This window comes from Phyllostomus hastatus, unplaced genomic scaffold (assembly GCF_019186645.2).
Source record: "Phyllostomus hastatus isolate PE091 unplaced genomic scaffold, TTU_PhHast_1.1 phas_contig_133, whole genome shotgun sequence".
Lineage (NCBI taxonomy): Eukaryota > Metazoa > Chordata > Mammalia > Chiroptera > Phyllostomidae > Phyllostomus > Phyllostomus hastatus.
Genome location: NW_025333577.1, coordinates 2997777 through 3136003, shown reverse-complemented (window position 1 = coordinate 3136003; position 138227 = coordinate 2997777). Strand labels below are relative to the sequence as shown.

At 50.2% G+C, this 138227-nt stretch overlaps 9 protein-coding genes and 2 pseudogenes across 25 annotated transcripts; 7 read left to right on the top strand and 4 right to left on the bottom strand.

Annotated features, from left to right (window-relative positions):
* The first annotated feature begins 17088 nt into the window (after positions 1–17088).
* On the top strand, positions 17089–30881 carry LOC123825430 (annotated as a pseudogene).
* A 5480-nt stretch (positions 30882–36361) lies between these two features.
* Positions 36362–47046, top strand: LOC123826053 (annotated as a pseudogene).
* A 14023-nt stretch (positions 47047–61069) lies between these two features.
* On the bottom strand, positions 61070–79487 carry LOC123825527 (tigger transposable element-derived protein 1-like). Of its 3 annotated transcripts, XM_045849001.1 has the most exons (3): positions 78679–79487; positions 65003–65181; positions 61070–63203 (listed from the first exon to the last, which is right to left on the bottom strand). In XM_045849001.1, the coding sequence occupies exons 2-3, from the start codon at positions 65063–65065 to the stop codon at positions 61671–61673; spliced, it is 1596 nt and encodes a 531-aa protein (XP_045704957.1). In that variant the 5' UTR covers positions 65066–65181; positions 78679–79487; the 3' UTR covers positions 61070–61670. The 3 variants fall into 3 exon arrangements, with proteins under 3 accessions (XP_045704957.1, XP_045704976.1, XP_045704966.1); XM_045849020.1 differs by lacking the exons at positions 65003–65181; positions 78679–79487 and adding an exon at positions 67082–67126; XM_045849010.1 differs by lacking the exons at positions 65003–65181; positions 78679–79487 and adding an exon at positions 64769–64816.
* On the top strand, positions 67327–77018 carry MZF1 (myeloid zinc finger 1). 3 transcript variants are annotated; one of them, XM_045848852.1, is made up of 7 exons: positions 67327–67649; positions 68259–68424; positions 68851–69285; positions 69590–69770; positions 70458–70528; positions 70628–70748; positions 74718–77018. In XM_045848852.1, exons 3-7 carry the CDS (start codon positions 68887–68889, stop codon positions 76142–76144), a joined length of 2199 nt encoding a protein of 732 aa, XP_045704808.1. In that variant the 5' UTR covers positions 67327–67649; positions 68259–68424; positions 68851–68886; the 3' UTR covers positions 76145–77018. The 3 variants fall into 3 exon arrangements, with proteins under 3 accessions (XP_045704808.1, XP_045704800.1, XP_045704819.1); XM_045848844.1 differs by lacking the exon at positions 68259–68424; XM_045848863.1 differs by lacking the exon at positions 68259–68424 and having other exon boundaries at positions 68826–69285.
* Positions 79488–80033: 546 nt separating the features above from the next.
* Positions 80034–82823, top strand: UBE2M (ubiquitin conjugating enzyme E2 M). Its single transcript, XM_045849221.1, has 6 exons — positions 80034–80294; positions 81363–81457; positions 81589–81627; positions 81738–81841; positions 82147–82210; positions 82296–82823. The coding sequence occupies exons 1-6, from the start codon at positions 80186–80188 to the stop codon at positions 82434–82436; spliced, it is 552 nt and encodes a 183-aa protein (XP_045705177.1). The 5' UTR covers positions 80034–80185; the 3' UTR covers positions 82437–82823.
* A 457-nt stretch (positions 82824–83280) lies between these two features.
* CHMP2A (charged multivesicular body protein 2A) lies at positions 83281–85881 on the top strand. Of its 3 annotated transcripts, none has more exons than XM_045849184.1 (6): positions 83281–83437; positions 84164–84361; positions 85060–85239; positions 85313–85443; positions 85524–85585; positions 85677–85881. In XM_045849184.1, exons 2-6 carry the CDS (start codon positions 84194–84196, stop codon positions 85802–85804), a joined length of 669 nt encoding a protein of 222 aa, XP_045705140.1. In that variant the 5' UTR covers positions 83281–83437; positions 84164–84193; the 3' UTR covers positions 85805–85881. The 3 variants fall into 3 exon arrangements, with proteins under 3 accessions (XP_045705140.1, XP_045705133.1, XP_045705151.1); XM_045849177.1 differs by having other exon boundaries at positions 83282–83437; positions 84152–84361; XM_045849195.1 differs by having other exon boundaries at positions 83315–83437; positions 84148–84361.
* A 595-nt stretch (positions 85882–86476) lies between these two features.
* Positions 86477–92657, bottom strand: TRIM28 (tripartite motif containing 28). 2 transcript variants are annotated; one of them, XM_045848817.1, is made up of 17 exons: positions 91990–92657; positions 91536–91648; positions 91208–91340; positions 89585–89720; positions 89392–89508; positions 89195–89309; positions 88928–89074; positions 88711–88825; positions 88528–88634; positions 88402–88438; positions 88264–88312; positions 87944–88193; positions 87535–87854; positions 87335–87458; positions 87159–87245; positions 86940–87077; positions 86477–86812 (listed from the first exon to the last, which is right to left on the bottom strand). In XM_045848817.1, the coding sequence occupies exons 1-17, from the start codon at positions 92348–92350 to the stop codon at positions 86636–86638; spliced, it is 2526 nt and encodes an 841-aa protein (XP_045704773.1). In that variant the 5' UTR covers positions 92351–92657; the 3' UTR covers positions 86477–86635. The 2 variants fall into 2 exon arrangements, with proteins under 2 accessions (XP_045704773.1, XP_045704779.1); XM_045848823.1 differs by having other exon boundaries at positions 88264–88309.
* Positions 92658–104038: 11381 nt separating this feature from the next.
* On the top strand, positions 104039–112093 carry ZBTB45 (zinc finger and BTB domain containing 45). Of its 6 annotated transcripts, none has more exons than XM_045849059.1 (3): positions 104039–104611; positions 106700–107990; positions 109582–112093. In XM_045849059.1, exons 2-3 carry the CDS (start codon positions 106700–106702, stop codon positions 109836–109838), a joined length of 1548 nt encoding a protein of 515 aa, XP_045705015.1. In that variant the 5' UTR covers positions 104039–104611; the 3' UTR covers positions 109839–112093. The 6 variants fall into 6 exon arrangements, with proteins under 6 accessions (XP_045705015.1, XP_045704998.1, XP_045705025.1 ...); XM_045849042.1 differs by having other exon boundaries at positions 104608–104662; XM_045849069.1 differs by lacking the exon at positions 104039–104611 and adding an exon at positions 104618–104741.
* A 373-nt stretch (positions 112094–112466) lies between these two features.
* Positions 112467–120128, top strand: SLC27A5 (solute carrier family 27 member 5). Its single transcript, XM_045848901.1, has 10 exons — positions 112467–113211; positions 113894–114103; positions 114455–114613; positions 116725–116849; positions 117713–117907; positions 117991–118081; positions 118689–118887; positions 119071–119168; positions 119461–119591; positions 119681–120128. The coding sequence occupies exons 1-10, from the start codon at positions 112533–112535 to the stop codon at positions 119855–119857; spliced, it is 2064 nt and encodes a 687-aa protein (XP_045704857.1). The 5' UTR covers positions 112467–112532; the 3' UTR covers positions 119858–120128.
* A 2384-nt stretch (positions 120129–122512) lies between these two features.
* On the bottom strand, positions 122513–127884 carry ZNF446 (zinc finger protein 446). 5 transcript variants are annotated; one of them, XM_045849123.1, is made up of 7 exons: positions 127566–127884; positions 126432–126812; positions 126155–126356; positions 125784–125878; positions 124387–124471; positions 124123–124215; positions 122513–123968 (listed from the first exon to the last, which is right to left on the bottom strand). In XM_045849123.1, the coding sequence occupies exons 2-7, from the start codon at positions 126771–126773 to the stop codon at positions 123496–123498; spliced, it is 1290 nt and encodes a 429-aa protein (XP_045705079.1). In that variant the 5' UTR covers positions 126774–126812; positions 127566–127884; the 3' UTR covers positions 122513–123495. The 5 variants fall into 5 exon arrangements, with proteins under 5 accessions (XP_045705079.1, XP_045705085.1, XP_045705092.1 ...); XM_045849129.1 differs by having other exon boundaries at positions 124123–124212; XM_045849136.1 differs by having other exon boundaries at positions 124123–124196; positions 124410–124471.
* Positions 127885–131052: 3168 nt separating this feature from the next.
* Positions 131053–135824, bottom strand: LOC123825500 (zinc finger protein 324A-like). Its single transcript, XM_045848938.1, has 4 exons — positions 135446–135824; positions 133944–134070; positions 133459–133575; positions 131053–132855 (listed from the first exon to the last, which is right to left on the bottom strand). The coding sequence occupies exons 1-4, from the start codon at positions 135461–135463 to the stop codon at positions 131432–131434; spliced, it is 1686 nt and encodes a 561-aa protein (XP_045704894.1). The 5' UTR covers positions 135464–135824; the 3' UTR covers positions 131053–131431.
* Positions 135825–138227: the final 2403 nt, after the last annotated feature.

Below are 138227 nucleotides of genomic sequence, written 5' to 3'. Positions count from 1 at the left end.
AACTTAACATGAGCAGCAAAATTGGATTCAACCTTTAGGGATGATCCACAATACCCAACGTTTCCTTCTGATCTGCACCAAGGTGTGTTCCCGAAGTGAATACCAGATGGCAGAAGAGAGGCACACTGGGAACATTTTTATAGTGATCATATTGTACTATATTCAACAAAATTCAAAAAAGTCAAATTACATAAAGCATATAGTTGGCAATAACTGCAGTCAATATAGAAATCAGTAACAAAAGGTTTCTAAAAAGTCCTTAGTTTTAAAAGTGATGAAATGCACATTTAAATAACATCAGATTCCACATTCCTAAATGATCCACTATGCCCGCTTTTCCTGCGGACCTGCACTGCATTATTCCCAAATTGAACACCAGATGCCAGCAGAGAAGCACCCTGGTACTAGGAAGCAAGTTTCAACAAACTTCAAAGGATTGGAATTATACAAAGTAACGTTTCTTACTCTTATTGCAGTTCATCTAGAATTCAGTAACAAAAGGTAACTGGAAAGTCCTTATATTTGCAAGTTATGAAACGCACTTCTAATTAACCCCCAAATAAGTCACTATTGCAGTCAGAAAATAATTTGAACTGAAAGGCACTACGTGCCACAAACTACAGGGAAACGTGCCGTCTTCAGTGCTCACAGCAGGAAAGGACAGAAGCTGGCGTTCCCACGGCTCTGAACCCACACAAAGACCCCTGCGTAGTGAGTCAAATCCAGAGAAAGTAGCAGAAAGGAAACATGTACGTACAGGAGTCTGGGAGGGGATACACTTAAAGTGGTAGCAGTTAATGTTCCTTGGGGTAGGATTTTCAATTAACTTCATTTTTTTGTATAGTTTCAGTAAGCTGCGACAAACAAAACCATTTTCATTTTAGGAAAAAGTACCAGAGAAAAACATGGAATACTTTTGTAGAATTGTAAATAATTCTATATAGAATATTTATAATAATAGAATTAGAATAATCTAGATTGTTGTGGGGATACCAGAAGCCTTTTCTTTACTCATCCAGCCAGGTGTCTTGACAGTCAGCAGGGAAAAAAATTCTGTTTAGCCCAAAATGGCTCTTTTTCCTATTTGCACTTCATGTACATTGCAGCAGTTCTGATAGAGGAAACTCCTAACCTTTTCATCTCTAAAAGTGATGTGAGTCTGGGTCTGCCATTTACAAGCTACATTCTTTTGGACATGGAAGAAGGCTCCCAGGGTCTTTGCTTTGTCATGTGTAACATTTCTTGTTTTTATAGCTTACAACACTTACCCCTGAAGTGCCTAGACTTCAGTCTCGGCTTTGCCTCGGCTTTGCAAGGCTGCACCTAGTAATGCTCAGCAAACTGGGACCAGAAGTCATGCACTCCCAAAGCCGGTACATGGTCTACGCAATGTGCTCATGAGAAGTGGTCCCACAGGAATGGCTCACTTACATAGAGACCTCACACTCCTACCACAAAGAGTCCAGGAACCCTTTTCAGCTCCTCACAGACTGGCTGCAGCTGCTCCCTGTCCCCACTCACTTCAAACACCGCCTCCCACAACCCCACATCCACCCACCACACACCTAATTTTCCATGGGCTGGCCTTTCCCTGGACATTTCATTTCAACCTGACAGTTGGTTTGACACTAAGGGTAGGGTGAGTGTGGGCCTACAGACAGGATCCCTAACCCTAACGCTAACCAACCATTTACATAACACTTTCTTTGGGTGAAGCCCACCCTTTGAAGTGGCAGATGATGGTTCCATTCTTTTGCCCCACAATCTCCCCAGTTTCACACTATTGTAAAGTGTCAACTGTTCATCCACCCTCACAATTTGTCTTTGAAACAGAAACAGAATTTCCTTATGTTTCCGAAGAAAATTCCACATGGAAATGCTGTCAAGAATGGTGGTTGTTTTTTTCCCCTGCTTCCCTAGTGTGGAACCCAAACACCACAACAATTACCATAACCATCTTGGCGCAAATGATTTTCCACAATTGAGTACTTTGGCTATGTGGCCTGTCTCCCGCGTGGCCTCATGTGGCCTGTCCTCAGTGAACATCTGGACTTGATGGCTCTGCACTGCAGCTGGTCTGTTCGCCCCTGGGGGTGAAACCTCTGCGTGAGAAACCTCCCGCACAAAACACTGCAAACCACTCCCAACATGTTCGATCTGTCACAACACCTTCTCGTACATGCCAAAAATCTTTTCTTCTGTTTACTGACATTTTCACCCTTCTTGAAATACCAAAGCCTAATGTACCGAAAATATTACTATGTTCATCCACCTTAAATATGAAAATGGCCACACAGACACTCAACAATTTTCCTGAGTTTTTCTTAACTCACGCTGATACGACATTTGTCATGGTACAGTATAACAAAATGGTTTCGAAAAAAGTTAAAGACAAGTATGTAAACCAGAGCCAAATGACGGGACTGGGAAGATGGGGAACGAAGGCAGGGGTGGTGGGGGCCAAGCTAACTTTTTGGCCAAGTGGGTATACAGCAGGCTTCACCCAGCATCGCAACACTGAGATCATGTACAGTGTGTGTTTTGCTCTCATAGCACTGAAGCTGGAATTCACTGCAAGTGGGGGACTGGAAAGTTCTCCTTTTGGTACTTATGAAATAGCCTCATAAATAACCTCCAAAGTGCTTCATTTTGGAGGTTATAATTCAAATGCAACTATCTGAGTTACAAAATAATTTGAGTTACAAAATAATATGACTCTAAAAACACTACATACCAAAACTTCAGAAAGAAATCTTCACCCTTAAATGCACATGTTAGAAACAGAAGTGGAAATGCACAAGTTTTTGTACCAGCACAAGGAACCTGAAATGGTAAGCAAAGTCCAGGCACAGTGGAGGAAACACTCCCGCAGACATGTCCGGAGAGGCACGTACATGAAATGATAGTGCTTTTATGTTTTTTTACCTCTGGGTAGAAAATTTTGAATAAATTTTACTCTTCTCATTGTTTAAGGAAGCTGCAACAGACAAAGGCAATTACAAACAATTTTCAAACACACTTGGAACTTTTAAAAACAAAAACATAACTTCATTATGCTACAAAGCCAGTTCCAAAAAATTTCACATTAGACACGCTTATTCCCCCCTTTGCCTTTAATCTGGAAATCAGTCACAAGGTACCAGGACAGTCCTCACATTCAGACATTTTCAAATGCACTTGGAAATACCACTGCCATCAAAACTCACTGATATTTCACTGGTATCAGCCACTTTTCTTGATCTGCACTAAGGTGTCATTCCCCAAAATGACCACAAGATGGCAGAAAAGATGCACACTCAGAACACATAACATACCATGGGCCTGGCCACCAGGTTCCTTCGGTTTTTACTGTGAGATGCAATGGCAGGCACATTTTCCATTTTCTCCAACAACGTCACTAGACAGCATATTCACCACTTTGTTCCGCTGTCCTCTGCCATCTTTCAGGCTACTTCACCATTCCATCTTCGCACATTTTACATTTTGGAGCAGAGAAATCTCCCACCTGCCATTCCACAAGATGGAAATTTTCCTCCATTAGGAGAACTTTGGAAAGGCTGAAATAAATGGCAATCCAAAGGGGCAGGGTGGGTGAGCTCTGTGGATGAATTGGAGCAGCCAGGCTGTAACCGTTTTTCCTGGTCACCACAGAGAAACGTGTGCTCTTGCCTTATCCTGTCTGAAGATCACGTGTCTTCTGCTGACAAATTCAGGACTCCTTCCCTCAGGTGGTGCTTTCCATTGGTCTGATGCAGAGCAGTACTTGTTGGAAGTAACCACCTGGTTTCTGGTGAGGAGCTCCTACTACAGGACCCCCTAGTGACCCCACCATATACACAGCATGGCTTCCTTTGGGTGCAGACCGCCCTTTGGAGTGGATGGTGGTGGTTCCCTCCATGTGCCCACAGTCTCTCCTGTTCCACATTAGTGTCAAATATCAACGGTTCATCCCCCCCCTCCACAATTTGTCTTGGAATTGGAAGGTTTTCCTTACTTTTCAGTAGAGAATTCATTTGGAAATGTGGTTAAGAAGGGTTCCCCCCTCCTCCCTGCTTAACTTCCGTGGAACCCAAACATCAAAGCAATTAACGTAACCATGCTGGTGCAGATGATTTTCGACACTACTGATTAGGATACTTGGAGTATGTCACCTGCTCCCGCATGCCATAAAGTGGTCTGTCCTCAGTTAACATCTGGACTGGATGGCTCTGCACTGCAACTGGTCTATATGACCCAGGGGGCAAGTGCATATGAGAAGTCTGCAGCATGAAATTTCGAAAACCACTGCTGACACGTTTGGTCAGTCACAGCACTTTCCCCATACACATAACAATCCTTTTTTTGCATTTCAGTTGTATTTTCACCTTTCTTGAAATGACAAAGCCTAATGTGCCAATAATGTTGTTATGTTCATCCATCTTCAATACAAAAATGGCCAGACAAACATTCATGAGTTCTGGTCAGATTTTTTAATGCTTGCTGAGATGACAGCTGTCACAATAAAGTCCAAAAAAAAAGGTTTCAAATGAAGTTAAAGACAAGTCATGGCATCAACCGCTCTGTCCTCCTATTTAAACTTGTAAACCCTTGAGACATAAACATCTAATGTCTAAAAATATAAAGCAGGTCTTTAAAAAAAAACTTACATTAAATCAAGCAAATTAAATGATGCAGTGATGACGTACATTGGACATGAGATGCACACGGTTGCTGTTGCCATATCACGGCATACTCTTCCGAAGCAAAATCAATTAAAATACAATAGTACATGTGGTGTCCTCCCAATTAAAAAATTCTGGCTAGCAGGAGAAGCTATTTGCAGAGTAAGAAGACCATACACAGAATTGGGAAAAAAAGGTTGCACAGTATACTTTTTTAAAAGATTTTATTTATTTATTTTTAGAAAGGGAAGGGAGGGAGAAAGAGAAACATCAATGTGTGGTTGCTGGGGGTCATGGCCTGCAACCCAGGCATGTACCCTGACTGGGAATCGAACCTGCAACACTTTGGTTCGCAGCCCGTGCTCAATCCACTGAGCTATGCCAGCCAGAGCCACAGAGTATACTTTTGATAAGACTCTTGTTACCACAGCAAAGAACTTTATAACCCATCAATGGAGAAATACCTATATTTTTCAAGAACTTGAATAGTCCCTTGTAGAGAGAAAACATAGGTATGAGTGGTAAAAAAAAAAAAAATCAGAGAGGACGTTCCATGCCTACATCACTGCCCAGTAGCCTTCCCAGTCACTACAAAGGCTATAATTGAGAAAGCAAAACTGAGAAATGTTTATAATCACAAACAAAAATTAAAACGATTGACCATTTCTTTTCTAAATGTAAAATAAATAAAATAGTTTGGCATTTCCTCCAAAAATTACCCTACTGTGTTCAATAACTCTACTTCAAAACACATACCTGAGAAATTGAAGACAGATGTCATTACAAATGTATATATGATTATTCATAACAGCACTGTTAACAACAACCAAAAGGTAGAAAGCATTCTAATGTCCACCCACAGGTAAATTGATGTGGACACCGGCCCACAGTGTCCACAGTGTTATGGATGAGACATGAGATAAATCCACAGGGACTACCGAGTCCTGTGGAGGAAAAGGGATGGCACGGCTACTCTCTGAAGAGGAGAGTGCCCTGACCCCTGCCTGGACAGGCTTTTATTGGGTTCAATTTGCATAGGAAAACAGGTAAAATTCATTAATCATTATCAGGCAGTAAGCATCAAACAATAGATATCATACAAAGAATTACGAGGGCCTATTCTGAGTCAGGGTCTGTGAGCTAAAGGGCTATAAAACTTTGGGAAACAAAGTCATTTCCTGCTTGGACCATTATCATTTAAGTTGAGGGTATTAGCAAAGCAGGTTTCATAGGATTTTATGCTTTCTTTCTTAGGCCTGATTGCCCCTTTCCAGCACAGGGCAGCACCACCCTCTGTCATTGTTCCAGGCTTAAGTCAGGCAGGGGAAGTAAGGCAGCCAAGAGATTAGGAGACTTCTTGCAGACAGAATAAGGGCTCAAGCTATGTCAAAGCTGAGGGGCAAGGTCCATCACCCCCTTTTGCTGTAGCCCCCCAAGTCCTTCCCTGGGGCCTTCCCATGATCATGCCTGTCTTACGTCATTCCCCTCTTGGGGAATCTTACCTATCATTGACTAACCGATCAAGCATTGGAGGCCAGCTATGGATGAAGTAAAAGGAGCAGAAGTGGTGCTCCTGCCAGGGAGATAAGCTTTGTTTCCTTAGTGGCTTATGGTCCAAAGGTCACTCACTCAGCCTTAGCCATGGCGGGGGGGGGCAGGGGGGGCATTACAGCTCCTGAAACCAGGTAGGGTGGTTCCCAACAGTAAATGATACACAAAATTTGGTTATTCTGTCACTGAAGAGGTACCAGACCCAAGGCAGGTTGCTCTGGCAAGGACTCATGTGTGTAGATTCTTGACTTCCAGCAGTAAAAATTTCACAACACAAAGCTAGGGCATTTTGCAAGTTTGTTTATTACATTTAAGGACAATAAAACAAAGAAAGGGCTTCAGAGAGAAGAGGCACAATCACAGCAACAAGAGTGAGCATAGGTGGAGCTGCTTCTTGGGAAACAGAAAAGTTAGACACAAAGAAGGTCCTTAGAGACAGGATCAGGGGGTTAGCCTGGAGCGAGCTGCCGCTGTCCACTGCTCCCCTGGCTGCAAGTCTCCTGGGGACCTTTGGAGCTAAAGAGAAACAAAGCAAAGATACACAGCAAACAAGAGAAGAGAAGGTACACCTGTGCTCAAAGAACAGTGCACACTAGGTGCATTGTCCTTAGGGTTTTACCTGTTTTCTAATGTTGAGGATTTTAGAGGACGTCTTAGAAGAGTCATCTCCACAGAATACTCAGCTTCTCAGGGGTGTCCTTTGATGTGCTGATGCAAGAAAGTGAGCACACAGAGTGATCAGGGTCCTTCTCTGGTGAATTTCTCCTTCAGAAAAGTCACCAGGGAAGGGCTGGGACTGAGGTGGGTCTTCCCCTGCATGGGCTGGAATGTCTGAACCACTTCCTCTCATATGCCCTTGCTTAGGGAAGGTAAGATCCTCAGATGTATTAGCCGGCTATAAATTAGTAGGCCTTATTTGGCTACCAAGTTCAGTTTCCCCATTCCACTTCCAAGGACTTTTCCTACATTTTTTTATTAACCTGACTCGACTCCATACACTGGGGGACTCATATTGGCATTGAATTTAACACAATGACCACTTGTTGACAGACATCAGACACCAGAACCAAACTCAGGATCTGGGACACAGACTTTGGACTCCGAAACCTGGACCCTGGAGCGGACCCAAACCAAAACCAGGACTCCAGGCCCAAAGCCCCAAACACAAAGCCGTGTGCCCACACCCAACCCAGACCATGCAGTCTGAAGGCCAAACACCAGATGCCAGGGACTGACACCAGACCCTTAATACCAGATTCCATACACCAGAACCAAAAGCTTCATCTGCACATGGACCTCACATGTGAACCCAGGACATAATGCCACATCCTAAGAGGTGCAAGACTCTAGACACACAACCGAATACATTTTGACTCTCAAGCACAGGCCCTGGACACAGGATGCAGATCTGTAACTAGGATGCCATGGCCAGAATTTGGAGTTGGGGCCAGATACCCGCCCCCATTGCCAGAGGCCTGAGGCAGGAACTGAACTGGATCCTCCCATTGTAAACAACCCTGCAATTCAATAAGATAAAACTCATGTCTCTCCAAATACAGACTTCAATTTTACCAAACCCAGCAACAATGGGCCAAACACAGAGTGAACAAAAAAGGATGCTGACCTTGGAGGGCAGATGTCCGTGATCTCTCAGCTGCAACAGTTTCAGGAGTTAGCACTGTCTCACCGTTCATTCCACACTGCCAGCTTTTCAAAACTGTGGGGGATTAAAAAGGGATTATTTTCCACAAACCTTTTCGGCTCTAACACCTGTGGGATAATAATCAAAGTAACATAATCAGATCAATACAAGATATTCAACATTTAATGTGTACACAAGTACAAATGAATACCAGACAATGAGGTGATATCAGATATATAGCGCATCTGGGAGTATGGGGAAACAGGATCTTGTAGAGGTAAGATGGGTGATAGAGAGGCAATTTATGAAAAGTGCAGCATTCATGGAATGTTACTTTTTGTTAGGCAACCCCACAAACTATAGGACGAAAGCTAAATTAATAAACTCTCCCAAATTTCATCAACATAATCATTCAGTTGAAAATAGGTTGCTTTGCTTAAATTGTTAAATGTTGTGGCAACAGCAGCAGACATAGCCTGAGGGAGCAACCAGCTACCAGGAGGGCCTTGCATTGCCCACAGAGGGTCAAAGGACTAAGCATCCCCATCCAGTTCAGTGCAGACTATCCATTTCAGCCTGCAGCTGGTGGAGAGCAGCGGGGCCTGTGAGCCCAAGGCAGGTGACCATGAAGCCACAACCAGGAGGTGAGCCATGGCCACACAAGTGGGACAATAATGCAATCAGAACCTTAATGACACCTCCAGGACATCAGGCAGCCAGAATATGGGAGCTTTTAAAACATCAATGCAGTTGGGACATCAATGAGCCAAGACATTGATGCAAGAGGACAAAGGCACAGCCAGGGCACTGACACAGATAGGACATCAACATGACCAAGACATCTATACAGAAAGGACAGTGGTGCAGCTCACGTAGGAACTCAGTTGAGACATCGATACAGGCAGTACAGAAGTGCAGCTGGAACACCGAGGGAACTGGGACGTCGACAAAGGTAGGAAAGTGACACAGCCAAGAAATCTATGCAGGTGGGACAGCGGCACAGCAGAGACATCAAGGTAGATGGGATATTGAAATGCAGGCAACACAGCAGCATGACCTCTACATCAACACAGACAGGACAACAGCATGGCCAGGACATCAAGGCAGAGGGGACCTAGACACAATCATGATTTTGCCGAGGCTAGGATTTTAGCATGGCGAGGACATGGACATGGGAGAGACATCAATGCTGACAGGATGTCAACACACACGGGACACTGGACCACAAAGACATGGACACAGCTGAAACATGAACACAGGTCTGGCCCACAAGAGGCACCTAGTTACCTGACGTAAAGACTCCGCTGTTGTACGTGGGGGAGAGAAGGAAAACTGAACTGCAAAGTCCATTTATATGAAAGTAATAACATCCATGATGAAGTGCCATTCCATTCAACATTCGTAGATCATTTACGACAGCTGACAGCCTTTCCTGCTGGTCTGCACTAAGGTGTTCTTCCCAAGATGCATTTGAGACAAGAAGAGAGCCACACTTAGGACATTTCGCTAAGTGACCATAATGAGCCATGAAGCAAGATTAAACAAATTACAAAGAACAAAAATTATATAGAGTATAATTCTTGCTCTCATTGCTGTTAATGTAGAAATGGGGAACAAATGGTAATTAATAGGTCCTTACACTTAAAAGTGATGAAATATACTTCTAAACAACATTGTAATCAACAGTGGTTGATATTCCACTGAAATAAACATCTTTTCCTGCAGACCTGCACTGAAGTGTCATTCCCAGGAGCAACATGCACACTTAGAACACTTTGGAAATGACCAAATTGTACCGTCCATCAGTTTTCAAAAAACTTCAAAAGACTGAAATTATAAAAAATACACATTTCGTCCTCATGGCTGCTAACATAAAAATCAGAAACAGAAGGTAACTGGAAAGTCCTTTAATTTAAACATAATGAAAAACACTTCTCAAATAACGTTCCATGAGCCCTTGGGAGATAATTCACTATCGCCAGTGACTTTTCCTGCTGGCCTGCACAAGGCTGTTATTCCCGAGTGACACATGACATAGCAGCAGAGAGCCACACATGGGACATTTCTCAAAGGGACCATCCTGTGCTAAGGCTAAGTTTTAAGAAATTCCAAAGGACGGAAATTATATACAGTATGTTTCTTTCTCTCATTTCTGTTAATATAGAAATTGGGAACAAAAGGTGACTACTAAGTCCTGATACTTAAAACTTACTAATAAATAACATTTCAATCAACATTCATTGATATTCTCCTACAGTCGACCAGTTTTCCTGCTGACCAGCTACTAATGTTATTCCCAAAACTCCCACGAGATGGCAGCAGAGATGCACACTTGAAACTGTTCTATTTGCTTGGCCAAAAAGTTCATTCAGTTTGTAGGTAAAGACACAATGAAAGAGAAGTTTCCCTTTTCATCAATAACTTCATTGAACAATGTATTAACCATCTTCTCCCACTATTCTGCAATCTTTCAGGCATCTTCATTATTCCATCTTCCCAAAAGTTTTTATCTTTTAGCCAAGCCAATATAAAGCCAGTTTCAACAAGCATTGCAGCATTGAAATTACATACAATATGTTTCTGAAGTGCTCCTATTGCACTTCAGCAGGAATTCACTACAAGTGGGTGACTGGGAAGGCCTTATATTTGGTAGTTATGTAATACACTTCTAAATAACCTCAAAATAAAACAAGTTGAATTACAAAATAAACTGAATGGGGATAAAGATACTACTTAACAAAACTTATGAAAACCCTCTTCACCCTTCAAAGAAACATTATCAAAAATAAAAGCTGAAAATATACAAGTTTTGTGCCCATGCTTATAACCTAAAATAGTAAATGAAATCCAGAGAAAGCAGACAGAAACGTGCACATCAGCATATCTGCAAGTGTATATACATGACATGATAGCAGTTTTTTTAACTTTCAGAATAGAATTTTTAATAAATGTTTTCTCATTGTTTAAGTAAGCAGTAACAAAGTAAATTAAAAATGCTTTTCTAGCACACTTGAAACTTTTTTTAAAAATGACTACATTTAGCTATAAGTCAAGTTTCAACAAAATGTCTCACAAACTATGTTTATTGCTCTCTTTGCCATTAATTTGGAAACCAGTCATAAGGTAACTAGAAAGTCCCTATACTTAGATGTTTTAACATACACTTCTAAATAGCTTCCCAAAATAAACCACAGTCAGAGTGGAAAATAATTTACATAGCAAAATAATAGCAACATTGCATACCAGACCAAGAATTTTCTGGCTTCAAAAATGATAAAAGCTTCAAACTGTTTCTCAACCAAAGGTGATTTTTGCCCATAAGAGGACTTTAGGCAATGTACTGAGCCATTTTAGATTATCCTGAGGGGGACAGAAGTGAGGGTGCTGGCAGTGAATAGAGGTATTGGATGCTAATGAGCACGTACAATGCAGAGGACAATCCCCCAGAAGAATGAATTCTTTGGCCCAAAAGGTCCATAGTGCTGAGAATGAGAAACCCTACTCTGTATCATGAAGACTCCATTAGAATACAAACAGCATGTCCCTTTGCATCCTAGATCTGAAATGCTGCCTTTCTTGGAACAGGAAGCCTGAAGCTGAAACTTAAAGAGCAAAAAATGCCAGCCATCTGCAAATATTGGGGAGAAGTGTCCTAGGCTATAGTTCAGGAGGCAAAGGAAAATCTGTCCACTTAGGAGACCAGATCACACTGTCACTAAACAGAGTAGTCATCTGAGGATCCCTACTTCTTTCCATTGCTCACACATCACTTTAATAACTGATTCACAATGTCACTTAGAACAAATACTCTTACCCTGTTAGATTCCAGATTCTACCATCTCAAGTTTTTTTCTTTGAAAATGTGGACCTTTGCTACATTCTGTATTCCTCAGATTACCTACCTGGGGGCACATTTCCTATAACAACATACTTGTGATTTCTAGAACACCATGCTTCCAGGCCCTAAGCTCATTTAAAATGCTAAGAAGGATGTTACTCTTTTCTTTAGTCATTAATATATTCATGGCTAACAAAGATAATTTTTCTAGCTCCTCACATTACCTCACTTCTTGTTTTCTTTCAAGCTTTAACTATTTCTAGGTCATCTACAGCTAAACCATGTACTGATCATTATTACATGAGAGCAAGTTTATGTTAGTAACTCATGCAAATAAACAGAAAAGTATCACAAACAGAATTTAGTACAATGATGGGGAAATAACATGCAGAAATAAATATGTAAAGATACTAAGTTAAAGATATAATTTTTGTATTTATTCATTTATTTTTAGAGAGGGAAGGGAGGGAGATAGAGAGAGAGAGAGAAACATCAATGTGCGGTTGCTGGCGGTTATGGCCTGCAACCCAGGCATATACCCTGGCTGGGAATCAAACCTGCGACACTTTGGTTCGCAGCCCACGCTCTACCCACTGAGCTACGCCAGCCAGGGCTTAAAGTTATAATTTTTAACAAGACTTGCTAGCAACAAAGCAGGTTTTAAAAAAAAAAAACCTGGAAATAACAATATATAGGATCTGTGTGAAGAAAATTGGAAATTGCTACCCAATAACAGAAACTTTAACGAATGAAAAGTATCATCATATTCTTGAAACACAAGACTTCAGAAAAAACACACAATGGTACCCATTTACCAAACTTGTATACAAATGTAATATAATGTAGATGAATATAGAAAAATGGTCCCACAAGAAGTGGTCTGTTAAATTGGGACCTAAGATGTGTACTGCAGTCTGGACCCCTTTCCTGCTCCCCACAGGGTGGCTGTATCTGCCCACCACCCCCCTCACCTCATAGCCCCCACGCAGCTCACTTCCTGTCCCTGGACCGCGTTGATTGCGTCATGTTAGGCTGTGAGCATCACCTCGTGACCATGAAGACTGGCGGCCGGCAGCGCCTAAACTCCAGTCCGTGTAATTGTCCGTCTCTCCACCAGAACTGCCCTCCCCTCACGCCCGCCAGCCTAAATAAGCCTCCCACCCAGCCCAACCCACATCTGGGGCCCCCTCTCACCTCCAGCCCAGTCCGACTCTGACCTTAGACAGACCTCATCTGTATGTTTGAGTTTTAGTGGTCCATTTAAACAAAAGTAGCCAGGAATCAAGTATACTAGTGGACATGCAGTTTAATACATACATTAAATACATCAATGTAATGAATACATTAATATATATATACTTCATGTACATAATACATTATGTGCATTATGTATTAATGTACTTAATACAGTAATGTAGCAAATAAATTAATAACATACTTCATAAAATTAAAGACAACTCTGAAAAAGAACTTGTTCAGACAATACATATAAAATACACAAACAGAGAAAATATGAATTACCTAAAACATTGGGGTGACAGAAGACCGAAAGAGAAAGAATAGGAAAAGATACATAGGATGGTGCAAAAGTAGCTTTAATCAGAAAAGTAAATCACATAAAAATTACATAATAATATGCAGTAGACTTCGAGGTAGAAAGCATGACTAGAGATGATGAGTGCTTCAAAAAGCTTAATTTACCCAGAGGATCCAAATTCATGATGTACTTAATATCATAAGCTTATATAGAACAGAGACACAAACAAAAATTTATAATCATAAAATATTTGACAAACCTAACTCATCCAAGATAGAGCCTACCTCTTTCAGAAACAAAAGACCACCTCACAAAATTCAGTAGGGGTATAAGAAACACCATGAGCAGCAAATTGGATTCAATATTCACAAAGAACCAACCAACTAGACACAACTTTCCCTGCTGCCCAGCACTTAGGTGTTATTCTGAAAATGAACACAGGATAGCAGCAGACAACCACTGTAAAAGCTTTTTTTCCATGGACCCTATTGTACTAAGGATCAAGTTTCAAAAAAAGTATATCAAAGGTAGATTGAAATTATATAAAGTATGTTTCTTGCTCTCATTGCACCTAAACTAGTAATCAGTGATAAAAAATAACTAGAAAGTCCTCATATTTAAAAATTATAAAATACACTTTTAAATAACCCGCAAATTTAATTACAATTGCAGTTAAAAAATAATTCGAAGTGAATGATAATAAAAATAGCACATAAAAAACACTCTGGGAAAAATGCATTGATAAATCCACACATTAGAGAGAAAGCCCAAAAATTCACAAACTTTGAATCATATTACAAACCCAGAACAATAAATTAAATCCAGAGAAAGTGGAAGAATGGAAATGTACAAGTAGTGATGTCTGGAAAGATATCACTATTTTTTCATTAAATTATTTTTTATTGTTATTCTATTACAGTTTCCCAATTTTTCCCCTTCCCCCTCCTCCGTCCATCCCACCTCACACACCCCACCTTGTTTACAAGCATATATACTTAATATAATAGCAGTTATTACCTGTTTGGGTAGGATTTTCAATTATTTTTATTTTTTATATAATTTAAATAATCAACAACAGCAACAAAAAAAAAGGCTGTCTCAGTTTAAGCTTAAAAAGTACTACGGGAAAACACAGCAAAATTTACAAATAATAATAATCTAGTCTGTTGTGGTGACAACACCAGAGGCCTTGTCTTTGCTCATCCAGCCTGATCTTGTCATTCAGAGGGGCTCCTTTTCCAATTTTCACTTCTTCATGTGTAAATGCAGAGGAAATGAAGAGAAGTCATGTACATGAGTGGAGAAGCCCTAAACAGCACAGCAGGAGAGGGAGTTGCCCCAGGGCTGCCTCACTTCAGGGCCTCCTCACAGCCCTGAGGCCAAGTAACTAAGAAGCCACACTACTGACCTGATACACAGTGTGGTGCTTCATAATTCATCTGTAACAATACTGAGCTTCTTAACAACCCTTCTGTACTCAAGCCATTCTGTATTAAAATTGAGGTATTTGCCCTAAAGTTTCCTTCTTTACCACACCCCAACCTCAGGACTTCTCTTGGCATTGACTTGGAGCTAATGACTATAAATTTATAGGCAGGCACATGGACCCCACACACAAACCCAGAGACCTTAAAGCCATACCCAAAGAGACCCCAGATCTGAGACCCATAGCCAAATAGAGTCAAACCCAGGCCACAGACCTCAGAGAAAGGACCCAGATCTGTAACCAAGACCCCACAGCCAGACTCCAGAGTTGGAGCTGGACAATGAACCCTAGTTGCCAGATGCCAGACACAGAAGCTGAAGCACACTACTCAGGGCTTATAGTATTCTTAAGAGCATTTCTATAAGTGACCTTGGATCCAATACTTAAATATAAAATTCATTGTTTTTATAATAAATGGTTTTCATCTCACAAATAGTAAGTGTGTGACATGGTATATTTTGCACTATGGAAATGTTCCTGCTGGAATCTAGTTTTGGATGCAAATTGGACACTTTGGGTGGTCAAGGTGCTACTGGGATAAGGAAGGCAGCATGTGCCACTGAATTTAATGAGGGTGTGCAGAAATTTTGTTGAGTCATTTTTAAATGCATACATATATAACCAACTACTTCTAATCCATTCTTTTATCTACAAAAATATGTATAGATAAGTTTATTTTAAGTAAAGGAGAAAAACAAATGACACAACATTCCAAATGATATGAAGGAAAAGCAAGTTTTCCCCTCCACACTGCCCAGGCCTTGATTCCAGTGACTAGTCCCTGTGTCTCCTCTCAGCATGTGCTCTGCCTGGGTTTGTTTTTTTTTTTTAACACAATTTGTTTTGCAGGATACTTTTCTCACATAAGAACATTATTTAGAAGTCATTCTCTACTAAAATCCATCAGAACCACCTAACTAGGTTTTATTTTTTTAATGAAATACCATATATTCTCACCTATTTTTAATGTTCTATAATATTTCACAGTGTGAGCAAACCATAATTTAACAAATTCTCTTCTACTAAAAACTTTAAAATTATATCTGTTATTATGTGTTGGATAAAATATATTAAGCATACTTCATTTCATACACAGGGAAGCATAACTAGGGGGAAATTTTTAATGCTTTTCTTATCATTTCATTTATTAATTTGAAAGACAGAGAGAGTTAGTTGTTCCTCTTATGTATTCATTCATTGGTTGCTTCTTGTATTTGCCCTTACTGCAGAACGAACTGACTACCTTGGCATATAGGCAGAACACTCTAACCAACTGAACTACCAGGCCAGGGCTACTAGGAGAAAATTTTGAAAGGTGGAATTTCTGGGTCAGAGGGTAGGAGGATGTTAGTTCTGGATGGCCATTCTCAAAATGATCACTGGGAAGTCTGCACTAAAGGACCCTTCCCAGAGTCTTTCAGAGCAAGGACACTGTACCTGCTTGCTCATCAGCCTCAGACATGTCAGGAGTCCTCTGGATCCCCATACAGGCCACCACATTATGTTGACCTTAAAAATATAGCAGTCAGTTATTTTACCAGCAGATAAGGGGTTTACTTGGGAGCAGTAAGGAATTGCAATTCAGGACAAGCAAGCTGTAGCACAAATCGTAAGCAAGCTCCACAAGTAAATGAGAGGAACGTTGTTACAGGGAAAAAAGAGGAAGTTGGGAGGGGTCATTTCAAACAACAATGCTGTGCAGAAAATCCTCAGTTCAGGGTGACGATGGTTTCTCTCTGGCTGAGTTGCTGGGGAGTCGGTTTCTCCTGGGAGCACACGGTACATCTTCATGTTGGGGCCTGTAACAGATCATTTTTCTTGTAGATGTCCCTGGGTGGTGCTATGTGACAGCATCCCCACTGACCCCCAACTAAATTGTGTGGTCAGAATTTACTGACAAGAGTTTCCCGGAATGCAGTGCAGTCTTAACCACATTATCACTGGTTACGCAGCTCTTGTTTTGACAAGGGAGGGCACTGACGGGCCTAGACGAAAGTTGGGGATCCCGACCACAGTCTGGTGGAACAAAGACACTTTGTCAGGCGGCAGGAGGGTCACGTCCACCCTAAAGACCGGCCGGGACTCAGAGCTCCCAGTTCCTGCGGGTCCGGTCCCTCACCAGCCGCTGCAAAACTAGCCACGGAAACCGCCAAGCCGCGGCCCTCGCTGCAGGTTGCCGGCACGGGCTTGTAGACCCAGAGCAGCCAATCCCCGCGGGGCGGGGCGGGGCGGGTCTTCGGCCGGTCAGCCCGAACCGAGGGGGCTCCGCCCCCCTGTCCCGCCCTTTCAACTTCTTCTGACCGCCCATTGGTGGGCAGGGCCCTAGGATCGCAGCAGTGATTGGAGGATTGCTCCCACTCCACTATCCTGGCAGGAACCTCACTCTGTACGCCTTCACTCCTCCCGAGGGCGGGAAGCGCAGGAATCGGGAGAGGACGCTGCACTGAGGCGGGCAGCGCGGCAGGGGCCCCGGGAGACTGACCGGTAAGCGGGGAGCCCTGCCATGTGGAACCCTTAGCCCCAGACCTTCCAAGTCCAGCCAGAGAGACCCCAGATGCCCTCATCCTGAGGGGCCACAAATCCCTTCAGCATCGAGGGGCCCGTGTCCGCTGAACCGGAGGACCCCACGTCTCCTAACCCCCAACGCTTGGACCCTCAAATAGTCTGAAAACCCCAGTTCCTCTCAGCTCCGGGCACCCTTCCTGCAGCTCGCCCGGAAAGACCAAGTCTCCCCAAACTCAGAGACCCCAAATGCCATCGGCCTGGAAACTAACTCAGTGGAGGGGACCCTGAACCCCTCGATGAGACGCCCCAAATCTCCTCAGCCGCGGAGGTCTGACCTTCTCCCCCAGGGACTCTGAGTGTCCTCCCCTCGGAAGACGCAGATCGAGTCCCGAGGGACTAGAAGGCTCTCAGTCTGAGAGACGGCAGTCAGCTGGAGACTGCGCCTGCGTCTCGTGCAGGCTTCTCCAGACCCCCGGGGGCGCCTCCGAGCCCTTCCCCGGGAAAAGCACGTTTCCTGCGTAGCCTGCCCCAAGGCTGCACGGTGGGAAGGGCTGGGAACAGGGGTGCCCCCCCCACCCCTGCGGGTGGGTCTGCGGGCGGCCCCACCCACCCAGCCCCTCCTCCCGCAGGGCCCGCGTCCCCCTCGCTCGGGTGCCCTGCCAACCGGGAGAAGGGCGTTCGGTCCTCTCAGGGCCTTCTGTTTCCACAGGCGCTTCCGACTCGGGGCTGGGACACCATGAACCCCAACAGGGATCCGCAGGAGCGCCCTGAGGGACAAGCGGGGCGAGCGGGGCAGATACCCCTGGTGAGCTGAGGGGTTGGCGGGAAGCGTGGGGACAGGGCTGGGGACAGAGCTCCTCAGACGCCGGGCCCTCGGGGTGACCCTCGCTGTGTGAATGCAGAGCGCTGGTGGGAGAGACGGGACTCCGTGTTGCAGGGCCGGTCACGGAAGTGGAAGAAGGCCCAGGGTGCGAGCAGGTCCCCGGGACACACCCCAGAGGAGCAGCCTCTCCGGACCCGGACCTGGACCCGGATCTCGACTGAGACACGGGCTCAGTGTCTGCAGCACAAAGACCACCAAGGCCCCTGCCAGCTCCCTGCACCCAGAGACAGGGAAGACCCACAGTGTGTTCTCACTCCCATCACTGATTTACTGGTGTTTCCATTCTCCTCTCCAGGCCGAAGAAGCTTTGAAAGATGTTTCCCTCTACTTCTCCAGGGAGGAGTGGGCAGAGATGGGAGACTGGGAGAAAGGCCAGTACGGGAACGTGAAGAGGAACTTCGATGCACTCACCAGCCCAGGTAGCACACAGGCGCTAGACGTGCTCCGACTCAGACAACCCCATCCACCTGCAGCTCCCTCCCGCTTGGACACTGATGGGGGAACTTGCTTCTTCATGTCAGAGCAGGGCTGGCGCTGATGGTGCAGCACTCATAGCAACTTGCTGTAGACTCTCCCATCCCATCCGAGCCAGTCCCATGGGCTTCCTGGGGCTTGTTCCTCCTCCTAGCTCTCTGCTTTCAGGACAAAGGTTTCGCTTCTTTCCAGGTCTCAGGGCCCCTCGACCAGCTTTCCTGTGTCACCACCGCAGGCAGGCCACCCAGCTCCAGGAGGAGGACCCTGAGGACTCCTATGAAGAGCGAGCTCCAAGGCAGCAAGGTGAGCAGCAGCAGGAGCCAGAGCTGCCCTCCTGACACAGTCCTGGTTTGGGTCAGGCTGTATCTCAGGAGTTAACCAGGGAACAGGTTTGCTTGTCGAGTAAACAAGCAAGATGCACAACAGTGTATAGTACAGTGAGGGGCATTTCTGTAAACTTTCGAGTGTACAACATAAGCATATATATTTATAGGTACATTAATAAGCAGTAAATGTGTAAGAACATACAAGTGAATAAGAAACAATTAATTTGAAAGAGTTGTCATTGCAAGAGAGGGAGGCAGGTCTGGCTGGAGATGACTGTCCCCATACCTGGCTGCTCGATGGCCTGCATGGAGACAGATGGGGAACAGTATTAACTGTGGTGATTTCGGGAGCTGGAGGAAGGCCAGGGATGGGAGGGGTTGATAACTGTATCATTTTCTGATGTCGGCAGTGGTGCCGTTCTGTCCAGTATGGTGAGTGTTCGGTGGGTGGGGTCTGTCCACTTTCACGGGCCTGGGGTTGAAACACAGCTAAAGTCAAGATGTGATCTTTAACGTCAGTGGGATTCTGTTTCTGGGGTCAGCAGACTGTTATGGCAACCAGAGTCTAATGATTAGGGAAGGGCGTGGATGGCCAGTATGTACACAGGGGAAAGGATACCAGAGAAAGGAGGCCAGGGGGTCCTGGTGCCCTTAGCCTGGAGAAAGCCAGTTTGAATGAAGAAAACAGGATGGAGGAAGGGTTATGTTGAAGACATGGGGTTTCTGTGCAGTTACTTTTATTACATTTTTGTCAGGAGAGGCCAATTTATTTTTTAATAAATGTAATAGATGGTTTATGAACATAGGAGGAAGCGTGGGTGACACTTTCTCTATTTTTTTATCATTCTAATGAAATTGGTGGATGGCCCAAATAGAAGCCTAGGCTTTAATGAAACCTCAGAAAACCTTTTCCAGTCATCCTGGGATTGTTCTTGGACTACTCTCCTTCGAAATTCTGTGTCCCTAATAAGAATCTCCAGCTTTTGGAAATATTGACCCACCAAAACACTGGTTTCTCATCATCTTTCAGTGAAACCTTGGGTGGCCTTCAGAAGGGAACAGAGTAAACACCAGATGGTAAGTATTTCCCAAATTCTGTTGACAACAAAATTTTCCTCATGGATAGAAATACAGGTAAGAGTAGGAAAATGTAGAAAGTATCCTAGGAACTGCTACCTTCCTCTCCTGGTCTCTTCAACACACTGTCGGACATTATCATCCTTTTCTTAAGATTTTATTTATCAATTTTTAGAGAGGGGGATGGAGGGAGAAAGTGAGGGAGAGAAATATGTGCGAAGCACACATATATAGGTTGCCTCTTACATGCCCCCAAGTGGGGAACCTGTTCCACAACCGAGGCCTGTGCCCTGACTGGGAATGGAACTGGTGACCTTTCAGTCTGTAGGCCACTGCTCAGTCCACTGAGCCACACCAGCCAGAGCTCATGATCATCTTAATAGTTAACAACTACAGCAATAATAGTAACTACGATTTGTTTCACATTCTCACAATGTTTCAGACTTTAAGAATTCTATGTGAGCCCTGGCTGGCGTAGCTCAGTGGATTGAGCACAGGCTGCGAACCAAAGTGTCGCAGGTTTGATGCCCAGTCAGGGTACATGCCTGGGTTGCAAGCCATGCCCTCAGCACCCGCACATTGATGTTTCTCTCTCTCTTTCTCCCTCCCATCCCTCTCTAAAAATAATAAATAAAATCTTAAAAAAAAAAAAGAATTCTATGTGAATAAACTCAAACATTACAACAAACTGATGAGGTATGTACTATAATTGTCACCATTTATGATGAGGGAAGTGGGCTTTCAGAGATATAGAAATGTTTGACTATGTGTCTAAGATCACAATATCAGTGGTAGTGCAATCCAACCCATACTTGCTTCTCTAAACCACTTACAAACTCATTAAAACTTTCATAGTTTTTACCCTGGCCACCATGACTCAGTTGGGTGTCATCCTGCAAAGGGAAAGATTGCCAGTTTGATTCCTGATCAGGGCACATACCTGGGTTGTGGGCCAGGTTCCTGGTTGGGGCATTTGCAAGAGGCAAGTGACCAACGTTTCTCTCTCACATCAATGTTTCCCTCCCTCTCTTCCTCCCTGCCTCTCTCTCAAAAAAAAAATAAAATCTTTTACAAAAATTAGAAAAATAAACTTCCATAGTTTATAAAGTTTACATTGTCTTATCCATATGTCATTACATCATTCACCTGCCTGATGATTTCAACTGAAGTTCTTTTCTGCTATGCTGAAGTGAGAGATACACTAAAACCCTCTAAGGAAAGCATACAATGTGCAGGCAGTTTGTACAGTGAATGGTCCCAGATGAAAAAGAAAGTAAAATGTCCAGGATCACAGCCTCCCACTCTAATCAAAGAGCATCTCCCACCCCTGAGGAGCTTCAGGTTTCATGATTGAGGAACAACAAATAATAAAATGACTTAAGGACTTCATATAGGTTACACATTCTTCAACAGAAACTCACCTGTCTGGAACTGATTTCAAATGCCCTTTCTTATAGGGTGAAGTAACAGCTTCTTTCTTTCAGTTCCCATGAGGCCACTCTCATCCTGTTTAGAATTATTTGTTCAGCCTGCCTACCTCTGCCTTGTGAGCTCTTTGAGAGGCTAAAGTCACAGGCCCAGATCAGGGCTCCTGAGAGGGCCCCCAAATGTTTGCTGAATGAATGATTTCACAATTACAAATTAAACTAAAAGATGATCAATGAATGGTAAAGGTAATTTCTATGAGATTGAAATATGGAGACAGCTGAGGAGTAAATTGATATTAGGACTGTAATCTCACATTCATACTGTATTACACAATTCACAGAACACTTTGATGAGCATTATTTAATTGCACATTTCACTGTAACATTGAAAATTAGCATGTTATAGATCATGAAACTGAAGACAACTAGATACTGTATCAAACAGCCTTATTCAAACAGAATTGGTGGGAACTGGCTAATTGAAGTACAAATAGTCTTTCTAATAAATATTGCAGATTTTATCACATTTTATTTATTGTCTAGATATGTTTCTGCCAACTATTTCTTTATTCTCTTCCCAATATCCCTCACACTCAATATTATAGAGACATTTGAAAGAAAAAAGCCATTAGGCCTGAGTTCTAATCTTGGATTCATTACCCACATTGGCCCTATCCCCTCTGATATCCATACTCCCTAGGTATTTCCAAGATTGCAGTTTTAAAGACATGCATGTAAAATGTATTATAAGCCTTAAAAAATTAAGTGTTATCTTTTAATATGTGCCTCTTACATTGAAGGCAACATCCAGGGTGCCATTAAGCAATGAATATAGTTTGAAGGAATTGTCAGGAACAGCAAATTTGATGACTGCAAGTGATTCAGAGAATGCCCAGAAACCAGCGTCACCTCCCGGAGAAGCTTGTGCTTTTGAAAAGCACACTAGACAAATATCGGGTAAGAGAAAGTAATTTGGAAACTTTATTTCCTCTAAGTCCTATAGAAGGGCTGATAAGTATGACCTAGGTATGCTGGGCGGACTTTGGATGGGCCTGGACTTAAGGTGGGCTAAGCTGAGACTGAAGTTAGCACTGGAGCTTTGAGCAAATCCTATCAGTTCTCTGAGCTCCTGAATGCTAATGTGTAAAGAGAAGATAGGGAAACATCGCTCATATATTGTTTGAAAACATTAAATTAAATTTAAAACAATTGACACCTGCAACTTGTGCAATAAATCCATCTGTGATAATAGCAACCACACTATTGGTGTTGTGTGCCCAGGCCTTTCCTCAATGCCTAACATATAAAGTGCACTCAATAAATCTGTTATGAATGACTAAAGGTTGGCAAGTAAACCTGGTAATAGGAAGATCTAGAAACTAAAATTCAATCAGTCATCTGTAGTTAGTGTGGAGTCTTACTCTTCTGAACCAATAGTTATTGGAGTAAAATACCAGAGTATGCAAAAGATGGGTAATAATTTGATGGGAGGAGATTGTGTGTTATCTGACAAAATGGGAACTAACACTCCACACCCCACCAACCTTGCTCCCCTGTCCTTCACCAACTTAGAACTCCGGAGAAAGGAGATGGACGTGAAGATGAACAGCCTACTAGAAGGAAAGGACTGTGTGTACCAAGAGGTCACCGAGCCCCAGGATGATGACTACCTTTGTAAGTGACCCTCACTAAAAAGCATGTTATGATACAAAAATTACATCTAGTCCTTTGGTCCCCAAATCATTCCCTTCCTCTAGTGACCTGGAGTACAGGGTTAAGTCTCAATGATGTCAGTGCCGGACTCCCTCTGAAGCTCTTTGTGTCCAGGAACATGCATTATACCTTCCCTAACCCCTGTTGCTCTCGCCTCCAGATTGTGAGAAGTGTCAGAACTTCTTCATTGACAACTGTGCTGTGCATGGGCCTCCTACATTTGTAAAGGACAGTGCAGTGGACAAGGGGCATCCCCAGCGCTCAGCCCTCACCCTGCCCCCTGGGTTGAGAATCAGACCATCAGGCATCCCTGAGGCTGGGCTTGGAGTGTGGAATGAGGCAGCAGACTTGCCAGTGGGTCTGCACTTTGGCCCTTATGAAGGACACATCACAGAAGATGAAGAGGCAGCCAAGAGCAGATACTCCTGGCTGGTGAGAACTATTTACCTCTCTACTGCCCTCTGGCTTCTTACATTCCTTCTGAGACTTGGAAGGACGTCACCCCCTACATGCTAGACATGGAGGGGACAATATGGTGAGCTCTGTGTACTGACTGGACTTTACATGAACACAGAGCTCCTGTGTAAGGATCAGAAGGTAAGCGGGAGCAAAGTGGTGCAGACACAAAGGAGTGGCTCTTCCCTTGTGGGGCTCCTGCTCTGATTGGACAGGTAGACTCAGATGTGTAGATGATGAGTAAGAAAATTATCATGTGGTCACTACTGGCGGCTGAATCCCCATGCAGGCTGAAAGAGCTTTGATGACAGGAGAGTAAAATAATTTTTCTGACTATTACCTCCCCACACAAAAAATAAAAGGTCTTTAACTTCTTTTCTGAAACACAGATCGCCAAAGGGAGAAACTGCTATGAGTATGTGGATGGAAAGGACAGATCCTGGGCCAACTGGATGAGGTGAGGTCAACAGGTCTCTGGGTGCCAGAGGGGACACTCATCCCTCACAAGCCCATATATCTTTCCCTCCCATGCCTTCTTCAGTGGTCTCTCTTAATCCTCTTTACTTCTTCTTCTCCATACAGTGTTCTTTCATATCAAGGGACATTTAAGAAAAAAATATGACATATGTCCTCAAAATATAAAGCTCTCTGCTAGACACAATATGGGCACTGGAAAGGACTTGAAGAGCCTAGATTCACACAGGGACACTGGATTACACTTTAATTTATCAAATGAACATTAATTAAACACTTATTATATTCCAGTTATTATATATTGATGAAAGAATATATTACTTAAACAGATCACACAACCCATGTCCTTATGGAGGACTTCTTGCAAACAGACATAAAACAATTGCTTTTTAGAAGCACTTAACTGTCATTTCCAAGAAGAGCACAGTGTCAAGATAGCACAAACCAAGGGTGGCCTGAACCTGTGAGGGCAGCAAACCATCCTAGCCTCAATTCTAACTAGAGCTGGGCTTTGAGGCCTGCAGGTGAAAGGTCATGGGCCCCTTTCCTGAAAGGGGCTCTCTTTTATCAGGGATAACAGAATGTGAATCAACTACTATTGTTCTGTTTTATTTTAACTAGGACAAAAAGACCTCCAATTTTCTGTGGTAACCTTGGGCAGGCAAGTGAATGGTACCCTAAATAAAGTGTGTGGAGGGTTGGAGAAAGACCTGTCAAGAAAAAATAGATGTGGGCTGAGTACTGAATAATTAGTGAACTAACATAAAAGCAGAACCCTAAATCAAGCACTAGGTTCTGTGGTATGAAACAAGTTGATTTAGAGTTTGTGGAAGCCAGAGACCACTGGATATTATGGCCAATCAGGGTAGAGGTTAAATCTAGAACTAGGTTTTAGAAAATGGTATTAAGCAGGATTAACACTGCAAACAGGACTTGGAGATAGGAGTTCACATGACATGCTGACAGATGCTCACACACTGAACAGAAGGTTCCACAAGAGCATTAGGCAGTGGGCAATACCACAGCCTGAGGGCCTTAAGAATAGGGGAGGAGCTGAACATGAATGTTACAGGTATTGGGAACTCATCACTGTGGTTTTCTTTTCCTTCATCTGCCTCAAATCCCAGGTATGTGAACTGTGCCCGGGATGATGAAGAGCAGAACCTGGTGGCCTTTCAATACCACAGGCAGATTTTCTACCGAACCTGCCGGGTCATCAGGCCGGGCAGTGAGCTGCTGGTCTGGTTCGGGAATGAGTATGGCCAGGAGCTGGGCAGCAAGTGGGGCAGCAAGTGGAAGAGACAGCTCACGTCCAGGAGAGGTGGGTACCACTGTTCTTCAAAACAGAAAGAAAAGAGAATTCTCCATAGAAATGTTCATGATTCAACTCTTCAGTAGAGTAAAATCCACTCTAAAGTCAGTCAAGTTTCAACTCAGATGCTTCAGAAATTCACAATTCATGTATTGGCCTTTGGCTCTTAGGCAAAATTTTTATATTTTTTATTTTAAAAATATTTCATATACAAAATATACAATCACATATAGTGTTGAAAGGCTAAGAGGCAAAAAAGTTTTCAAGCACTAACCAGCTCTGTCACCAAGGCAGTTTTTCTGACATTTTTATAGCTGCTGCTTCTTAATTTTCCTCCATACTTTTAAACAAAACATTTTTGTTTATAGGCATTCATTATTTTTTAAAGATTTTTTCCTGGCTGGTGTGGCTCAGTGGATTGAGTGCCAGCCTGTGAACCAAAGGGTCACCAGTTTGACTCCCAGTTGTGGCACATGCCTGGGTTTCAGATCAGGTTCCCCAGTAGGGGGCAGGTAACAGGCAACCACACATTGATGTTTCTCTCCCTCACCCTCCCTCCCTTCCCCCTTTTCTGAAAATAAATCAAATCTTAAATGAATCTTTAAAAATAAATCAAATCTTTTAAATGAATCTTTTTAAAAAAGATTTGATTTATTTTTGCAGAGTAGAAAGGAGGGAGAAAAAAGATCAATGTACAAGGGAAACATTAATCATTTGTCTCTGGCACACCCCCAACTGGCCCACAACCCTGGCATGTGTCCTGACTGGGAATTGAACTTATAACCTTTCAGTTTGGGGACAACATCCAACCTACTGAGCCGCAACATTCAGGCAGGGCACATTCATTCATCACTTCAGTGAATTATCCTGTGAGGTTCTTCTCTGTGGCACAGGGTCCTCGGAATTGGAAATACAGGTTAACATGAGGATCAGAATCATGGCTCTTTAGGAGCTAACCAGTGAAGGAGGAAAACCCAGGCCCAGGACAAGTACCTAGGGATCAGTGTGAGGGGAGGTGCAGCTCCTCAGGACATAACATTTACAAAAATACCTTCAGGCAGAGGATCCCAGGCAGAGGGAGCAAGTAGTGCAGGGAAGAAAAGAGGTGGGGCGTTGAAGTGGCTAAGGGTCACTCAGGTCTTGTCTCAGCATAGAGGGTAAGAATGGAGATCAGATAGATGCTTAGCAGCCTGGAAATGCAGTGCCAATGACCCGAGTTAAGACACTAGGGACTTTCATGAGTGAAAGTGTGTTCTCTGTTCTGACTGTGCTTTGTTAATTTTTAGAAAATAAACACCGGTGGGGAATCCCCTCACAAATTACTTCAACTGAGAGAGCACAGTGGACTGGCCAGAGAGGAGCAGGAGTCAGATGTATAAGAAGTGTGGTTGGAGAAATATTTTGAAACAGGATTTCTCATTGTATTTGAAATGGGCTAACACTGAATGAAATGAAGCATAAACATTTGGTATTAGGCTTGAGGAAGGACTTTTTTTAAAGATTTTATATATTTTTAGAGGGGGAGAGGGAAACATCCATGTGTGGTTGCCTCTCACATGCCCCTTACTGGGGACCTGGCCCACACCCAGGCTTGTGCCCTGACTGAGAATTGAACCTGTGACTCTTGTTTATCAGGCTGGCACTCAATCCACTGAACCACACAAGCAAGAGCAGGAAGGACATTTTATTTTACTGCTTTTGGAAAACAGAAACAGTTCCCAGTTGGGGCCTGTGGTTTTCCTCTTTAACATGACTTAGAAAATACCTATGAAAGGGAAAGGTCAATGCAGTTCCATCCACACAGGGAGTAAAATGGCCTCTGATGCTTCTTGAAAATCCCTAGTATGGGCAATATTAGAAAAGACCCTTGATGTGGGCTTTTCGGATTTCTGAAGAAGATGCACTGCATAAAAATACAAAGGAAAATAGACTATGAGTGGACACTTTGTGGGAGACAGAGCTTGCATTGTCACCACAGTAAGAATGAATCATGGGGCAGGTCTTACCAGGAGACTAATCATAGGGCCCAGGTATTCTCATCAACATCTGCCCTGACCAAAACTTTCTCTTTCAGCAAAACCAAAGCCAGAGATCCACCCATGTCCCTCCTGCTCTCTGGCCTTCTCCAGTCAGAAATTCCTCAGCCAACACATGAAACTCAGTCATCCCTCTCAGATTCTCCCAGGAACATCTGCAAGAAAACACCTCCAAGCAGAGGAACCCTGTCCAGAGGATCAGAATCAGCAGCAACAACATACTAATACACACAGCTGGAATGATAAAGCTGAAGGTCAAGAGGTCAAACAAAGGTCCAAATCCTTGCTTAAAAGGTTCAGTCAGAAGAGAATCTCAAGATCCTTTTTCCCAATTTCCGAAGAACAAATGAGGAGCTCTAATGAGCATGAGAGAATGATGGAGGAAGAGCCTCACAGAGGCCAGAAACAGAGTCCAGAGGGTGCAGGCAAGTTACTTCTGAAAGGAATGTCAAGAATTCTAATGATCAAGTATGGAGGGTTTCAGCAAGGCTTTAGTGATGGGTCACATCTCATCACACACCAGGAGACACACTCTGGGGAGAAGCCCTATGTTTGCAGGGAATGCGGGCGAGGCTTTACCTGGAAGTCAGCCCTCGTCAGACACCAGAGGGCACACTCATGGGAGAAGCCCTACGTTTGCCAGGAGTGCGAGAGAGGCTTTACCTCCAAGTCAGATCTCATCAGACACCAGAGGACACACTCAGGAGAGAAGCCCTATGCTTGCAGGGAATGCGGGCGAGGCTTTTCACGGAAGTCACATCTCATTGCACACCAGAGGACACACTCAGGGGAGAAGCCCTATGTTTGTGGGGAGTGCGGGCGAGGCTTTATAAGGAAGTCAGCTCTCATCAAACACCAGAGGACACACTCATGGGAGAGGCCCTATGTTTGCCAGGAGTGCGAGAGAGGCTTTACCTCCAAGTCAGATCTCATCAGACATCAGAGGACACACTCAGGAGAGAAACCGTATGTTTGCAGGGAATGTGGGCGAGGCTTCACCTGGAAGTCAGTTCTCATCACACACCAGAGGACACACTCAGGGGAGAAGCCCTATGTTTGCAGGGAGTGTGGGCGAGGCTTTATATGGAAGTCAGTTCTCATCACACACCAGAGGACACACTCTGGGGAGAAGCCCTATGTTTGCAGGGAGTGTGGGAGAGGCTTTACATGGAAGTCAGTTCTCATCACACACCAGAGGACACACTCTGGGGAGAAGCCCTATGTTTGCAGGGAGTGCGGGCGAGACTTTACCTGGAGGTCAGGTCTCATCACACATCAGAGGACACACTCTGGGGAGAAGCCCTATGTTTGCAGGGAATGCGGGCGAGGCTTTACACACAAATCAGGTCTCATCAGACACCAGAGGACACATTCTGGGGAGAAGCCCTATGTTTGCAGGGAATGTGGGCAAGGCTTTACATGCAAGTCACATCTCATCCGACACCAAACAATACACTCTGGAAAGAAGCCTTTTGTTTGCAGGGAGTGTGGGCGAGGCTTTACACGCAAGTCACATCTCATCACACACCAGAGGACACACTCGGGAGAAGCCCTATGTTTGCAGGTAGAGTGAGTAAGTCATTAGCATTAAGTTGCCTATCAATAGCCATAGGAAGTCTACAGCCGTTTACAATCCCCAAGATTATAATTAGTACAGAAATAACTGGTTAAACTAAACAAACCTTCCACTTTCATGACAAGAGATGAGATGGACAAAGTGATTTTGGGAATGTTAGCACCAATCCGATTCATGGATTTTTGAGTTCCTACTCTAAAACGTTTTATTTCCATACACATATGAAGCCCAATATCTCATTCTCCCCATCACTAAAAGCAGAGGTTTCCTGAAGAGCCACAAAAACACTCAGCCACAGAAATTCAACCCTACAAATGGGTAAGTCTGGAGTCAGTCTACTATGGTTACTGCCCAGAGAGATTTGAGACAGACTCACCAGAGAAGGGAATTCCCTGGACTCCTGAAAGTGGGGCCTTTTCTCTTAATAGGCTCCCTACTCTCCTCCCTTGGCTTTTCTTGGCTCTTTTCCTAGTTTCCTACAACCTCCAGAGCTTCAGAGGTGAATGGCAGGGAGGGATGTATGCTTGTGTATGGATGTGAGCCTGGCTCAGTATGGGTGCCTGGTCTTCCTCACTCTCCTTGCTGCCCCTTCAGGGTCAGCATTTCCTGTTGCACAGCATACAGATTCCACAACAGTCCATAGTGGGTTTGAGTCTCGGCTCTGTCTTCTCTGGCTGTGCGACCTAAGGCAAGATTCTCAACTTCTCTCTGCCTACTTCCTAGTCTGTACAATTGAAATGAGAACTCCAGCCTTTGGATTTGACATTCAAAGTTGAGTCAGCACAGACAGAATCTGGTAAGAGGATCACTTAGATCGCAAGTCCTGCTGAACAGTCCTCAGTGCCCATGTCTTCCAGGTCTTTAGTGGTGGACAAAGGAAGATAAGGACAGGGTAGGAGTCTGCAGCCAAATTCAGAATTTGAGAAGACCCCACTGCTTTCCCCACATAGACTCAGCTGCCCTGAGAGGGAGGCCTGGGGTGGGGGATGCGCTTCCCTCCAGGTTACCACCCTCCCACTGAGCCGGCGCACTCTCAGCCTCCTCAACACTGGCAGGTTCTACTGAGAATAACCTTTGAAACAAGACCCTCCCCCGCCCCTTGCTGAAAACTGACTGGGAACAGCACCTGCCTGCACTGGGGTGTTAGGTAGGCTCGATGGCAAGCCAAGGCAGGGAGGACAAGGAAAATCTGTGTCATTAACTCAGCAGTCCTGAGCCTGGTCCAATTCTATTGCCAGATGTTCCAGCATCACAAGAAACACCATGCTAATGCATTGAAATTCTAGGTATCATTTCCACTATCTGGCAAAGAAAGGCTTCCAAATTGTATTCATCCCAAGGCCTAGAAGATGGGAGGGGGTCCACAGCACTCAAGGAAAAGACCCATAAAACCAATTTGGCTAATTGCTTGGCTGTGGCCACTGTTTTATGAGAGGGTCCCTAGTGCTTACAGAAAGACATCATTGGTAACTTTGGGTAACTGCCTCAACTTTAACTGTCTTCTGTCACAGATCTATTTCACGAGACGATCAATGGGGTCTGAAGCGAGATAAGAATTCGGGCTAACAACTTCCACACAGATACGTTTGGGTAGTCACATTCCCTGTGGAAGCTGACACCACTTTTAACCCCCAATCAATATGTAACTTCTCCCCCATCCCAGCAACTACCAGTATATAAGTCCTTAGAGCAAAGGAGTTGGTGCTCTTGCCTGTCAGTCCCATCTCATCAAGATCGGTCCTCTTCCATGAGAACTTATCACTAATAAACCCTGCTTGCACACTAATACACTTGCTTATCTGTAATCCTTTACTGCATTGGCAAGAAGAACTAAGTTTCTGTAGTAACAGGTGCACCCAATCTGCATATGGCATTCATGAAGCCTGCAACACAGAGGCTTCTATAATGCACTTTCCTTGTACCTGGGACCCACAGGGCTTCATACATCAATGACACCATCTCAAAAGTAGTACTTACTGTATCTTTAAACTTTTGTTTGTGAAGCAAAGCCTGATGGCATGATGGACATGCATGATGTTGGTCATTCCTTAGCACCCATTCTCAGATAATGTCCACAATGGCCCAGGAGCACAAAATTCCCGTGGGTCCAGTGGGTGGGAGTCCAGTGAGACCCAGGTGAGAACAGATTAAACATCTGCATAAGCATGAGGAAGGTTGCTAACAGCTCGCACTTTTCTTAGAACCAGAGCTGAGTTCAATACACAGAGATGGCAATTAGTGAGGACCGCATCATACCCTCTCCTGCATAAGAGAGAGCTAAGCATGACCCACCCTGCACAATGCACAATGTTGTTCATTCCTGGCCACCCATTCCCAGATAATCTCCACAATGGCCCAGAAGGACAAAATTCCGGTGGGCCCAATGGTGGAAGTCCAGCGAGACTCAACATGAGAATAAACAACTAGTTTGGGCTTAAAAAGTACTATGGGAAAACACAGCATAATTTACAAATAATAATAATCTAGTCAGTTGTGGTGACAACACCAGAGGCCTTGTCTTTGCTCATCCAGCCTGATCTTGTCATTCAGAGGGGCTCCTTTTCCAATTTTCACTTCATGTGCAAATGCAGAGGAAATGAAGAGAAGTCATGTACATGAGTGGAGAAGCCCTAAACAGCACAGCAGGAGAGGGAGTTGCCCCAGGGCTGCCTCACTTCAGGGTCTCCTCACAGCCCTGAGGCCAAGTAACTAAGAAGCCACACTACTGACCTGATACACAGTGTGGTGCTTCATAATTCATCTGTAACAATACTGAGCTTCTTAACAACCCGTCGTCTATACTCACAGCCATTCTGTATAAAATTGAGGTGTTTGCCCTAAAGTTTCCTTCTTTACCACACCCCAACCTTGGGACCCCTCTTGGCATTGACTTGGAGCTAATGACTATAAATTTATAGGCAGGCACATGGACCCCACACACAAACCCAGAGACCCTAAAGCCACACCCAAAGAGAGCCCAGATCTGAGACCCATAGCCAAATAGAGTCAAACCCAGGCCACAGACCTCAGAGAAAGGACCCAGATCTGTAACCAAGACCCCACAGCCAGACTCCAGAGTTGGAGCTGGACAATGAACCCTAGTTGCCAGATGCCAGACACAGAAGCTGAAGCACACTACTCAGGGCTTATAATATTCTTAAGAGCATTTCTATAAGTGACCTTGGATCCAATACTTAAATATAAAATTCATTGTTTTTATAATAAATGGTTTTCATCTCACAAACAGTAAGTGTGTGACACGGTATATTTTGCACTATGGAAATGTTCCTGCTGGAATCCAGTTTTGGATGCAAATTGGACACTTTGGGTGACCAAGGTGCTACTGGGATAAGGAAGGCAGCATGTGCCACTGGATTTAATGAGGGTGTGCAGAAATTTTGTTGAGTCATTTTTAAATGCATACATATATAACCAACTACTTCTAATCCATTCTTTTATCTACAAAAATATTTATAGTAAGTTTATTTTAAGTAAAGGAGAAAACAAATGACACAACATTCCAAATGACATGAAGGAAAAGCAAGTTTTCCCCTCCACACTGCCCAGGCCCTGATTCCAGTGACTAGTCCCTGTGTCTCCTCTCAGCATGTGCTCTGCCTGGGTTTTTTTTTTTTTTAACACAATTTGTTTTGCAGGATACTTTTCTCACATAACAACATTATTTAGAAGTCATTCTCTGTTAAAATCCATCAGAACCACCTTACTAGGTTTTATTTTTTTAATGAAATACCATATATTCTCACCTATTTTTAATGTTCTATAATATTTCACAGTGTGAGCAAACCATAATTTAAGAAATTCTCTTCTAGTGAAAACTTTAAAATTATATGTTATTATGTATTGGATAAAATATATTAAACATACTTCACTTCACACACAGGGAAGCATAACGGGGGGAAATTTTAATGCTTTTCTTATAATTTCATTTATTAATTTGGAAGAGAGAGAGTTAGTTGTTCCTCTTATGTATTCAGTCAGTGGTTGCTTCTTGTTTGTGCCCTGATTGGAGAATGAACTGACTCTTGGGACCCACCCTGCCAGTATCAGAAGCTGTAACTCCCAACAAGGATAAGGCTAAGGGAATGACCTTGGACCATAAGCCAGCCAGAAGACAAAAGTTTATCTCCCTAGCAGGAGCTCTACTTCTGCTCTATTACTTCACCCTGCCTGGCCCCCAATGCTTTGTTGGTTAGCCAATGATGGGTAAGATCCCCAAGGTGGGAACGGTCTAAGACAGGCACGATCACATGGAAGGCCCACAAGGAAGGACTTTGAGAAGTACGGCAAAAGGGGGTGATGAACCCTCGCTTTGAGATAGCCTGAGTCCTCATTCTCTGTGAGAGAATTTCCTAATCTCTTGGCTGCCTTACTTCCCTTGCCCCACCTAAACCTGAAACAATGACAGGGTGGTGCCACCCTGTGCTGGAAAGGGTGGGTTCCCTGGGTGATCAGGCCTAAGAAAGAATATGTAAAATCCTGTGAAACCTGCTTTGTTTAGAATGCTCTCAATTGAATGATAAGGGTCCAAAGAAGAAGTAAGTTTGTTCCTTAAAGTTTTTTACAGCTCTTTGACCCTGACTCAAAATAGGTCCTCAGAGCTCCTTGTTATCTATTGTTTGATCCTTACTTCCAGGCAATGAGTAATGAGCTTTACCTGAATTCTTATGCAAACAAACCCAATAAAAAGCCTGCTTGGGCAGGAGAACAGGGCGCTCTCCCTTAGGGGCACTCTCCCCTAAGGAGGGTGGCCATGGTGCTCCCCACTAGAGAGAGTGGACATTCCATTCCTACTTCCCCACAGGATCTGGTTGTCTCTGTGTATGTTTTTCTCGTGTGTCGACGAGCCATCCACAGCGTTCTGCAGTCACTGCCAGTCGGTGATCGCATCAACTGACCACCTTGGCATATAGGCAGAACACTCTAACCAACTGAACTACCAGCCCAGGGCTACTAGGGGAAAATTTTGAAAAGTGGAATTTCTGGGTCACAGGGTATGAGGTTGATATTTCTGGATGGCTATTTTCAAAATGAAAACGGGGGAGTCTGCACCAAAGGACCCTTTTCCTAGTCTTTCAGAGCAAGGACACTGCACCTGCTTGCTCATCAGCCTCAGACATGTCAGGAGTCCTCTGGATCCCCATACAGGCCACCATATTATGTTTACCTTAAAAATATAGCATTCAGTTACTTTACCAGCAGATAAGGGGCTTATTCGGAAACAGTGCAAAATTGCAATTTAGGACAAGCAAGCTGTAGCACAAATCATAAGCAAGCTCCACAAGAGAGGAACATTATGTTACCGGGAAAAAAGAGGAAGCTGGGAGGAATCATTTCAAACAACAGTGCAGTGCAGAAAATCCTCATTTCAGGGTGATGATGGTTTCACTCTGGCTGAGTTGCTGGGGAGTCGGTTTCTCCTGGGAGCATGTGGTACATCTTCATGTTGGGGCCTGACAGGTAATTTTTGTTGTAATTGACCCCGGGTGGTGCTATGTGACAGCATCCCCACTGACCCCCAACCCCACTTTAGTGTGGTTTCCCTTTATGCAGTTTCACAGTAATAATTAGTTAGTTGGCTCATTTGCAATCCATGGAAATCAAGTTATATGTACGTGCTGAAAACGAGGTAAGGACCAGAGGCACTCAGTGCACTTAATAAACCTAGTAGCAGCTACACTGACCCTGCTCTGTGGACCCCTGTTCTCAAACTCGGTATCTTATTTTTATGCAAAATACTTGTAGGTTTCCTCAGCATTTTAAAAACTTATTTAGTTTTATTTGGTTTTATCTTGTCTTATTTCTGAAATCTTTTTAAACCTGACTTACTTAAACATACTTATTATTCATAACACCACTTCTTTGAGATGTGAAATTCTCCCAGTGTGTTTTCCAGTATACTTATTATTTTATTTGTTGTGTTTAAATGTTTGAGCCCTCTGGGACTTCTTTTGCGTCTGCGAATTGTGTGGTCAGAATTTACTGACAAGAGTTTCCCGGAATGCAATGCAGTCTTGAACCCGCCCTCACCGCTTGTGCAGCCATTGATGAAAGTGGGTTTGATACGGGAGGGCACTGACGGGCCTAGACGAAAGTTGGGGATCCTGACCACAGACTGGTGGAACAAAAGACACTTTGTCAGGTGGCAGGAGGGCCATGTCCACCCTACAGACTGACCCGTACTCGGAGCTCCCAGCTCCTGCCGGTAGGGTCCCTCACCAGCCTTTGGAAAACTAGCCAGGGAAACCTCCAAGCTGTGGTTCTTGCTGTAGGCTGCTGACATGGGCTCGTAGACCCAGAGCAGCCAATCCTCGCGGGATGGGGTAAGTCTTCTGCTGGCCAGCCCCCAACTGAGGGAGCTCCGCCCCCCGTCCCGCCCTTTCAACTTCTTCTGACCGCCCATTGGTGGGCAGGGCGCTGGGATTGCAGCAGTGACTGGCGAATTGCTCCCACTGGCTATCCAGGCAGGAACCTCGAACCAAACGCCCTCCCTCCACCCGAGGGCGGGAAGCCCAGGGGGTTGGTGAGGACACTCTGCCGAGGTGTGCTGCGTGGCAGAGGCCCCAGGAGACTGGCCGGTAAGCAGAGAGCCTTAGCACGTGGAACCCTTAGCCAGACACCTTCAAAGTCCAGCCTAAGAGACCATATATTCCCTCATCCTGAGAGGCCCCAAACCCCTTCAGCATCGAGGGACCCGTGTCCACTAACCCAGAGGACCCCATGTCTCCTAACCCACAACGCTTAGACCCCCAAACAGTCCGAAAACTCTTGTCCCCCTCAGCTCAGGGCACCCTTCCTGAAGCTTGCCCAGAAAGACCAAATCTCCCCAAACTCAGAGACCCCGAATGCCGTCGTCCTGGAAACTAACTCAGTGGTGGGGACCCGGAAGCCCCTCGATGAGATGCCCCAAATCTCAGCCGCGAGGGTCTGACCCTCTCCCCCAGGGAGTCTGTGTCCTCTGCCCGGAAGACGAAGGATCCAGTCCTGAGGGACCCCAAGCCTCTCAGCCTGAGAGACGGCAGTCTGCTGGAAACTGCGCCTGCGCTTCGTGCAGGCTTCTCCAGACCCCCGGGGGCACTTCCGGGGCCCTTCTCTGGGAAAAGCGCGTTTCCTTCACCGCCACAAACCGGCCTGGTGGACAAGGCCCCTCAGATGCCTGGGGCCTCAGCTTATAGAGGGAAGGGCGGGAACAAGGGCGCACCACCCCCCCGCCGTGGGCGTGTCGGCGGATAGCTCCGCCCATCCAGCCTCTCCTCCCGCAGGGCCCCGTGGTCCCCCTCTCTGGGCGCCCTGACAACCGGGATAAAGGGGTTCGGGCCTCTCAGCCCCTTTTCTTCCACAGGCTCCTGGGACTCAGGGCTAGGACGCCATGAACCCCTACAGGGGCCGCAGGAGCACCCTGACGGAGAAGCAGGGCGAGGGGGCGGACGCCTCAGGTGAACTGAGGGGCCGGCAGGGAGCAAGGGGACTGGGCGCCGCAGACGCCCGGCCCTCGGGGTGACCCTCGCTATGTGAGTGCAGAGCGCTGGTGGGAGAGACGAGACTCCCTGTCGCAGGGTCGGTCAGGGTCGTTTGGGGAAGTGGGAGAAGGCCCAGAGTGCGAGCAGGCCCCCGGGACACACCCCAGAGGAACGGCCACTCGGGGACCGGATCTCGACTCAGACAGGGGCTCCGTGCCTGCGTGCCTGCGACACAAAGACCATCAAGGCCCCGACTGCTCCCTGCACCTGGGACCAGGGAAGGTCCACCGTGTGTTCTCACTCCCATCACTGACTTACTGGTGTTTCCTGTCTCCTCTCCAGGCCGAAGAAGCTTTGAAAGATGTTTCTACTCCAGGGAGGAGTGGACAGAGATGGGAGACTGGGAGAAAGGCCGGTACCGGAACGTGAAGAGGAACTTCTACATGCTCCTCAGACTAGGTAGCGCGCAGGCGCCAGGCCCAGGGGCCTGGTGATCCGACAGGCGGCTGGGCGGCTCCATCCGCCTGCAGCTCCCTCCCGTATGGACACTGATCGCAGGGAATTTGCTCTTTCACGTCAGAGCAGGGCTGGCGCACAGTGCAGTGCTCAGGGAAACTCGTTTTACTCTCCCATCCCATCCGAGCCAGTCCCACGGGCTTCCTGGGGCTTGTTCCTCCTCCAAGTTCTCTGCTTTCAGGATAAAGGTTTCGTCTCTTTCCAGGTCTCAGGGCCCCTCAACCAGCTTTCCGGTGTCGCCACCGCAGGCAGGCCACCCAGCTCCAGGAGGAGGACCCTGAGGACTCTGATGAAGAAGGGGTTACAAGGCAGCAAGATGAGCAGCAGGAGGAGCCAGAGCTGCCCTCCCAACACCAACCTGGTTTGGTCAGGCTGCATCACAGGACATAACCAGGGAACAGGGTTTTCTGGTCCAGCGTATGAGCAAGATGTACAAGTGTATCATACAGTGACGGGCTATTCCTTTAAACTTTGAAGTCTGCAACATAGTCATATATATTTTTTCTTTTTTTATAATTTTTCTCTGATATTTTTTCTTTTTTAATATATTTTATTGATTATGCTATTACAGTTGTCCCATTTCCCCCCTTCACTTCCCTCCACCCTGTACACCCTCTCCCACCCATATCCCCCCTTTAGTCATGTCCATGTGTCATACTTATAAGTTCTTTAGCTTCTACATTTCCCATACTATTCTTACCCTCCCCCTATCTATTTTCAACCTACCTTCTATGCTACTTATTCTCTGTACCTTTTCCCCTTCTCTTCTCCTCCCACTCCTCTGTTGCCAACCCTCCATGTGATCTCCATTTCTGTGGTTCTGTTCCTGTTCTACTTGTTTGCTTAGTTTCTTTTGGTTTTGCTTTAGATGTGGTTGTTAATAATTGTGAGTTTGCTGTCCTTTTACTACTATACATGTTTTTTTTATCTTCTTTTCTTAGATAAGTTCCTTTAACATTTCATAAAATAAGGGCTTGGTGATGATGAACTCCTTTAACTTGACTTATGTGAGAAGCACTTTATCTGCCCTTCCATTCTAAATGAAAGCTTTGCTGGATAGAGTAATCTGGGATATAGGTCCTTGTCTTTCATGACTTGGAATATTTCTTTCCAGCCCCTTCTTGCCTGTAAGGTCTCCTTTGAGAAATCAGCTGACAGTCTGATGGGAACTCCTTTGTAGGTGACCGTCCCCTTATCTCTTGCTGCTTCTAGGATTCTCTCCTTCATTTTTACCTTGGCTAATGTAATTATGGTGTGTTTCTTCTTGGGTCCAACTTCTTTGGGGCTCTCTGAGCTTCCTGGATTTCCTGGAAGTCTATTTCCTTTGCCAGAATGGGGAAGTTCTTTATTATTTGTTCAAATATGTGTTCAATCTGTTGCTTTTCTTCTTCCCCTTCTGGTACCCCTATAATTCGGATGTTGGAACGTTTAAAGGTGTCCTGGAGGTTCCTAAGCTTCTCCTCATTTTTTTGAATTCTTATTTCTTCATTCTTTCCTGTTTGGTTGTTTTTTTCTTCCTTCTGGTCCACTCTATTGTTTTGAGTCCCAGTTTCCTTCCCATCACTATTGGTTCTCTATGCATTTTCCTTCATTTCTTTTATGGTAATCTGCATTTTTGCATGTAATTTGCACCCAAAATCAACCAATTCTGTGAGCTTCCTGATCACCAGTGTTTTGAACTGTGCATCTGATAGGTTAGCTATTTCTTGGTCGCTCAAAAGGATGAGTTCTGGGGCACTGATTTGTTCTTCTATTTGTGCCATCTCTCTCTGGTCCGGTCACTCCTGTTATGGTGAGGGGTGGAGACTTAGGTGTTCACCAGGGCTGGGCATCCCAGTCGCTAGATTGTGCTAGATTGTGATGTTGTGTGAAGGGGCAGAGGCGGGGTGGGGAACAATGGCAGCACCTAGCTATTGTAAATTGTGCTGCTATGAATATTGGGGTGCATAGGTTCTTTTGGATTGGTGTTTTAGGGTTCTTAGGATATAATCCCTGTAGTGGAATTGCTGGGTCAAAAGGCAGATCCATTTTTAGTTTTCTGAGGAGAAGATGTGATCTTTAACATGAGTGGGATTCTGTTTCTGGGGTCAGCAGACTGTTATGGTGAACAGAGTCTAATGATTAAGGAAGGATGTGGATGGCCCGTATGTGCACAGGGGGGAGGATACCAGAGAAAGGAGGCCAGGTGGTCCTGGTGCCCTAAGCCTGGAGAAAGCCAGTTTGAATGAAGAAAACAGGACAGAGCAAGGGTTATATTGAAGACATGGAGTTTCTGTGCAGTTACTTTTATTACATTTTTGTCAGGAGAGGCCAATTTATTTTTTAGTAAACATAATAGATGCTTTATGAACATAGGAGGGTGTGTAGATAACACTTTGTCTGTTTTTTATTCATTCTAATGAAATTAGTGGATGGCCCAAATAGAAGCCTAGGCCTTAATGAGACCTCAGAAAACCTTTTCCAGTCATTCTGGGATTGTTCTTGGACTACTCTCATTCAAAATTCTGTGTCCCTAATAAGAATCTCCAGCTTTTGGAAACATTGACCCACCAAAACACTGGTTTCTCATCATCTTTCAGTGAAACCTTGGGTGGCCTTCAGAAGGGAACAGAGTAAACACAAGAAGGTAAGTATTGCCCAAATCCTGTTGACAACAAAATTTTCCTCATGGATAGAAAGGCAGGTAAAAGTAGGAAAATGCAGAAAGTATCCTAGGAACTGACACCTTCCCTTCCTGGTCTCTTCAACACACTGTCCGAAATTATCATCCTTTTCTTAAGATTTTATTTATCAATTTTTAGAGAGGGGGATGGAGGGAGAAAGTGAGGGAGAGAAATATGTGCAAAACACACATATATAGGTTGCCTCTCACATGCCCCCAAGTGGGGGACCTGCTCTACAACCCAGGCATGTGCCCTGACTGGGAATGGAACTGGTGACCTTTCAGTCTGCAGGCCACTGCTCAGTCCACTGAGCCACACCAGCCAGGGCTCATCATCATCTTAATAGTTAACAACTACAGCAACTACAGTAACTACCATTTGTTTCACATTCTCACAATGTTTCAGACTTTAAGAATTCTATGCGAATAAACTCAAACGGTACCATCTGATGAGGTTGGTACTATAAATATCGCCATTTATGATGAGGGAAGTGAGCTTTCAGAGATATAGAAATGTTTGACTATATGTCTAAGATCTCAGTATCAAGGGTAGTGCAATCCAACCCATAGTTGCTTCTCTAAACCACTTACAAACTCATTGAAACTTTCATAGCTTTACTCTGGCCACCATGACTCAGTTGGGTGTCATCCTGCAAAGGGAAAGATCACCAGTATGATTCCTGATCAGGGCACATGCCTGGGTTGTGGGCCAGGTACCTGGTTAGGGCATTAGCAAGAGGCAAGTGACCAATGTTTCTCTCTCACATCAATGTTTCCCTCCCTCTCTTCCTACCTTTCTCTCTCTCAGGAAAATAAACAAAATCTTTTGCCCTGGCTGGCAAAGCTCAGTGGACTGAGCGCGGGCTGCGAACCAAAGTGTCACAGGTTCGATTCCCAGTCAGGGCACATGCCTGGGTTGCAGGCCACGACCCCCAGCAACCGCACATTGATGTTTCTCTCTCTATCTTTATCTCCCTTCCCTTTCTAAAAAATAAATAAATAAAATCTTTAAAAAAATCTTTTATAAAAATTAGAAAAATAAACTTTCATAGTTTATAAAGTTTACATTGTCTTATCCATATGTCATTACATGATTCATCTGACTGATGATTTCAACTGAAGTTCTTCTCTGCTATGCTGAAGTGAGAGATGCACTATGACCCTCTGACTAAGGAAAGCATACAATGTGCAGGCATTTTGTACAGTGAATGGTCCCATATGAAGAAGAAAGTAAAATGTCCAGGATCACAGCCTCCCACTCTAATCAAAGAGCATCTCCCACCCCTGAGTAGCTTCAAGTTTGATGACTGAGAAACAACAAATAATAAAATGACTTAAGGACTCCATATAGATTTCACACTCTTCAACAGAAACTCATGTGTCTGGAACTGATTTCTAATGCCATTTCTTGTAACGTGAAATACAGCTTCTTCCTCTGAGTTCCAATGAGGCTACTCTCATCCTGTTTAGAATCATTTGTTCAGCCTGCCTACCTCTGTGTTGTGAGCTCTTTGAGAGACTGGTCCATACCTGAGACTTCTCAGAGGTCACAGGCCCAGATCAGGACTCCTGAGAGGGCCCCCAAATGTTTGCTGAATGAATGATTTCACAATAACAAATTAAACTAGAAGATGACCAATGAATGGTAAAGGTAATTTCCATGAGATTGAAATATGGAGATAGCTGAGGAGTAAATTGATATTAGAACTGTAACTTCACATTCATACTGTATTACACAATTCACAGAACACTTTGATGAGCATTATTTAATTGCACATTTCACTGTAACATTGAAAATTAGCATGCTATAGATCATGAAACTGAAGACAACTAGCTACTGATACAGCCTTATTCAAACAGAATTGGTGGGAACTGGCTAATTTAAGTACAAATAGTCTTTCTAAGTAATATTGCAGATTTTATCACCATTTTATTTATTGTCTAGATAGGTTTCTGCCAACTATTTCTTTATTCTATTCCCAATATCCCTCACACTCAATATTATAGAGACAGTTGAAAGAAAAAGCCATTAGGTGTGAGTTCTAATCTTGGATTCATTACCCACATTGGCTCTATCCCCTCTGATATCCATACTCCCTAGGTATTTCCAAGATTGAAGTTTTAAAGACATGCATGTAAAATGTATCATAAGCCTTAAAAAATTAAATATGTTATCTTTTAATATGTGCCTCTTACATTGAAGGCAACATCCAGGGTGCCATTAAGCAATGAATATAGTTTGAAGGAATTGTCAGGAACAGTAAATTTGATGACTGCAAGTGACTCAGAGAATGCCCAGAAACCAGTGTCCCCTCCCGGAGAAGCATGTGCCTTTGAAAAGCACACTAGACAAATACTGGGTAAGAGAAAATAATTTGGAAACTTTATTTCCTCTAAGTCCTATAGAAGGGCTGATAAGTATGACCTAGGTATGCTGGGCGGACTTTGGATGGGCCTGGACTTCAGGTGTGCTAAGCTGAGACTGAAGTTAGCACTGGAGCTTTGAGCAAATCCTATAAATTCTCTGAGCTCCTGAATGCTAATGTGTAAAGAGAAGATAGGGAAACATCGCTCATATAGTTTGAAAACATTAAATTAAATTTAAAACAATTGACACCTGCAACTTGTCCAATAAATCCATCTGTGATAATAGCAACCACACTATTGATGTTGTGTGCCCGGGCCTTTCCTCAATGTCTAACATATAAAGTTCACTCAATAAATATGTTATGAGTAATTAAAGGTTGGCAAGTATGCCACGCCCTCTTCCAACCATGTTTTCTGACAAGGTCCGAATGTGGAAAGAGGGAATTCAAGGAATCCATCTTCCTGGAAGAGAGCGTGGCATACAAAGGGAGGCGGTAATTTTCCTGGGGATTGCTCTTAATAATTTCCTTGCTAATATTGATCATGGTCTTACTTTGTACTCTGATTCCCGTAAGAACAGGCCATGAGGAGAAAAAGTCTCGAAGTGAGTCAATGATTAACTTTGAGGGAAATTCTGAAGGGACAACTAGTTCTCCCTAGACTATTGAATTATGCCCAAATTGTTTTAAACAAGGTGTTTGTAGCATCCAGCAAACGTGAGAACAAATATCGGAGACTTTCAGGGTATCAAAGATGTTACTTTATTGGCCAAGTTTAACCTGCACAGGGGCGAACTCTCAGTGTCCAGTGACACAGTGCCCACAAGGAGCTGCAAACAAGAGCCGCGCCGAGCGCTTACAACTGCATCCTTATATATGGGCGGGCAAGCAAGTGTTATACAGAAGCAGACGTGGCAGTTAGTAATTCGCTTACAAAGACCGCGCGGGAATTTCAAACCAAGCATTCTTTCATAAGGCGGGAAGGCAGGGTGTTTGTTCATTAACCTAGTAATCTCCTGGCTCTAGCTAGCTAGGTTCTTATTTTCTGATTAAAACTACAAAGCATTGCTTATCTAGCCTACCCAGGGGAGAGCATCTGCTAGGCACAGGATGTTTGCTTAACTGTACTCTGGCTCTTTTATCATTTCTTTTTAGCTACAATGTGGTTCTTGTCTATTAAGGTTAAATTTAGTTCTTAATTTCCTTGTTCCCAACAGTGTTTATAAACCTGAGTAAGAAATTATCCCCAACTGTTCCCATAAAGGAATTCATGAATCAGTTACAACAGGCTGAACTATTGGCAGACTTTCTCACGCCTGTTCCTTACCCATAGATACAAAGAGTCAAGAAAACAAGAAAAAATTATATAGACCCCTACCCACAGCCCAGGGATACCCCTGGGTAGCATATTGGATTAATGGCAAATTATGGTATTCCCCCAAGAGGAGCTAATAGTCTCCAGAGGGTTCCAGATCCCCCATTGCCTTATACAGGAGCATGTGATGAGGATGGCATTAGAATGGTCAATAAGGATGGAGTCCAAGTGCCTTATAATAGTCTAAATTTCATGGAAAGGCTAGCTCGAAGCAGGCCTCCCTGGTGTTTATTAATTAAGGAACAAAAAAGGTATACTGTAGCTGGATTTCCTGTTTATCTCTCCTTACATGTTTGTTTTGGTGATTAAAAGGTGGTAGGATTGTTAGACACCTGTATCTCAGGTTTACTGATTCACATAATTCCAATGAAGTTGTATAAAATAATTTCTTGACCAGAGAACAAAATCCCCTCTAATAAAATAGCCCCTGAATGTCTAAAAGTTGTTGGAGTAACAGCCCTGCCTTTACCTTGAATAGGAATATATATCAAGTAGAATTAGACAGGCAAAAAAATAAGAAAAGCTGGTCAGCTATTACAAACTAAGCATGTAAAAACAGTTACCAGGGAGTCAGATGACAAATTCTGAGAACTTTAATAAACAATAAGACATTCAAACTCTACATACAGCTATTTCTAATTGTCTGATTTATGGCTCTCCTGGTCAAAATAATCTTTGTTTAATATAATTGAATCTATGGAAACTTTTGTATTTTTCCTGGTTACCTTTGTATTAATTTTTTTCTGCTTCACCTAATCGCAAATGTTAATCACTATCAAAAATGAAAGTATAAAAACCTGCTTGTACTTGCAATAAACAGAACAGAGCATCACCGTCCTTTGAGGTGTGTTGTCGTCTGTCTCCCATCACCGATGCCTTACCCACCTTTCAGGAACCCCTGGACCTAGCTGCAGTCAGACCACGGCACAAGTAAACATGGTAATAGGAAGATCTAGAAACTAAAATTCAATCAGTCATCTGTAGTTAGTGTGGAGTCTTACTCTTCTGAACCAATAGTCATTGGAGTAAAATACCAGAGTATGCAAAAGGATGGGTAATAATTTGATGGGAGGAGATTGTGTGTTATCTGACAAAATGGGAACTAACACTCCAGACCCCAACCAACCTTGCTCCCCTGTCCTTCTCCAACTTAGAACTCAGGAGAAAGGAGATGGGTGTGAAGATGAACAGCCTACCAGAAAGAAAGGACTGTGAGTACCAAGAGGTCACTGAGCCCCAGGATGATGACTACCTTTGTAAGTGACCCTCACGAAGAAGCATGTTATGATACAATAATTTCATCTAGTCCTTTGGTCCCCAAATCATTCCCTTCCTCTAGTGACCTGGAGTACAAGGTTGAGTCTCAATGATGTCAGTGCCGGACTCCCTCTGAAGCTCTTTGTGTCCAGGAACATGCATTATACCTTCCCTAACCCCTGTTGCTCTCACTTCCAGATTGTGAGAAGTGTCAGAACTTCTTCATCGACACCTGTGCTGTGCATGGGCCTCCTACATTTGTAAAGGACAGTGCAGTGGACAAGGGGCATCCCCAGCGCTCAGCCCTCACCCTGCCACCTGGGTTGAGAATCGGGCCATCAGGCATCCCTGAGGCTGGGCTTAGAGAGTGGAATGAGGCAGCTGATTTGCCAGTGGGTCTGCACTTTGGCCCTTATGAAGGACACATCACAGAAGATGAAGAGGCAGCCAAGAGCAGATACTCCTGGCTGGTGAGAACTATTTACCTCTTCCACTGTCCTCTGCCTTCCCACATTCCTTCTGAGGCTTGGAGAAACCTCACCTCACCTATATTCTAGGCATGGAGGGAATAATATGGTTAGCTCTGTGTACTGACTGGACTTTACATGAACATAGAGGTCCTGTGTAAGGATCAGAAGGTAAGTGGGAGCAAAGTTGTATAGATGAAAAGGAGTGGCTCCTCCCTTGTGGGCCTCTTGCTCTGATTGAACAGGTAGACTCAGATGTGTAGATGATGAGTAACAAAAATATCATGTGGTCACAGTTGGCAGTTGAATCCCCATGCAGGCTGAAAGAGCTTTCATGACAGTAGAATAAAATAATTCTTCTGACTATTACATCTCCACGAAAAAAATAAAAGCTCTTTAACTTCTTTTCTGAAATGCAGATCACCAAAGGGAAACTGCTATGAGTATGTGAATGGAAAGGACAGATCCTGGGCCAACTGGATGAGGTGAGGTCAGCAGGTCTCTGGGTGCCAGAGGGACACTCATCCCCCACAAGCCCATATATCTTTCCCTGTCATCATGCCTCCCTCAATGGTCTCCCTTAATCCTTTTTTCCTCTTTTTTCCATATAGTGTTCTTTCATATCAGGAGAAATTTAGGAAAAAAGTATAGCATGTGTCCTCAAAATATAAATCTCCCTACTACACACAAGTTGGATACTGGAAGGGACCTTGAAGACCCTATATTCACCAAGGACACGGTGTTACATTTTAATTTATCAAATGAACATTAATTAAACACTTACTATGTTCCAGTTTAGATGAATTACTTACTTAATAGGAATAGGAATTCCTTACTTAATGTAGGAATACATTACTTAAACAGATCATATAACCCATGTCCTTATGAAGGACTTCTTACAGACAGACATGAAATAATTACTTTTAGAAACATTTAACTATAATTTCCAGAAAGTGCACAGTGTAGGGATAGCATAAACCAAGGATGGCCTAAACCTGTGAGGGCAGTAAACCATCCCAACCTCACTTCAAAGTAGAACTGGGTTCTGAGACCTGCAGAGGAATGGTCATAAGACCCTTTCCTGAGGGGCTCTCTTTTATCAGGGTTAACAGAATGTGAATCAACTTCTACTGTTCTGTTTTATTTTACTAAGACAAAAAGACATCCAATTTTCTAAGGGAACCTTGAGGAGGCAAGTAAATGGTATCCTAAATTAAGTGTAGGGGAGTTGGAGGAAGGCCTCTCAAAAGAAGATAGATTTGGGCTGAGTACTGAATAATTAGTGAGCTAATTTAGAAACAGAACCCTAGATCAAGCATCAGATTCTGTGGTATGAAACAACTTGATTTACAGTTTGGAGAAGCCAGAGATCACTGGATTATGGCCAATCAGGGTGAAAGTTAAGTCTAGAACTGGGTTTTAGAAAACAGTATTAGGCAGCATTAGCACTGCAAGCAGGACTTGCAGATAGGAGTTCACATGACATTCTGACAGACGCTCAGACACTGAACAGAAGATTCCCCAGGAGCATGAGGGGCAGTGGGCAACACCAGAGCCTGAGGGCCTTAAGAATCAGTGAGGAGCTGAACATGAATGTAACAGGTAGTGGGAACTCACCATTGTGGTTTTCTTTCCCTTCATCTTCCTCAATCCCAGACATGTGAACTGTGCCCAGGATGATGAAGAGCAGAACCTGGTGGCCTTTCAATATCACAGGCAGATTTTCTACCAAATCTGCCAGGACATCAGACCAGGCTGTGAGCTGCTCGTCTGGTATGGGGGCAAGTATGGCCAGGAGCTGGGAATCAAGTGGGACAGCATGTGGAAGAAAGAGCTCATGGATGAGAGAGGTGGGCACCACTGTTCTTTAAAATAGAAAGAAAAGAAAGAACTCTCCTCAAAAATGTTCATGATCCAACTCTTAAGTAGAGTCAAATCCACTCTATACTTGGTAAAGTTTCAAATAAGGTGCTTTAGAAATTCACATTTCATTTCATATGCCTTTGATGCCTAGGAAAAAAATTTATATTTTTAATTTTTTAAATATTTCATGAGCAAAATATACAACAGCTGAGAGACACATATTGTACTGAAAGGCTGAGAGACACATATTAAAAAAAAGTTTTCAAGTACTAACCAGCTCTCTCAACAAGTCAGTTTTTCTGACCCTTTTATAGCTGCTTCTTAATTTTCTCCATACTTCTAAATACAATGTGTATATTTATATGCATTCATTATTCCTTAAAGATTTTGCCCTGGCTGGTGTGGCTCCGAGAATTTAGTGACAGCCTGTGAACCAAAGGGTCACCTGTTCAATTTCCAGTCAGGACACGTGCCTGGGTTGTGGCCCAGGTCCCTAGAAGGGGGCCCAAGAAAGGCAACCTCACACTGATGTTTCTCTCTCTCTCTCTTTCTCCCTCCCTTCCGCTTTCTCTAAAAACAAATAAATAACGTCTTTTTTTACAAGACGTTATTTATTTTTAGAGAGAGGGGAAAGGAGGGACAAAGGTGGAAAAACATCAATGTGCAAGGGAAATAATAATTGGTTGTCTCTTGTACACCCCCAACTGGGGACCTGACCCACAACCCTGGCATGTGCCCTGACTGGGAATTGAACTTGTAACCTTTCAGTTTGTGAGACAACACCCAACCCACCAAGCCACACTATTCAGGGCACATTCATTCGTTATTTCAGTTAATTGTCATGTGAGTTCCTACTCTGTGCTATACAGGGTCCTAACTAATCCAGGACAAGTGCCTAGGGATCAGTGTGAGGGGAGTGTGTGGTGTGGCAGATGGCTGGGGAAGGGTTCTCTCAGGAGATAATATGTATAAAAATACCTGCAGGCAAAAGATCCCAGGCAAAGGGAGCAGCTAGTGCAGAGAAGAAAAGAGATGGGGCACTGAGCTGGCTAAGGTCTCAGTCTTACAATAGAGGGTAAGAACAGAGTTCAGATAGATGCTTAGCAGCCTGTAAATGCAGTGCTTATGATCTGAGTTGAGACACTGGGGACTTTTCTGAGTGAAATTGTGCAGTCATCAGCTGTAGAGTGGTATGTTCTCTGTTCTAAGATTATGCTTTGTTAATTTTTAGAAAATAAATTCCACTGGGGATTCCCCTCAGAGATTATTTCATCTCCAAGTGAGAGAGGATGGTGGATTGGCCAGAGAGGAACAGGAATCAGGTGTATAAGAAGTGTGGTTGGAAATATTTTGAAACTTTTTAGTGTATTTGAAATGGGCTAACACTGAATGAGATGAAGTATAAACATTTGGTGTGAGGCTTGAGGAAGGATATTTTATTTTATTGTTTTGGAAAACTGAGAGAGAAGCAATTCCTAGTTGGGGCCTGTGGTTTTCCTCTTTAACATGACTTAGAAGATACCTGTAGATGGGAAAGGTCACTGCAGTTCCATCCACACAGGGAATGAAATGGCCTCTCGTGTTCCTCAAAAGCCCCTAGTCTGGGCAATATTAAAAAAGACCCCTGATGTGGGCTTTCTGGATTTCTGAAGAAGATGCACTGCATAAAAATAAAAAAGGAAAATAGACTGCAAATGAACACTTTGTGGGAGACAGCTTGTGTTGTCACCACAGTAAGAAGGATTCATGGGGATGGTCTTACCAGGAGACTAATCATAGGGCCCAGGTATTCTCATCAACATCTGCCCTGACCAAACCTTTCTCTTTCAGCAAAATAAAAAACAGAGTTCCAGCCATGTTCCTCCTGCTCTCTGGCCTTCTCCAGTCAGAAATTCCTCAGCCAACATGTGAAACTCAATCATCCCTCTCAGATTCTCCCAGGAACATCTGCAAGAAAACACCTCCAAGCAGAGGAACCCTGTCCAGAGGATCAGAATCAGCAGCACCAACATACTAGTGCACACAACTGGAATGATAAAGATGAAGGTAAAGAGGTCAAAGTAAGGTCCAAACCTTTGCTTAAAAGGATTGGTCAGAGGAGAATCTCAAGACCCTTTTTTCAACCTTCCAAAGAACAAATGAAGAGCTCTAGTGAGCATGAGAGAATGATGGAGGAAGAGCCCCACAGAGGCCAGAAAGAGAGTCCAGAGGGCACAGGCAAGGTATTTGTGAAAGTAGGAGTGTCAAGAATTGTAACGATCGAGCATGGAGGGTGTTGGTAAGGTTTCAATGATGGGTCACATCTCATCAGAGGACACACTCAGGGGAAAAGTCCTATGTTTGCAGGGAGTGTAGGCAAGGCTTTACATGAAAGTCAGCTCTCATCATACACCAGATGACACACTCGGGGGAGAAGCCCCATGTTTGTGGGGAGTGTGGTCAAGGCTTTACACGGAACTCACATCTCATCAGACACCAGAGGACACACTCAGGCGTGAAGCCTATGTTTGCAGATGTACTGAGTGAGTCATTAGCATTAAGTCACATATCAGTACTCATAGAAGTCTACAGTACCTTACTCTCCCCAAGATTGTAATTATTACAGAAGTAACAGGTTAAACAAATCCTCCAGTTTCATGACAAGAGATGAGATACACAGTTTCATGAGTGATATGGGGATGTCAGCACCAATCTCCTCCATGGTTTTATGACATCCTATTCAAAAAAGTTTTGTCTCCATACAAATATGAAGCCCACATCCCTCATTTTCCCTATCACTGAAAGCAGAGGGTTCCAGAAGGGCCACAGTGAACTCAAATTCTCAGCCATAGAAATTCAAGTCCTGCAAAGGCATAAGGCTTTATTCACGGTTACTGCCCAGAGAGGAATCTGAGACAGACTCCCCAGGGAAGGGAATTTCCAAGACTCCTGAGAACTGGGGCCTTTTCTCCTAATAGGCTCCCTTTCCTCCTCCCTTGGCTTCTCTGGGCTCTTCTGGTTTCCTACAACCTCTGGAGCCTCAGAGGTGAACAGCAGGGAGGGGTGTATGCTTGTGCACGGATGTGAGCCTGGCTCAGTATGGGTGCCTGGTCTTCCTCACTCTCCTTGTTGCCCCTGGAGGGTCAGCATTTCCTGCTGCACAGCATACATATTCCACATCGTTCCATAGTAGATGTGAGTCTCAGCTCTGTCTTCTCCAGCTGTGTGACCTAAGCAAGATTCTCAAGTTCTCTCTGCCTGCTTCCTAGTCTGTACAATGGAAATGGAAACTCCAGCCTTTTGGTTTGACATTCAAAGTTGAGTCAGCACAGACAGAATCTGGCACAGAAGATCCCTGAGATCACCAGTCCTGCTGAACAGCCTTCAGTGCCCATGTCTTCTGGGTCTTTAGTGCTGCACAATGGAAGATAAGGACAGGGTAAGGGTCTGTAGCCAAGTTCACATTTTGAGCAGACACCACTGCTTTCCCCACATAGACTCGGCTACCCTGAGAAGGAGGCATGAGGTCAAGAATGGGTACCCTTCCAGATTACCACCCTCCCTCTGAGCCTGGGCATCCTCAGAGCCTCCTCAACATAGGCAGGTGGTACAAACAAACTTGCCCACCTTTTTCTGAGAACTGACCCTGGGAACAGCATCTGCCTGCACTGGTGAGTTAGGTAGGATAGATGGTAAGCCAAGGCAGGGAGGGCAAGGAAGACATGTCTCACCCACTACCCCAGCAGTCCTGAGCCTAGTCCAATTATATTGCCAGATGTTCCAACATCACAAGAAACACCATGCTAACACATTGAAATTCTATGTATTGTTTCTACTATCTGGGAAAGAAAAACTTTGAAACTATTCTTCCCAAAGCCTGGAAGATGGGAGGGGGTCCACCGTACTCAAGGAAAGGGCCCATAAAACAAATTTGATTATTGCCTGCCTCTGGACACTATTTAATGAGAGGGTCCCTACTGCTTACAGAGATAACCCACAGAAAACTGGGTAATTTCCTCAACTTTAACTGCTGTAATGTATCTGTTTTACAAGATGACCAAATTGGTCTGGAGCAAGATAAGGATTCAGGCTAACAGACCCCCACACATACCTACATTTGGGTAGTCATGGTCCCCAGGGAAGTTGGCACAACTTTTACCCCCAATCAATATGTAATTCCTTCACCCCCATCCCACCAACTATATGAGGCCTCAGAACAAAGGACCTGATGTTCTTGCCACCTAAGCTCTTGTCTTTCACTCCCATCTCAGAGGAAGAGGAAGACCTGTCCTCTTCCATGAGAACTTACCACTAATAAACACTGCTTGTACGCTAATACTCTTGCTGATCTATAATCCTTTACTGCATTGGCAAGAAGACCTGAGTTTCTCCTGTGACAGGTTCACCAAATATGCATATGGCATTCATGAAGCCCACAACACAGGAGCTTCTATAATGCACTTTCCTTGTACCTGGGTCCCACAGGGCTTCATACACTACTGACACCATCTCGAAATTATTACTTATTGTATCTTTATTTTTTAAAGGTTTTATTTATTTTTAGAGAGGGGAAGGGAGGGAGAAAGACATCAATGTGTGGCTGCCTCTCCTATGGCCCCTACTGGGGACCTGGCACACAGCCCAACTATGTGCTCTGACTGGGAATCAAACCGTTTCCCACAGACCGTTTGATTCACAGACCACCAATCAATCCACTGAGCCACACCAGCCAGGGCTACTTATTGTATCTTTAAATTTTTTGTTTGTAAAGTGAAGTCTAATAGGAAAATGGACATGCAATAAGCAGAGTAGATATGCACGACGTTGGTCATTTCTGACCCCCATCCCCAGATATTGTCCACAATGGCCCAGGAGCACAAAATTCCCATGAACCCCATGGGTGGGAGTCCAGCAAGACTCAAGGTTTGAGAACACGATAAACATCTACATCTGTATAAGCAGGAGTGCTAACAACTTCCAGATGTCACATTTTTCTTAGGACCAGAGCTGAGTTCAATACAGAGAGATGGTGAACAATTAGTAGGGACACCATCATACCCTCTCCTACATGAGGGAGAGCTAAGCATGACCCACCCTGTTCCTGCTGGGGTGAGTTCACCAAAGGGGGACACCTAAGCCCCATAGCCTGGAACAATGACCATTCTGTCCTCCTAGTGCCAGGCTTGTGAAGAGTGTCTACATAAACTATGTGGATTTCAATAATAAATAGCCACTATTATTTTCTTTTTTATGCTTCTTAAAAGGAAGGTGTGTGCCTTTCTTGGGCTTTGTTTCCCTTCCCTGTTTCTCCCCCGACCACCACAGCCCAGAGAGAACACCATAAACTTGACATTCTGTGGCTTTCAGCATGGGCCATGTGATAGGGACAGAGTTCTGGTGTAATGCTGGCAGAGGAACTGGCACTGAGATACAGTGGGGAGGGGAACCCACAGACTTCCAGGTGATAGTCACCATGACCTCCCACCATGACAGATCCTGGAGCTCTCCCAGAAGGCTTAGCGATTCAAGATGAGTAGAGAGGTTTCTTCCCTCTCCTTCCCCTTCAGCACCAAACCCCATTCTTAGTGTAGCTGCCAGCCTCCAAGGTGTCCCCTGAATCCACATGCTGTCACCTCTGCCCTTGTACAGTCCCTGCTTCACACAACAGGGCTGATCTGTGCTGTGAAAATGGTGTGAGGCTCTCAAAGCTAAGTCATAAACAGGCCCTTTTGTTTCAGCCTTGCTCACATAGTTCACACGGTCTCAGACTACCTTGTGCAGGCAGCTGGGTGTTTACACACCCCTCCCACCTCCTGGTCAGTGGCTGGCAGCCACAATCCTTGTTTTGAAGAGGAGGCTTCAAGGAGTGACTGTAGCCTGACAACTGCTGAATTCTGAGTCTCTTGCCCTGACATGTAGCTGAGGTCACTGTCCTGTCCCTTTGATACCTGGTGGGCCTGTAAGGTCACTTCAGCTGCACCTGCCAGATTCCCAACTCCTCCACCTGATGCTGTGAATGATCTGGATGGGGCAGGTCAATAGTCCTTGGGCAGAAAGGACATCCATGGCTGAGGCAACAGGATGGCATGGCCAGCTGCCTACATCAAACATTCGACACTGTGACTACTGCTGCCACTGCAGCTATGGCCAGTCCTGCCTAGTATATGTCCTAATTGTCTGCCACCAAGGTAAGGAAGCTGCAGGCCGGCTTGGGGACCATAGCTGGGCAGGTGAGGGCGTCAGGGGCCAGAACCATCAGCCAAGAACACAGAACAGCTCACTGCCCTCCACAGCTGGGATCCTGTAAGTCATCCTGAAGCTTGGCAGATCTGTCTTGACTCCAAGGCTCTGCCCTGTCTGTCCGTTGTCTGGTCCCCAGGCCTAGCCCTGGTCCTAATTGTCCTGAAAAGTATTTGACCCAGCCTCTGAGAGCTGCCCTTGGGGAGGTATGTCAGCCACAGATGCTGTCTTCAAAGATCAGACTTCTTAAAAGTTACTAAAGAAAGCTTTTTTAAAGTAATTTTTAAAAGAGATTGTTAATCTCATCACCCAGAGAAAACCCCTGTAACATTTTGAAATTTTCACTTTAAGATCTTTTTTTTTTATTTGGAAACTATCATACTTTATGTGAACATTATTGTTTTTTTCTAATAACATGCACTGTCATTTTTAAAAAATGAGTTTGGGGTTCTGGCCAAGATGGAGGTGTAGGTAGTAACATTTCACTTCCTTGCATAACCAGAAGAAGGATAACAACCAATCTAAAAAAAAAAAAATCAAAAGCGCCAGAAAATCAAACTGTATGGAACCCTGACAACCAAGGAGTTAAGGAAACATTCACCCAGACCAGTAGAAGATGGGCAGCTGAGCAGAGAGGATGTGTGGCAAGGCAGCAGACCAAGTGGGCAAGACCAGGCTGGCTGCATGGGAAACTAAAGACTCAAAGCTAGCTTTAAACTATTGCAGGGGTTGCCACAGTGGGAGAAACTCCCAGTCTCACATGAGTGACTTCATTGGAAAGGGGGGCTAGAGATGAGCAAGTGAGCAACATTGTTCCCTCTCTGACCCCTCCCTCACAGACAACACACAACATTGCCTCACCCAGGATGAATACCTAAGGCCCTGCACCCTTACAACATAACAGGCGCACTGAGACAAAGAAATATGGCCCAAATGACAGAACAGATCAAAAATCCAGAAAAAAGAGCTAAGCAACAAGGACATATCCTACCTATCTGATGAGGAGTTCAAAACACTAGTAATCAGGATACTCACAGAACTGATTGAGCTTAGTCATAAAATGAAGGAACAAATGAAGACTACATAAAGTGAAATGAAGCAAAATAGACAGGGAACCAACAGTGAAGGGAAGGAAACCGGGACTCAAATGAACGATTTGGAACAAAAGGAAAAAATGAACATCCTACCAGAACAGAATGAAGAAACAAGAATTCAAAAAATTGAGGAGAGGCTTAGGAAACTCTGGGACAACTTTAAATGCTCTAACATCAGAATCATAGAGGTGCCAGAAGAAGAACAAGAACAAAACACTGGAAACTTATTTCAACAAATAATGAGGGAAAACTTCCCCAACCTAGCAAAGGAAATAGACTTCCAGGAAGTCCAGCTCAGAGAGTCCCAAAGAAATTGGACCCAAAGAACACATCAAGGCATATCGTCATTAAGTTACCCAAGATTAAAGATAAAGAGAGAATCCTAAGAGCAGCAAGAGAAAAGGACAGAGTTACAAAGGAGTGCCCATAAGATTATCAGCTGATTTCTGAAAAGAATCCTTACAGGCAAGAAGGGGCTGGAAAGAAGTATTTGAAGTCATGAAAGGCAGGGACCTACATCCAAGATTACTCTATCCTATAAACTGTTATTCAGAATGGAAGGGCAGATAAAGTACTTCCCAGATAAGGTCAAGTTAAAGGAGTTCATCATCACCAAGCCCTTATTATATCAAATGTTAAAGGGAACTTACCTCAGAAAAGAGATGATAAAAAATATGAACAGTAAAATGACAACAAACTCACAACTATGAAGAACTAAACCTAAAAACAAAACAAAAACAAACTAAGCAAACAACTAAAACGGGAACAGAATCACAGAAATGGAGATCACATGGAGTGTTATCAACAGGGAGTAGGAGGGGGGTCAGGGGGGAATAAGAAACATAAATGGTAGGTACAAAATAGATAGTGGGAGGTTAAGAATAGTATAGGAAGTGGAGAAGCCAAAGAACTTATATGTATGACCCATGGACATGAACTAAGGTGAAGGAATGATGGTGGGAGGGGTGGTACAGGCTGGAGGGGAATAAAGTGGAGAAAAATATTGAGACAACTGTAATAGCATAATCAATAAAATATATTTAAAATTTTTAATCTTCACCTAAAGAAATGCTTATTGATTTTAAAGAGAAGGGAAGGGAGGGAGACAGAAAGGGAGAGAAACATTAATGTGAGAGAGAAACATCGAAAGGTTGCCTCTCATACGTTTCCCCATCAGGGACCAAACCCACAACCTAGGCATGTGCTTTGACTAGAGATCGAACTATAACCTTTCAGTTTATGGGATTGTTACAAGAGAAACTCTGTTCTTCTTGCCAATGCAGTAAAGAATTACAGATTGGCAAGTCTATTACCGTGCAAACAGGGTTTATTAGTGATATGTTCTCATGGAAGAGAATGGGCCTTGCCAAGGTGGGGGTGAAAGGTGTAGATTCAGGACAGGGCAAGTTAAGGGCAGCAACAGGCAAGGGCAAGGGTGGCAAGAGCACCGGTCCTTTGTCTTGAGGACTTATATAGTTGGCAAGATGAGGGTGAAGAAATTACATATTGATTGATGGGTAAAGGTGGTGCCAGCTTTCCCTGGGTGGCTCATGACTACCCAAACTTATATATGTGTGGGGGTCTGTTAGCCTGAATCCTTATCTCACTCCAGACCCCATTTGTTCCTCTTGTTGTAAAACAGATATGTGAAAAGACAGAGTTAATTAAAGTTGGGACAGTTACCCAAAATTATTTATGGGCTCTTTCTGTAAACATTAGGGACTCCCTAGTAAAACAGATGCTGACCAGAGGTAGGTAATTAACCAAAGTTGTTTTGTGGGCTTCTTCTTTGGGCACTGTGGACCTCCCTCCCACTGACCAACCAGGCCAGGGGGTGAATACAGTTTCAAGGTTTTCTTTCCCAGATAATGGAAACAATACATAGAATTTCAAGGGCTCCTCCCATCTCCTGTGCTATCATGGTGTTTCTTGAGATATTCTGAACACGTGGAAATATTATCAGATCAGGCTCAGGACTGCTGAGTCAGTGGATGAGAAAGTCTCCCTCCTACTCCCTGCCTTGGTTTGCTTTCTATCCTACTTAACAGGACAACGCTCCAACCAACTGAGCCATATTCACCAGGGCTCAGCAACATTTTTTAAAATAAAACAAGCTAAATTTCAGTTCACCTATTACAATAAGAAAAAATAAAAGATGTGTTGTATTATGAAGCTACAAGAAGTAAAACAGTGGAGTAATGCCCTCTGAACAGATAAACTGATGGAAAATATAAGGTCCAGTAATAAATGCAGATCCATACGGAAATTGTGTTCTGTTTTAATTTTTTTTAATTTATTGATTTATTTCTTCATTTGGAACATCTATCATTTGCTCCTCGCATGCCCCCAACTGGGGACCTGGCCCACAACCTAGGCATGTGCTCTCACTGGGAATGGAACTGGCGACCTTTTGGTTTGCAGGTAGACTCCCAAGCCACTAAGCCACATCAGCCAGAGCCATTGGTTGAGTCTTGCATATGCCTTGACCAGGGATTGAACCGCCAATCTTGTTTTCCATACATAACACACACACACACACACACACACACACACACACACACACACACACACCCAACCCCACATACACATGTAGAAAATATAAAAAAAACTTAACATGAGCCCCGGCTGGTGTGGCTCAGTGAACTGAGCATGGGCTAGCAAACTGAAAGTTCACTGGTTGGATTCCCAGTCAGGGCACAAGCCTGGATTGTGGGCCAAATTCTCAGTAAGGGGCAAGTGAGAGGCAACCAATGGATGCATCTCTTACATACATCAGCACATTGTTGTTTCTCTCCCTCTTTTTCTCTGTCCCTTCTCCTCTCTCTAAAAATAAATAACTAAAATATCTTTTTAAAAAAACTTAACATGAACAGCAAACTTGGATTCAACATTTAGGGATGATCCACTATACCCAAGCAACTAACTTTTCCTTCTTATCTGCATTAAAATGTTATTACAGATGTGAACACCAGATGGCAGAAAAGAGGCACACTTGGAACTTTTTTACCTGATCATACAGTACTGTAAAACAAGTTTCAACAAATTTCAAAACATTGAAATTATATAAAGCATATTATTGGCACTAATTGCAGTTAATCTAGAAATCAGTAACAAAGGGTTATTTAAAAATCCTTCTTTTTAAAGTGATGAAATGCACATCTAAATAACATTGGATTCAACATTCCTATGTGATTCACTATACCCACTATTTTCCTGCTGACCTGCAGTTATTCCAAAGTTTAACATGAGATGGCAGCTTCTCTAAGCACACTGGTACTATGCAGCAAGTTTCAACAAACTTCAAAGGATTGAAATTATATAAAGTAACATTTTTTGTTCTAGTTGCATTTACTTTAGAAATCAGTAACAAAAGATGACTGAAAAGGCCTTATACTTAGAAAGTATGAAATACACTTCTGCCCTGGCTGGCTGGTATGGTTCAGTGGACTAAGTGTCAGCTTTCGAACTAAAAGGTCACATGTTGGATTCCCTGATCAGGGCACATGTCCAGGCTGTGGGCCAGGTCCCCAGTTAGGGGTGTGTGAGAGGCAACCATTTGATGTTTCTTTCCCTCTCTTTCTCCTTCCCTGTCCTGTCCTCAAATAGCCAAGACCGACCAAGGGCAGGAAGAGATGCCCACTTTACAACGCTGAGTTCCTCCTCGCATCAACATGATCCCACTGTCAACGTTTTAAAACCCTCTGCAGGCACATATGTACCAATGTTCAGAAAAGGGTCCTGGAAAACAACTCCCAACCGACAATTCTGAGGAAAGTACTAGAGGACAACATCCAGTTTTTCTTTTGTAAATCTGTGCAGACTGAATTGGATTTTTCTTCTTCTTTGCAACATCCATTTGTTACCATTGCAACCTCAAAAACTAATGAAGATTGTTTTCAATTCCAATGCATTTTTAAAAAGGGCTGGTTCGCCCTCCCCAAACTCGGGAGGCCCCACCCATACCCCACAACCGCCAGATGAGGAGGTGACAGCTGGAGGAAAGGACTCTCTGGGCACGGGCCGTGTGACCAGGACAATCCTGTAGAGCCTCGACCCGGGAGGGTGTGGATTTTAAACTCTGTGCTTTCACGGGGAGCTTCCTCTCACTTTGTGAAAGTAACCCGCGAGCGCACAGGTGCAGTGGGTGCAAAGAGGGGAATAGCCCTGGGCTGCGAAAGTGTGTGAATGAAACGGTAACCGCCAAACAAAGGCCAGGGAACTTCGGTTGAGCGGGAGAACGGCGCCGGTACACAGGCAGATACCCGGAACCACGGCGAAAGCCAGACTCAGACTGGAACCACATCCAGGGCAGGCCCTGCCCCGCCAGACTGCAAGTCCCACGCACTGCTTTGCCCTACAGACTCACTAGGGCTCCTAGGGAGGAGGGTGGTGCTTCTCCGCCCACTTCACCTACTGCCCTCGGGCTGGCCACACACCCTAACCCAGGCCTCTCGGGCAACTCTGGCCGCAACATGCCCGGATTCACGGCCCCCGAGAGTCACTCTAGGGCCCGAGAATAGGGACCTTTCGGTCGCCCTAAGGACTGCTTCTGGCGCTTTGCGCTCTCCTCCCCGCCCCAAGCCCTCACGCGCGACCAGACTTTTCCCCGACATTCCACGCAGGAGCACGAAAGTGAGATGGTGGGAGGTGTCAGTTGTTTCTGCCTCTCCATGGCAACGGCCCGCACCGGAAGTGAAAGATGTGTGAGACAGGTTCTGTCGGCAACGTTCTCTGGGAAACGCAGTCCTCTGCCCGTCAGAAAGTCAACCCGTGGAGTTGCAGAGACTACATTTCCCAAAGGTGCGAGCACCTGCGCTGAGAGCCGCAGTGATGCACGCAGCTGCCCGGATAAGTTCAACAGAGGCCTGCAAGAAGACAGTGGGTGGTTGAGCGAATCCTGGGCCCTCCTCTGAGTGTTGGTAGAAGGCCAGAAGTTAATGTTTTTGGCTCGGAGTAGAGCACCCTGGAGCCAGACAGAGCACCCATGTCGGTCGTGTCCGCAACGCAGTGCCTTTGTGACCTCGAGTTCGCTTGCTTCTCGAGCGAGCGCCGGAGGCCGCCACCTCCTACTCCTACGCCTCCATACTCCTACTTTGGGATTTGACCTCAACACCTCACACCTGGTCATCTGGCTCCTTCAGGCCTTGTACCGCTCTAAGACTCTATTGGAGCAGCTACTTCCTCTGAGAGGTCCTTCACCTACCCGCCCACCATAGTGGGCCTCCCCTGACAAGCTCCTCTGTGACACAGAGGAGCATTTTGAAATGGTTGTCAGCCACGTCCCTGAAAGCTGGGGCACCACCTCCCTAGAAAACCTTCCCTGTCATGTCCTGTCACTCCAGCTATGTTGAGGTCCCTCCAAAGTCACCCATTACAGCCCATGTCAGATAGAATCTAACAGCCTCTGGACTGGTAGCTCCTGAGGCTAGTCTCACCCAACCTGGTCTCCCCAGCACATGTGAACATTTCACATGCCCATAATTTGTGCAATTCATCAATCCAGTCAGTCACCCAGGTCCTAAGAAAAGCTCCCTCTCTTCTTGCCCTCCCTCTGGCTGCTCATGAGGCTAGTCTCACCCAACCTGGTCTCCCCAGCACATGTGAACATTTCACATGCCCATAATTTGTGCAATTCATCAATCCAGTCAGTCACCCAGGTCCTAAGAAAAGCTCCCTCTCTTCTTGCCCTCCCTCTGGCTGCTCATTCTAGGAAACAAGTAGACTTACCTAACCTTTTGCCCAGTAAGGCTGGGCACTCAAGATCTTCCCTGGCTCCCAACCCTGTCATATATTGACAGGCCCATCACTGCAGGTGTTAGCTGGGACAGAAATGGCAGAACTCCTTTCTCGACTCTATTTCTTGGTGTGTGTGTGTGTGTGTGTGTACATACAAATGCACGTACCTGTGTTGAAAAGAATCCAGGAAACCAGACATCCTTGTCTCACCACCTGTGGCTCATCTGGCTGGAGCACAAGAACCTTCCCTTGCTGGCTAGCTGTTTTGGTATCCCAGGTAGTGTGTCTGCAGAGTCAGACAGACATCCCAGAGTGCCTGTTTTAGAGTTTGAGGGACAGGAGAACAAGCTAGGATGAGGAGAGAAACAAAACTGTCCAGGGGACCCATCCATTACAATCAAGCCGTCTAACAGCTGATCCTGCAGCAGCCACTGGGCCTTTATAGTGGATCAGATTTTCCAAAAAGAGCTAGACCAGGAGACCATCAGTCACAAAAGGTGTAGCCTCAGAGGCTGGAGAGAAGCCAAGACAACCATGCCACAGAAACCCAGGGGAGAAAACATCTTCAAATCAATGCAGTGGATGGACCCTGGTTTCAAAAGCCACAGTGACCAACACGTGCCCATGGGCTTGGACACAGGGACCAGACAGGCCTCTGACAAGAGGCCACAGAAGCCAGAGAAGGTGAGGATGGGATAAAAAGCAAGGAAATGCTGAGAGCAGGAAAACTTCATCTAAAGTTGGGTAGGACGGGTCACCACAATGGTGCAGGAAGTGAGAGGTCAGGGTTGGCAAATGGGAAATGCTGGTCTCCGCTCTGGCACTCCTGGGCCCCACAGCTCTTCAGCCAGTCAGAGAACGCCACCCTCCTAACCCCCAAGCCCAGTGGGCTATGTGTCACTGTAAAAACACAAACAAACAAAAAGGCCCTGGCTGGTGTGGCTGAGTAGATTGAGTGTCAGCCTGTGAACCAAAGGGTCACTGGTTCAATTCCTACTCAGTGCACATGCCTGGGTTGTGGGCCAGGTCCCCAGTAGGGGGTCTGAGAGAAGCAACCACACATTGATGTTTCTCTCCCTATTTCTCTTCCCCTCTTTCTAAAATTAAATTTAAAAATTTTTACAAAAATTAAAAAACCCACAGGATGTAAGATATGAGAACCATGAGGGAGAAGTGGCAGTATCTGCTCTCCAGAAACAAAATGTCATTCAACAGTGCTCATCTGAGGTCAGGCTCAAGCCCCAAGCCATGCAGGCCAGCTGCAGAGGTCTGTCCTTCAGGGCCTGTGTCCTTAGCCACTTGCCCACCCTCTGTAGGTTAGCGCAGACTTCCTGCCAACTCCCTTGTGGCCACCACCTCAGGACCTGCTGAGGATGCAGCTGCCCGAGCCTGTCGCCTCCTTTCCCAGTGCAGTTCCCAGAGGTGGGCAAGGGCACAGTGGACACTCCAGGATACTTTCAGGCTGCACTCCTGGTTGGGATCATTCTCCATGAGGACCTGCAAGCCAGCAGTGAAGTGGGACAGGGCCTGGGCCAGGTGCTGAGGGCTCAGTGCACCCACATCAGCTTCCTCAGTCCCCACACCCACTGTGGCTTCAGAGAAATCCAGTTCTGGTGTTTTGGAGGGTAGGCATTTCCTTGCTTCCCAGGGCAGCCCAGAACTGTTAGTATCTCCATCCTTTGCAACCTGGGGGTTTCCCCAAAGGTGGGGGTTCCACATGGGCCTGCAGCAGGCTGATAACATCGGCCTCTGCTATGTCCCCAAGGCCCACATGGCTGGCCAGTGCCACAATGCTGCGGCGGAGCTGGGGCACGGTGTCGGGCTCCAAAGTACTGGCAGGCACACACTCAGGCCAGAGCTTCCTCCAGGCACTGTTCAGAGTATTGGGCTGAAGCTCTGCCCAGGCCTGGGCAATGTTGTCTACTGCAGTCATGACAGTATAGCTGCGCCAGAACTCCCACATGGAAGGCCGGTCTCCACCAGCCTTCTTCTGGACCAAATGGCTAAGTGTGAGGCGTAGGTAATGGGCCTTGAAGGCAGCAATGATGCTCTGGTTCATGGGCTGGATCAGGGTCGATGTGTTCTTGGGTAGGAACTCAACGCGCACATGGGCTGAGAGACTACCCAGATGGGTGGGATGGCAAGGTGCACTGTCCAGGAGCAGCAAGGCACGGTGTGGAAGACCGTGGCTGGCGCAGTAGCTCTCCACAGCAGGGCAGAAGCAGCCAGTAAACCAGTCCTGGAAGATGTTGGGTGTCAGCCAGTCATTGCCGTTGGAGCACCAGACTACAGGCAGGCTGGCCTTGGAGCAGCCCTTGAGGGTGCGTGGGTTCTCTGAGGGGTACACCAGCAGGGGCTTCAGTTTGAAGTCACCAGCTGCGTTGGCACCCAGCAGCAGGGACAGGTGGTCCTTAGGGGCCTTGGGCCCAGGCCTGGCTGCACCTTCCAGAGCCAGCAGCATGCGCTCAGGCAGCCTCTTCCAGAAAAGGCCTGTCTCATCAACGTTGAAGACTTGGCGTGGTGAGTAGCAACCCTCCTCCAGAATGGTATGTAGCACTGGGAGGTAGCAGGCTGCAGCCTGGGCATCAGCCACAGCAGGCTCATCCGTCAGTAGTACATTGTGGCGTGCCTTGAAACGAGCAAACCAGCCATTACTGGCCCCAAAGGTGTCAGCCTGGGCACCATTGCCCTGCTCATGCTGCAGCTGAGCGAAGAGATGTCGTGCCTTGTCCTGGATAAGCAGTGTGCTGACAGGCAGGTTATGCTGTTTCTGCTCCTCAATCCACAGGCTCAGCAGACGTTCCATATGACCCATCACCACACCCCGGCAGCGGGTCAGCTGCTTGGCACTGATGGGTGTAGCTGCCTGAGAATTAGCTCGGATCTTGTCCTTGTTGACACGGATTGAGGCAACAGTGGAGGTGGCTAGCCCTAGAGTCCGAGCAATCTGTGTCAACTTTTCACCTTCTTCAAATCTCCGAAGCACCTCCAACTTCACATGCAAGGTGATGGACTTCCGGTCCCGCTTGGCACTGTGGCGAAGGCAAATACCACCAAGGGGTGCCTTCCCTGACACCTGAAGGTGAGAATTTGTCTTCATTCCACCTCCTCGCACCATGCACCTTGACGACCTCTGTACCTCTTGCCCCTCCACAGTAGCTACCACTGTGCCCACAATGGTTTCCTCTTGGCCTCTCTGTAAGAGGGGGGTATATAAGCATTAATATGTGAACACATGGGAGTCCCAACCACTGCCCAGCCTTCCCATGCTCTCACACAGAGCACTGAACCCTGCTCAGGGGCATGCCCGTCCCTTCCCTTCCTACTGCTAAAAGCACTGCACACTCACATCCAGGCACTCTTTGTTTCTAGAAGTCCGTGGTGTCACTTAGTTTTAGCTCATGAGATCAAAACACAGCTGAGACTTCACTCTTCCCTCCCTGCCCCTGCAAATCTCCTAAGAGCATCTGGAAACCCTGACCCACCTCCCTGACATGGATGAGCAGATGAGCTACCCAGCTCCACATCTCTCACTCAGAGACATGGGTTATCAGAGTGGGAGGCTGAATAAGGATGTGTCCTGAAGACATCTGCATCCTAATACCAGGAACCTACGAGTAAATCACTTTACATGGCAAAAGAGACTTTGTGGGTTGTGATTAAATTAATCCTGAATGAGGGAGATTATCCCGGGTTATCAGAATGGACCCTAAATGTCATCACAGGGGTCCTTGTAACAGTAGGCAGATTTCACTCAGAAGGCAGCGTGAACACAGAATCCTATAGCCTATGGAAGGAACGAGTCCTATCAGCACCTTGATTTTGGCCCACAGAGACCCACTTCAGATTTCTGACCTCCGAGACTCTAAAATGATAAATCTGTATTGCTTTAAAGCACTAAGTTTGTAGTGATATGCCACAGCCATCATAGGCAACTCTCACAGAAGGGAACTTCCCTAACTCCGACCACCACTGGGGAGTACTTGGGGATAGGGGAGGAAGGTGGTTCTCCACATAGAGTCAATAAGAATCCAGTCAGATCCAGTCACCCTCTGCTCAGAGCCCTTCCTGCCTCCCCTCTCTCCCTGAGGAAAAGCCACTACATTCTCACTTTCCTCAAGCCTCCTCCTCTTCTTTGCTAACTCCTGACTCAGGCCTTTGCTCCTGTGGTTCCTTTCGCCCAGAGCTAGGGCTCTTTCCTCTTGTCTATACAACTTGTTCCCTCTCCTCCTGCAGATCTCTGCTCGAATGTAACCTCCACACCTAAGTTTTACTGTGCACCTGTCATACACTGCCCGAGGGCAGGAGCCCTGTCTGCAGAACTGTCTGCTGCATCCCCAAAGCCAGGAATAATAGTGCCTGGTACTTTGCAGGCACCCTGTAGGCGCTTGCTGAGTAAATTATTAAATGAAGTACAATGGTAAGACTGGCTTCCTGCCCTGTCCCTTTTACACTTTCAACCCTGTGAAAGTAGCACCTAACCAAAACAATAAAGTTGTTTTTGAAGGAGTGCCACGTGAAAAGGAGGGACAAATGGCTAACGGGTCTCTGTATTTGGAGTGGCTCTGGCATCTAGAACGAGTACCTTCAGGGCTGCAACTGCCTTGAAACCAGGTAGTACAGCCCAAGGGGCCCTCAAGCCGGGGAAGCAGGGCAACGTGGGTGGGCAGGCCCCGAATACCAAGCCACTCGTGCCCATCCTTCTCTCTCCGCAACCATACCTTCCCTTACTCAATCACAATTTTAACTTAAGTCACTCACTGATCCTTTCATTCCCTGGTTTCCCAGACCCGCCGCCCGGGAGAGCTCGCCGACCTACGTCTCTCGATACTACATTTCCCAGAAAACCGCGGGGACTGTCGAACACTCCAATTGGCCCAGTGGCGCACATCCTGGGCTGCGCGCGCAGCGGCCTCGCCTTCCCACTGGCCGGAGCCGTAAGAAAGGCCGCCCCCATCCCCGGAACCTGGCCTGCGCGCAGCCGACCGCCCTTACCTCAGGACGGCAACGCGGGCCGGCTGCTTCAACTGGGCTGGTGGGGCTGCGGCCCTTCCCCATGTCCTACTTTCACAGCACCTTTCCCCGGAGGTGGCTGAAGCCAGCCTCCATCTGGTCCGCGGAAGCGAAAAGTTGCCGCGTGGGGCGCACCTCCGACGCCGCTCTGGGCGCTCGGGCTGCCGGGAAATATAGTTCGGTGATGAGGCTACTGAGTGCGGAGTCCAAGCAGGGCAGCCCCAGGGTGTCGGCGCCTAATTTTTTTCTCGTTCACATCTTTCCCACCGCCTACTTTCTGTCAGCCTTTCCATCATCCTCCCTACCTCTTTCCCTTCCTGGCTCTGTCACACTGTTCTCTCTTGTTCCATGTCTGTCCCCCGTCCTGGAAACTGATTCCCTTCCGACTGTCAACATATAATTTTCAAAAAAGGTAAAAACAAGCGCGCTCTCCCTCTCTGGAGCACTCCTGTGTCTTTCCCTTAACCCTCCACCCAGGCACCTTCTCTTTGCCTTTCTCTCTCCTAAACTCCAAGAACTCTTCTTTTGCTTCTGTAAATTGTTTCCTGAGCCTAAGAAGCCTAGCTGGCTCACTTCTACTACCTTTGTACCTTTCTAAATAACACTTTCTGATTTTTTTTTTAAATAAACATAAAAACATCCATGGCTGGTGTGGCTCAGTGGATTGAGCTCGGCCTGCGAACCAAAAGGTCACCGGTTCGATTCCCAGTCAGGGCACATGTCTGGGTTTCAAGCCAGGTCTCCATGGCCAGGTGCATTGAGAGGCACCACGCATTGATGTTTCTCTCCACCTCTTTCTCTCTCCTTTCCCTTCTCTCTAAAAATAAATAAAATCTTTTAAAGGAATAGAAAGTGAGGTCATCCATTATTTTTTTTAATATAAGATTTTTTAAATTTTTATTTATTTATTTTTAGAGAGAAGGGAAGAGAGGGAGAAAGAGGGAGAGAAACATTGACCTGCAACCCAGGCATGTGCCCTGACTGGGAATTGAATCCTCGACCTTTCGGTTTGCAGGCCAGGGCTCAATCCACCGAGCCACACCAGCCAGGGCAGGTCATCCATTATAAAAGACTAGAAAGTATTTTTTAAAAAATAAAGGGAAAAGCAAACTCTAACTTTGACTTACTTCACGGAGGGAGCTAGGAGGATGACAGGTGATTCAAGGAAGATGAGAGAAGGAACAATGGAGTTGAAAAACAACACTAAATAAAAACGCAAAAGTTGGAGTAGTGCCCTAGAGCACAGGGGTCGGACAGAGGTGTCGTACAGTCCTATGACACTTAGGACTAGAGTCCTAAGGGTCCTAGAGTCCTTTGGGTCCTAGAGTGTGACACAACTCTAACCCTGGGGATACTTTTTTTATAAGGGACAGTGTGAGCATTTGCAACCTATCAACCTTTACAACTTAGCATCTAAATTCACACTATCTGGGTCCTGATCAAAGTAGTTGAATAGAGTTGCTTGGCTTAGGGAGTTGGGGTTCCTATTCATCTTTTTGTCTCATTGTCAAGTTTTGGGTAAGTTTTCCTAACAAGTCTACCACCAACTCTTTCTGGCTCTATTCTTGCTGTCCCCTTTTCTTAGTCTTTGAAAACTCTCAATCCATCTTATTGTATCTCTGATTTTTGTCTCTTTGTTCTCTTGCCTGTGTATTCCTGGTCCTTGTCAGTCCCTTGAATCTCAGTGTCTACACTTCTGGCCCCTGTGAATCTATTCTCTCCCTCTTTCTGTCCTGTCACCTCCATTCCTTCTTGATCTCCATCCCTGTTGCTAACTATTCTGGCACCCCTGTCTCCCCTGGTGTCACTCCCTGACCCGCTGGATTCTTATCACATTATCTAGCTCAGAGAGAGTAAAGATCCCTCTCTGTTCTTTCTCTCCGTCGGTTCACCTACTGGAGTCTCTCCTAGCCCCTATATCAGTCACTCCCTCCTCCCCTCTACCCCGCACATCTTTACCCAGTCCCCGCCCCACGCTTTACCCCAATTCCCCGCGCTTTTCCGACGCCCTCCACGCCCTTGGGTTGCCTAGGAGACCAATGAAACAGCCCCACAAGTTACCGTGGACATGCACCGACACGCCTATGCCAACCAAAGCAAACGTTGCACACGCGCGCACGGAGGGCCCGGCTGACTACATCTCCCAGAAAGCACCGGGTGGAGTTACTCTTTTTTGCAATCCGGGTGGGTGTAGAGGAATTGCTCCTCCCCCAAGCTCCGCAGACAGTTTCCATGGAGACCCGGGATGACCGAGGGCGGTGATTGGTGCAGAACCGTACTAATCCACTGGAAAGCCCTTAGAGAATTGAGGCCGAGATGGTGGGAGGCGTGCGCGGTCGGGAAGATAGCACCGTCCGGGGAACCCCTGAGAAGCTTGCGCACGTCGACCGGAGCCCCGATACCTGGGTCAGAGGCGGGGAGCGCAGGAGCAGGCGTCCAGGAATGTGACCTGATCGTTGGGAACAACGCTATCCCGGGGAACAGGGTGGAAACAGACGAGGGTGGGAGAAGGGCAAGGAGACGCTGGGGCTGCTGCGTAGAGCATTCTGGGAGATATAGTCCGGCTAGGGAAGGGAAGTCGGCGAATTCGCATGCTCAGGAGCGGGAAAGCGGACCGCTGAGAACTAAGGTGAGGGCGGGGGGCTCTCATCGGGAAAGGCTTGGACGGGAATCGGGGTGGCGGCTGCCTTGCAGGTCCGGGAATACAGGGAAGGGATGTAGGCAACCCTTGCAGGCGGGCCCAGCGCTGTCGCCCGAGGCCGGTCTTTGAGCGTCAAGGAAGGAGACAGACCTTGGAAGCCCCGCCCCTGGTTGCCATGGCGCCACCAGGTCTTGCGTTGCTCCCTAAAGCGGAAGTTGCGCGTCAAAACTGGTAAATGTAGTTCGAGAACATCCGCAGGGTTCGGCTTAGCGATTGTCCAGCTTTCCCCTAGGGTTTTCGTGTTGATCTAGGACCTTAAGGAGCGGAGGGTTGGCTCACGGAATTTGGCTTCCCTCGAAATGGAATCCACCCTCTTAATAAATAAATGTCTTCATGAAGCCCAAGTCCTACAGCCTCAGGAGCAGCAGGGGTGGTGGTCGTCCTTATTAGCAGTTGAGGAAACAGGTTCACAGACACCAGCCAAGGTTATGTGGCAAATAGGCGAGACCGGAATCTTAGACCTTTATTGCAGTCTTCGGGTCCAGTGGTTGCAGGACCTTTCTTTGCAGGCCTCTGGAAACCCCCATCACCTTCTAGGTCTACCTAAGTCAGGAACCCGAGGAGACGACAAGACATTGCATGATGTGATAAGCAGGGCTCAGAGGATGGGGCTGAATTGAGAAAGGATGCCACCTGGGTGTTGAACCACACAGGGGAATTTGGACAAGTGGAGGGAGGCTGCCCTGTGGAACCAAGATGGCAGGTGAATGTCTGAGATTGGGTGGAAGAGTGGATGGTGCAATAATGGACTGGCATGGGGATGGGTAGTGGTGCAGATGCACAGGTGGGGCGTGTTGTGTCATTCACCTGTTAGGAGGAAGGGCTACAGGGCTACAGGGCCAGGATAAGGTAGTGCACATTGAAGGGCAGGCTTTAGGGGAATGAAGAGTGACTTCCAGGCCTAAGAAGTCTTTGCTTGGAGCTGGGGGCTACCAGAGCCTCTGCGGGCCCCGCTAGAGAGACCAGAAACAGGTGGCTCATCCAGGACTAACCAGCCCCACAGGTCACTGGGATGTCCTCACCTGCCTTCTTCCTAGGCAAGTCTGAGGATGGGACAGCACACAGTAGACACTCAATGAGCACTTTGCTCTACTGTCATTGCAGCAGCTTTATCCCATTCGTCCCCCAGGGACAGACACTAGCCTCAGCCCAGACTGTCTTTCTGATGAGGCCCGCAGCACTGGGATCCCCAGGGCACACAGCCCCAGAAGACAAGAGGCCCATCATGGTGAAGCTGGAGGACTCTGAGGAGGAAAAGGAGGAGACGACCCCATGGGATCCTGGCCCAGAGGCTGCACGCCAGTGTTTCTGGCACTTCCGCTATGAGGAGGCAGCAGGGCCCCGAGAGGCCTTGGCGCTGCTCCGGAAGCTATGCCACCAGTGGCTGCAGCCCAAGGTGCACTCCAAGGAGCAGATGCTGGAACTACTGGTGCTGGAGCAGTTCCTGAGTGCACTGCCCACTGAGATCCAGGCCCGAGTGCGGGAACAGCAGCCAGGCAGCCCTGAGGAGGCTGTGGCCCTTGTTGAGGAGCTGCGTCAGAAGCCAGGAGGACCCCGGAGATGGGTGAGGCAGTTGCAGAGATCAGGGTTAACCTGGGGGATGCCATGCTCAGCTAAACCCCTGTCCCTTGTGGTTTGGAGTGGTCACCTACAGCAGACCCCATGCAAGGGTCAAGGACACCGGGAGGGATGCAGGGTGGGTGTCAACAACAGGATAGCAATTGCAGGTGGTTCCTTCACTCCCTGTGCACTCCTTGGGGGTTGGGGATCTCTGGAGGACCTACTCTGTCAGGACCCCTGGAATCCTGTGATGGGGTCTAGCACAACTGCCTGTCTGCGCCTCTGATGGAGAGGGGGCACCTCCCCAGGTCACAGTCCAGGTGCAGGGCCAGGAGGTGCTATCAGAGAAGATGGAGCTCTCTGACTTCCAGCCACTCCTTCAAACCAAGCCTAGGATTACAGAACCTGGGCCTGATACCCCTGGAGCCACACAGAGGTCACCGCTGAGTCTTCATGTGAAAGAGGAGCCCGAGGTTACAGAGGACCCAGGTGAGGGCAGGCAAGGTAGGCAGGGCCCAAGGCCTAACTGAATAGAGACTGGGAGCCTGGCCTGAGCAGTCTGAAGCACACTGGGCCAGTCATCTGGTGGACTGAATCATTCCCATGCATGGAGGCCTCACATCCCAGCCAGCCAGTGGTTGTCATGGCCCCCTTGAATGCCAAGCCTGAGTGCCACAGCTGTGTTTCCATGTGTGAGAGGCATGTGGAGTTCACTGCCCAAGGAGATCTATTGGGGGATGTCATCTAGTCACTGGGGAACAAACAGTAGGCTGGGGTATGGGTGGGTGTGGCTGAGGGAGGACCCCAAAGTACTGGGGGCCTGCCCCTCCCTTGTACACCTATCAGGCAGGTGCTACAGCTGACCACCCACCCACCATTCTTGTGTGGATCCTCATGCAATGCCCCTCTCTTGCCCTCACTATCCATCTGCCCAGGTTTTCTGCAGGCATGCAGGGCACAGACCTGAGCCACCTCCTCCTCCTGCAGCTCCTCTGTGGCCTTCCAGGTTCCCTGCTTTGCTCTACCCTGAGCTGGGCCCTTAGAGCCACCCTGCCATACCCAGCCCCAAGTTAGCACCTAGCTCTCACCCAACCTGGATCCCAGCACCTGGCCCATCACTGAGGGCAGAGGGGTGGGAACAACCTTGGGCTGTCTGACTCCACCCTTCCTCTCCAGAATTTCTGGATTCTGGGCCTCTAGCCAGCCCCCACGAGGCCAATTCCACCCTCCTGCTTGAGGAGGCCCAGGTAAGCCCCACACAAGCCAAGCCTCTGTGGGTGGGGGTCCGGTAGGTCCCTCCCTGAGTCTAGCAAGGCACAGATGAGCAATCACCACTGTGGTTTCAGGGCTGTGGGATGGTGCTGGACCAGGCCTCTCTCCACAGCAAGACTGGGCTTAAGGGGCCCTCATGGACGGAACTCCCTGGGGCCCTATGGCAAGAACAACCTGGGAGCATCTTCTCCCCAGGTAAGATGGGTGTGGTGGGAATGGGTCCTCTGTGTGAACAGTAACATACCTGCCTATCCCACTCCTAGCCCTGCTCTCCCATCCCTTGTAACATCAACTTTCAGCATCTCCTGCCCTCAAAAGCCAAGCTTTCCACTGACCCCATGCTCCTCCAGCTGCTACTCCTCACCACAGTGAAACTTCCCAAGGCCAGAGTCTGTGTTCCCCAAACCCATGCCTCCCATCTCTGTGCCCCCTGGACTCTGTTGACAGCATAGGGAGGGTGAGTGACTAGGAGAACAGGTAGTAGACAGAGTGGGCAGGCAGGAGGGGCCGTGACAGTGGGGATCAGGCAGGACAGTGGGATTCTCACCAATCACCCAGGTGTTCACCCCAGCCTCTCAGTCCTAGCTTGGACATCATCCAGACTCCTGATCTCTTCCTTCCTGTTCCCTGGACCCATCCTTTTTGATTCACTCCCTTGCTTTAGTGGATGTTTCTGAGACACATTTGTCTTACACTTTACATTAGATCAAAGTTTGGCCGGAGAAAGAATTCTTCTTATTAAGTTAGTCACATACCTTTTTTTTTTTAAATCACATTATTAGTGACCCTTTCCCATTTGAAAAACACATCTCAGTGGTGGGAAATGGCTGGAATGGTTTCTTTGATTTCCTTCTCCATTGTTTTTTTAAGACTATTTTTAGAGAGGAGGGGAGAGAAACATCAACATGTGGTTGTCTATTTTGCAGCCCCCACTGGGGACCTGGCCTGCAACCCAGGCGTGTGCCCTGACTGGGATCAAACATGACCCTTTGGCTCACAGGCTGGTACTCAGTCCACTGAGCCACACCAGCCAGGGCTGCCTTGTTTTATTCTGGTTTCTGGAATGCCTGTTCTTTGGCTGTTTATCTTTTCACTCCAATCTTCCATCCACTTGTGTTCTGTTGTCCAGAAAAGTTCATCAGTTGTGTCTTTCAGGCATTGTGTGGAGATGTGCATATCTGCTAACAGTTTTAATTTCCAAGAGTGTTTCATTCCTTGAACATTCATTTTTATAGCCACTTCCTATTGTTTTTATAGTTGTCTTTCCCTAAGGATAGCAGTAAATTGTTTTTTAAGTTTTCTCCTCGTACTGTGGTCTCTGTTCCCTCCAGGTTGTCTGCTTTCGTGTAAGACGAGGGATCACCACCAATCTGATGGCTCTTAGCAAGTGGATGAGGGTGTGGAAAGGACAGGGGGGGATCAGACCCACATATTAGGGAACATGAGCGGGTGTGGGGAGTGTTACTGGATGCCAGTGAAGGATCTGTAGAGCACTCTGCCTGGGCCATTTGGAGCGCACCTTGATCTAATCCTCTTCAGGTCTTACCTGAGTCCTCTCCCAGGAAACAGGCTGGTGTCTCAGCTCCAATATGGCTTCACTTTATCCCACAACTTCCTCAGTAGGGTCTCCCACCTCAACCCAGCCTTTTTGCCAAAAGGGAGAAGAGACCCAGAATCTGAGCTGCAGTAGTGCCCACTGTTTGCTCAGCATTCTGTGCAGAGCCCAGGGCTGTTCTGTGCCCAGCTTCTGCTTATAAAACAGCCTCCTCCACCTGCATGACACTGCTACCCCTGCAAGGCCAGAGGTACATGGTGCCTCCAACTCCTGAATTTTTTTAGTCTTCCTTAGGGTAAAAAATGTTGATATTTTGTTTTGTTTCCCCACTGATTTAGTATTCACCTTCTCCAGTCTGGTACACAGTCACCAACTCATCTGCTTTCCAGAGTAGACACTATCAGGTCTGTTTCCTTTTCTCTTCATCTTTGGGAATCTTATATAAAACAACAACAACAACAACAAAACTTTATTGTTGTTTTACTTATTTCAAGATGGAACAATTTTAAATAGATGGCATTGTTTCCCAAAAGTCACCATCTGCTATGTTATCAGAAAGGAGGATCATTCATTCTTTCTCCATAATGTCTTTGTTTCATAGATGCCGGTCCCTCCTTTGAGGATTTGGAAATAATTTAGTTTCCTTCCCAGGCTGGCTAGCCCAGTTTCCTCAGCTGTGAGTTCTCTCACTGGTTGCACTGTTGACAGACTACCTGTCTGAGTTCTATGAGCTTGTTGCATCGCCCTAGGCAAGGGGCTGCCACAGGGTCCATCAAAACCCTGAGGTGGCCCTGGCTGGTATAGCTCAGTAGATTTAAGTGTGGGCCTGCAAACCAAAGGGTCACTAGTTCAATTCCCAGTCAGGGCACATGCCTGGGTTTCAGCCCAGGTCCCCTAGTAGGGCATGCATGAGAGGCAACCACACATTGATGTTTCTCTCCCTCTCTTCCTTCCCTTCTCTCTAAAAAGAAATAAAATCTTTAAAAACAAAAAAAACCCCGAAGTGAAGGTTCATCTGGTCCCCAGGCCATTCAAGGAGGATACCTCTGCAGCCCAACCAAAAGCAAACAGGTCATTCCTGTGTAGGTCTATGGGCGTACTGGGCTGTCACAGCCCTTGTCCTCAGCCACCAGCTTCAGTCCCTGGGCTTTAAGGCTCACTGTACCAGGCTCTGGATCCCTGAACCTCACCAGCTGGCCTGTCTTGCTTTGGAATTGCCCAAGGTACTTTTAAGTTATGTTCTCCATGTCAGACCTAAAAGCAGGATCTGGTATATGCCCCTTCTGCTATTTAGGTTTCAGCTGCCAGCCAGGCCCAGCCTGTACTGCATGGCTGACCACTTCTTCCAGCTTGGGACTTCTCTCAGTTCACAACCCCAGTCTTTATCCAGCCACACTGGTAGCATACCTTGGGTTCCCTGGTGGATTCCTCCTTTGCAGCCCCATATTTTCCTCAGGCTGCATATGCTGTAGACAACTATAGCTCCCACACTCAAACACAGCTTCCCCAGCCACCTCAGTCTCCCCCATCAGGTCTCCTATCTGTTCCCCTTGCCCCTCAACTGTGTATTTCCTGTGCAGCCAGTTTTTTTTTTTTTTCTTTAAGATTTCTATTTTTTAGAGTTGGGAGGGAGAAAGGGAGAAACATCAGTGTGTGGTTGCCTCTAATGCACCCCCCACTGGAGACCTAGCCCGAAACTCAGGCATATGCTCTGACTGGGAATTGAACCAGCAATCCTTTGGTTTGCAGGCTGGCACGCAGTTCACTGAGCCACACCAGCCAGGATGGAATTCTTATAAGGTTAATTAGCACCTTGCCTCTGGAGAGTTTCTCAGTTTGTCTTTTTTTTTTAACTTAAGTTGTTTTTGATGTGCACAAGTTATTTCCTTTGATATAATTTACCTGCCTTTTGATAACTTACGGGTTTTTCTGCCACCACTGAAGCCCTTGATACTCTGTCTCCTTGATTTGACTTCTTCTAGGCTTCCTATTCTCCTGCCTTGCTTCTCAGTGGCCTTTGCTTGTACTTTCTCCATTACCCAGCATCTACTCCTGAGCTCAGATTGTGGCTAGAGGCCACTCCTTTTCTCCACAGACACCCCTCCACCCCACTCCATTTGATCTCGTGCAGGCCCAGGGCTCCATATGCCATGCAAATACCATAGCACCCAGGTTTGTATTTCCCTGAAGACGGAGCCCCTGACTCTTGATCCCACACCTACATGTACACGCTGTCCCTCAGGTGCCCTGTGGGCATTGAGCAAGGCACATCAGACCCACCCACGTCTATGCATTTGTGGAAACCATCCTCACCCACCTGGTGATACAAGGACCACCTTTGCAAACAGCCCCTCTAGAAAGGTGATGTTTTGCAAACTGAAGTCAGACCTGGAAAGCCTGTACCAAGCTTCTTAGTCTTCCTCCCCATGTGAGATTCTGTCCCTTTGTCACCTCCTGGGGATACCTGCACAGATAAAGTCCCTGCTCCTCTGTCTGCCTCCTTGGTCAGTGTCAGGAGCCTCCAGTTCACACTGTTTACCCAGGGCTAGGATGCTCTGGGCACACAGTGGGTTCTGTCACAAAGGAGTGGATCCCTTTGTGCAATGCAGGGTTTGCGCTCCAGATGGACAGTGTCTCTGCTGGCCCAGGCACTGTGAGCCCCCACCTCCACTGGGACCATGGTGTGGCTGGCCTCACAGGCCAACTCCAGTCACCCTTGCAAGAAGGTGGCTTCTCACATGCACTCGTGCTCCCCAGCGACCCAGGAGGTGAGCAGGACCCCACGGATGAGGATCCCCGCCAGGGTGTGGGCCGAATAATGACCACTACCTGCTGGCCAGCCCCCAGGGGTCGGAGCCGAGGCCGTCCCAGCACAGGTGCCGGGGCAGTACGAGGTGGCCGTTGCGACGTGTGTGGGAAGGTGTTCAGCCAACGCAGCAACCTGCTGCGGCACCAGAAGATACACACGGGAGAGCGGCCATTTGTGTGCGGTGAGTGCGGCCGTGGCTTCAGCCGCAGCTCACACCTGCTGCGCCATCAGCTCACGCACACGGAAGAGCGCCCATTTGTCTGCGGCGACTGCGGCCAGGGATTTGTGCGCAGCGCACGCCTGGAGGAGCACAGGCGTGTGCACACGGGCGAGCAGCCCTTCCATTGCACTGACTGTGGCCAAAGCTTTCGGCAGCGCTCCAACCTGCTGCAGCACCGGCGCATCCACGGTGATCCTCCAGGTACCGGCACTGGGCCCCCCACGCCTCCCAGTGCACCGGAGCCCCCAGGCCCCTTCCCTTGCAGCGAGTGCTGCGAGAGCTTTGCGCAGCGTGCAGTGCTGCTGGAGCACCAGGCTGTGCACACGGGTGACAAATCCTTCAGCTGCGTCGAGTGTGGCGAGCGCTTCGGACGCCGCTCGGTGCTGCTGCAGCACCGCCGAGTGCACAGCGGTGAGCGGCCCTTCGCCTGTGCCGAATGCGGCCAGAGCTTCCGGCAGCGCTCCAACCTCACGCAGCACCGGCGTATCCACACCGGCGAGCGGCCCTTCGCCTGCACTGAGTGCGGTAAAGCCTTTCGCCAGCGGCCCACGCTCACACAACACCTGAGGGTGCACACAGGCGAGAAGCCCTTCTCCTGCCCTGAGTGCGGCCAGCGTTTCAGCCAGCGTCTCAAGCTCACGCGCCACCAGCGGACACACACTGGTGAGAAGCCCTACCACTGCGGTGAATGCGGCCTGGGCTTCACGCAGGTTTCGAGGCTCACAGAGCACCAGCGCATCCACACAGGCGAGCGCCCCTTCTCCTGCCCCGAGTGCGGCCAGTGCTTCCGACAGCATGCCAACCTCACACAGCACCGGCGCATCCACACGGGAGAGCGGCCCTATGCCTGCCCCGAGTGCGGCAAGGCCTTCCGCCAGCGGCCCACGCTCACGCAGCACCTGCGTACCCACCGGCATGAAAAGCCCTTCTCCTGCCAGGACTGTGGCCGGCGCTTCCACCAGAGCACCAAACTCATCCAGCATCAGCGTGTCCACAGTGCAGAGTAGCCAGGGCCCACTGACCCCTCTGTGTCCACCTCAGTTCTCTGTGTGTAGGGGGACACAGAGGGGGACAGAACACCTACCTTGCACGGGTGTTGTGAGGCCTGCCATCATATAGGTATACACAGATTGGCCCAGGGCCTAATCCCCCAGTAGGTGTTCAATAAACAGTAGAAGGAACCTGGCTCTGGATCTCCACACACACAATGCCACCCTACTTGCACCGGTTCCTCTCTAACAATCCCACATATCCATCACTTCCACTGCAACTGTGGTTCCTGACAGCCATGGCCCCCCCTGCAGAAGTGGCTCCTAGCAGCAACTGCCCATGGCTGCGAGGTTCCCCCACTTACTATGATTCCAGTACTGTTAGTTCAGGATGACTTCAACGCACACATCCATGGGTCAAACGAACTGGCAGGGGAGGACCTGGACTGGCTCAGTTCTCCGCAGCCTGCCAAGACCACTGGATGCAATAAAAGTAGCAAACTTGTGCCCAGGAGACCAGATGTGGCCTGGGATGTGCTTGTAAAACTAAACCTGGGAAGACATTCCTTAGATGTGAAAGGCCAGGGCCCCAAATTTGAAGCCTTTAGAAGTATATACATCCATCTGCCAAACCAACCTCCTGAGGAAAAACATGAAGAATGATGTTATAGCCACCCATGAAAGACTATTTCTGCAAAAACAGATAAAGGAAAGAAAAACCACCACTTCTGCAACTGGCCAGGGATACCTTTACAAGCTGGCCAAGTAGCTGGGGGTTAAGAATCCAAGTGCTGCCCTGGCTGGTGTGGCTCAGTGAATTGAGTGCCAGACTATGAACCAAAGGGTGGTTGGTTTGATTCCCGGGCAGGGCACATGCCTGGGTTGTAGGCTGGGTCCCCAGTGGAGGGTGCACAAGAGGCAGACAGGAAACACACATTGATGTTTCTCTTCCTCTCTCCCTTCCCCCTCTCTAAAAATAAATAAATAAATCTTTAAAATCAACAACAACAAAAAAGAACCGAAGTCCTGCTTTGATCAATGTGGCTCAGTTTGTTGGGCATTGTCCCACAAAGCAAAAGGTCAGCAGCTCAATTCCCAGTCAGTGCACATGTCTGGGTTGTGCATTTGGTCCCAGGTTGTGACCTGTAGCAGAGGCAACCAATCGATGTTTCTAACATCAATGTTTCTCTCCCTCTCCATCTCCCTCCATTTCCTAAAAATAAGTAAATAAAATCTCTAAGAGAGAGAACTGTACTATGAGCAAGGCAGAGGGCTTGGATAGAATGACCACTTGGCATCACTTGGCCAGAACCAAAGACGAACCCAGGAGAAGCCCAAAGCATTGGTCATCTTATGAAAACTACAACAGTGCCCACCCAGCCTGTCCCTGGATCTTCTGTACTTGAGCCCATAGTTCCCTCCTTAGCCCAGCCTACCCATGCCACATCTATCCAGTTATACTAACCCCAACCACAACCTCCCAAATCTATTCACTTCTCTCCCCAGCACTACTATGATCCCAGCTGCCAATCTCTAGTCTGGAGGTCCACAGCACTCAGCCTCCCTTTGCCACCTGCTCCTGCCCTGCTGTTTTGAAATGGACAATATCTTCCCAGTGTTAGCTTGCAGGGGCTATGCTAACACCCCCAGGTGCACTTCCACCCTCACTCCTCCTTCCACATCTCTGACCCTAGCTTCCCTCAGGGCCTCTGCATATGCCAAACCCTCTGCTGCCTCCAGGGAGGCTGCAGGCCCAGGGGCTACATGCACCCTCAACACACAAAACACCTGTGCCCTTTTGTCAATTAGATAAGAGTAAAGAAAGACATAGCCACACCACTTCCAACCCAGTCTCCTGCCTCAGTTTGGCCATCCCCTCTCTCTCTGGTCCAGCCCCCATGGACTCCTTTTCCCAGCATTTTTTGCACCGTTGAGTCAAAGTCACAATGTTAGAGACCACACAAGTCCAGTGTCACCTCTCCAGAGAACCTACATGGGCCTGTGGCAGATGAGCTTCAGCAAAAAGCCTGAGGATGGACACATGCACCACGCTAGCCAAAAGGAACTACCCTTGAGTCTTTGGTCACCAACCCTCACGTGAAGACAGCTTTAACAAAAATAACCAGCAAGAACAGAGTGGCTGACAAGAACAGAGTAGAAGATTTAGAGGAGGAGAGCTGAGTCTGGTAACCAGGACCAGTCATGTCTGAAGCCTGAGAACACTGGGATGGTTGCAAGCATGTCAGCTCCAAACCTGGGCTGTCTGAGGATTCTGAGCCCCCATTCTCACCTCAGCACATCGTTCTCAAGGAACTCAAGGGATGATGCTGGGAATGTGCGACTGGGACAACCAGGGTTCTGAAGAGTGCACGTGAGTTGGTGCCATTGAGAATGGAAAGGCTGGAAAGGGAAGCGGTTACAGAAAAACAGGTGGTATCAGTCCACTGGGCCAAAGGACACCAAGGCTCAGCACTCACGGAGCAGAGTCTACGTGGAGACTGCAGCCGGGAAGGTCGACAGACCAAAATTCGATAAGGTGGGAGGAGACTCACTGAGCTGCGGACAGAGGCTGGGGTGATGCCCGAGTCAGGACCAAGTAGGCGCTGGGGATGAGAGCGTCAGGGCGGCTCCGCGGAGGTAAGAAACACGAACCGGGAACTGCGGGGCTTATCCAAGCGCGACCCCAACAGGACCATCGAAACCGGGTCTCCCACAACGCTCCGGGCGGTTACGGCATGTCTTCTCAATGCCAGGAGGGAGCGTGTCGCGTGCGTCACCCTGAGACGGGGAAGGCCTGAGCTGCAGAGTGCCAGCCGCCCGCAACCGCCAGACCCCGGCACGGAAGATCCTCAGCCGCCAGACGGTTTCCGCGGTGACAGTCGAAAATCGCAGAACCGCCCGACGCCACTTCCGCCCGCCCTCCAGGGCACCCTGAGCTGTGATTGGAGGGAGGCTGGGTCCACCCATGACGCTCTGCGCGCCGCCGCTGGAACTCAGGATACACGCGAAAAGTGGCCTCACCCTTCCAAGTCCTCCCCTCACCGCAGAACTCTCCATGGTTCATGACCACTCAGGCACAACACATGTTAGTTAACTCAACTAAAATCTCCGCGAGCGGGCTGTCGGGGTTTGCGCTGGGTCACCCTGTACCCTCAGCTCAACATCCCTGCCTAGTCCCAGGCTACCGCCCGCCGTAATCACAACGCCTCTGTTAGTGACCACCGGGACAAAGGCCTCGTTTGAGCAACCTCCGCCGCGGTCTGGAGTATGGCAAGTGAGAATCGCCGTACCGCTAGTGAAGCAACCCGCATCTGCCCTACTTAATGATGGCGCCCCTTGCCTGGGCTCCGTGAGCGTTCCCGGAAGTGAGCGAGACACGACCGCACCAGCGGAAATACTCGAGCCTAGCCGAAAATACCCGAACTCTAAGCCCCAAAGCTGAGCAACGCTGGGCGGGGACAAGGAGGACCTGCGGCAGTGAAGGCTGCAGCTGCGCAGGCGCACAGAGCAGGCCGGGCGGGAAGAGCCGAAGCGAGCTGGCGGCGGAAATTTCCGAAGTAGTGGGGAGCCCGAGGCCGTTGCGGACCTCCGCGCCGACGCTGCCGCTCCCGCAAAAGCCGAGCCTACTCCAGTACACGGCCGCCGCCGCCTCCCTCCACCTCGAGCCACATCCTCTTCGCGGAGGAAACGAGAGAACGGGCAAGCGGCGCGACCCAGGGAGCCCGTGTCAGCAGCCGCAGCCGGGCCTGAGAGACCGGAGCGGGCGAGGGGGCGGAGAGAGCGGCTGGGTGGGGGCGGGGCCGAGCGAGCCGGAAGCAGCCGAGTGAGCCCGAGCACTGCCGAGCGAGGCCGAGGCGCCGGGCCAGGCCGGAGCCGGACTACGGGAGCCGACGCGGGCCGCGCGGTGGGCGCGGAGCGGCGCGGCAGGCCGGAGGGGCCGCGGCAGCAGAGGAGAAGGCCGCGTCGGCCGGTCCTAGTGGCGGAGGCGGCGCGGGCGGCGGCGGGGGGCCGGGTGGCCGGGGTCCCGGGCCCCGCAACGGCGGCGGCGGCGGCAGCAGGATGATCAAGCTGTTCTCGCTGAAGCAGCAGAAGAAGGAGGAGGAGTCGGCGGGCGGCACCAAGGGCAGCAGCAAGAAGGCGTCGGCGGCGCAGCTGCGGATCCAGAAGGGTAGGGGGGTCAGGGGTGGGGGTGGGGGTCGGAAGTCAGGGCATGGGATGGGGTAAAGAGGGAGTCAGGAGTTGGGTAACGCGCTCTCCTGGGGTCAGTGGTGGCCGAAATTGGGGGGCCGTGGATGTGGAGAGTCAGAGGTCAGGGCCTGGACTTTGGGGTGATGGGAGGATCAGAGGTGGGATAATGCAGTCACCGGAGGGTAAGAGATTGGGGGCACAGGATGGGGCATTTAGGATACTTAGACAGTCTGGTATTGGGGGCTAGGTACTGAGTCTGGGGGTCAGACGAGAACCTGGATGGCAGGAAGAGAACATGGGGATACTAGAGGCCGGGTGCTAGGGATAAAAGTGGGAGAGGATTTTGTGATTATGCTGGGGTCACTGGGAATCTGAGACTCAGATGGGGTGGAGTAGGTTCTGGGGTCTGAGAGTTTGGGTGACAGGTGGTGGAGGAAAGGATGATGGATGCCAGGAGAGTCAAGAGCGGTATAGGTTGGCGGGGCTGGGAACTCACTGGTCTGGGGGTTAGATAGGAACCTGGATTTGGGGTGACCGGTAGAGAGGAGAGCAGAGGGATGATGGAGACCCGGGATTGGTGAGGGGATGTGGGGTATGAGTGGCAGGGCCCTTGAGTTTCAGTGGACAGGTAGTGATTAGCAGAATCCACTAAATAGTGAAAGTTGTGGCTTGGGATCCTGGGATTTGGGATAGTCAGAGGCTCTTGGGGACCACCTGGGCATCGAGACTGTTAGGAGCTGAGATGGGGTCCTAGCTATTGGGTACAGGGATTTGGAGCTGGGAGTTCAGGGAAGTTGGAGTTTATTCCAGGGCAGATGCTAAAGCATGTTTGCATGTTTGGGCTGTGCTGTGGATCCAGAAGATGCTGCTTGGAGACTGGGAAGGAGAAAGTAGGGACAGGGTTGGGGGGTGTGGGGCACAGCCCAGGACAGAGCCCTGGGGTCCTGGAGGAGGCAATAGGATCTCTGCTGGCACCTTCCCTGCTCTGATCACCCTCTTCTCTCCTCCCCCTTCCCTCTCCTTGTGCTCCTCTGCTGTGTAAACGCAGACATAAACGAGCTGAACCTGCCCAAGACGTGTGACATCAGCTTCTCAGACCCAGATGACCTCCTCAACTTCAAGCTGGTTATCTGTCCTGATGAGGTGAGGGCACACTTATCCAGACTCCCAGGCACTGGGTAGGCCATGGCCCCATCTTGAATAGGGAGACCTGGTTCACCTGCCAGGCCCTGCAGGATGGGGGCCTGAGGCCTTTCTCTTCTCTCCTCTCACAGGGCTTCTACAAGAGTGGGAAGTTTGTGTTCAGTTTTAAGGTGAGTCCCAGGTGGGCAGGGGTGGCTTCCTGGGCTGAGAAGGTAACAGCTCTGGCTCCACCCAGGCACTGCCAGGACACTATCCACCTCCCCTCTTTTCCTGGAGCCAGGTGGGCCAGGGTTACCCGCATGACCCCCCCAAGGTGAAGTGTGAGACGATGGTCTATCACCCCAACATTGACCTCGAGGGCAACGTCTGCCTCAACATTCTCAGGTGAAGGCACTGGCCCTCCACTGCTCTCCCCAGTCCTGCCTCCCAGGCCACCTCATGGCCGTGCACTGAATCAGTTTCCATCCCTTCCCTCCCCCTGTGGTCTGTGTTCCTGTGTCTCTTCATTTCCAAGTGTTCTTCCTCATGGCATGACCCTGACTTTCTCCCTGGCTTGTGCCGCTCTGTGCCCTCCCCCTAGCCTCACATCCACACTGTCCTGTGCCCTGTGCCTGACCTGTCCAGTCCCAGCAGGGTCTGTGGCAGCCTCCCACCCACTGGTCCCTGAACCTCATGCTCTCTGCCCACAGAGAGGACTGGAAGCCAGTCCTTACGATAAACTCCATAATTTATGGCCTGCAGTATCTCTTCTTGGTGAGTAGGGTTGGGTGGGTAGGGCTTGGAGAAGTTGGTCTCCCTACCCCTTGGACCTGTTGACCCTCACCTACACTGGCTACAGGAGCCCAACCCTGAAGATCCACTGAACAAGGAGGCCGCTGAGGTCCTGCAGAACAACCGGCGGCTGTTTGAGCAGAATGTGCAGCGCTCCATGAGGGGTGGCTACATCGGCTCCACTTACTTCGAGCGCTGCCTGAAATAGGGTTGGCGCACACCCACCCCTGCCAGGGCCACCAGCCCCGGCGTCCCCTGCAAATATTTATTAGGGGCCACAGGTGGTGGGCATGGGGCAGCAGGTGGGGGAATCCCATGCCCCAGCCTTGCCTCCCCTTCCTGCCACCCGCTCCTAGTTATTTTTTTTTTAACCACCATGTGATTAAGGTCGGCGCTGCCTCCCCACCCCCAACCCCAACCAGCTCAGCGATGGGAAATGAATTGGCTTGTCTAGCCCCCCGCTGGGTGCCGTCCAGCCCCCGCCACTCTGGGTTCTGGGGTGGGTGGCCAAGGGGACTGGGTGGCTGGGGCCCTGCCACCCCAACCCTTCACCACTGGAGGTCGCACCAGGCTATTAAAGGGGAATGTTACTGCATGGCCTCCGCCTCTTCCTTCTGTGGGGTTGGAAGGGGCTGCTGATGTCCATGGCGGGTATATCAGCTTGGGGGAAAGTTTGCACAATCACCGCCGCCACTCCCTTTTGCCATGGGCGTGTGGGCCAATGGAGGAGAACCTTGCCTGGTGCTACCAGGTGCCTGAGGTCCATATACATCAAGGAGAGGGTCAAAGTCCCTTGAAAACTGGGCCAAGTAGTGAGTTACATGATGGGTTGTACGACCTCCGAAGTGTGTCGGGGAAGACCTCGGAAGGTGTACCAACATTGCGGGGTCTCATATTCCCGGGCGTGACTCGGTTTCGTGCGGCGGGACTCGAACTTGTGCACATCTTTGGACTGCTGCGGAGAAACGAAGCTAGTGCGCATGCACTTCGGCGCCGGTCTGTTACAGGGTGTGAGCGCACGCGCGCACTCAGGCCACGCCCCCCACGTCCCGGAGCAGGCGGGGCCTGTGACGCCAGGTCGTTTACTCCGGAAAAGGCGGCGACTGCAGAGGCCACAGAACCGGAGGGTTTGTCGTAGACCACCGCGCCCGGGAACCGAGCAAGAGGCTCGTAACCCGGAAGCGGAAGTGAGCCCCCATCCCAGCTTCGGTGAGTGGCCCCTACCGGGCCTCGGGTCCCGGGTGGGTGCGTGGGCAGCCAAATACGAGGTCCTCTTCACCGGGGCGTCCTGGGACTGTGGCTCACCGTCAGGGTATGCGTCGCCACCTTGCTCTCAGTGCGCAGGGCTCCCACCGCCCCCAGACCCTGGCCTGAGTGGACACCCCCCGCCCATTGTGCAGCCCTCGGTTTACAGGGTTCTCCGATGTCTCTAAATGTACTCTCAGCACAGAGGTTCTCTCAACTTTGAGTCCCCGGATCTGAATGCCGTCCATTCGTTGTCAGCTTAGTACTCGGGGCCTCCACGTATCCTGCCCTCCCATGAGGGACTCCCACTACCCTGACGCTCAGGGTCCCAAATGCCCCAGTTTACCCCCAACCATCCACCTCCCGTCTCCGTCCATCAGAGACAACAGGGCGTCACCCCTATCTGGAGGGAGAGGCGGAAGCCTAGAGCCTACTTGAGGCACTGTGATGAAGGGTCTGGCATAGGATCGCTGTGATGGCTTTTAGGCCTAGCTGTCTGTCTCCACTGTGACCCTAGGACCGCCCCGTTGTTTCCGGTAGCACTGTTTTAATCTTCCATTCACTACACCCTGTCTCCCTGCTCTCCCTTTCCCATCTTGAACAACCCCGCTGGTCCCGCCCCCTCCGTACATTCTGCCTCTTGCCACTTTTTGGGGACCCATGCCGACCATAAGCTAGGTTTCGCACTAGTCCCAGGCCCACCAGCGGGCTCCTGCCTCCATGGACCTGTTGTTTGGGCGCCGGAAAACGCCGGAGGAGCTGCTGCGGCAGAACCAACGAGCCCTGAACCGCGCCATGCGAGAGCTGGACCGTGAGCGACAGAAGCTGGAGACCCAGGAAAAGAAAATCATCGCAGACATCAAGAAAATGGCCAAGCAGGGCCAGATGGTGAGCTCAGTTGGGCAGGAGCTGGGACACAGAACTAGGTGCTATTGCGTGGTCAGGCACTGCTATGACAGCAAGCAGAAAGGGACACCAACAAGCAGGTGTTTTGAGTGAAATGGAGTGAAGGGTGAACAGGACCTTCCTAGTTTGAGAGTCTATAAAGCCTGCCTCTTGGGAGGTGATATCCGGGGCAAATCTTGAAGAATGAAGATAGCCAGTGGAGATTGAAGCAGCAAGTACTAGATAAGGAAGTGTAGGTGAGCTCATTTGAAACAGACAGGGTTTACTGCAGGAGACAAAGCCTGGAGTACACTCTGACCTGCAGGTGGAGAGGACAGCTTGCATGAACCAATAATGAGCAGAGCCTGTGGTTGGTGAGGAGTTTGGGCCTGAGCAGCTGAGTTGAGGAAGTGGTGCCATTTCCTGGGATAGACAAGGCCAGGAAGAGGTTTAGAGAGTCAACAGCTGAGCTTTGGGTAAGTGATGTAGAGGGGGAGGAGGGAGATTCTTTGGCCATAGTGAAAATTCAGGAATGGGTGTTTTAAAGCAAAGGAGGGACTCCTGCCAGGGGGTCATAGAAGTGAGCAGCTTAGAGGAGCCTGGAATGGCTGGGAGGGAGCAGTGAGCGATTTAGCCACAGGGAATTCTCTGAACACTTCCATGGGAATGGTGGCTCCCTGCCACCTTTGTCCCCTCCTCAGGATGCTGTGCGCATCATGGCAAAGGACCTGGTACGAACACGTCGCTATGTGCGTAAGTTTGTGCTGATGCGGGCCAACATCCAGGCTGTGTCCCTCAAGATCCAGACACTCAAGTCTAACAACTCGATGGCGCAAGCCATGAAAGGCGTCACCAAGGCCATGGGCACCATGAACAGACAGGTGTGTCTCTCCCCAAACCCATCACTACCAGCCCCAACCTCAGGGACCATACTCATCCTCCCCCCACTTGCAGCTGAAATTGCCCCAGATCCAGAAGATCATGATGGAGTTTGAACGGCAGGCAGAGATCATGGACATGAAAGAGGAGATGATGAACGACGCCATTGATGATGCCATGGGTGATGAGGAGGATGAAGAGGAGAGGTTTGTGGAGAGGTGGGGGCTGGAGGTAGAGGCCTGGCCCTCAGGGGGACTGACTCTCAAGAGTTCCCTCTCTTCCGCAGTGATGCTGTTGTGTCCCAGGTCCTGGATGAACTGGGACTGAGCCTGACAGATGAGCTGTCCAGTGAGTGCTACAAACCTTGAGCCTGGTTCCCCATACCCCTCCCCCATCCCCATTGCTGCTCCCTAGCATCTCTAACCCTCTGTCTCCACAGACCTCCCCTCCACTGGAGGCTCCCTCAGCGTGGCAACTGGCGGGAAGAAAGCGGAGGCCGCAGCCTCAGCCTTGGTGGATGCTGATGCAGACCTAGAGGAACGCCTAAAGAACCTGCGGAGAGACTAACAGCCCCAGGCCACCCCAGGGGCCCAGTCAATGCTTTTTCACTGCGCCCTTTCTGTAATAAAAGAGATTGGACACTAGTTCCTAGGCCTGTGTAGCTGGCCTCTTGTGGGCCAGTCTGGGGTCCCTTAGGAGTTACTCTCAAGGCTCCACGTGGGTCAGTCAGCATGGATATCAAGGGATCAAGTACCAGATGAGTTGGGTGCAGGCTGGAATGGACTAACTCCTCCCAGGAATCGAGTATGTGGGCCTTAACCCTATTACCCCAAGATGGTGCGTTCCTGGAAACTTAATCCTATCTGCCAGGGACATACTTCCCAACTGAGCTTGGCAGAGTGGCAGTCTCCCCACCCAGCTCACATAAGTGGTTACAACCACTGGACCAGGTCCAGTTATGTCTCACACAACTGAGGCTTCACCCTGCACAGCCACAGATCTGTGACAGCCCACTTATAAGGCACAGCTTTTCTTAATTTGAGAGATGTGTGTATCCTCCCAAACACCTGGTGTTCATATCACTGAAACCAAACTGGGATACTCCTCCCCACTCCCTGGACATGCAAATGGCTGGGGGAAAAGTGCCCATATCCCTACTCAGCCCACCTGAGTTCGGGGAAGCAAATACAGGCAGAGAGCAGGTCCTAGGAACACTGCCCCCACTGACCACGGCCCAAGAACTTGTGAAGTTTTTATTAAATCCACAGAAGTAAAAACCGTATTGTGAGGGGCTGGGAAATGGGGCTACCAAGGAGTGCGAGCCAGGCCACCAGAAGGAAAGGATGGGGTTGAGAGAACAAGACCCAGGCACGCTGAGCTGGCCCAGGGGGACCAGCTTCAGGGGCCATCACCAGGACCACTGGACAACTCTTGGGTACTCAGGCCTGGACCAGGCAGGCTCAGCGGTGGGGGCTCCACCAGCACAGCTGAAAACTTGGTGTCACCAAAGGCCTCATTCATGCGAGTCTCGAAGAAGCGCTGCAGGCCGATGATGGACTGCACATCCGCCTTGTCCTGGACAGGCAGATGGAGGGGGTGGTTCCCTGATCTCCCCTTTGCCCCTGCCCCAGGCCCAGGCCCAGGCCCAGCCCCAGCCCCAGCCCCAGCCCCAGCCCCAGCCCCAGCCCCTCCACAGGCTCACCTCTGTCAGCTTGTTGAACTGCTTAAACATTCGACCCACATCCTGTGCAAACTCTTGAGGCGAGCTGTAGGGGGGCGACAACTTCTCCTGGAGACGGGCACGGATCAGCGTCAGGTCCAAGGTACCACCAGGTTGATCCTACAGGCAGAGACCACAGGATGAAGGTGAGGCCTGGCAGCCCCTGCCCCCAGCCCCCCTCCCCCAGGTCCCAGGACTTACCACAGAAAAGCTGGAGTCAGTGGCCAGCTGGTGCAGAGGACGGCAGGGCTCATGGCAGAACAGGGCCAGCAGGACACGCTCACACTTCTGTAGACGGTTGGGGGAAGATGTCAAAGCCACTGGGGGTGGGAGTTTGCGCAGCTGCTGGGCAGCCAAGGGAATGGCCCAACCCTCACCTGCTGGTTGGCTGGCGAGAGCTTGGCCACCACACCACTGCTATCGCCACCATCCAGGCTCAGACTGCCATCCTCCTCCTTCAGATCAGGTGGCACGTGGCAGAGTGAGCAGCTCCACTCCTCCCTACAGGAGGCAAGAGTGAGGAACTGTGCAGATCTGGCACACCCCCACCCCCTAAGCACATCCAACAGCCTCGCACCCTGGCACATCCTGCAGGGCTGGCAGGTGGCAGTCCAGGTGAAAGCAAAACTCGCACTGGTTGCACATGACCAGGTCGCCTGGCTTCTGGCAGACACGGCATATGGTAGCACTGTCATCCAAGGCACCTGGACCACCAGTTGGGGCTGAAGTGCCCTCTGGAGCCACCACCTCCAGGCCAGAGCTAGTGCTGCCACTGGGTGAGACCAGGCGGGGGCCCTCAGCACCCGGGCCCTCTGCCAGGGTCATCAGCACAGGCTTGGTCTCAGGGCCTTCAGTGGCTGCAGGTGGGGCTCCAATAGCAGCCTCTGTCTCTTCCTCCTGAAATGAAATGCTAGGGATTCAGCAGGTTTCTGACTTACGCAGATGTCATTTATTTTCCAGCAACAGTGACTTGGGGGCAGACTCACCTTGACAATGGCCATGCCAGGGAGGGGCTGGGCCCCAGGGGCCCCGGGCGCAGTTCCAGGCTGTCCAGCAGCTGCAGCTGCAGCCCCACGCTCAATAACTATCAGGTTATAATCCTCAGTGGTGCTGCCTGGGAAGACCTTGAAGACTGGCGGCTGGCTGTCAGCTGTGAGGTCAAGATCCAGGCGCTCCAGGCTCACCCGTGGCACCTTGCGCATGAGACCACTCACTTCACCCTCACCTGAGCGGGACCTGTGGACGTGGCTTGGTGTGAACACCCTATCCATTTGGCCACCCAGCTCAAAAGGACAGCCACACTCACCGTTTCATGCCTGACACGTGAGGCTCTGCACTCATGTAAGGATCATCTGCTAGAAACACAGAGGACGACACAGTGGGTAGGAAGGTAGAGTTAGCACACTGGAGCTATCCCCCCTACTGGCAGATCAGATTCACTCACCTGACACGAAGCCATAGCCTTCCTGCACGTCCATGGGCTACGGACAAAGCAGGTTGGACCTGAGTGGGCAGGTGCCCCAGAGACCAAGCCCCACTCCTCCCTCCAGAGTCCCCTTCCCCTGCTCACCTGGCTACTGCCAGAGCCCTGCTTGCTTAAGGGCCCTGGAGCCCGTGGAGGAGCCATGGGCGCAGGGCCTGTTGAGTTGGTGCCAGGGCGCTCTGCCACAATCTTGCCTGCGAGAGGGAAACAGACATAAGGCACAGTGCCTGGAGAGATGGCAAGTGCAGCAAGGGGAAGACCAAGACACACCAAAGGCCTCAGCGCTCTTGGTCCAGGCATTGAGATCCCACTGGAACTTCATCTCGCCATGTGGCTCCACAGGGTCCACGATCATCTTGAGGGCCCGGTGCAGCTGGAAGTAGATCTGGGGGTGGGGCACTGTATGAGCTCCCAGATAGTGAACAAGACACCAGGATGCTGGCAGCACCTGCCTATAGCCCATCACCTAGGTATGCCCAGCACACACCAACTTCTTGGACAGCAGAAGAGCAGTATTGTTGTCACTCTCCAGGGCCCACGAGGCGAAACGCAGGATGTGCTCCTGATGCTTTTGGATCTTGGTCATGGTCCAATGCTGCCGCTCCAGGCGCTCCTGCTGCCCCTCTGTTACCTTCTGTGAATATGAAGAAGCGGCATCAGGAAGCAAGAGGCCCCAAGGATCCCTCCCCACATAAGGAGGGCATAAGCAGCCAGCAGAGGATGCCAGTCCCCAGGACCCTCCCTGCAAGTGTACCTGGGCATCATTGACCAGCACCCGGCCGCGCTTGTTCAGTTCCTTCATGATCTGCAGAATCGCCATCTTAACATCCACCTGTACACGCTTCTGCACATCAGACACTTGGCGGATCCTGGGGTGAGGGTGGGCCAGGTCAGGTCCAATCAGGCAAGTGCTCACCTGGGGACACCCCCATGGCCCAGGCATCCACTTACGAGCTGCGAACCTCCTTGGTGTTCTTCTGCAGTGTCGCATGCTTGTCCCCAAGGCGCTTCACAAGCGAGGCCAGGAGCTTGCGCTGGTTCCTCACTGCGTCCTCCAGGAACTGGTATCTGAGGGCAGACAGAGATGGGCCTGGGCATTGAGCATGGGACCGGGCAGAGCCCCTGCCCCTGCCTCAGGACTCACTGGTGGTCCTTGTGGGCGTTGAGCTGGCAGTCTCGGCAGGTGAGGGTGTCACAGCTCTCACAGAACAACACGAGGGGCTCGTGCTTGTGCACATTGCAGTACACCGTGCGCTCGCCATCTCGGGACTTGGCTGGCCCTAAGGAACGAGTACCATAAAGAGAGAAACTCATGCTCAGTCCCTCCAACTCAGGGGGTCTCACTCCCTGCCTGTCCTGCAGCCCTGAACTATCTATTATGAAACGTAGAGGGCCCTGGCAACCAGATCTTTCTTCTCAAAACTCTCCAACCCAAGCCTAAACAAGCGACCACGCACCCCCTACCCCCAACAAATCCATCTCCCTTTCAGCTCAGGCTGTGACAAAGTGTGAGGATCATGGCTTGGGGACCACCCCTTGCTGTTCCTCTACTGGAGTAGTCTCCAGGGACACTGGAGAACTTCTATGCCTCCAACTCCACACCACCCCACCTAGGCCCCTTTCACCTGCACCCACAGCAGATTCTGTCCAACAGAGGAGCAGAATCTGGCTAGTGCATGTCCCAGGACAAACAATATTTGCTCTCTGGTACACAGAAAGCAAATCAGGGCCTAGACTACCATCCAGACAAGTTCCTCAGGAGCCAGGCCTTGTGATCCTTCCTCTCCCCTCTGTTAAGAGGCCATGAACCTCTTAAAACCCACAGACCCTTCAGAGCCTTTTCACACTAAGTGATGAGATTATCAGACCAGGACCCTCAGAAAGGTGTCAGGACCCCTTCTCACTGTGGGGGAAGGTGCCCAATTAACACCCAAACAACAAGACACCATGTAGATACCCTCCTGTCCTGCCTCAGAGTCTGTCACCATTAGAATGCTGCTTGGAAGTCCGTTCCTCTTTCCTCTCCAATCCCCAAAGCCCCCTGGCTACACCAGCCCAGACTGAGCTATACGACATTGAGACAAACCTGGCTTCGGCTCCTCCAATATTGCCTTCTCTTGCACCCTGACCCTTCCCTAAAACCCAGAATTACCTGTGGACACCTGCTCTTCCCTCCTGGTGCTTCATGCCCCACAGCCACCATCTCCATCCTCATCTTTCCACCAGTACTGTCCTCTGGTCTGGAGCAGCCGTGATACGGCTACCAAAAGGCCACTCGTGGTACGATGCAGACCAAAAATCAAGGCGGATTCAGAAAGCTGTTATAACCATCTTCGTACCACTGTCAGCACATTTACAGATACATCTGGAAACCTGGCACATACACCCTAAAGATAAACCACTTCCAGAATTCACGGTCACTAAGGACCTAAAGGCTCTCCCAGCTTGTCAAGACACTGTTCTGGCCCAGAGGCCTTTCTCCTAGAGCCTTAGGTCAGGCACCAGGCAACACCAGGGTGCCCTTCACATCCTTTGTCAGACACCCTGCATTTCATTGTCTGCACGTGCCTGTGACCTTTCCTTTCCCACCTGGACCAGCAGACTACACACCAAAGCCCTAGAATCCACACAGTTCTGCCACCCAGATTTTTAAGCAGTGACCCCTAAAGAAGCTCCAGAATCTCTTCCCACCACCTGCAACCTCATCAAACACAGCTGACGGCAAAAATACAAAGGCAGCCTGGGCCACCCTGTCCACCTTGCGTACCAGTGGAGCGCACAGTGTGGTCCTTGGTATATTTCACCCGCTGGTGTGCCTCTACACAAGTCTCACACAGCGGCTCGGAGCACTCCACACAATAGCTGGTGGCAGGGGCGTTATCCTCACAGCTGGTGCAGCACTGCTGGGCAAAGGAAGAGTCAGAAAACAAACACCAAATAGGTCTGCATTTACATCCCAAAGAACTTAAGGCAAAGTAGTGCTTTTTGCCTTTATGGCCAGCCCAGAGCCAAAGTAAAGCCTGGAGCTGGTAACCATGTGCCTGGGATAATACCCAGTCCCCATGGCCAAAACCTCCTGCTAAGGCAGGACATACCTGATTCGCATCCTGGGAGTCAGTAGGAGCCTTGCTGCCACTGTCGCGCATAAAATAATTCTCCACAATATCTTTGGAGAAACATTGCTGCTTGCACACAGGGCAGTCCACAACTGCGAAAAGTAGGAACCAACAAAACCATTGCACGTTCGCATTCAGGACTTAAAGCCACCCCACCCCCACCACTGGACGCCAACCCCGGTCAGTGAGGGGCGAGCCCCTCCCCTCCCACAGCAGGGGCCAAACTGGTTTGTCGAATTGGAAAGCAGACGCCCCATCTCATCGCACCACCAAGGCCCTACTAGCGGAACCCAGTCCGGCCCACCATCCCTCTAATCACTATTATTTCAATCAGGCAGTATCTCACCACCGCTGCGCTGAAAATGAACCCCCGATCTGACCGCCTAGTCCGGATTGCAGGCCATAGATGGGGGAGGGGCCGGACGGGACTCACCGGCACCATCGCCCGCCGCCCCAGCGTCCCCCGCGCTGTTGGCGGAGGAGGGCGCCGGCGGTCCCAGGCAGGCGTTGCAGGCCGAGTGCAAACAGGGCAGCAAGCGTGGCTCCCGCTCCGGCCGCAGGCGCTCCCGGCACACGCCGCAGTGCTCCAGAAGCTCCAGCGCCTCGCCACCGCCCCCCGCGGGCGACGACGCCGAAGCCGAGGCGGAGGCCGAACCCGAGGCAGATGCCGCAACCGAAGCTGCGGCCGCAGCGGGGGCACGCTTTTCGCTGCCCGCCGATCCCTCGCCAGGTCCCGGGCTGCTCGAGGAGGCTGTTGCCGCCGCCGCCGAGGCCGCTGCCGCCGAGGCCGCCATTCTCACGCCGCCGTGGGCGCCCGGGGGGGGGGGAGTAGGGGCTGGGGGACCCGCCGCGCAGGCGCAGACACACTCGCCGCCAACGGCTGGGTCGCAGCCGCCGCTGCGAGGCCGAGCGCCGCCTGGGCCGCCGCCCGCTGCGCGCGGGGCGCTGCAGAGGCCCGGTCGGCTACTGCCTGTTCGCTTCTTGCCCCCGCCACTCACGCTCCCTCCTCAGAGGCCTCGGAGACCCACGACACGCGCCACGCGAACGACCGCTCGACCGCGCGCCCACTCGCAGAAAGAGCCGAGGCCGGGGGGCGGGACAGAAATAACTGGCGCCGACGACGCCGCGCATGCGCGCTGGAAATCTTGCTCCCGGGGGTGGGACCAGGATAGGCCGCGGCTGGCAAAGACGGGAGTACGCAAGCGCCAGAGTAAGATCCTCCCACCTTCGCCTATCCCACAGCGGCGCGACCCTGGAGGCAGGGGCGTGGCATCTGTGTCGTCACCGCCTCCACTTAGTTTGTGGGCGGGGCGCACCTCGTTGTTAGAGCTTGGTACCCCTCCTTCTGCCCCATAGTTAAGCAGCTGTACTTCGCCAGAGGGTCTGCAGTCCGAGCTTCCACTTCAGTCCCCGCCCTTACGGCCGCGAGGAGACGTCTCCAGTCGCTGCGTCACGGGCGTTCGCGTGACGGGGCGGTGCTGAGACCTGGAGGAGATACGGGGCACGAGTTAGGCGAGCAGGGTCCTCAGCCCAGGGGCTAGTGACGTTCACAGCCAGGAGGCCGACTTGTGGGTTTTTGTTGTTTAACGTGAGAAACACTGAAACCTGCCACTTTCCCAAAAGGCTACAGAGCAAAAGGTCTGCGATGCCTTTTCGGGGGGGCAACCCGAACCTCAACGGTGGCCGAATTCTGATGGGAGATTCTTGGGGGTGAATCCTATTCGAGGGTTTCGTCCCTGGAGGGGACGCACAGCCGGAAGGCCTGTGTGTCCAGCCGCAGACCCTCCCCTCGGTCTCCGGCTTGCACGCACTCAGCTGTAGGGTCACAGGCGCAGCCCCCAATCGTCTCCTCTGGCGCCCGCAGGCGTCAACTGAGGCATAGCTGGCGCTCCCGAGGCGGGTGTGGCCTGCCTTTGTTCCCGGCGGGGCTGGGGGCCGGTGGTGGGGGGTGCTTTGTCTCAGCGCAGGCCTTTGTTCCAGCCCTGTTGCGGCCCCGCCCCCTCAGCTACGAACAGTGAGGCCCCGCCCCCCTACGGGCCCTCCCCTCTCGTCTGCAGCCCCTGGCTCCGGCTGGACCTCTCTTGGGTGATTGGGAAGGAAAATCGGTGCCTGACACGGAACTGAGTGAGGTGTGGTGTCCTTTAGTAATATATGTAGGACTCTTTCCATGACTATCATGCGCTGGGCATCAAAATCACGGGGGGCAGACGTGGATCGGTTGTCAGGGACCAAAGAGTCAAAATAAGTAGGTGATGGTAAGAAGTATGGAAGGGGACTCCCCTAAGGGGTACCTCTAAACAGCTGCAGGGAGGACAGTTGAGGCAGAAAGAAAATAGTGCAAAGGCTTTGAGGTTGACCAAGCACATAGGGAAATGTGCTGAGGAGAGGTAGAAAGTGCTTAGAGGTAGCTGGGCCTCTGTTATAGGCCCTAGACTAAACTGGCAACTGGTCCTGTGGTTTCAAAGACCTGCCACAGGCCCATGCTCTTCTCTCTAAAAAGTACCCCCTTCATCCTTCTGGACTCTGGACCTTTCCTTCCCAGTAAATGGCAGCCACTGCCAGACCCCTTGTCTAAATGGGGAAAACCAGGCTTCTGGAATTGCCAAAACAGCATTAGGGGTGGGTGGGATCAAGGAGAAACCAGGCTCAGGCAAGCTCAGGAGCTCAAGAGGGCATCCCAGGACTGGCTGATCTAGCGTGGGTGTAGCAAGGGCAGAAACCTTGCTCAGAGTTCATCTCTGAGGAATCAACCTATCCAGAGGTCCAACACAACTTGTCCTGGTGTTCCACACAACTTGGGTACATCCTGCCTCTGTCCCCCCAGTAGATCACACCGAAGAGCAGTCAGTGTCACCTTATGCTGTCTGGCCTGCTAGCTCAGTCCGTTAGAGGGTCATTCCAATAAGCCAAGGTTGAGGTTTTGATCCCTGGTCAGGGCATATTTGACATATTTGAGAGGCAATTAATGAATGCATAAATAAGTAGAACAACAAAGTGATGTTTCTGTCTCTTTCTCCCCCCTCCGCCCCTTATTCTCACTGTAAAAATCAATAAGTAAACTTTTTTTTTTTTAAGGAATGTCTCTGGCGCCCAGGAATCCTCCATGGCCCTCATACCCAGGGCCATCCTGAGTTCTTCTACAGACAAGCCTTGCTGGTCTGTATGTGGAACCTGTCTGGCTTCATTCCAGAGTATGCATCCATATGGCTATGTGTGGCACTTGTTATGTGGGTCCCGTCACTCAGATACCCTTCTGTTTGTGCATGCTTTGCATTCTCCTATGAACCACACTTTTGCTTGGGTCTTCTGCTAGCTGTGTGATTATAAGCACAGCCACTGTGGCTTTCAGTGGGATGTTTTTAAGTTGTAGGTAGGAATGGCATGATCTGATTCCCATTTCAAGGTGGGGGGAGGCGGGAGGCGGGAATGGACGGGTGAGAGACAGAAAGCAGAAGACAAGCTTGAAACTACAGGCAAGACAGAGAAGGCACCAGATCCTCTCAATCACCCTTTAAAATCACCACAGTCCCTTCATCTGCTACCTGTGGCTACTGTAACACATTATCACAGACTTGATGGCTTAAATCGAATTCACACTGCTGGAGGCCAAAATTCTGAACCAAACTGCGGGCAAGGTCGTGCTCCCCCTTTGGAGGCTCCAGGGAGGATCCTGGGTTCCACAGCTGTGGCTCTGTCATGATAGTCTTCAAGACCAACACCTTCACACAGCCTTTTCCTCTGGGGGCTATTGCTATAGACTGAATTGTACCTGCCACTAAGCACATGTGTTTCAACCTAGCCCTTGTGCTATGCCCTTGGAGATGGGGCCTTTGGGATATCATTAGACTTAGGTTGGGTCATGAGGCTGGGGCCCTTGTGATGGGATCAGTGTCCTCCTAAGAAAAGATACCAGAAAGCTTGGTCACAATCAAAGATCATGTGAACACACAGCAATGTACAGCTTCCTATAAGCCCGGTGAAGAGGCCTCAATGAAACCTACCTTACCAGTCCCTTGGTCTTGGACTTCCCAGCCTCAAGAACTGTGAGAAGTATTTCAGCTTTTTAAGCAGCTGAAATACTTCATCTATGAAGTATTTTTATGTATTTTGTTTTGGCAGCCCAAGGAGATTAAGATGGTTGTCAAATTTGCCTCTGCCTTGTTCCTAAAAGGATGCATGTGCGTTTACATTGAAAGCCCACCCAAATAACTCAGGATAACTTCCCCATTTCAAGATCTTTAATCAAAATTGCTAAGGCTCTTTTTCCTTATAGGGTAACACTTCCAGGTTCGAGGGATTACAATGTATACATCCTTGGGGATCATTTGTCAACCTACTGCAGTCCACATTTCAAAGATGGAAAACTGATCCCCAAAGAGAAGGTGGTGTCAAGAGCCCCACAGCCTGTATGAGTCCAGACCAGTCCTGGGCTTAGTGGGTACCCATCCCCCTTCCATCTGCTGCTTCCCAGGGAATCTGTGTGGCCCCAGGGAAGACAGGTGTTGGGAGTCATCCTGCCTGGTTTCAAGAACTGTTAACAGACAACAAGGGTCCCGAGGCTACAATTAAGTGATAAGGCCTTGGGGACATGAGCCACTAAGGAGACAGAACATTTCCTCATGGCAGGAGCATAGCCCCTGCCTCTCTCATTTCCCCCTGCTTGGTTCGGGTGGATGACTGCTAAGCCAATGATGGGTGAGACCCCTCAAGGGAGGGGTGACCTAAGACAGGCACAGTTGAGATAAGCTATCAGGGAAAGATTTAGGGGTCTACAGAGGAGGGGAGAACGACCCTCACCCCTTGGCTTTGTCATAGCCTCAGTTCTCAGTCTTTCTGTAAAAGTCTCCTAGTCTCTTGGCTGCTTTGCTCTCCCTGTCTGACTCAGCCTGGGAACTATTCTGGCGGCAGCTGCAACCTTGTACTGGAACAGACAGGCTCCTGGGGAGGAATCTGGCCAGAGAAAGGATATACAATGTTTCCTTTGAGGCTTGCTCTGCCTTGTTGCTATGAAACAGACACAAGCTAAAGCCAACCCTGACCAGAGACAATCCCCATGTTTCTTGAACTATTATCTGTAAATGATGTCAGTTTTTCATGATTGTAGCTTTTTGAGCATTGGTTAATGAGCTTTATGTGCATACTATGTATCTCTCTGTGTGAGCTGAACTCAATAAAAACTCAGGAAAGGAAATGTTCAGGACCTTTCTCCTCTGAGAGACTGGTCATCTTTCCTCCCAAAGCAGATCATGTCTTGGTAGATTTATTCTCATCCGTGACAGCGGGGGAGCTCTGCGGGCAGAGGTCCCCACAGACAGGGAAGGAAAGGAGAGGAAACATCCAAAGCCCAGGGTTTCATTCCTTCCCTGACAGAGAGAAACCAGGGGAAATAACTGATTCTAGGACCATACAGGGAAAGTTCTAGGTTCACCTGGAAAGAAGTGCCCAAAGAATGACAGGAACATGCTACAAGGACACTGAAGCCAAACCTGATGATGTACCTCAAGCATCAGAAAAAACAGTGACAGTCACTGACTGATGCCCAATGAGTACATCCTATCCACGCGTCCTTAAAGGTTCTCAAGGAGACTGCCAGAAAAATAAGCCCATCTGTCACCATATGATGCCGCCTTCAAAACAGCCCCACACTCTGAGAATTCAGTTCAGATCCTGCCTTCCCAGAGGAAACTGTATTTCAGAGGAGCACATGGTCCCTGTTCTGGCTTAGATAATTACATGCTAGAATTTGGAAAACATCATTTCCCAACCTATAATGAGATTCCTGAGTAGGCCAGGATTACCTGTGCAGACACTATTAGGTGAAGGGATGGTGTGGTGTCAATGTGGCCATGGTGGGGGAACACATGAGTGGGCAGTGAACAGTCAGGCTGTCACTGCCCCTACCTGCTCTCCATGTTAGGGTCAGCAACACTAAGATTCTGCATGAGATGCAGATGGGACCTGTACAAACCCTCTCCCCACAGAGAGGAGTTCCTTTAACTTGCTTTTCTTTTTAAGATTTTATTTATTTACTTTTAGAGAAAGGGGAAGAGAGGGAGGAAGGGAGAGAAATATCAGTGTGAGAGAAAAGAAATATTGATCAGTTGCTTGATTGCTTCTCTTATGCGCCCTGACCAGGGATAGAACCCACAACCCAGGCATGTGCCCTGACCAGGGATCTAACCAGTGACCTTTTGCTTTGCAAGATGATGCCCAACCATCTAAGCCATACTGGTCAGGGCTAACTTTCCATTAGCAGGCACTAAAGGGAATGTTGGAAGGAGGGAGAGAAGCAGCCAGCCTGCCCTTTCGGAAGGGGGATGTCTCTTTGCAAGGGTCCACTGTTTTCCACCAGACACCAGGCTGCTGGGTTGGAGCATAAATGACCACAGACTGCACAAAGGTCCTAAAACCAGATTTTGCTGGTGACTGTACAACAATGAATGTTAATTTACCGAAAGTCTTTGAAGGGTACCGTGATGGCTGCATTTTTTAAGGTACTTTTTTCTTAATTTATTGATTTTTTTTTAAAGGAAGGGAGAGAGAAACATTGATTTGTTGCTTCACCCATCCATGCACTCACTGGCTGATTCCTGCTTATGCGCTCACCAGAAATTGAACTGAAACCTTGGTGCATTGGACTGAGCACCCCCCCCCCCCCCCCCCCCCCGGGCCAGGGCTGCAGTGGCTGTGTTTTATGGCATTTAATCAACTGTGAGAAAAGGAGGGAAGCTCCTTTATAAGCAGAGATAAAAGTGGCCTGGACAATAAGCACATGAAAATACACTCCACATCATTCCTCATCAGGGAAATACAAACCAAACCACTATGAAATTAATGATTGATACCCACTTAGGACAGATGGCTTTTTAAAAAGTGGACAATAACAAGTATCAGCAGGGATGTGGAGAAATTGGAACCTGCTGGAAAAGTAAAATGGTACAGCCATCATGCAAAAAGTTCGGCAGTTTCTCAAAGTGTTAAACATAGATTTACCATGTGATCCAGTAATCAGCTCCTTAGGCACATACCCAAAGGATTCGAAAACAGGTATTCAAACACATTCTTGTACAGGGATGTTCATAGCAGCACTATTCAAAATAGCCAAAGTTGAAAGAACCCAAATGCTCATCACCTGATGAGTGGGTTTTTAAAAAAATGTATTTCCATACATTGGAATCTTATTCAATCATAAAAAGGAAGGAAGCCATAATAATGTAGCATGACCTGGATGAACCTTGAAAATATGATGCCGAGTTAAAGAAGCCAGAAGAAGGCCCTGGCCATGTAGCTCAGTTGGTTATAGCATCACCCAGATACACCAGTTGGGGGTTCAATCCCTGGTCAAGGTTCATTCAAGAATCAGCCAATGAATGCATAAATGTGTGAAACAACAAATCAGTGTTCCTCTCTCTTTCCAAAATCAATACATAAAACATTTTTTAATATCATGCTTTTATTTAAAGAAGAAGCCATATATAAAAGACCACATATTGTATGATTCCATTTGTATGGAATATCCAGAATATGCATATTCATAGAGATAGAGAGTGGAATAGGGGTTGCCAGGAGTTGGATGGAGAGGGTGTATGGGGAGTGACTGCTAACAAGTGCAGTTCTTTTATTTTTTATTATTTTCCTTTCATTTTCTTCAGTTGTTTTTTTTTTTTATTTTGGAGTAAAACGTTTTAGAACTAGTTGGAGGTGGTAGTTATATAACATTGTGATTATACTAAAATCCACCAAATTGTTCTTTTTAAAATGGTTAATTTGTGTTCACCTTTATTTAAAAAGGGGGATAGGGTTTCTGGAACACCAGGAAGGAGCCCTTAATGGGTCCCAGGCTGGAACAAACCAGCCATCAAGGTGGGTTTGTGGAAGCTTTTAACTTGGACAACTAGCAAATCATTCACTTTATTTGTCTGTTTGCTTTTTTTTTTTGTCTATTTTTTGTTTCTTTTTGTGCGAATGTGTTTTAATTAGGAAAATATTCTTATTTTTATTTATGTGTTATTATTATTATTATTATTTTTAAATTATAAGAGAAAGTTTATTTAGAAAGTTGCACAGGCCCTGGCTGGGTAGCTCTGTTGGTTAGAGTCATCCTGATATGCCAAGATTTTGGATTTGGCCCTGGGTCAGGGCATATACAAGAATCAACCAATGAGAAACAACAAACTGATGTTTCTTTTGTCTCTCTCTCTCTCGCCCCTGCCTTCCTTTCTCTCTAAAAAATAAAAATCAATAAAATAAAAATCAATAAGTAAACTTTACAAGTTTAAATCTCATTTAAAAAAGAAGAAAAAGAAAAGAAAGGTACAGAGGTAGAAAAATCGAGCCAGCTGAGTTGTGTAGGTTCACGAAACAAGTTACAGAAGCAGAAGAAGAGTCCTTGGAGTTTAGGAGAAAGGAAGCCAAGTACTCTGGAAAAGATTTCATCTAGCGTCCTCTGGGAGGGGAGAGAGAGAGAGCTGAAACCATTCTTGCTTTTAAAAGCTGCACCCAATGTAAACTGTAATTAAAAAAAAAACTGCATCCAGAGGTTAAAAGAGAAGGGTTCATCTGTGTCTTGAACATGAAGAGGACTGAGGAGGGCGGACCCCATCATGGTGGACGTGGCTAGGTCAGGGTGCGAACAGCATGGCAAGCAGGGCTGGGGGTGTTTGGTCTCCGTCACCCACCTCAACCCGCCAGGAAGTGCTTTTCAAATCAGAAGCCAAGGACACAGCTCAGGAATGAAAAATAATCCAACCTCAACGCAATGCACAGCCTCTGTGGGGCACAGGAGCCAAGGGCAGAGACAGGGCAAAGAAGACCTCAGAGAGTGGGATGCCATTGGTATAAATTGGAACTCAAGCAAATCGACAGCGACCTTCGATTCGCTGTTTCCTAAGAGGGGAGGAGGTAGGTGAATAGTCCCAAGAGTTTCACAGGGGATAATGGGAAGGTTCTAAAACTGGGGAGTGCTAAGGGTCACAACATGGTTAAGTTACTGAACATGATCAGATTGTCTGTACACTTGGAATGAGAGAATCCTTTGAGCAAGTTGAGGTCCAAGGGTGGGAAAGGCTGCAGAAGCGAGTGAAAGTGTCCCTCTCACACCTGCTCCTGCACCCAGGGCCCAGTGCACTGGAATTCCCAGCCCCAGGATGCCCAGGAGCAGCAGGGACTAGAACAGAACATTTTAGTCTGGTTTTAAGAGGATTTGTTAAACCCAGGAAGGAACGAGAAACCTTAAGGAACAGAACTGCCCACGTGTGCCACCTGGACACGCTTTCCTTGTGGCCACAAAGTTTTACCAAAAAAAAAAATGTTTTTTGTTTACATTTTGTTTTAGTATAGTAAATACCGGACCGAAATAAAAACACAAATAAAAGACAAATTTAGAAAAGAAAAAGTTTGCCCTGGCCAGGTAGCTCACTTAGAGCGCAATCCAGATATGCCAAGGTTGTGGGTTGGATCCCAGGTAGGGGCACGTGTAAGAATCAACCAATGAATGCATAAATACTTGAAACAAGAGTTTCTCTACAAATTATCAATAAATTAAAAAATTTAAAAATTACTAATTTGGGGATGAGCGTGCTCACGTATCCTATGTTGTTCTCCTTGTTTCTTGGGCTTTTCACATTTTCAAAATCAATGAATAGCCTGGGTGTGGGGACCTTAAAGGAATGCAGAGGTAGTTGTAATTAAGATTACTTAAATTTAGGTCTCCTCCTTCCCACCTGGTTTCCTCAGGCTGCTCTAGGAGGCTAATAATAGCTTCTTTGTATTTTACATATGAAAGGAAATTAAACCTTTTGTGTTGTAAATATTCCTCACCCCACCCACACACCACACCCTCATTGGCAGTCACTGATACCTCTCTGGATGTTTCTTTTTTGCTTAATCTTTTCCTGGCCCCACCCATTGCTCCTAAGCCTCTGCAGGATCCACCCAGGCCTGGTCCATTTCCCTTTCAGGTGTCTCAATAGGATCCGGCCACTGCCCCCCACCCCCACCCTAAAGGTCTCATTTCCTCTCAATACAGTCAAGGAGGCTACACCCCACCCCCCTTGCCCCTCCCCACTGCTGGTACCTGCCTGGTCAGGTCCCACCTTCAGTTTCAACTCTATCACCAAAACACATTTTCCAGGAGACATGCTTAGCATCTGACCCCTTGGGCCAAAGAAAGCTCCTGGCGCACTGAGGTGTGTGTCTGGGTCTTAGAACCTGCATCCCACACCCGGCACAGCCCAGATCCATTACCATAGGGCTTGCAGACACTGTGGTCTGGGTGCTAGGCTTCATCCACGAACAGTGGCTGCCACAGAAGGGATCCTAACTGGAAAGCCAGCCTCATAGCCATGGATGGAGGTAGAGGGGGGTTGGGAAACCAGGCTGAGCTGGAACTGGGGACTGGACTTTCTGACTCCTGACCTAAGCCCTGGGGGTGGGTGTCCTGCCTCCACCAGCCACTCAGGAGCTCCATTTTTAATGCTCTTTTCTGTGCCTGTATCCTTGGGACCTCCCAGGTTCTTCCCTTGATGGTCAGCCTTGTCTCCTGCCCTTTCACATCCCCCACTACCTTGAAGACTCTAAACCTAGAATGTTCAGATAATTCCAGGCCACATTGGCCCCTCCCTAGCTTATTAAACCTGTGCCTTTGGCTGCACTATTCCCCCAAAGGCCTCCATAACCACTATGACAGAGGCCTTTGGAGAGAAAAGCAAAACATGTTTTCGCAAGGCCTGAGTGGGGTCAGGGCTTGAGTTTCTCCCCGTCCCACACCCTCCCTCTGCAGAGTCCTCACACAAGCCTTTCCACCTGCACTGATGCTCTGCCAGCCATATGTCTGGAGAGTTGTTTTCCCTCTGACCCTTCTTATCCCCCTGTCTGTAGGGTCTCGAAGGATGGGAGAATGAGACCACCAAAGCGGTAAGGCAGAGCTGAAGCATATGGCATGAGAGAGGCAATGGGAAGTATTCAGTCCATGGAAATAATGGCATTTATCACTTACTATATGGAGACCCTGAGTCTCTGGCAGCTGTACTTGTTCTCTCGTTGCTTGCTAACAACTAACCACAAACACAGTAGTTTAAAACATCCACTTTATAGCTAGCTGTAGGTCAGACATCTAGGCTGCAGCATCCCTCTGGGTGTCACAAAGGCTTCAGTCAAGTTGTGGGCGGGGCGGGGCTCTCATCTGGAACCTCTGGGGGAAAATCAGTTTCCCAGCTCACTCAGGTTGCCGACAGAACCCAGTTCCAAGTCGTTGTAAGACTGAGGATCCCTGTTTTCTTGCTGGCTATCATCCAGGGGTCTTCTCAGGTTCTGGGCCCAACCATCACTCCCGTATTCCCTGTCATGTGGCCCCTTCCACCTTCAAAGGCCCCCAGGTCCTTCTCCTAATTCAAGTCTCTGCTTTCCTCTTCAGTCTTTAAGGACCTTGCTGATTACCTTGGGCCTGCCCAGACTATCCATGGTCATCTCCACATTGTGAAGTCAGCTGATTAGTAATCTTGATTATACCTGCCATATTCTGGGGATTTGGGCAGGGCATTTTTAGAATTTTGCCCCCCTACATTAGATTACTTACAATGCCCCAGAATCCAATGAAATTAGGTCCAGGGCACAGTGAAGCCGCTGTTGCCACCTCCACTTCTGTTTAAGTTGTAGGGGCAGCGGCTGTATGTCAAGGTGAAGGACAGACATGACCTCCGTCCTGTTCACAGGCCCTGTGACAGACGGAGGGAAACTTGAGGTCAGGGAGGTTCCCTGGGGAAGGTGCTAGCAGCTGAGCTGTGTGAGGTGCTACGGATAAAGGAACTGAACAGGCCAGCTTTGAGGTGGGCACAGCAAGGGACCTGTGAGGCCAGAGAAGAATGATCAGTGACAGGAAATGGAGAGGAGAGATCAAGAGGGGTCGCTGAGGTGGAATGTGGTAAACACAGTGGACCAGGCAGGCTATTGTGAGGGATCCACATTCTGAACAAAGACAATGTAGCCATTAGACTTGGGTTTTAATCAGCTTCCTCAGGTCATGGGCCACAGGAGGGGCTGCCAGTGGGGAAGGTGATGCCCCACCTAACATATTCCCCTCCTGTCCATGGCCTTCAAAACAATTACAGCACAGCTGCGGTAAGCAAGCACTCTGACCTTGTTTCCAAACTGAAGGCTGAGAAGTCACCCCTCCAACAAGATAGACCCCATGCCTGCTGTATAAGGCATGGGGTCCACTGAGGTCCAGGCCCTCCTGCCTCCCTCCAGCCCCCATGAGAGTAACGCCAGGCCAGCTCACCTCTCCAGCCTCACCATCTATCATGCATGTGCTGGACAGCCAGTCCCCGTCAAGGCCCTTGCAGACCTATCCTGTTCCCTAGGGCCGGACAGCTCTTCCCACAGACTCTATCCCTTGTAACTCCTGCAGAGGTACCACCCATCTCACCCTCCACCCTTCCTTTCCTGTGCTCCGAGATACATCATTCAGATCCAGAAGCCTTCCTTTATTTATCATGGCTAGCCCTGGGGCAGGAGGGCGGGAGAGGGGTAGAGCATCCAATCAGGCTATCTTCACCTTCAGCCTGGGACCCATGCTCAGGCACAGGGCAGAGTTAGGCTCCAAGGCCGGGTGGGATCTGCTCCCCCACCTCACTCACAAGCCCTACTCTTGCTTGCACTCCTGTCATGGGTACAAGGCCTCTTCCTCCTAGGTCGTATGGGGTGTAAGCCGAGCGCGAGCTCCAGCAGCAGACTGCCTTCGCAGGCTTCAGGCTGCACAAGATCTCCAGCTCCGCAGCACGTGCACAGGGGTGTGGCCTGCAGATTGACAGCACAGGCTCCACCTCCGCCCCGTCTCTAGGGCGACTCCGGAACCGTGGCACGGCCCAGGCATCCTCGCGGCCCAGCAGTCGCTGGATCTGAGATTGGTTTCCCAGGAACTGCTACCTGGAGGCGGCGGCGGTGAATCGCTATAGAAACGCCGGAAACGTGCTCCCGCCCAGGGCTTCCCAGCGCCGCGGCGGCCGCGAACTTCGGTTCCGCTGGAGTTGCGGCCCGGAAGTGCGGCCTTAGCGGTGGTAAGCCGGAGGCGGCTACGGCCGGGCCCGGTGCCTGAGGAGGAGCCGGAGGTGGGGTCGGGCGGGCATCCCCGGGCCGCAGGACCGGCGGGGAGGCCGGGGCGTGTCAGGAGAGGGGCGCCCGCACTAGGTTTGGAGTGCACGTTAGGGACGTGAGGGGGCGCTGCAGGCGTGGGCGGGGCGCGGACGCGAGAGACCCGGGTTTTGCGGGCTGCAGCGGGTGCACCCGGCGCAGACCAGAAAGGGGCGCTGGGCTCAGGGCAGGGTACGTGCAGTGGCGCAGAGCGCGGGAGAGGGCGCTCGGGGCTCAGTGTGCGGCGTTGTCAGAGGCGTGGCGTCGGGAATGCGGCGCGGGCCCTGGAGGGATGGCTTAGGGGCCGTGTCCTCAGGTGGCCTTTGTTCCTACGCTCCAGGAAGGCCCTGCTGCCTCTGGAACTAGGACTTGGGGCCTGTCAGGGACTAGGGAGGAGTGGATTGGAAAAGGAAGGGATCCAGCCCTAAGTGTTGATGTACAGGTTTCTGTCCCATTCCGGGGAGCGCACTTGAAGTCCTTTAGATGCTGGGTGAATGGAAAGAGGAAGGATGCTTGTGGAAGAGGCAACTGCGCTTGCAGACTTGACTCGTTTGTGGAATTGCCAAGAACTCTTCGCAGGGGTTGGGGGCAGGGGGGGCTCTGAGCAGAGGAGGGTCCCGATCAGTTAGGAACGAACAGGATCCCTTTGGCTGTTGCGTGGGAAATAGACCAGGAAGGGGAAGCCAACAGGTCACTGAGTTAGTCCAAGCCAGCGGTACTGGCGCAGTGGAGGTGTTTGAAGCGGTCTGAGGGGTCTGGTCCTAGCAAGGCGATTTGGGCTTAAAAAGCAGGACAGAGTGAGTCTAAGACCCCAGTAGATGCTGAGGATTAAGGAAGGCCTCACTCTGGGGCCGTGTGACCCTGCATGGGCTAGACTGATTTCAGGGTGCATCCTGTGTCCCAATTCTCCTTCCCCAGACCGGAAATGTGTGGCCTGGGTATGAGATGAGCCATGTATTTTATTTCTGTTTGATAGAGGGAAAACTGAGGTTGAGTGAGCATGGTGCCTGCTTGATGGGTGAAGTAGCAGAGTTGCTCAGATTCTCAGAGTCCATTGGAGGGGTGGTAACCCCTATTTCTGGTGCCTGAGGGTGGGCAGTGCTGGGCTTATGAGGTCACACTTTGACAAGAAGCATCCAGATTGCTCAGCCATGCTCCACTTACTCCCACCCAATCACACACCCCTGTGGAGGCCACACAAGTCCCTTCTCTGTGTCCCACAGGCACCATCCATATTCCAAGAAGCATCAGGCTGCTGTGTTGTAGTGTGCCAGAAACTACGTGTTTTCCTCTTGTGGGGTACTTGCCAGGCTTTTGCCCAACATACTCTGAACGTTTTGTGACTCTGCACACTCCTGATCACCTATAGTCCAGTAGGCAGGTTGAGCCACTCCACTCTGTGAAGACCTGTACACTGGTTACCAGTGATGAGGCAGCAGAACCGGGTCTGCTCAGGGCCTTGGATGCTCTAAGGTTGGGGAGTGTGGCAGGGGCAGAGTAAAAGAGGTCACGAGTGGAGGGAGTATCAACTGTCCTGGTGGAGAGTGAGCCTATTCTGGGTGCAGGTCTCTGCCCTATTCTCCACAGGGCTGCCCCTCGAGTGGGATGTGGGGAAGGTAGATAGATATTGGAGTTGAGAAAAGGGTGGGTGAATGGGTCAAGACAGGAGATGCCAGCCCTGGACTCTCCCTTGAGTAGTAAGCAACATTGGTGAAAGGGGAATGGTAGGCCTTTGATATTCTCAGCCTCCCCCAGTGGTCTGCAGAAAACTGTGGAGTTGGCGAGACCAGCAGAAATCCTGGAGAGCGAGCGAGGGAGGGAGGGAGGGAGAGAGAGAGTGTAGGGGAGTCAAGCTGGGCCCTGTGTGCTGAGCTGAGCGCTGTAATGATCCGGTAGGAAGGGCTGAGAATTGCCCCTGGGCCCTGTCCTGCGACAAAGGCTGAAAGGACAGGGACACTAAAGCAGAAGGGATTTCCTGGCTGACCTCCCCCCTTCACCCTCCTCCTCCGGTGTAGATGGCGGCGGCGGCGGCGGCGGAGGCGGTGCACCACATCCACCTGCAGAACTTCTCCCGCTCGCTGCTCGAGACCCTCAACGGGCAGCGACTGGGCGGGCACTTCTGCGACGTGACAGTGCGCATCCGCGAGGCTTCGCTGCGCGCGCACCGGTGCGTGTTGGCCGCCGGCTCACCCTTCTTCCAGGACAAGTTGCTGCTCGGTCACTCCGAGATCCGCGTGCCACCTGTAGTGCCCGCACAGACAGTGCGTCAGCTCGTAGAATTCCTCTACAGCGGCTCACTGGTGGTGGCGCAAGGCGAAGCACTTCAGGTGCTCACGGCTGCCTCAGTGCTGCGCATTCAGACCGTCATTGACGAGTGCACACAGATCATCGCCCGCACCCGCGCCCCTGCCCCAGGCACCCCTGCGCCCCCGCCCCTGCCCACGCCTGTGCCCCCGCCACTCGCACCTGCACAGCTTCGCCACCGCCTGCGTCACTTGCTGGCCGCGCGCCCCCTGGGCCATCCAGGTGCGGCGCACAGCCGCAAGCAGCGTCAGCCCGCGCGCCTGCAGCTACCTGCGCCCTCTGCTCCGGCCAAAGCAGAGGGATCGGCCACTGACCCCGCCCTGCCTGCGGGCCCAGATGAGGGTGGGGAGGATGAGGACGAGGAGACAGATGACGACACTGATGGCGAAGACGGCGAGGGCGGAGGCCCAGGCGAGGGCCAGGCGCCCCCTTCCTTCCCCGAATGCCCCGCGGGCTTCCTTACCTCTGCCGCTGACAACGCACGTGAGGAACCAACTGCATCCGCCGTCCTCTCCGAGTACGGCACTGGGAGGGACTTCTTTCGGGGGCCTTCAGCGGCTGAGGACGTGTTCCCCGACAGTTACGTCTCTGCATGGCAAGGGGAAGAGGGCACGGCAGTAGAAAGCTGTCCCACCGAGGCCTCAGCCCCACCTGACTGTGTTGTATCAGGGCCTCGCCCGCCTGCCGTGAAAACCCCAGGGCCGCCCGTAGCCCTTTTCCCCTTTCATCTGGGTTCTCCAGGGCCACCGGTGCAGCACCCTCTCCAACCCTCCGGGCCAGCCCCCGCACCCCCCGCCACCTTCTACCCTGTGCTCCAGCCAGAGGCCGCCCCCAGTACCACTCTGGGGGAGCCTCCGGCCCCGTCCACTGCTCGCGCCTCTGCCCCTTTGGTCCCCTCTACGCAAACTGCGGGTTCCCAGCCACCCACCTATGAATGCAGTCACTGCCGCAAGACGTTCAGCTCACGGAAAAACTACACCAAGCACATGTTCATCCATTCCGGTGAGCCAGGGTGTGTCTCAGCCTCTGAGTCACTGGAGATTCAAACCTAAGGCGGGATTGGGCACTGGGTGGGGGTGGTGACTCTAGAGGAACCTGGAAATTGAGCCCCCAAGTGCTACACCTGTGGAGTGTAGGGGTGTGGGATGTGTCCTAAGCCTAGGTTGTGGGGCAGGAACCTACCCTTTGGAAACGGGCAGTGTGGCCTTAAGTCACTAGGTGGAGCTGGAGGGATGGAATTGTGGTGGCAGCGTGGCCAGGTTGGGGAGCTGTGCTGTGGGGACCTTCATGGGTCTACTTGAGTGTCAGTGGATCCAGTGACTGGGACTGGGTGCAAGGCAGTGTGGGTTCACTGCCCTTGGGGAAGCGTGGGAAACAAGAAGAGAGGTGGTCTGATTAGGCCTGGAGGAGAGACATGAAGCTCCCCAAGGCTGCAGGGAGTTCTTGGACCTCAGCATATCGGGGAGGCAGGCTTGGAAGCTGATAGGGGAGAAGGAGAGTGCTGTGTTGGGGATTGTGGAGCCAGGGGCTGAGGTGGTTGCTGGCAGGTCCTGAGAGTGTCACAGGATTGTCGCGGGTGCTCCTGGGGAGCACAGGAGTATGCAATGCCAAAGGTCCAGGTGGACTCTAAGAAAAGCAAAGATTTGTCTGGAAAGCCAGTGGGAACGGCATGGGGAATTCTGCTGGGCCAGGAAGTTAGGATTTCACTGAATGTTGGGGAGGACATCAATGTTCTGTGAAGTAGTTTAGACTTTGAAATCTCTGCCTGAAATCTCCACCTGGCTGCCTTGGGGAGGAAGGAGAGAGAACAGGGGCCCCAAAGCAGTACCAGCCAAGATTTGCCAGCTTTGTGTGGCCTTAGCCGGGTGGGTGCCAGGCCTGGTTGGTTTGCAAGAACCCCTCCTAGGCACTGCCCCACAGCCACCTGCCTCTGAGAAAGGCTTCTGTTTAGACCAGATGACTCTAGGGACCAGCACAGCCTGTCTCCTCTGATCCATGGTGAAGGGCAGTCTGCTCTGTCTCCCCAGGGACATTAGAATGGCCAGCAGGAAGGGGTTCCAGCAGAGAGGGGTTAGATAGGTATGTCCAGGTCTCTTCCAATGTAAGGGTGCTGGGACTTACCAGACCATCCCCAGAATGGTGGCCAGAGATGAGAATTCAGAATCCTCTATGGGCATGGTAGGAATGGGGGGGAGGGGAGGCCTCGTCGTCAGCGGTGGGGATAGGGACATTGACAGGCTAGCCCCAATGGGCTGTGATGTCCCACACAGGTGGGGTTCCCTACTGGGAGGGTACCTGTTGGAGTTGCGAGACCCTGACAGTCAGTGGGATTCTGGTGTGATGGTAAGGGTCTGGGAGAGGGGAGCCCCAGCAGGACAGAGGAGGGGATACACCAGGCCCAGTGTGGGGTCCTTGTCGGATAGTATGGTCTGGGGGTGGAGGGTGGTCCCAGAATGTCCTTGTCAGGCAGGGGGATTCCGGGTTGATGGCTGGTCCTGGAGGGGAGGGGAAGGGAGGGGAGTCCCTGCTGGCAGAGGGGCGGGGTGTCTTTTCCCACCTGACATACATGTGGGGCCCACCCTGTCGCCCACAGGGGAGAAGCCCCACCAGTGTGCCGTGTGCTGGCGATCTTTCTCGCTGCGTGACTACCTGCTCAAGCACATGGTCACTCATACGGGCGTGCGCGCCTTCCAGTGTGCTGTCTGTGCCAAGCGCTTCACGCAGAAGAGCTCGCTCAACGTGCACATGCGCACACACCGGCCAGAGCGTGTGCCCTGCCCCGCCTGCGGCAAGGTCTTCTCGCACCGTGCGCTGCTGGAGCGCCACCTGGCTGCACACCCTGCGCCCTGATCCGGGGCACGAGGCCTGGCCATGCCCCTCATGGGTTTGACCAAGTCCCTGAAGGAGGTCACACCCTTCACAGGGTCTTGAGAGCTAGTGGGCTATGCCACACCCACTATCGGACCCCTTAACATGCCTTCCAGCTAGGTATATCCACCAAGGCACCTTGGCCATGGTCCAGCCATTCTACCACGCTGTCCCCTGAGCACAGACCCTCCTCCATTGTCCACGGGCCCAACTCAGACCCCTCCTAGGTAGTGTCAGGTTGGGGCTGATCTGGGATCCCACCACCTCTGAACTGGATTATCAGGCTTGGGGGTGGGCCCAGGATTCCTGACTCCAACTTTGATTCCTGCCCCACTGCCTTCCCTGAGTAGGGTGCCATCTAGGGCTGCTTCTCTACCCCAGTGTCAGGCTGGGTGAGATCCCTGGCATCTTCCCCTAGCCACTCCTCATCTGGCACCTAAAGGAGCTCCAATGGACTCATCATGGACTGTGTATTAAAGACTGGCTCTCGGACCCAGACCCAGAAGCTGTGAGCTCCTGAACTGTGTATTCCTCACTCCCACAGACTGGCTGTGGGCATTGTGGCTCAGTGCCCCCCTCCCTGGGGCAAAGACAAGTCCGTCTGGTCATCTGGCACCTCTGTGCTGGAGTGGGGTGCACATATGACTGCCACCTGACTCAGAGAGTTCTTGGGCTTGTGCAGAGGGTACAGGTCAGCTCCATATGAAGTGTGTCTTCAGAGAGAAGCCACAGGTGCCCTGCCCCGGGGGATTGCTCTACCCCAATCCCTGTTGCTGCTGTCCAACAGGCAAGTTTTGAAGCCTGTCCCCCAGATCTTCCAAGACCTTTGGACTTCAGAGCTTCTCTCCCTGCTCTGATGGGCATAATGGTTGAGCATGTTAGTTCTGCGGGGCCCAGAGAGTCTTTGAAAGCAAGGCTGCCATGAGAGGATCTGAGCCCTAGCGTAACTGCCCTGGCAGGCAAGGTTTGGAGTGCCAGGTGGGCTGGTGTCAGAGTGGCAGCCGGGGACCCTTGGGTTTCTTGCTGGGCTGCTGAAGACAGTAGTGGCAAAGCTCCTGCCACCAAACCCTGCAATCAGTTTGGTTGCCAGTCCAGAGGGAGGCTGGCTACTCCTTTCTTACCTCTAGCACAGGGGTGGCCCCTGGCCTGGGCATCCTGCCCTAAGGCTTTGGGGCAGGTTGAGGGGGTGGTATGGCTTGGAGGGTGGTGCCCCAGATCCTGGGCTACTGACAATGCCTGTCTGAACTCCCCCTGTGACTGCCTTCCAGAGGTGAGGGGCCTCACCATGCATATGGTCCCCACTGATGGTAAGATACATCTGTTCAACAGAGCACAGAACATGAGTGGGAGTCAGAGCTGGTTTTGAATTTGGACACTGCACAAGTTACTTTTAGTACTTACTGAGCACTTACTATACACTTGGCTAGAGCTTCAGTCCAGCCAAGCCTAATCTCCCTGCAGATTAAGTGGGTGTCGCTGAACCAAAGGCTCCCCAGTTGGATTCCCAGTCAGGGCACATGCCCAGGTTGTGGGCCAGGACCCCAGTAGGGGGCGCACAAGAGACAACCACATATTGATGTTTCCCCTCTCTCTAAAAATAAAGTAAATCTTTTTAAAAAATAAGTGGGTGTCATTGGAGAACCTCTAGGTGTGGCATGAGGAGCAGCAGACTGTGCTTGCAGCCCACTGCCCTTGCTGTCCTGTTGACTCTGCCCCTGGCCCATTTCCCAAGTGCCTGGTCCACAGTGGGTGCCCACAGGTGCAGAGAGGTAACACAGGACTAGACAAAGCTAAACAAATAGGTGGGGGTAGAAGGGCTAGGGGCAGGGAGTTGGGGGCTGGGTGAAAATGTGAAGGGGTTAAGAATTGTCAGTTACAGAATAGGGGGATGTAAAGTACAGCATAGGGAATATAGTCAATATTGCAATATCTGTATGGTCCCAGGTGAGTACTAGGTGTGGGGGGGATCACCTCCTAAGGTACATAAAGTTATCCAACCACTATGCTGTACACTTGGAACTAACCTAATATTGAATGTCAACTGTAATTGAGGAATAAAAAGAAGAACCCTGGCTGGGTGACTTGGTTGGTTGGAGCAGTGTCCCATACAACCAAAAGCTTGTGGGTTCAATCTCTGGTTGGCTCGGGTATGAGAGGCAACTGATGGATGTTTCTCTCTCTCAACCTCCCCCTGCCCACTGACTCAAGGTCTGTAAATATATCCTTGGGCAAGGATTAAAAAGTAACAACAATAAAAATACCCCTAGCCTGCATGGCTCAGTTGTTTGGGTATTGTACTGCCAACTGAAAGGTCACAAGTTCAATTCCCAGCCAAAGCACACACCTGGGTTTCGGGCGCTGGTGACAATGAGAGGCAACTGATAAATGTTTCTCTTGCACATTGTTTCCTTCTCTCCCTCCCGGTCAGGTCAGGTCCCCAGTAGGAAGTGCGTGAGAGGCAACCACACATTGATGTTCCCCTCTTTCTCCCTTCCCCTCTGTCTAAATAAATAAGTAAATAAATAAAATCTTTAAAAAAGAGAAAGAAGGGTGGCAGCAGAGTCCTGGGACTGGTAGCACCGCTGTCACAACTGCGCAGAACAGCCAGGGGCCAGAGGTCGAGGTCGACAGCTTCCGGCGTCCTGCCGTCACTTCTCTGAACACAGAACTGGTGCAATGGGTCTTTGGCTGCGCCTTTCACTGCTGCTGCTCCTGCTGCTGAGCCTAGGGAGGTCCCCATGGCTTGCAGCCGTGGCCCTGGCACTACGCTGGCTCCTGGGGGACCCCACCTGCTGCGCGCTGGTAGCCCTAGCCGCGCTGGCGCGGCCGTGGCTCCTTCCCTGGATGCCCCACTGGCTGAGTCTGGCTACCGTGGCTCTTGTGCTGGCTCTGCTGCCCACACGGCCACCCCCAGGGCTGCGCTGGCTGCCCGCCGACGTGGCCTACATCGTTGGGATCCTCCGCTTGGGCCTGGACATCTGGGTGCGCTTGAGCCGCAAGCCCCCCTTAACCTTCGTGGATGCCTTTGAGCGGCGGGCGCACATGCAGCCGGGCCGCGTGACCTTGGTGTGGACTGGACGTGGGGGCCGCTCAGTCACCTACGGGGAGCTGGACACCCAGGCCTGCCGGGCAGCGTGGTCCCTGAAGGCGGAGCTGGTCGACATCGCGGGCCAGGGGACTAGGGAATCTGCTGCTCTCCTGGTGCTGCCCTCCCAGTACATTCCAGCTCTGGGTCTGTGGCTGGGACTGGCCAAGCTGGGCTGCGCGGTGGCTTGGATCAACCCACACATTCGTGGGGGGCCTCTGGTGCACTCGGTGCTGAGCTCCGGGGCTCGGGTGCTGGTAGTAGACCCAGGTGAAGACCCCAGAGGATGGAAGGGGATGGGGCAGGGGACAGACACAGACTGTTCAGAGGGTCCAAGTAGGGGCTGGGCAAGGAGCTCCTCCCTCCTGGCTTACTCCGGAGGCTCTTGGAACTTTAAAGTAATATTGGAGTTACCAGAAGTGTTCTTGTTTTTTTTTTTTGTTTACCGTGACTATTTTTTTTGCCAATAACTACTACCGTATGTTGCCGTATATAATGTGCACCCACATTTTGGGCCCAAACTTTCAGGGGAAAAAATTGGTTTTAATATTTTAATTACTTATTTATATTTAGAAAGAAAACCAATTTCATATTCCAGCATATTATTTTGCATCTGGATATCATTATTGCTTTCTAGACTTATACTTTTAAGGCAGAAGCATAAATAAAAGAATTAAAATATGTTTTTATACACACACATACAGAATTAGTACTACCCATGTATAATGCACATCCTTATTCTTTCCTCAAAAATTTGGGTGAAAACTGCACAATATACACAGCACATTACGGTACTCATGGGGTTCTTTACAGAACACAGAAACTTTGTCTGCTGGCTGCATTCTTTGGGGCTGGCAGTGAGCTCCTCTGCCCCATCTCTGGGTCTCAGGTCTCCCCTCCAAACCTTGAGGGTGTGCCTTGCCTCAGTTTCTTCTCTGGCCCATCCCCACAGACCTCCAGGAGAACCTGGAGGAGATCCTCCCCAAGCTGCAGGCAGAGAAAATCCGCTGCTTCTACCTCAGCCTCTCCTCCCGGACACCGGGTGTGGGGGCACTGGGAGCCACCATTGATGCTGCGCCCATGGACCCTGTGCCTGCTGACCTGCGTGCTGGGATCACACCTCGGAGCCCTGCTCTGTTTATTTACACCTCAGGGACCACCGGTGAGAGCAACCCAGCAACCCTAGCCCCAACCTCTGAACTCTCACCCTGACCTGACCCCAAGCCTGACCTCCAAAACCCACTCTGTGCTTTGATTGTGAAATCTGGCCTGAACCCCGCCCCCACCAATGTGATATGAGTAGTCAGTGCCAGAATCCTCAGTAGCAAACAGCCACTGAAACCCTAACAGAGCATTCCACCTCTGAACCCCAAACCTACCAGACCTCCTTGAACCCACCTGCAAATCCTCACACTCAACCAGCTTCTGAGGACCATGCAGACCTGACCATGGAGACCCAGCCCTGCATGTTGTGCCCCTGCCACCCCACCCTTCCCATGCCTTCATCCTCTAGGTCTCCCGAAGCCCGCCATCCTCACGCATGAGCGGATACTACAGATGAGCAGGATGCTGTCTCTGTGTGGGGTCACAGCTGATGATGTGGTCTACACAGTCCTGCCTCTATACCATGCGATGGGACTTGTTCTCGGGGTCCTCGGTTGCCTGGAGCTCGGTAAGCCCTTCTCTGATAACCTCTGCAATGCAGGGGACTGCCAGACTGGAGTGACAAGACCCCATAGGTTATCCAGCACCCTGGGTCTTCCCTTTATGGCAGAGAGCCCCAGGAGAATCCGCACAGAGGCTTGGACACCCAGATAGTCCCCAAAGGCTGTTTTAGTAAGGAGGTGACAAGAGCTGGTGTGAGGTCACTCATGTGAGCTCTTGTCCCAATGAGGAAATTCTCACCAAGAACTCCACTGGGCTGTCTGCTAGGACACCCGTCTAGGAATTCACATGGAGACCTCTCCATAGTGCTTTCTTTCTTTCTTATTTTTCCTTAAAGTTTTATCTTCACACCCTGGCTGGTGTGGCTCAGTGGAATGAGTGCTAGCCTGCAAACCAAAGGCACAATTCTGTTCCCAGTCAAGGCACATGCCTGGGTAGTGGGCCAGGTTCCTAGTTGGGCGCATGTGAGAGGCAGCCTATCACTGTATTTCTCACATTGATGTTTCCCTCCCTCCCTTCCCCTCTCTCTAAAATACATAAGTGAAATCTTTAAAAAAGAAAAACTTTAAACACATAAAAATTTCTACGTGAATCCTCACACACCCACAACCCAGCTTCAGCCACCATGATCATTTTGTTATAGTTTCTTTGATCACTTCCTCCTTTACTCTTGTCTTTTTTATATTAAAATATTTTTTAAACCACAGAAAATTTCAAACATACACAAAAGTAGAATAAATACTTCAGTGAAGTCTCCCATGTCCTCATCCACACCCAGCCTCAACAATTGTTAACATATTGCCAGTTTTATTTCACATGAATTTTTCTCAGGATTATTTTAGAGCAAATCCTAGAAACAGTATCTTTTCACTTACAACTGTATCTATGTATGTATCTCTTAGATACAGAGACTTAACAAGGACTCTTTAGTACCATCTGATGCACACTTCATGTTCAAATGTCCCCAGTGGTCAAATTGTCTCTCACAGTTAGTCTCATTGTTTGGTCTTTGCTCCTCTTTCCTTGTGTTTCCTGTTAGACTGGAAATTCCCTCTACAGATGTTAGATTCAGTTCAATTACTCTTGGCAAGAACTGTGTGGTCAGGTTCATTGTGCTTCCTAATTACTCACATCGGAGGCAGCTTACAACTGTGATCCTAACTTAAAGAGCCTGAGGTGAATGGAGAGCTTTACTTGGAAAACTCTCTACCAACCTTACACCTGGTTTTACTAGCTCTTAATGACCTTTCCTGAATCATGAATTTTATTCAGGGAGCTGTCATTTTCAAGGTTCAGGCACCCATTTTATTTATTTTTTAAAGATTTCATTTATACACTTTTAGAGAGAGAAGAAAGGAAGAGAGGGAGAGAAACATGGATTGGTTGCGTCTCATGCACCCCCAACTAGGGACCTGGCCCCCAACCCAGGCATGTGCCCTGACTAAGAATCAAACCAGTGACCCTTCTATTTGCAGGCCAGCACTCAATCCACTGAACCACACCAGTCAGGGTCAGCACCCATTTTATATTTTACCTCCCTATCAGAAATACAGGCTCAAAGAAGATACACTTGCTACTAACCAAGCACACCAGCCGTTGTCCCACTGGGTGCAGGATTATGATGTTTTACTTGCAGGATTCTGTTGAGGATTAGGGTTGAGTTTGGGAGAGTGCCCTCTACAGAGCCAGCTGTAGAGAAAGGAATCAGAAAAGGAGGGCTCACTTACCTGGGGTGAATGTAGTGGCTCCTAAAATTAATTAATTCGTGTGAGCATCCTTCAAAACATCCATCCATCCACCCACTCACCTTTCCATCCACCCATTTACCAGGCTATACTTCTGCTCAGATAAAACACTTATCATAATAAAAAATGATTAATTTTCATAGCCCTTATTTAGCAATGCTTGCTTTCTATGAGGCACCAAGCTTTCCACACATCCTGGACAAGGATTCAAGTGTGGGCCCGCTTATGCTTTTCTAATGGAGGCAGTCCTGGCTGGGCCAGGGACATAGAGATGAGCCCAGTGTCATCCTAGGCTTCAGGGGCCTCAGATCAAAGCAGCTTCTCACAGCGGCTGGAAGCATGACCTGAAACTCATTCCTCTCCTGCCTCCCAGGAGCCACCTGTGTCCTGGCCCCCAAGTTCTCTGCTTCCTGCTTCTGGGATGACTGCCGGCAACATGGTGTGACTGTGGTCCCATATGTGGGTGAGGTCCTGCGGTACCTGTGTAACACTCCCCAGGTGAGGCACTCGGGTAGGGCTCCAGGGGGAACACCTTATGTATGAAATCCCAGCTGTGCTGTCATACCAGGTAAAGCTCTAAGGTGTATTCAAGTACAGGTCTCAAGCAAGGTCCTGCAGGTTAAACACCCCAGACAAGAGCCACATACGATGAGTCCCACACAAGGCTTCCAATGATGGCTTCTTCAATTATCACTTGTGCTTCCTTGGGCAGCTGACTTCACTTCTCTCAATCTCAGTATCCTCATTTGGAACACAAGGATAATATCTCAAGGGGATATGATGAGAATTAAACATATGTACTATGCCTAGAACACGGTGTGGCTCAGGACAAACTCATTAGACGTAAGCCAGCCTCATCCTTGCAGAACAATGAGGTACAGACCACAGGTAACTGTCTCCAACCAAGGTCCCCAGGTATCCCTCCAGATAAAGCCTGTAGGCAAGCCCTCAAGGAAAGACTCCAGGCAACTACCCCCACGTAAGGCCCCTAGGTAACTCCCCAAGATGAAGCTTCAAATCACTTTTACCAGGTTACCTCCAGGCAAAGGTCTCCAAGTAACCCTTCCAGATAAAAATTCCAGGTATCTGTCCTTACATAAGACACAAGATGAGGCCTTCAGTCACCCTAGGTATTCCTCCAGGTAAGGCCACATGTTAACACTCTCTGCCTCTAGGTAATACCTGCAGGTAACCTTCTAAGTACAGATGCTAGGTAACTATTCTCAAGTAAGAACCCCTGGGAGACTCCCTAGGTATACACCCCTCATCGCCTCCCAGGTAACTCCTCAGACCTGAGGTAGCCCTCCCAGGAAAGGGTTCTCAGGTAGCTCCTTGTTACCCTCCTTGGGACATCCCTGCAGCGACAAGAGGACCGGACACATACAGTCCGCCTGGCAGTGGGAAACGGACTCCGGGCAGATGTGTGGGAGACCTTCCAGAAACGCTTTGGCCCCATTCGGATCTTGGAAGTCTACGGCTCCACGGAAGGCAACATTGGCTTTGTGAACTATCCAGGGCGCTGTGGGGCTGTGGGCAAGACGAGTTGCTTCCTTCGAGTGAGTGGGTTGGGTATGGCAGTGACCCTGATCGAAGCTGAGTGCACAGCACCTCTGCTGACACCTTTCCACCCTCTACTCAGATGCTGTCCCCCTTCGAGCTTGTACAGTTTGACACGGAGGCCGCCGAGCCTGTGAGGGACAAAGCAGGCTTCTGTGTGCCTGTGGGTCCAGGTATAGGGCTTGGGGAACCTTCCCTGGGTGTGGGAAGGGTAGGGACCCCACTTCCTTCTTGGCTGGAGCAAGCCACCCAAAGCTTTGAGGTCAGTGCCCTATTGTGGTGTCCGCAGCAGCTCTCACCTGGACGCTGCCCAGCCCGTCTGACCACCATCTGGGACCTTCTGCCTCTCAGCTTCTCAGCTCTGCCCGGCTTTCCAGTCTCAACCTCTTGTCTGCTGTGTCTCTGGGTTTCCATTGGAGTCGTTGCCTCAAGCTTGTTGTGGAAGCCATGTCCTCCCAGGCATCAATTTGCTGTCCTCTGCCTTCTCTTAGTCTTCTCTTCTGGGGCTTTGCAAGGCCCTGGCCACATTTATTCCCGCCATCATTTGTCTCGCCCTTGTCCACCCTTGTTATCCTTTTCCTACTTTCATTGGGCTTCCCATGCCACCTTCTGTCTGTCTTTCTCTCATTTTCTGTCTCCCTATCCCTGTGTCTGAGTCTGTTTCTTCCATTTCCACATCTCCCTGTCTCTGTCGGGGGTGATAAAGCTCATCGTTGTTGCAAATCTCCAGCGGGGGGCTGGTGGGCTTCTGAGGTTCTTGTCCTTGCTTAATGCCCCCAGGGGAGCCGGGGCTCCTGTTGAGTCGGGTGTTAGGCCGCCACCCTTTCCTGGGCTACCGCGGACCTCGAGAGCTTTCGGAACGGAAATTGGTGCGAAAAGTGCGGCGCCCGGACGACGTCTACTACAATTCAGGCGACGTGCTGTCCATGGACCGCGAAGGATTCCTCTACTTCCGCGACCGCCTCGGGGACACCTTCCGGTTCTGGGCGGGGTTTATGGGGGCGGGACTGGAAGGCGGGGCCACCGGGGCTATTAGACACTAAAGGGAGGCCGACTGGAGAGGCGGGGCTTCTGGATTCCAGAGGGGCGGGGCTTGGTGGGCAAGAGGCGGGGCCTGCTTATTATCAGGGGCGTGGTCACAAGCCCGGCTACTACCCCGCAGATGGAAGGGTGAGAACATATCCACGAGGGAGGTGGAGGGTGTGTTGTCACTCGTGGACTTCCTGCAAGAGGTGAATGTCTATGGTGTGCCTGTGCCAGGTGTGTAGAGTTCACCTCACTTTATTTTTTATTTACTTATTTTTAGAGAGGGGAAGGGAGGGAGAGAGGGAAACTGTGTGGTTGCCTCTCAAGTGCCCCCTACTGGGGACCTGGCCTGCAACCCAGGCATGTGCCGTGACTGGGAATCCGACCTGCGACTCTACGGTTTGTAGGGCAGGTTCACCTCATTTTAAACCCGATTTTAGCGGTGGGGCAACTGCTAGGACACAGCCAGTGAACCGCGCTGTGCCAGGTGAAAGGGTCGGCGGAGAGTGACTGGTGTGCTTCCCAGGGTATGAGGGAAAGGTGGGCATGGCCGCTGTGCAGTTGGTCCCTGGCCAGGCCTTCGATGGACAGAGACTGTACCAGCATGTCCGCACTTGGCTCCCTGCTTATGCTGTCCCCCATTTCATCCGCATTCAGGTGAGCCCAGGGCGGGAGTAGTTTGTATGGTGGGTGGGAGGTCTTGGCTGTGAGGGTCACAGTCGGAGTTACAATCACTGCCCCTGCAGGACACCCTGGAGATCACGAAAACTTTCAAACTCATTAAGTCCCACTTGGTGCGTGAGGGCTTCAACGTGGGCGTCATTGCTGACTCACTGTTTGTGCTGGACAACCAGGCCCAGGCCTTCCGGCCCCTGACACAGGAAATATACCAGGCCGTGTGTGAGGGTACCTGGAGACTCTGAATATCTGGCCCGCCAACAAGACATCTGAAGGGGCAGGGCCCAGTGCTGACCATTGCCAAAAAATAAATAATAAAGGGAGGCACTTTAATGCGGAGCTGGAGCAGCCATGTTTGAGGAACTACCTTGCATGTCTTATGTCTGAAGCCTTTCAAATGTTAAAACAAGAAGAAGAACAACAACAACAACAAAACACTGGCTGGTGTGGCTCACTGGATTGACGACTGAAAGGCCGCTGGTTCTATTCCCAGTCAGGGCACATGCCTGGGTTGCAGGCCAGGTCCCCAGTTGGGGTCATGAGAGAGGCAACCGATTGATATCTCTCTCCCACACTGATGTTTTTCTCCCTCCCTTCCCCTCTTTCTGAAAATAAATTAATGAGGCAAAATAACCTTTGGATGTAATCAATTAACCTTGTGTCCTAAACTGTTTGCAAGGATAACAAGTAGTTATGGCTACTGAACAAATGACTACATGATTCAAAGTTAAAAACATTGCCCTGCCTGGTGTGGCTCAGTGGGTTGGGTGTTGTCCATCAAACCAAGGGGTTGCCAGTTCTATTCTAGGTCAGGGTACATTCCTGGGTTGTGGGCCAGGTCCCTGCTTGCCAGAAGCAACCAATCAATGTTCCTGTCACACATCTGACCCTGGGCCCAGAAACAGAGCAAGAATAAACTTGGATGTGTACACAGGTATCTGTGTGGATGGAGAAATGAGCCAGGAGTGCAGGGCTTAGTACTCTCCAGGATCCATGCTTCAGGGTCCCCCTTACCTCCTCACCAAAGAACTCAACTAGCCTGTAGGAGTGGCTCTCTCTGGGAAAGGCCAGCAGTATGGGAGGAACCAGCAGTCTCTTAGCCACTCTACGGTGCAGAGGTAACAGCACTGACTCCATCCCAGTGGGTCTTTTGTGGCCTGAGCCAGCGGATGTGGATGTGCTCTGTGGGGGTGGAGGGTGTGCCATCATAGGCAATTGTAAAGAATGAGTGTGTTTTGGACTGAGGCATGAGGGTTGAGCAGAAGGTAACTGGGAGAGTGCATGTTTAAAGGCCCTGGGGCAAGTACTGGGGGTGGTGAGCAGGTGCAGAGGCCCCAAAAAATGGAGTCTGGGGTCTGACTGATGTGGCTTAGTGGATTGAGTGCCAGCCTGTGAACCATTGGTTCGATTCCCAGTCAGGGCACATACCTGGGTTGCAGGCCAGGTCCCCAGTGGGGGTATGCATGAGAAACCACCACACATTGATGTTTCTCTCCCTTTCATCTTCCCTTTCCCTCTCTCTGAAAATAAATAAAACCTTTTTAAAAAATGGAGTCTGAAGTGTCTTTAGAACCATAAGTGCCCTCTGGAACATTGTGGGAACTGTGGACCAGGAGTAAAGAGATAGGAGGTGAAGCCCCAAGCGCACAGCCTCTGTGGAGTGTCTCAAAGGCTGGCATTGCTGCTCGGGGCATTGTGGGAATAGACCAAGGCCAGAGAACATTGAGGCCTCTGTGGCATATACCGGGGTGCCATTACAGTCCAGAAGTGTGGGCTGGAGCATTTTGGGAGCTGCAGGCAAAAGCTAGTGGATGTTGAGACCTCTGTGACCTGAGACTGCCACCACCAAGACAGGGTATAGGGACACTCTCTGGGTCTGTAAGTGCAGACTGAAGCTTACTGACAGTTGAAGGCAGAGGCCAGCTAATGCCGAGGCATCTGGGATGTATAGTCCAAGCAGCCTCACTGTCCAGAACTGCAATTAGAATCCACCAGGGACAGGGTATCCACCAATGACTAGTGGTTATCCAGGGCCACTAGGTTGTGAAGGCCACTGGAATTCTCTAAACTCCCTTAGGAACAATTGGATCCACCAGGGACACAGGGATCCATTGTCCTCTTCCTCCATGTCCCCAGTGCAGATCTTACCTGCTTGCCTACCGGATCACCAGCACCCAGCTCCTTCTCCAGCCTGGTGTGCTTCCCCAGGCCCCAGTGTGACAGCAACAGGTCAGTAGGTCCTCGGAAGACTGGGGATGGAAGAGGCAGTCCCCCTTCCTCCTCCCTCAATGGAAACTTCCCTCTCCCAGTGTTAGGCTGGAGCAAGGTTGAGCGCCCCCCACCCAAAGTGATCCTCCAGGCAGCTCCTCTGTCTGGTCACACCCACCTGCCACTCCTGCATGTGTCCAAGGCTGCAGAGGACTCCTGTTTCCTGAAACTATCCCACATAAAATTGCCCCTTGTTTTCAAAGTAGGAAGGAGATGGAGAAGGGTGCTTAATAATGGCCCCCAAAGATATTCACATCCTAATCCCTGGAACCTCTGTTATCTCACACATAAAAGGGATTTTGCAGGTGAATCAAGTGTGCTGGTGGGGAGCAAAAAAGGTGATTACGGACCCTGAGGTAGGGAGATTGTCACAGATTACAGGTGAGCTTTAAATGCAACCACAAGGGTCTTTATAAGGAGGAGATAGAAGTTTCACAGCCAGAGAGATGGCAGCATAAGAAAGACTTCACCACCACTGCTGGCTTCACAGGCAGAAGAAGGGGCCACAAACCAAGGAATGTGGCAGCCTCCAGAAGCTGGAAAAGGCAATGAAATATTCCCCCCTAGAGCTTCATAGCAGCCTGCCCTGATGACACCTTGATTTCAGCTCAGTGAAACCCATTTCACAGTCATGAGAGAATAAATGCGTGTTGTTTCAAGCCACCAAGTTTGTTACAGCAACAACAGGAAACTAACACAGTGTATTGAACAAAGTCCCAAATGTCTGCCTAGGAATCCAGACATACCTCCATACACAGCAGGCAGTTAATCCTTTTTTCTCTAACTTTGTGATCCACTGACCTACTGTGTGGGCCGTGGGGACACAGTCCTGACCTGCAGGTGTGCATGGCCTAAGTCACATGTTTGTGTCCCATTTTCGTGGGGCCACCCTTGTCTACCCATGCTTAAAATGTAAGTCCCTTAGTGTCCACTCAAGCTGGGACTCAAGAGCTCAAAGGACAACAAGGCTAGGAGACTGACGTGTGCAGTATAGGAACAAGGTGGGCCGGGGACCAGAACCGCTGGACCTTCTCATGGGTTTGCTACTCAGTGGCCCCAGCTGCCAGGCAGGAGGAGCGGAACGGCTGATCTGACCAGCAGAGGCCAGAAATCAGAGTTGTTACACAGAAACTTCCCTACCATAAAAGTGGGATTCGTTAAAAATCTACAACACATATGAAGGACCATTAGTTTTCTCTCTGCTTGCAAACAGAAGTAGGCCACTGCTCTCCTGGGCTTTCTGCATCTCCCACATGTTCACCCCGGACTCTGCTGTCTCAGGAAGGGTGGGAAGAGGCAGTTGTTGAGCATCTACCTGAGGCTAACGAGGTCCCAGAGCTTGGAAAAGTTGTCAGCCTGCATCGCACCACAGATAGGGAGACCCAAGCTTGAAAGTCACCCCTCAGCCACTGGTCAGGGTGGATTCTACCAGGCCTCACTTCAGATGGGAAGGGGCGCGGGGGCGCGCAAGAGCAGCTTCTTTTCTTGCACCCAGGTGGCTTCCTGGGAACCTTGATTTACTACAGCGCCCTCTACTGCCTCCTGGTCTTCCAGGCTGCGTCCAGGTCCTGAGGACAAGATTGCTAAGATGAATGAATGGGCCTTCTCCGGCCGCTCACGGGGCCTCCAGCCGGTGGCTCTTCCTGTGGATGACTAGCTGGGACTTCCAGTCGAAGCCGCGGCCGCAGTCACCGCAGAAGTGGCGCTGCTGGCCAACGTGGCTCTTGCGGTGGATGACCAGCTGCGACTTCCAACTGAAGCTGCGCCCGCACTCCTCGCAGGCGTAGTTCCGAGGGGCTGTGCGCCGGGGGTGGCGCAGGGCACCTGGCTCCCGGGGACTCTGCAGCGGCTTCTCAGCACCCGCGACGGTCAGAGCTGAGGCCTGAGCACCCTGCCCACCGGTGTGTGTCCGGTGGTGGATGACGAACACCGACTTCCAGTCGAAACCACGGCCGCACTGCTCACAGGTGTAGGGCTTGCGCGCGGTGCTCGGCACAGGTGGCGGTGGGACCAATGCGGTGGCCCCAGACGGGCCCTCCCAGGACAGCGGGGACTCGGGGCAGCCTGGAGGACCCTCACTCTCACCTCCTGGGAAAAGGACACGCGGTGGACCAGTGGCCACGGTGCCAGAACGTTGGCCTGCCATCCGACCCCCCTCCCCTCCCGCCCCACTGAGTGTGTGCCACACAAGCTCCAACCCACCCAATACCAGGTGGCCCTTTTCACATGGGGCAGCACTCACGCTGACAGAGGCTTCCTGGGTCCTCTGTCCCTGCGCTCAGTGCCCCTGGCTCCAACTCCGCAGATGCATCAAGCCTAGGGGGTGGTAACCCTGCTGGGGTGGGGAGTGATCAGGCACCACTCCTGGAACTGGGCAGGTGAAAGGCTGGCACAAAGGAGGGGTAGGGTGGGGACCGTGGCGGGTGGCAAGGGAGCCCCTTGGGAAAGAGGAAGAAGGAGGGTGCCCACAGGGAAGGGAAGGATGCAGGAAGTGGCTGGTCCTCACCCAGGGAGACCACTGAGCCGTACTTCTCCAGCATGGCGTCCCAGTACAGCTCCTTCTGTGACGGATTCAGCAGCCCCCACTCCTCCTGCCGGAAGGAGGCCTTTCACTGCCTGCACCTCCACTCCTCCCCAGGTCACAGCCTCATTCCCTGGAGACTCAGAGGATGCTCAGAAGGAGGTGTGAGAGATGGGGAAGCGGGTGGGTGGGAGCAGCCTGAGGTTCACTGGGCAGAAGCTGCTGGCACTCATCCCCAAGCTGCCCCATCCCACATTCTGGAGGAACAGAATCTACGACTCCTGGATTTGCTGGGAGGCAGAGTAACAGACAGATGTGGCTGGACCCACACCTGTGCCTTGAGCAATGTCCCCTTGGGCAAAAGATCAAGAGACTCAGGGGACTCCAGGCTCCTCTCCAGGGAAGCTGCAAAGAGCCCTCAGCACTCCCAGATGTGGGCACCTGGCTGCCCACATGATGGGAGGTACAGCCCCCCACACCTGGCACAGGTGATGTGGGCAGGTGATGTACATGGTTGGGCTGGTGGGCTGGGTTCTCTGTGTGGACAGGGAGAACCTTCTAGCCTTGAGAGTCTGCCCTTCTGGCCTCTCAAAATCTCATCATCTGGTTGAGGCTTTGCTGGGTTGGGAAAAATAGTCCCCACAGACAAGCCACAGGGGAGGCAGTGGCCACAGGGAGTCACAGCCGGGATGGTGCTGACTGGAGGTGAGGAGACTCTGAACGAGTCTGTATATGTTTCTTATTGTCCCTCAGGCTATGGAGGGAGTCTGGGGCACTTCAAAGCCTCCTAGCTCATCTCAACCACCTCTTCCACTGGGATGCTCGAGTAGAGTGGCTTAGGAGCAAAGTTGCTGGGAGAGGACAGGGCCCCTGCTACCCATACTCAAGAAGCGAGCAGTGCAGGTAGCGGGGGCCTCAGCTGAGCTTCCACACCCAGCTGGAGAGAGAGGACTGCGGGCATTTCCTGCGAAGAGCCTCTCCATTCAGACCTCAGTTGTGCTGGGGAGACAGGACTGCTGTGTGGCTGAGGCTCAGGCTTTCACCCATGGTTGGTCATCTTGTCCCCTCCCCACCTGTACACCCTTATGGGTAGATGCAAATCCCCACGTGTCGGCTCGGGACTGCTGGGAGCTGCAACCCCCTGACTTCTCAGTGAGGAAGCCGATTCCTAACAGTTCCCATCATACTCTAAATCAGTTTTCTAAAATCCTCCCCAACTATCTAGACTGCCAATCTGTCCCCGTCCCCCAGGACCTACAGGGCACCCTGGTACCAACTCTGATCTGGGCAGCAAAGTACAAAAATGGCTGGCCTAGGAGCCTGAAACACTGGCAGGCAGAGTGGCCACCAAGGACATTCTCCACCCACCTGGGGCTGCTCACCTGAATCCTGGGTGGATGGAAGGAGGCGGAGTCAGGTTCCCCATGTCCAACTGGCCCCTCTTGGGACTGGGCTGGATTTAAGGGACTACCAGGTACTAGGAAGAGAGGCAGACAGGGGTCAGGGGTCAGGAGGCAGACACGTGAGCCAGGGCAGATGAGCTGGTACTGGTGCTGCAGCCATGGCCCTCCTCTACCAGCAGGTAGGAGGCCACTGTGTGTGCCAGCCACATGGCAAGCAGTGAGCCAGCACTTTGTTCCTGCCTTGCAGGGACCTGCCATGTAGTCTATAGTCCCTCCTGGGTCCCAATTCCAGCTGGGGACGTCCACACTCCACCAGGAGACCCCTAGCCAAGTGTGGCCTCCACTCTCACCCATTTCCTGCCCATCCGCATCAGGCTCCACCTTCACGCTGCAGTTGGGCTGAGCAGACCCCTTCTTCTGGGCATCCTGTGGCCCCTCCCCAGCAGCTGCCCTGAGGGGCTCTACTATTCCTGGAGAGTGGGGTCTCCCCAGTGAGTCCTCTGCCTGCTGTGCTGCTGGGAGCACTGCTTGTTTCAGGACGTGGGCTGTGATCTGAAGGGAAGAGAGAAGTCACCAGGGCTCTAGTCTTGCTCTGTACCTCCTTAAAGCCAAACTGGCCATACTCACCCAGCCCAGTAGTTGCCCAGGATCATGCTGCAAGCCCTCGACCAGGGCCAAAGCCTCCTCAGGGCTACCTGGTCTCTGGACTCGTACCCAGGCCTGGATCTCAGCAGGCAGTGAGCCCAGAAACTGTTCCAGTACCAGTAGCTCCAGCATCTGCTCCTTGGAGTGCACCTCTGGCCGCAGCCACTGGCGGCAGAGCTCTTGAAGCCGGGACAGAGCTTCTTGGGGACTGGCCACCTCCTGGTAGCAGAACCGCCGGAAGCGCAGGCGCGCTGCCTCAGGGTCCTCTAAGGTGGCCTCAGGGTCCATGGAGGGCAGGAGTGGGGAGTCCAGTGAGGATGGCATTTTTGTGTCAGGAGTCTTCTTGGAGCCACCAAGGGGAACCTGCAGAAAAGGAGGGGTCAGGGTACAGGCCAAAAGGCCATCGTCAGGATAAGCCAAGCTTTGGACAAGTACTTGGAGGTAGGTTGTCCAATGGAGCTTCCAGGAAAGTGCCAACATCTGGGGACAACAGGGGGTGTTGGAGAGACAGGTTTCCAGGATCAGGCTGAGGAGGAGCCACAGGAAGTGTCCAGCAGAGGAGGGATGTAGCAGTCAGTCCAGAGGACAGGGAGGTTTGGGGCCGTGAGAGTGGGAAGGGGGTAGGGCAGAACATGTTGACTGAAGTGGTCGCCCTGAGGGGCTGGCTATTGGGACAGGCGCGTCTGCGCACTCGGTCGAGGGTTGAGGCTGGACTCCAGGGCTCTGTGCTCGCCGACCACAGCGAACTGTGGATGACTCGCACCGTCTGGGCTGTGCATGTGAAAATCAAAAGCACAGCACAACGGAGCCACGAACTGTGAAGTCGTGAGAAGGCAACTGTGACCCTGAAGAGGGTCTGGAATGAAACACGCCCACGTGGGGGGGTCCTGTCAGACCCGCGAGATCAGCCTCCCGAGTCTATCTCTCAAAAATGGAAGGGAGGAAGGGAGGTCTTCCCAGAGGAGGCAGAACGATGCTTTGGGTGGGAGACATTCGGAGGTGAGGCGCACAGGAAATGTAGGGAGATACGCGGGCGCTCCCTAGCGCAAGGAGGAGGGCCTGGGTCCCGGGAGGAAGAAGCCGCGCCCAGCCCAGCCCTACCGGGCCCACGCTCACCTCAGCTACCGCGCCCGCAGGCCACTTCCGGTCAATGGCACCTCCGCTCCTCTCCCACCTCTCGCAGGACGCCCCGCCTCACCCTTCCCTCGCGTTGCCTTGGCGACACAGTTCTGGCCAATCACACCCCTGCTCCGAAGACACCGCCCCCTCCCTTAGGACTACGTTTCCCATGAGCTTCAACACGCAAGGACAGTCGCGGCATCCGCCAGCGGAGGCTCATTTTCCGAGATCTTTCACTACTAAGAGGCGCTCCATTCCTCGTAGAGGAATCTGCAGCGTAGTTCAGTTTATGGAGTTTCCTTCCTTCACTGGCGGCCGTTCTTCTTTGCATCTGCGTCCCACAACTCACCAACTGCCAAGCTGGGCCATTAGACTTTTGCGCATGTGCAAAACGGATAGGGCTCCTATTGGTAAGAGAGGTGAGGTACGTGACCCTTTGGCCAATCAGAGCTGGCACTCTGTTCAGGCCCCTCCCTCAACGTGCTGCTTGAGGCACGTGGCTGGTCTTGCGGGAGTCCAACCGCAGGAGTAAGTCTGCCTGTCTGCAGAGGTTCCCAAGGCAACAGCTGGAGCGTCTCTCTGCCCTCAGAGGAGACGGGGTAGCGTACTATCTCCGCAGAGACTTACCTCCTGGTGATCCCAGAAAGAAACAGGGTCCGGCTGGGAAGGCCCGCCGACCTGCTTCAGCGAGTAGAGTGTGGGTCCTTCATTTGATCTTCCCCCTGCGCTTTCTCCCGTGGGCACCCATTTACCAATGAGGAAACTGTCCCATGATTTACATATCCTGAGTCTGGCCGGTCTTCAGATACCAGTACTGAAACCTTTTACTTACTTTGGGGGTCAGAACTAGTAAGGTGACCTTTATTTTTAATTTATCTCCATAGGCAGTGTTATCGAGGTCAGTTTTGCTGAAACATGACTTCTGATACCTAGGAGTCCCTGGCTGCCAGCTCGTTACAAAGAGCTGTGGTCTTAACCACTGATTGGAAGGAAGCTCTGAGCATGTGAGTGGCTGGGAATTGTCAACTCTTCCCAGTGGCATCATTAAATTGGGCTCTTTTGTGGGGGCTTAGGTCTTTTCACAGGGACTATGCAGACCCTCTACAATCGGATCTCTCACCATCCACTGTAGAGACCTGGGGCTCTCACAGCTCCTCCAGTATCTCTCCCTTCAGTCATTCTTTAGGTCTTCCCTCACAGGAGACTGCTGGTGTCATGATTTCTTGTTTTGCAGCATAAGCTGGTGAGTCTGCATCTACCCATGCCAACTCAGTACTGACTTTCCCTAAGTCAGTGACAGCTACCTCATCCTCATCTAGGTGTAGAATGCCATTGTCATGTACTTTTTTCCATCCTCTTCCTCACAAACCCACAGGATTTGTCTTAAACACGGTCTTCTCTGGTTTCAGTTGGCTTTTGAACCAAGTGAGGATGGGTTCAGTTCACCATCTTGACCCAGAAAGACTAGGAGCACTTTTATAGTCACAGCCTGTTCAGGCCTAAGAGTATGGGAGCCCGCCTGGCAAGATGAGGCTCAATGTGACCAGAGGTTTGAGGGAGGGCAACTTAGGGGCCAACACATGGGAGAAGGAGGATGCCCATGTTTGCTCTTCCCGTAGGAACAGAGTGGAGGCCACTGAACAGTCCTGAGTAGTGGGAGGGGTACATTTATGGAAAAACTCAGAGATAGCAGAGGCTACAGAGGTGGGAAGTTCAAGGAAGCATGGAGGAGGCTAGTGGAGAGACAGTAGACTCAGGCTGAGGGGTCAGGAGAGCTCAAGGTGGAAACTGGGCTCCTGGAGGAGCTTCTGTCCAAGTTGCAGAAAATGTTGCATGTGACTCTCTGAGTCCCCACAGGCTCCCAGAAGGGGAGCTCTCAGTCAGGGTGGGGAGGCAAGCCCGGGGAAAGGAGAGATGGGGGCAAGGCCAGAATGTGGACCAGAGCAGAGGGCAAGAGTCCAGGAGGGGCAGACAATGGCTCAGGAGCCCAGGCATGGAGCATATGTCCTGGAAGGGTCTGGGGGGTGGGGTCTTGCATGACTCCTCTCCTCTCCCCACATCGTTGTGTGGTTTCTGGGACAAAAGATAGGACTGGCTCTGCTGGCAGGTGGGGAGTGGGAGTGGGGGTATCATGTCTGTGCTCACTCAGTATGGCAGATGTCTGTGAGGTCTTAGATATGATGGGATTGGAACACCTGCTGGACTGCAGTCAACCTTTGGGGTCACATGTAGCCCCTGCCTCAGATGCCATAGCTTGGAACCACAAAGGCTCAACTCCTAGCAGAGCTGCTGTTTGGGGCAGTCTCACCCCATCTACCTGCCCAGGTCTCCCAGCACTTCAGGGGGCCATAGACAGGCTGTGTCTCTACCCTGTGGCTTTTCCAAAAGACCCACCAGTTTGAAGCCAAGTCCCCACAGGTCTATAGCGGTGACACATCCACTCTGTGCTAGGGTGAAACCAGGCTGTTACCATGCACTTATTTGAAAAAGAAACCTTTATAAGGGAGGCTCCCTGGACTTGGTGGGAGGGGAGCCTGAAGGTGTGGACTCCCAGAGAGTTGTGTAAGAATTTACAGTCAATGTCTCTCCCAAGTTAGTTCCAAGTTGTAACTTCTAGTCCTTTTTTCCCTAAGCAAAAAGACCATTAACTTCCCTGGAAGTGAGGCCAGAGGTCGAGATGGGCTCTAGTCCGCTAAAGGCCACAGGAAGCAAACTGGCCCCCACCCCAACTGTCGGCCTCAGTGTCCCCATCATGTGGGGGTATCACACTGAGGGCAGATCTCAGAAGGGTGCCACACCTGGGCAGAGACCCTGCAGAAGCAAGCAGCCCTATCTTGTCTTCTATGAGCCTGTTATTTCAGTCACTTCCTGTCAGGGCAGTGGGGATATAAAGGCTCCTGTAACTTTGACTTTGGTAACAACGGGACATGGCCAGAGCTGAGGCTTGGATGTGAATCTGTATGGACGAGTGTGGCTGGGGAGCTATCGTTCTCTTTCCCCCTGCAGACCTCTACCTCTTCCACCTCCCAACAGCTGGCCATGTGCAGGGAGCCAGGCCAGGCCTCTCTCTGCCCTCACAGCTGCCAGACGAGTGTGGGGGTGGGATGGTGAGCTGCCTGGATGCTAGGCCTGGCCCTACAGTGTGTAACTTACACCCCATCTCTGCGCCTTTGTTTCCTATTATGAGAAGTGGGGGCAATGGCCACATCAGCCACCTCAAAGGACTGTTAGGGGGAACCTTGCAGCACTAAGAACAAGAGCTGGAAGTTGGCACGTGTTGGCCTTATAAAGAACCTGTCTATCGGGGCGCTGCAAACACCCTCTGTAGGCTGGAATCCTTTTCCCCCCTTCTCTTCTCTAGAAGAGAAAGCTGAGGCTTAGAGCCCAGCCCCTTGCCCAAGGCCAGCACCCAACCCGACATGACCTCTTGTCCACTGTGCACCCTCCCAGGGAGCCTCGGATGAACAGACGCCTGGGGGGAGTATCCTGAGTGTTTGTGAACCAGACATTTTGGGTGTGGACATCACAAATTCCTCTGGACCACCTCCACCCCCATCCCGGCACTCCCCTCCTCCCCTAAGTGTCCAGTCATAACATGCGACAAGGGGCACCACGATGCCAGCCTCCCCTGCCTCTGACAGCCACCACTCAGCCCCACCAAGTCCCAGCCTCCATGTCCATCTTCCTGACTGTTCTGCAATGAGACCTCTGAGGGATGGAAGAGGCAGTTGTGGCTGAAGTGGCAGATGTCACCATGTGAACTTCAGAGCACACACAAGGCTTCTCCAGAGTGGATTTGCTTAGGATTCAGCCTTCAGCCTTGGAAGGGGCTCGTTACAGGTAAGAAAGGGCGGAGCTGGGACCTAGGCCTCAGCCGGCTTTGGTGGCTTTGGCAGCTCTGCTGCTGCTGGGCCTGAGGCAGAAGTGGGTGGGTCCCCTGGGGCGCTCTCTGATGAGGCCCCTGAAGGAGGCCTGGTTCTGCGCCTCCGCACTGGCTTCTCACCGGTGTGGATCCTCTGGTGGTGGAAGAGGGCCGGGCGCTCGCGGAAGGCGCGGCCGCACTGCGAGCACACAAACGGCTTCTCTCCCGTGTGGATGCGCCGGTGGCTGAGCAGCACGGCGCCTTTGGCAAAGGCCTTGCCACAGTCACCACAGCGGTAGGGCCGCTCGCCCGTGTGCAGCAGCTGGTGCTGCGTGAGGTTGGAGCTGTGGCTGAAGGCGCGACCACACTGTGTGCAGGTGAAGGGCTTCTCACCAGTGTGTACCCGCTGGTGCTTGAAGAGGGAGGAGCCCTGGCTAAAGGCGGCTCCACAGAGTGTGCAGGCATATGGCTTCTCACCCGTGTGTGTGCGCTCGTGCTGGATCAGATGGGAGTTGCGGCAGAAGCGGCGGCCACACCTCGCACAAGCATAGGGCCGCCCACCCGCATGGATCTTGCGGTGCTGGCTGAGGTTGGAGCCATGGCTGAAGGCCTTGCCGCACTCGCTGCAGCGAAAGGCCTTTTCGGCGGTATGGATGCGCTGGTGCCGCACCAGTGAGGAGCTGTGCCTGAAGGCCTTGCCGCAGGCCAGGCACGCATAGGGGGTCTCACCACTATGGATGCGCTGGTGCTGTGTCAGGTGCGACGTCTGGCTGAAGGCCTTGCCACACTGTGTGCACTCATAGGGTCGCTCCCCGGTGTGTGTGCGCAGGTGCTTGAGGAGGTCAGAGCTCTTCACGAACACCTTGTTGCATGCCCTGCATTCGAAGGTCTTCTCCCCGGGGAGCAGGCCAGGGCTACCATGGAGGGCCTCGCCTAGCTCATCCCAGGTTGGGGGCTCCTGGCAGGCAGGGAGTCTCTGAGGTTCCTGCCAAGCCATCCCCATTCCTAGTTGCCCCACAGTGTGACTGGCCTCAAGGTCTGGGACACTCAGGAAGGTTCTCCCAGGGGGTTTCTGAAGCTCGGAGGCCCTCAGCTGCTTGCCTGGCTCTGCATGGTCTGTGAGGGCTTTCTCTGTGGGTGGGCTGCCCAGAGGAGCCCGCAGTGGGGAGGTCAGCCGCAGGCTGATGCTGGCCTCACCACTGCCCGGGCGTAGCAGGAGCCTTTCCCAGTAGATCACGGAGACCCCCGTGGGTTTTCTCTCCTGAGATGAGGAAATGCCCTGCCAAGCCTCCGGGCATTTTTCAGGTTCACAGGCAGCAGTGGTGGGGAAGACCCTGGCAGGCATCGGAGGGAGCCTATCCTGGAAGGTTCTTGGCCATGCTGCTTCCCCAGAAACATCTCTGCCCTCTGCCAGACATTGGGAACCTGAAGGCACAGAAACAGTGGATTACTAGGTCATCCTGACCACGGGGAAGTGACTGGGACAGTCCAAGTGGGTGGGCAAGAAGACCCCCAAGGTCTGGTGGAAGCTAGAGAGAAGAACAGATACCCTTTCTGTACGCAGCTCACTTGTCTGGGGGACTCCCCAGCTTGCTGTGCACCTTATGCTGATGGCTACCTGACGCCGGAGTTTTACTCATGAACTCTGTTTACAGATGCCTCTCCCCTCGCATGGTGAACTCCACGAAGGCAGGACCAGGATCGTCCTGGTCAAGGCTGTGCCTGTGGTTCCGAGGCCTGGTCATTGCAAGAGCTCAAGAAACAATGAACACATGAATGAATGGCCCCAGAGACAAAATGGTAAGGTAAGACAGGGAAGGTTTAAGACCATACACTATGGCTGAGGGTGGGATTCTGAGGTCTGGGGTGTCCTGGGACTTCCGCACTTAAGGGCAGCCAAGGCTGGAGCCTGTAAGAGAGGCTAATGGTGGAAGGAGAACAGGAGGGAATCAGGTGGGAGGCAGGAGAGGACAGTGTCCAGCAGGGTGGGAAAGAGAGACACCCCCCTACCCTGGAAGCCCCACTCACCAGGGCTGGGCCTCCTCTGGGCATTCCTGGCCAGGGTCACATCTGACCCACTGAGAAGCCAGGGCTCCTCACCACACTCTAGCTGGATGACTATACGAGGTCGGGAGGCGGAGAGTCCTGTAAGACAAGACAAGCATGTGAGGGGCCAGCCCCAGCTCACGACAACGAAGTGTCCAACAGATGGCAGGAGTCAGGGCTTCATGCATCAGAGGTGGCGTCATCTGTGCAACTAAGAAAACCTGAAGGTCCCACCACTGTTCAGGGCTCATAGGAGCAGCTTAATGGTTCCTGTGCGGAGAAACATGTCAGCAGTACCAAAGGAGCCCAGGCACAGAGGGACCATAGCTGGACAGACATACTTAGAGGTGCCATAGCCAGACAGTGGGTGTGGGGCTGCTCAGATGGCCACCAGGAGATAAGGGGTTGGTGCTGGTGGAGCAGCCCGGTGACAACTAAGCTTCCCCATGGAGGACCCAGGGCCTTACCCAGTGAGGCCACCAGTGCAAAGTTCTCTAGCATCACGTGGCGGTACAGGGCCCGCTGGGCTGCGTCCAAGAGCCCCCACTCTTCCCGGGAGAAGTACACGGCCACGTCCTCAAAGACAATCAGGCCCTACAGCAGTGGGCAGGGGAAGACAGACATGATGTAAATTATGGCTGTGTGACCCAAGGCCCAACTTTCTGTCCCAGTGGCTACTTCTGATCTCCCTCAGACATTTACCTTCCCCCGAAGATGCAAATCCTCTCACCTGTCTAGGCCCCCTCCCTGACTAGGCCTTACAAGCCTCCTTGGCCTGTCCACTGGCCACTCTAATCAAGGCTGCCAGAGCAAGCCCCCAACTGTCAGCGGGCTGCCAATCCAAGGGGAGTCCCAGGCATCCAGTCATTCTCCAGCCTCTGCACAGGCTGACTCCCCAGACATGCCCCTAGTGCTCTCTCAGTAAGCAGCTGTATGTGTCTCAGCTGTTTCCCTCGCACCACATGCCCACCTCTGTTGGCAATGCTGGCCCTGCTGAACTTGCCTGACATTTTAAGGCCGCTCTCCCAGCCCAAAGGACTGGCTGATCCCCTCTGGTCTCCACAGAGTGAACTAAAGGATCTAGTGGGCCAGTTTCTCCTTCCATAGCCATACCCTCTCTATTTTCTTCTTAACTTGATTGCCACCTGCCAGACTTCCCAAGAACCTCAGAAACTGTGAGCAGCTCTTTATCTCCCTAGCTGAGTCAGTGAAATCTCCTTTTCCTACATTTGATTCCTAGGCCCTGCCTCAGCTCAGAAAACCAGAACTCCGTCTCTGAAAATCAACAATTCCAGGTGCACATGACAACTCAACTCTGGGCAGATTCTTCCCGATTCTCCCCTGAAACCTGCTTTCCCTTCAAATTCCTGACTTAGTTCCCAGCAGCTCCATTCTTCTGTTGCTCAGACTAAAAAATCTTGGGAAGGTCTTCACATAGGACATCCAGTCACAGCCTGCACCTGATAACAAGGCAGATGTATTGGGAATTCAACAGCTTTCCCATCTCCAAAAACCCAATCTGGTCCATGCACCATTGTCTCCTCCCTGCATACAACCCCTCCCCTGTGTCTGTTCTTCATTCAGGAAACAACGGAATTGGTTAAAATTCCTAACTTTAACCATGTCACCATGTCTAAAATCATCTATAGCTCCCGGTGCCCTCGGGATAGTCCACTCCTCGGCCTGACACTTCATGCATACTATCTTCTCGAGCTCCACGTGAAAAGCTCTCGTCCGAAAGCACAAAGGCTGTCTCCCTTCCCATCTTTTACACGTGCGGGACCCTCACCTCCTTGGCTGCCAGAAGTGGGGATCCTTCACGTGCACGCCCCACTGACCTGGATACCGGGTCCAGGGCGTATCAAGAGGGGAAGATAAAACGTCAGGTGAAATCCCTCCCAGGCGGGATTCTGGTCCATGGAGGAGGGGTCCCGGCGGGCGCCTGGGGTCTGGGGCTACCTCTACTCACCTGCGCCGCCGCCGCCATCGGAATCTGCGCTTGCGGCAGCCGAGCCGGGCGCCCCTACTCCTGGCCTCAGTCTCCGAGTCCGTCAAGGGCACAGATGCCCAAGGTACCGCCTCCGCGACGCCACGGAGGCCGGAGAGCACGTGGGTCCGGGAGCCGCCCGAAGGCCCCAGGGGGCCCACGCGACACCGGAGAAACCAAGGCTGGGGGGCGTGGCCGTCGGCCCGCAAGCACAGCGCTTGCGGAGCGGGCCCTGAGCCCACGTCTTCCTTCGGCCCTCGCCTCCGGTCTCCAGAACCTCCTAGAAAAACGGACCCACCAGCCGCGCTCCAGCCCCCAACACCGCGGTGGCCCGACGGCCTGCAGCGAAGTGACAGTCTCGGAGGCCGGAAGTTCGACCCCCGCCAGCCCTCACAGGTCCAATGCATGAAGCGGAGTCACTCGCAGAGCCTTCTGGGAAGGGTAGTTCCAGGGTGCCTTTTGGCCATGATAATGATGATAGTGGCGGTGGTGAAACAATAATACTAACAGCTCTCATGTACTTAGCACCCCGGTCCCTGGACCTGTGCTAAGCAGGAAAGCTGTATTTTCCAAGTTTCCTCTCTGGAATTTGACGTAGAGCTGATTACGAGTGAGCATCCCAATTCCTCAGGAGAGTGGGTCAACCCCAGAGTTTCCGATTCCGTGTAATGGGGCAAGAACTTGCAAGTTCCCCAGTGATGCTGATGGTACTGACTCAGGGACCATACTTTGGAGATCGATGAATAAAAGATGTTTAATATTACTGCACAAAGTCTCCTTGGGGGACGGGACATATCTCCATTTCACACACAGAAGAAAAGTGCTTCCCAGAAGCCCCTCAGGGCTGGCAGCCCGAGGCCCAGGACGTGGATCGCTTGCGGGACATCGCTGAGGGAGGAAATCTGGGAGCGGCCCCTTTAAGAGGAAGCGAAGCCTCCAATGGGCTGTTCTTCAATTAGGAGCTTCATTTCCCAGAACCCTTCACGATGGCGCTTAAGCGTTGCCATGGAAAAGCTGAAGCCGCCCGCTCGGATGTAGGCCGAACTACATTGACCAAAAGGCTCGGGGGTTCGGGGGCACCTGCGCCAATCACAGCGCAAAATAACGAGTACTCCCTGTGGCTCAGTCGGTAGGGGCGGGACTTCTAGCTGTTATCTAGCGGAAGATCAGTTTGCTATTGCCGGGTCGTTCTATGTTACGGTTGGGGCTCTGAGCCCTGCGTCTCCGCCGCTTTTTTTTGCGCTTCTTCAGGACCAGCCCGCCAGTGAGCGGGATGGGGCCGACCTCGGCGCTTTGTGCCGGCTGCGATCCCCGGTAACGGGAGTGCTGCGCACCCGCCCTCGGTCCCTGCGGCCCCAGGAGGCGGCGCCCTGGGACCTGTGCACGTTTGCACTGTGAAGTGACGGGCGGCGGGCGGGCATCCGACTCAATGCAAGTGTGGGGTCGGCCGAGCACACAGGGCCGGCTCGGATCCAATGGTGGCGGCTCTGACCTCTCACTCGGACCCCACCCACAGGGCCCGGGACCCCCCAGGGGGGCGGAGACGACCGGTGTGCCTGGACTCTTCTCCGTCCCCTTCCTTCGCTGCTGGGGACCCTAGGGTCTCCCGAAGCAGGGGTTATGTGGAAAGACGGTCATTTCTCGAATACATCAGGACAAGGTGTGGGAGGCTGTTTCAAGCACAGGCACCGGGATGTGCAAATGCTTGGAGGTGCGACTTGAGCTGGTAGTGTTCAGGTTGGCCTTGGGACCAGTGGACTGGAGCCAGGCCTGGAGTGGCAGCCTGAGGTGCTAGGCCTGTCATCTGAGGGAGGTGGGTGGGAGCCACCCAAGGATTGGAGCAGAGGAGGATAACCTGATTCAGGTGTTCACAAGCTTCCTGTGGCTGCAGAGTGGAAAACAGATGTGGCAGGGGTGAGGGTTAGCAAGGAGAAAGGGAGGACCATAAGGATGTGACCTTAACAGACCAGGGGAGTGACTGGTGGCTTGGCCAGAGTGGTGAAGGAGTTGGGAGAAGGGATTGGATTTTGGATCTTTGAGGTTAAGCCAGCCAGATTTTTTTAATGTGGAAGGTGAGAAAGAGAAGTGGATGAGGTAGGGGTGTGTTCATGGTTTTGGGCCCAGCAACTGGAAAGTGGAAGTGAGTTGACTGAGATGGGAAATCAGGGGAGATCAGGAGGTGGATTTTGCCCATGTTGAGGCTGAGTTTCCTGAGTGGAGGTGATGGATGGGCAGCTGGACATGCAGGTCTAAATTATACTGAGGGATTTAGCTTGGAGATGGGCAGTCGGCAGAAGCCAGCTGGTGAACTGAAGGGGAGCTGTGGATCCGATTCATAAGGGGGCATCTTTAGACATGGTCAGGGCAACTGAGGAATGGGTGGCTGGCCTGGGTGCCTGGAGAGGGAGAGGGAGGCTATCACAATGTCAGATGAAGGGAGGAACAGCAATGAGGAAAGGTGTGTGGGGGAGAGGAGGGTCCAGAAGGTGACCAAGGTCCCTCAGATGGAGGCTGAGACATATTGGAGACAGAGGTGGGATGACACATGACTGGGGCTGGCACTCATGGCACTGGAGTTTGGTAGGAGGAGTGTGTTAGGAGTAGTTTTGCCCACCAGATGTATTGGGATGTGGGATCACAGGCCTAGTCTGGATGTGTTCATCTGTGCATTTTTTTTGTTTGTTTTTGTTTTTGTTTGTTTTTCTGCTGTCTTTTGGTCTGGTTGACTTAGCTGTCCCCATCATGGCAGGGCTGTGTGACCTTT

What these genes read in the sequence shown, in the direction of transcription:
- LOC123825527 (XM_045849001.1), bottom strand. Translation starts at nt 65,065, where the DNA reads ATGGGGAAGGGCCGCAGCCCCACCAGCCCAGTTGAAGCAGCCGGCCCG. An exon ending in GCCCGCGTTGCCGTCCTGAG is followed by an intron (nt 63,204 to 65,002) that starts GTAAGGGCGGTC and finishes CCCCTCTTACAG; the next exon opens with AGAGGCCAAGAGGAAACCAT.
- MZF1 (XM_045848844.1), top strand. Translation starts at nt 68,887, where the DNA reads ATGAGGCCCGCAGCACTGGGATCCCCAGGGCACACAGCCCCAGAAGAC. An exon ending in TCCTGCTTGAGGAGGCCCAG is followed by an intron (nt 70,529 to 70,627) that starts GTAAGCCCCACA and finishes CTGTGGTTTCAG; the next exon opens with GGCTGTGGGATGGTGCTGGA. An exon ending in TGGGAGCATCTTCTCCCCAG is followed by an intron (nt 70,749 to 74,717) that starts GTAAGATGGGTG and finishes TGTGCAATGCAG; the next exon opens with GGTTTGCGCTCCAGATGGAC.
- UBE2M (XM_045849221.1), top strand. Translation starts at nt 80,186, where the DNA reads ATGATCAAGCTGTTCTCGCTGAAGCAGCAGAAGAAGGAGGAGGAGTCG. An exon ending in GCAGCTGCGGATCCAGAAGG is followed by an intron (nt 80,295 to 81,362) that starts GTAGGGGGGTCA and finishes GTGTAAACGCAG; the next exon opens with ACATAAACGAGCTGAACCTG. An exon ending in AGTTTGTGTTCAGTTTTAAG is followed by an intron (nt 81,628 to 81,737) that starts GTGAGTCCCAGG and finishes TCCTGGAGCCAG; the next exon opens with GTGGGCCAGGGTTACCCGCA.
- CHMP2A (XM_045849184.1), top strand. Translation starts at nt 84,194, where the DNA reads ATGGACCTGTTGTTTGGGCGCCGGAAAACGCCGGAGGAGCTGCTGCGG. An exon ending in TGGCCAAGCAGGGCCAGATG is followed by an intron (nt 84,362 to 85,059) that starts GTGAGCTCAGTT and finishes TCCCCTCCTCAG; the next exon opens with GATGCTGTGCGCATCATGGC. An exon ending in GAGGAGGATGAAGAGGAGAG is followed by an intron (nt 85,444 to 85,523) that starts GTTTGTGGAGAG and finishes TCTCTTCCGCAG; the next exon opens with TGATGCTGTTGTGTCCCAGG.
- TRIM28 (XM_045848817.1), bottom strand. Translation starts at nt 92,350, where the DNA reads ATGGCGGCCTCGGCGGCAGCGGCCTCGGCGGCGGCGGCAACAGCCTCC. An exon ending in AACGCCCACAAGGACCACCA is followed by an intron (nt 89,509 to 89,584) that starts GTGAGTCCTGAG and finishes GTCTGCCCTCAG; the next exon opens with ATACCAGTTCCTGGAGGACG. An exon ending in CACGTGTCAGGCATGAAACG is followed by an intron (nt 88,194 to 88,263) that starts GTGAGTGTGGCT and finishes CCACGTCCACAG; the next exon opens with GTCCCGCTCAGGTGAGGGTG.
- ZBTB45 (XM_045849059.1), top strand. Translation starts at nt 106,700, where the DNA reads ATGGCGGCGGCGGCGGCGGCGGAGGCGGTGCACCACATCCACCTGCAG. An exon ending in GCACATGTTCATCCATTCCG is followed by an intron (nt 107,991 to 109,581) that starts GTGAGCCAGGGT and finishes TGTCGCCCACAG; the next exon opens with GGGAGAAGCCCCACCAGTGT.
- SLC27A5 (XM_045848901.1), top strand. Translation starts at nt 112,533, where the DNA reads ATGGGTCTTTGGCTGCGCCTTTCACTGCTGCTGCTCCTGCTGCTGAGC. An exon ending in CGCCTCGGGGACACCTTCCG is followed by an intron (nt 118,888 to 119,070) that starts GTTCTGGGCGGG and finishes ACTACCCCGCAG; the next exon opens with ATGGAAGGGTGAGAACATAT. An exon ending in CTATGGTGTGCCTGTGCCAG is followed by an intron (nt 119,169 to 119,460) that starts GTGTGTAGAGTT and finishes TGTGCTTCCCAG; the next exon opens with GGTATGAGGGAAAGGTGGGC.
- ZNF446 (XM_045849123.1), bottom strand. Translation starts at nt 126,773, where the DNA reads ATGCCATCCTCACTGGACTCCCCACTCCTGCCCTCCATGGACCCTGAG. An exon ending in CTGGGCAACTACTGGGCTGG is followed by an intron (nt 126,357 to 126,431) that starts GTGAGTATGGCC and finishes TCTTCCCTTCAG; the next exon opens with ATCACAGCCCACGTCCTGAA. An exon ending in CGGCTCAGTGGTCTCCCTGG is followed by an intron (nt 124,216 to 124,386) that starts GTGAGGACCAGC and finishes TCCCCACCCCAG; the next exon opens with CAGGGTTACCACCCCCTAGG.
- LOC123825500 (XM_045848938.1), bottom strand. An exon ending in TGCACTGGTGGCCTCACTGG is followed by an intron (nt 133,576 to 133,943) that starts GTAAGGCCCTGG and finishes CTTGTCTTACAG; the next exon opens with GACTCTCCGCCTCCCGACCT. An exon ending in CCAGAGGAGGCCCAGCCCTG is followed by an intron (nt 132,856 to 133,458) that starts GTGAGTGGGGCT and finishes CTGTGCCTTCAG; the next exon opens with GTTCCCAATGTCTGGCAGAG.